Source organism: Trichomycterus rosablanca, chromosome 22 (genome assembly GCF_030014385.1).
Source record: "Trichomycterus rosablanca isolate fTriRos1 chromosome 22, fTriRos1.hap1, whole genome shotgun sequence".
Lineage (NCBI taxonomy): Eukaryota > Metazoa > Chordata > Actinopteri > Siluriformes > Trichomycteridae > Trichomycterus > Trichomycterus rosablanca.
Window position 1 is genome coordinate 12,122,320 of NC_086009.1, and position 144,179 is coordinate 12,266,498.

General features: G+C 39.6%; 4 protein-coding genes and 2 long non-coding RNA genes across 7 annotated transcripts in view; 4 read left to right on the forward strand and 2 right to left on the reverse strand.

Annotated features, from left to right (window-relative positions):
* cbx6b (chromobox homolog 6b) overlaps window positions 1–2,759 on the reverse strand; it is a 39,251-nt gene extending 36,492 nt beyond the window's left edge. The window contains exons 1-3 of the mRNA XM_062985039.1: window positions 2,682–2,759; window positions 1,925–1,968; window positions 999–1,064 (exon numbers count right to left, since the gene is read on the reverse strand). Coding sequence (XP_062841109.1) covers window positions 999–1,064; window positions 1,925–1,968; window positions 2,682–2,750 — 179 coding nt within the window. The 5' untranslated portion in view covers window positions 2,751–2,759. The remainder of the gene's footprint in view (window positions 1–998; window positions 1,065–1,924; window positions 1,969–2,681) is intronic.
* A 4,054-nt stretch (window positions 2,760–6,813) lies between these two features.
* On the forward strand, window positions 6,814–40,001 carry baiap2l2a (BAR/IMD domain containing adaptor protein 2 like 2a). The gene is made up of 14 exons (XM_062984769.1): window positions 6,814–6,867; window positions 8,387–8,462; window positions 12,450–12,536; window positions 14,941–15,002; window positions 18,056–18,127; window positions 18,224–18,304; window positions 18,641–18,772; window positions 18,946–19,047; window positions 19,137–19,185; window positions 23,557–23,761; window positions 23,872–23,937; window positions 25,638–25,785; window positions 38,588–38,628; window positions 39,857–40,001. The coding sequence occupies exons 1-14, from the start codon at window positions 6,814–6,816 to the stop codon at window positions 39,930–39,932; spliced, it is 1,251 nt and encodes a 416-aa protein (XP_062840839.1). The 3' UTR covers window positions 39,933–40,001.
* A 10,441-nt stretch (window positions 40,002–50,442) lies between these two features.
* On the reverse strand, window positions 50,443–91,479 carry pvalb6 (parvalbumin 6). Of its 2 annotated transcripts, none has more exons than XM_063018416.1 (5): window positions 91,390–91,479; window positions 56,408–56,475; window positions 54,355–54,487; window positions 52,610–52,719; window positions 50,443–50,935 (listed from the first exon to the last, which is right to left on the reverse strand). In XM_063018416.1, exons 2-5 carry the CDS (start codon window positions 56,466–56,468, stop codon window positions 50,910–50,912), a joined length of 330 nt encoding a protein of 109 aa, XP_062874486.1. In that variant the 5' UTR covers window positions 56,469–56,475; window positions 91,390–91,479; the 3' UTR covers window positions 50,443–50,909. The 2 variants fall into 2 exon arrangements, with proteins under 2 accessions (XP_062874486.1, XP_062874485.1); XM_063018415.1 differs by lacking the exon at window positions 91,390–91,479 and adding an exon at window positions 84,515–84,582.
* Window positions 69,093–69,448, forward strand: LOC134300406 (uncharacterized). The gene is made up of 2 exons (XR_010007345.1): window positions 69,093–69,207; window positions 69,310–69,448. It is a non-coding gene; the product is annotated as an uncharacterized LOC134300406 (long non-coding RNA).
* On the forward strand, window positions 74,308–74,663 carry LOC134300407 (uncharacterized). Its single transcript, XR_010007346.1, has 2 exons — window positions 74,308–74,422; window positions 74,525–74,663. It is a non-coding gene; the product is annotated as an uncharacterized LOC134300407 (long non-coding RNA).
* Window positions 91,480–140,592: 49,113 nt separating the features above from the next.
* On the forward strand, window positions 140,593–142,363 carry csf2rb (colony stimulating factor 2 receptor subunit beta). The gene is made up of 2 exons (XM_063018428.1): window positions 140,593–140,703; window positions 142,008–142,363. The coding sequence occupies exons 1-2, from the start codon at window positions 140,601–140,603 to the stop codon at window positions 142,178–142,180; spliced, it is 276 nt and encodes a 91-aa protein (XP_062874498.1). The 5' UTR covers window positions 140,593–140,600; the 3' UTR covers window positions 142,181–142,363.
* Window positions 142,364–144,179: the final 1,816 nt, after the last annotated feature.

The following is a 144,179-nucleotide window of genomic DNA, read 5'->3' on the forward strand; positions in this document are numbered from 1 at the left end:
TTTTTATATAAGACAAAACTTTGAAAACTTCAAATCCTGACCAGAACCAAATTAACTCTCTGAAGGCATTAGTTCCCAAGACAGTTTCTGTCATGCCCAAGACAGTAATTCTGGCCAGTATCACTTAGGTGCAGATGTTTAATACGCAGGTTGCCTGATTAAAATATACCTGAGCATTTTCAGCTATATCTGAGCACTCCATGCTGCTTTAATATACAAACCCCATTTCCAGAAAGTTGAGACATTTTGTATTTTCATTGTTTTTACTGACCCAATTTAAAAGTTGATGCCTGCAACACACTAAAAAATTTGTGCAGAGGCAAGTTTACCACTGTGTTACATCCCTTTTTCTATTAATTAAACTTTCTTATCATTTGGGAACAGAGATAGCTAATTGTTGCAGTTTTGCAATTGAAATTTTTGCCCATTTTCACATGATACAAGGCTTCAGCTACTCAAGACTCGCCATTAACTGATACTCCTTTTGACGATGTGGAGACAGATCTGGATTGCAGGCAAGGGCACTGACGCACCTCCAAGCACCTTTCAGTAACAACAGTCTAGATGGTCCTTTTTGTCTTTAGCACAACAAATTCAACATTATGTTTCTTGAAAACAAGTTGAAGTGTATACTCTGATCAGCAATTAAATCCACTGTCTTAGTTTCAGATTCCCTCAATCATGATAGTTTTGAACTGATTGACCATTTTTCATGAAGTTTGGCACAAAGTCAAGCTTTTGGGTATACAAGGATGTTCCACCAATCATGATACACCTACATGTTACCAATTTACATACTTGTCAAATGTTTAAAAAAGATGTAACCTCATGATTCCATTCTATATAAATTAAAATTCTTTAATACTCATTTTGCCCTGCCCCAACAGGGTGCTGGCATTAAATGTAAAAGTTGGTTTTTAATGCATGTTACCAATTTTCTCAACTTTTCTTGAAACCGGTTTGCAGAAGTTAAGAAGTAAATCTAAATACAAACTCACTTTTGTTCAAACGCTGCTACTAGCCGATCATCAAGGATGTTCTCCTCCGGTTCCCAAGTGCTGTACCTGCAAGAACACAAATGTACACTTATTATGCATTGCTTTTTATTAAAAACTAGATGTAATATATAATGGTAGTAGGGCTAGGTGATGTAACACCCATAACATATACCAAATAATAATAAAAAAAAATGGCTGCTGGTAAAGGTTTGGCTATACATCAATATCGTAGTTAAATATTTCATTAGAATCATGCCAAACACCAAAAACATATTTTTACTTAGACAGGACTTTAAATCACAGCTTAAGTTTGTAATTAAAAGGCACACTAGTCTGTTTATTTATTTATTTATCAGGATTTTAACGTCATGTTTCACACACTTTTGGTTACAGTTATGACAGAAACAGTAGTTACTCGTTACACAAGAATTATCAGTTCACAAGTTTAATGTCAAGCACATGCATGGACAATTTTGTATCTCCAATTCACCTCACTTGCATGTCTTTGGACTGTGGGAGAAAACAGGAGCTCCCGGAGAAAACCCACACAGAGAACATGCAAACTCCACACAGAAAGGACTCAGACCGCCCCACCTGGGGATTAAACCCAGGACTTTCTTGCTGTGAGGCGACAGTGCTACCCACTGAGCCACCGTGCCACCCCCCCACTAGTCTGAATACAAAAGTATTGCCCTTTTCTACAAAAAGTACCAAAGTAATTTATACAGTTCCCATCATATTGTAAAAATATGCCTGCCTATAGAGATTTGGTTGCATGTCTGATTTATCTGAGCTGGCATAGGTTTTTATATAGTTTTATCTATCTATCTATCTATCTATCTATCTATCTATCTATCAACATTTTGTTTATCATTATTATTATTATTATTTTTATTGTTATTATCAAAGGATTTTAAAGAACTTACTTGATAGCCCACCCTTTCCATTTCACCAGGTACTCCATTCTACCCTAGAATGAAAACAAAAGCACATGGGAGAAATTGATTACAGCGCATCAGTTACCTTCAAAGCCATATGGTATTCTAGGGCCGTTTATAAAAAAAAAAACTAAAAAAAAAACATAAAATACACATAAACGTGTGCAGCGATGCATATAAAACATAATAAAATACTATTATTAAAAAAAAAGCTTTTCGTTAAATTTGAGAGGGTTTTTTTTATCCGTCATGACAGCAAATAGATCAACATTTTATCATTGTGTTGGTAGCAAAACGCTCGATAGTCTGTATTATCAGTTATATTTGTATTAGAGATACATATTTTAGTCGTATACTTATGATTTAGATTGGTTGCAGTTATATAAAGGAATTTGTTGTTTAGTCAGACTGCTCTTTGTCAGAATTTGGTCAGACACAAAACAGCTGCGCCGTCATACGAGCTAACGCTAGATAAGCTAGCCTGTGGCTAACGCTAGCTCCATCACATCACGTTCTGATTTCATAATAACATGAACTACACAGTATAAATATTATACATAAACAAACACGCTCGATAATTGTTTTTGTGCCGTTGAGAAAAACTAAAATTCACATTTTGTGTATTTCTTCCTTCTTTATTCTGGAAACACTGCATTGTGACTAAATATATTCACTTTGACTGTAAAGTTTAATTAGTAAAAGCAGGCCGCTCTGAAACTAAAAACAGCCGCTTCGGAAAACTAACCTTGCGGACGCGGCGCTTGAGGATAGCTTCGGCCGCAAACACGCGGTCCCCGGCCGCTGAGAGCTCCATGGTTCCGGGCAGCAGATAAATTACTGACCGGTTTAGTGAGCACTGTGCACAGAGGGATCCCCGCGGCTCTTCGGGAAAAACACAACCGGACAGCCGCTCACACACACCGACCAATCGCTGGAACTACTTTGCACCACGTGATCTGAGTTTGTCAACGCCGCAGCTAGGAGACAGGAGTAGGCGGGAAAGAACTGTCAATCATGTTTACAAAAACCAGTAGAGTTGAGTAGGGCTGCAGCTACCAATTATTTTTGTAATCGAGTATTTTATCGATTATTCCAGCGATTAATCGGGTAATCGGATAAGAAATACTTTTGCTTTATAAAGAGCAAAAATAAATACATAAGATAAAATAAGACAGCTCTCTTAAAACAAACTGCACATTTTTATTGCTTGCATACAGTGCAGTTTAAAGAGAACATTTTCTAAATGCAAAAACAAATACATCAAAAACAAATCAATTCAAATTACTTTTAAAATGTATACAGGCAACCTGAAACTAAGGCATAAATAATAATAAACAATAATACATAAACATTGCCTTCAATTTGTTCAACTTTCAGAACTAAAAGTTTCAGCTACAGCTCACGCATAACATAAACCTTTAATGTTTTGTTGGGAGGCTTTGTGGCATTTGTAGAATGCAAAAAAAAGTTCTGTCAGGATTGTATCTCCTAGATGAGGGACATTAGGCGTTTGTGTGCGTGTACATGTGTGTTTGCGTCTGCAAAAAGGCATGTAGTGATTGAAGTGAAAAAAAGTATCAACATACTCAGAACTGACGCCTGCCCTGCGCTTTGATGCTATGCTATCTACTGCAGAAAACAGATGGTGTGGATGTTGTAGCGAGTTTTCGTTCCCTCGCTAATTTCTCTCTCTCTCCATTTTGCAGTCCGCGGCATCAAATCTCGTCTGCGTCCGAAATTGCATGCTTCCATACTAAACAGTATGCAAAGTACTACTTGGGCAGCCATTTTTGAGTATGCAAACACAGCATACTTGCATACTGAAAGAGCTTTTCCTGCTGTACCGGCTGAGCAGTGCACACTGCCTCGAATGTATGTATGTGATTTCGGACGCAGCCCTCGTCTTCTTCGCGTCACCTAGCCACAGCGTGAATGCGTTCACAAGCTGTATATAGTAGTTGTATGCATTAAACGAGGCGTTGATGCGAAAAATTTGCATCTATGATTTTTAGTAATCAAATTACTCGAGTTTCTTGAGGAATCATTTCAGCCCTAGAGTTGAGTTTTGAGCACTACTCAGTGTGATGATTCACTAAGAGTCTATACATAACAAAAAAACAGTTACTGGCAGGATATCTGACTATAAAGGTTTAATGACATTTTATAATCTACGAGAGAGAGTTTGTCAAAGTTTGGTAAAGCTGTCTTATTTAAGATCAGTGGCACTTTTAAAATTGTATTTATTAGGAATTTCAAAAACAAATGACATCACTTTTTTACATAGTCACCTTACGATGCATTTTACACGTCGTACCAACTTTTTAATGCCATCAGCAAAAACTCTTTTTGGTTGAGCATGTAGCCACTGATGCACTGCTGCTTTCACATCATCATCACATGAAAATCTTCTTCCCCTTAAAGCTTCTTCTTAAAAACGTGGCAGTAAGATGGCGCTAAATCCGGACTATAAGCGCACTTAGTCTCTCAGACACGACCAATTACTACTCCTCCCGCCCTCACCGTTTCCAATGGAAATATAAAAGTGCGCAAACTTTTTAAAGATCCCCCGTAGATAACAATTTAATATTCCTTTATTTTTAACGTTAATTATTCAGAGATTATATATTTACTGGTCACATTATCAGGAACATATGACCATTATTACTTTTAACCCTATTTCTTTGTGGCATTGATTTAACAATAATTAATTTGTTGCTTATATATTTTTCTGTTGTTGTCTGATGCAAAAGTTTTAACACATCCCAAAGATACTTTATTGTATTCAGATCTGGTGACCAATATAGTACCCTGTCATGTTTCTGGAAACAGTTTTAAAAAAACATTTATTTTGTGACATGATGGGTAAGATGGGTAAATTGTGGCCACTGAGGGGTATACAGCCACAATAATCCTATAAGCGCTGACATTTAAACAATGCTCAATTATCATATTTGGGGGGCTTGCATATTTGGAGTCACTGGCAGACTCGGGAGGCCCTCACAATAGGATAAATCTGACATTTCCTACAAGTGACTTTTCCTATGAGACAGTGTCTTAAAGTCTGCTCTTTCCAGTTGAGAAGATGTGATGCAATGCTCTCCAGGCTATTCCTACAGGCAAAAAAAATGTGACGAAGTGCCCGATTAGTGCCCAACCCTCTAAAGGTGCCCCTCTAGTGGAGAATAGGATAAAAGTGCCATTTCTGAGGATAGAAAGAGAACATGAAGTGCCCTACAGTCTCCATTTCAATGTGCCTTTTAGAGCAGCTTTCCCCCCAAGTGGGTGCCACTAAATACTTTCAATAAGATTTTTATAAGCCTTACCATCTGAAGTCACTGAAATGACAAAAGTTGCCACATATCTAAGATAGGGGCCAGTTTTGTGATGTGTAGAAAGAAAATCTCAAACTCAAGGTATTCCACTCATCATGTTCTCCCATCCAGCAATGTAAAAGCTGTGTTACGGTGCCATAAAGAAAACAATTTGAAATAAATTTTCAGTAAGGCGATCGTTCTCTAAGCAAAAGCTGATCAAAACCCAGAAACTGATATGGGAAAAAAGCTTTATGATCCTCTGCTGCTATCAATTGAGAAAGATATCCAAGTTAACGTTTAAAGTGGATATAAGAATTCTACACACCCCTGTTAAAACAAAGATGAGTTATTTCAGAACTTTTCCCACCTATAATGTAACATATAATCTGTGGAATTTAATACATTGGTTTTTTTTTGTTTGTTTTTTGTTTTTGGATAAAAGGCTTACAATAATGTAGTTTGCATAACTATAATCATACCAAAGTATAGCAGTTTTGCCATTCTATAAGTTGCTTTGAGACAATGTCTATTGTAAAAAGGGCTATACAAACAAATTTGACTTGACTTGATTCTAATCAGTGAGAAGTTTCTGCTTTTAAAGCTGTCACATGATTAACTGAACATATGAATACAATGATTACACAAATAATACAAAATTACTATTATGACATAATGCTGTTCTATAACAATCTTTTTCAAATAATGTTAATACCATTACAATTAAAAAAATATGCAAGCAAGTGCTGCAAGTGGTGATTTCTTGGGATAATCAAACAAAAAAGATTTTTTTTTGTTAGGAGACATGGATCATGAAGTTTGATGGTACTCTATTAAATACTTATTACAAATACTTACAGCAGCCTGATTGGTCTGTGGCAGCTATTTTTTTCTGGATATGATGTCCGAAACATAGAGCCTGAAAAAGGATGTAACACTGAAGCATTATGCCACATTTAATGTTAATCAGACCATTGCATAGAATTAAATGTTTAGAAATGTTTGTGTTAGGTGCATAACAGCATTGCAAATTATAAACTGTTGTATTAAGTATCATGATAAATTAAATTCAAATAGAGCCTAACGTTTTTTTAATTTTATTTGTTTTACATGTTTTACCACCACTTTATACTTGTCAGTGTCACACTGGGTCAGTTTTCCCAAAAATCACTGAACGAAATGTAGTAACACACCCCAGACAGGGCGGCGTTTCAACATGGGGCCTCTGCCATTTGTTCCTGGATCCCAGCAGTATTGGGCTAGAGCAATTATTATCTCTTATGCTTAAAAGAAATCCACACAGACTTGGTCCACATAGTGGCTTAGTCCACACCCACACCAATCTATCCACCTCTGTTAAATAATTCACAGCTCAGAACAGTGTTCATTGCCCTTTCTCTTACACACACAAAGAAGGTAGCAGTTCAAAGACAATAGACCGTGGGTGGTTGTTTGTCTAAGTTGTTATTTTATTTATTGAACAGAAAAAAAAACACTAAAAATACCTTTTTATTAGAACTAATTTTTTTACAGTAACCTTTTTATCACAATAACCACATTAGCACAATGTCTGGGCTAAACACTGAACAGCTACATCGCTCAACATTGGGTATATACATGGTAAGTATGAAATTTTTATGGCTGACAATTCATACACACAGGTTTTATATTTAGTTTTAAGAGCTGCTTTGTATTTATGTAATGTATTTGGGAATGTCTACTTATAAAATGGTTTGTTAAAAATATCATGGCAGAAAGAGTAGACAGGTGTTTTGACAAGAACAACTGTGTTATGCATGTACTATAATAAATTTTTATTACATATTTAATGATTATCTATGTTGTTATTACTCAGTAGTTACCATGGCAATAGTATCTCAACAGTATCTCTATAGTTACTTAGCAGCAAGTAGTTACTGGGTGTCTCTTTCTAACTAGATCATGTTTCATAATATGCCTGTAACGTGCCCTCCTGCTGTACCCATGCTGGCTAGCATGTGGGTAGAGGCAAAGATTAAAAGAAAGTGTAGTTCAAAGCAGGGCGTGACAGGGCGGTACGGTGGCTAAGTAGGTAGCACTGTCGCCTCACAGCAAGAAGGTCCTGGGTTCGATCCCCAGGTGGGGTGGTCTGGGTCCTTTCTGTGTGGTTTGCATGTTCTCCCCGTGTCTGCGTGGGTTTTCTCCGGGTGCTCCGGTTTCCTCCCACAGTCCAAAAACATGCAAGTGAGGTGAATTGGAGACACTAAATTGTCCAAGACTGTGTTCGATATAACCTTGTGAACTGAAGAACCTTGTGTAATGAGTAACTACCGTTTCTGTCATGAATGTAACCAAAGTGTAAAACATGACGTTAAAATCCTAATAAACAAACAAACAAACAAACTTGTGACACCTGGGTGAACCAGTTTAAAAGTGCACTTTAAAATTACTTAAACGCATAAAACTGTTTTCTTTTTTATTTTGATGGCAGAAGGCACCTGCATGGTGTGGCGGTAAAACCCACTAGCCCACCAGAGCTAAGTTCTTGAGCTCTCAAGTTTGAATCTCAGCTTTGCTATCAGAACAAATGTGTTATTCATTTACTATAATATATACAGTATTTACAGTATTACTTATTTATATATTTAATGATTATGTATGTTAGTAGTTAATAAGCACTAATATAGCAGAACACTTGTAAACACTAGTGGCATTTCTGTGCTGTAGCAGAAGCATTGGTCTGTTCTTGAATTTTGTCTATTGGTTGAGTGTTAGCTTTCTTGTGTTATTTGCTGCTACCAGTTTGCTGGGTTGCTCTGTCTGGTTCTCCATTAATCATTTGGGTTGTTAGTGGACCGAGTAGCTGGCAGAGTTTGTGCCCAATTCTTTAGTTCCATCGTAATGCAGCAGCAAAAAATTAAATAATTTTTTATATTATTTAATTTGTAATTAAATAATTAAATAACCAAAAAAAATTTGTGCTGATAGCATTAACAAGTTGGTATGACGGTGGGAAAAATGCATTGCAAAATGACTGTAAAAAAGTGATGTTATTTGTTTTTGAAATTCTTAACAAAAAAGAGTTTTTAAAAAGTGCGGAAACTTTTTGAAGAACCCTTGTAAATATACATTTTTATTTCATTTTTTAATGTTTCTTCAGAGTCTAATGGACCAGTTCAACCCAGGTATGCAGAGGCTTGTGGCACTGGGGACTAACTACATCCAAGCTTTTCAAGGTAACAAAATTTGAACAAGTGGTAAACTGGTAATCAAATAAAAAGTGTCTGAAAGACTAAAGGTTGAAAACAAATGTTTAAGACAAAATAAAAAAAGAAAAATGACTTTAGTTTCCTTGATAAGTTAAAAAAGAAACAAGGCCAGGTGTATCACAGACAAATATTGTATAATGTTTCTGCATAGACCCACAGACAGGAGACAAATGAATGCAGATGGTTTTAGACAGTGTACTACATACTGCACTGTAATTAATATACTACAAGTAATAAGTATACTACCTGGTTTGTGGAATGTATAAAATTACTGCCCAGACCCAGCCAACCTTGATTTTAAACAAGAGAAGTAGCTTACGGCATTGGGGCACTATTAGCAGTAACTTCAGTCAAAAAGACTGCTCAACTGATTTTTGGGAGATTTAGCAACATCATCAAAACATTAGTTAAGATTAACATATTATAAAACATTAATGTTAGATGCCTATAGTACAGTTTTATTAAAGCAATAAGCCACGAGAGACCGTGCGTTACTGAGATTTTATCACGGGGAAGGTTGTTTTGATAAAATTATAGCAGTAACGCACAGTCTCGAGTGGCTTATGGCTTTTATAAAATGGCGGTCAACATAAAATATAATAAAATACAACAATGTTCAATTTATAAATGTTTTTATTTACAAAAACACTTACAAAAAGCATTCTTCCGTGACCCCAGGTAGTTCGTTAACAGTGTTGCTAGGCAACATGAGGGCGAACGTAACATTCACTTTTTCTTTTCAGTGGCATATTAATATGGAATGATGTGAGGTGGTCATAGGTGTGTGTTTATCATGGATTTTACAACGGCTTCGAATGCGGCTCAGCCAATCAGATTTTAGGACCGGAACTATCCGTTTTATAATGTGTTTTATATACTATGCAGTTTCCAGGTGTACAGAGGTGGCTAAGCTGTTGCTAGGTGGATGTTCAGGTATATCGGGCAGTGCTGAGGTGTTAGCTAGGTGTTTTCTAAAGTGTTGCTAGGTGGGTAGTGGGATTCCAAGATAGTTGCTATGGTGTTCCTAGGCAGTTGCTGTGGTAACAGCTTGATTGATAAGGTGTAGTTATGCAGTTGCTTTGGTGTAGCTACTTGGTTGCTGCGTAGCTGTTGCTAGTGATTGGTAAGGTGTTTAAGGTTGTTGCTCTGGTGTTGGTGTGTGGTAGTTATTGTGTTCTAGGTGGTTGCTCGGGGAGGGGTATGAATAATTTTGTTTAGATATGTGATTGTGTGTGTGTGCAAGCCCGCTTCTTGCGATGGTGTGAATACTTTTGTCCAGGCAGGTGACTGTGTGTAAGCATCTAGTTGATGGTAGTGCATATACTTTTGCACTAACAGGTTATTGTGTGGGTGTGTAACCATATAGTTGGTGAGGGGTGTGCATACTTTTGCTCAGGCAGGTGACTGTGTCTGTGCAAGAACACAGTTGGTGGGAGGTGCAAATACTTTTGCTCAGGCAGATGACTGTGTGTGTGCCAGCATAGTTGGTGGAGGTGCAAATACATTTGTTCAGGCAGGTTGTGTCTGTGTTTGTGCAAGCTATCCGTCAAGCACAAGTACAGTACAGTTGATTCTGCCTTTCAAAAAAAAAATAATGTGAGTGAATGGGACAAAAAAGGGGAAAACAAAGGGCGTGCCAGGTGAACAAATGCAGGTATCCAGTAGCTGTGTACAAGCTATAATGTCATTAACAGAACAAACGTTTTAAAGAATGAATGGTGTTGCAGAAGTGATTGCAGCTCAGCAGTGGTAGAGTGTGGTGGGGGATAAATACTTTTGGTGAGATACTGTATATGATTGTGTGTGTGCAATCATGTATTTGGAGAGGGTTGTGAATACTTTGGCAATAGTTCGGCAAATGCTTATGTGTTGTTAGTGGTTGTCGAGGTGTACTCGTAGGATGTAAGATTTTTTTAGCAGGTGCTAATATATAACTAAACTCTTGCTGTGGTCACAGGTTTTTGGCTGCGTCCGAAATCACATACTTAAATAGTACGTACTAGTCAAGGAAGTATACACTGCTTGACTGGTAGAGCAGTACTCTCTTTCAGTACGCTAGTGTGCAGTATGCACGCAACCTCTACGTACTACGTCCGCAATCTTACCAACGTCACGTGATGCATGACGTCTCATTGCCACAGCTATAACAATTTTAAAATCGTACAAAATTAGTTTTGTTGTTCTCCATAAAGCTACTCATAACGTTATTCAGGGTCGTACTAAATCATAACATATTTACTGTTTGTCTTACTCCGCTTTCTGCCATCTTTCTTCCTCGCTACGAACACCTTTGCCGCTCCAGTTGCATTATGGGATAGATTATTGTAAGTGTGCATCGTTTGCATACTCAAAAATGGCTGCTTAGGCAGTAGGTCATTAGGGTACTTTTTGCGTACTTTTTAATGCATACTATGTATTCAGACATACTAACCGGTCTCGCATACTGCTTTTGCGTACTGTTTACTATGGAAGTATGCGATTTTGGACTGTTGCCTGGCAGCTACTTAGATGATGCCAAGTGGTTGCTACGGTCTGGCTAGGTGGTTGCTATGGTAACAGGGTAATTGCTAACATGCTATGTGTTGCTAAGTGATTGCTAAGGTGCTGCTAGGCAGTTGCCAAGGTGTATGAAGAGGTTGCTAAGTTGTTACTAGGTAGTTGCTAAGATGTTGCTAGGTGATTCCCCAAGTTGTTGCTAGGTAGTAGAATATAGGGGCTGGTTACTAAGATGTTTCTAGGCAGTTGTGTAAAAATAAATGAGTTCCAAAATTTTGCCTGACCAACTTGAAATTTTGCATAGATAAACCAAATTTTGAATATAATATCTTAACACCCAAAAAAGTTGGGATAGGGGCAAAACAAGAGTGAAAAGTCATTACATTTTGAAACATTGCACAATAAGATGGTAAGAAATTGGTAACATGTGCAAGTACCATAACTGGGTCTGTATAAAAGATTTACTAAAGGCTTAGGGTGCTTAAGTTTAAATACTCAGTTGTGCTACCAGCAAGTCGGGCATCTACAGACAGACATTATTGTCTATGTCTGAAGAAGAGGAATAACTAAGGCTCTGTGATGGATTGGTGTACTGTCCAGTGTGTGCTACTGCCCCGACTTGTGCCCAGACTTTGAGAAAAAACTGCTACAATTAGTATAATCATTTTCCAATTGATTACAAAGTATAGTTAATAGAAAAGGTAATGCAGTAAACATGCCACTGTCCCAAAACTTCAAATTATACATTTGTTTATAGTAATTAGAATTAAGATTAAATGAATAATAGAATTTTCAAATAACAGATTTTTGTTTTTATTGTATTTTACAAAATGTCCCAACTCTTATTGAAATTGGGTTTTAGACAAACTGGCTTGCTAAAAAGGCTACAATGTTAAAGGTCACTGATTTCATGACTATGCTTTTTGTTCCTTCACATTTCCTAGTGATGTGTTGCTAAATCATTGAAAGAAGTCATGAACAGTAATGGAAACATTACATTACATTAGGTTTGTACATTACATTCTCCCATTTCCTCCCAAGTTAGTGCACTTAATGTTTTGTCTTCCGCTGCTGAGAGATACCAGATTGCATCCAAGAAGAGCACGTCACTGTACACCGTGTCCTCCTCTTCTCGCCCCTGCATTCTGCACAGGCGTCTCTTCCGCCAATCAGAGTCCTTACACAGCGTATGAAGACCCACCCACCCACACATAGTCCGGCCCCCACCCTGCAGATACAGTGGCCAGATAGTATCTGCTGCAGGCACTGCCAATTATGCCCGCTAGATGGCGCTTAGTCGACTGGTGGCAACACCGAGTTTCGAACCAAGGAGTTCAAAAACTCGGTGTTGGTGTGCTAGCGGAATATCCTGCTGCACCACCTGGGCGCTGATACTTTTTTCTTTTACAAAAAGTGTGTAATAATGAATTCTAATAGCACGTTTTATGAATGTTGTAGCTCTAGCTGAGACCAGTGAAGCCTACTTCAGTGCTCTTGGTAAGATGGGTGAACAGGCCATGCAGACTATGTCATCTCATTTTCTTGGTAAGGACTTCTTACTTTAAATTCAAGATTACTTTTGTATTTGTAACACGGTGGCTGTAGAATGGGGTTCAGCGTCCCTCTGCGATGCCTAGTTTGCATTGCAGGACAATCATTTTTGGTTTCTGGGTAGATAATGTATCTCACATTAACGAATGTAAATACTGGGCCTTGATTATAAACAGTTGCACAACATGTGTGGGTGAAAGACGAATAGGGTGTTCCAAGTACCAAAAAAATTTAATGGTTAAATTGTATAATTTTTTCATTTAATATTGTTTCATTTAAATGTGTGACCTATGTAAATATGTATTTTTTTTCTCAGCATTTTGCTTATTTGATAGTTTTAGTGTTGTTGACACACAACAAGGGCACAAAAATGTCATTCAGTGCAACGAGTAATTTATGAAAAAATACACACACAAGGAACAATCTTAGCCATTTCAAATTTATAAGTTTAGTATATCTCTTACAAAATATTTAAAACCTCAGAAGAAACTGTACTTACTCTGTTTTAAATTTTCTGTGCATTGTTTGGGATTTTGTTTATTTGTATACAAGACGTTTTTGCTACACATTCTATTCTATTTGAAACCCAATCAAACTCCGTTTTCTATGACGCAGGCCTGGATTCTTTTGCATTCACATGAAAAAATATATAATAATTACTTATTACAGTTATTTTAAGCAAATGTATGATTTGAATGAATGTTTTTGTTGCACTGTATGATGATTTTATGCTGCACTGAATGACATACTTCAAATTATCCTGTTACATCAGAATATTCATGACTTAATTTGTTTTTAAGTTCTTTATTGATTATAGTAACAGTAGTAGAATGAAATTATGCCACACCAGTGGCAAGTATGTGTTATAATATTACTACATCATGAGTTTGCATGTTCTCCCCGTGTCTACGTGGGTTTACTCCGGGAGCTCCGGTTTCCTCCCACAGTCCAAAAACATGCAAGTGAGGTGAATTGGACACACTAAATTGTCCATGACTGTGTTTGATAAAGCTAATGAACCTTGTGTGAAGATAAAGTACCGTTTCCTGTCATGAATGTAACCGAAAGTGTAAAACATGATGTTAAAATCCTAATAAACAAACAAACAAACTACATCATGAAAAAAGTAAGGCAATCAAAAACGTAAACTTTATTCTGAAATAAAACAAGAAACTTGCATAAAAGTGATGTAACATAAGATCATTTGAAGTCCTGTCATAGCATGAAAAAATGGTTGCTGTTAAAGCATTTCAATATATTCATATATTCAATATATTCAGACACAAGAACAGTGTGGAAGTGTGGAATTTGTGTCATAACACGTGAAAAAGTTGCTGCAGTAAATTCATTCAGCAGTGAAAACCATTTGAAGTCACATTTTACTTCAAGTACACATTTTACAAAAGTCACTTTTGTTGTTAACCTTGAGGTTCTTGCTGTACATGGCTTTAGTTCTGCGATTATGATTTTGACATCAGACTTAAGGTAGTAAATTTCATCAGGTGGATTTGGCCACACAAAGGAATTTCTGTTTCAATTTTGCTTTAAAAAATAATTTTGAAACATTAAAAAGTCAGTATAACAATGTCATTGTCAATTTAGTGCAACAAGCGAAATTCTGTTGCGCTGAATGACTGTTGTTGTACTGAATGACAGAAATTTTACTTTAGCACATTTTACAGTTATCCCAGTGGTTAGCCAAAGCTAACATTGACCTTAACTCAAAGACATTTCTACACATATTCACATTTAAATGTTAATAACCTTGTTTGTTTACAAGAGTAACCGTAATATTAAGTTTTCTGTGTTGTACTGAATGACACTCAGTTTTGTCAGTAAAAAGACATTTTATCAAATAATGTTAAAATGCATTGACCTTTGTGTGTGCTGAAGGGTCCCCAGGTGTCTTCTTTTGTTGTTATAATTGGCCACATGACTGCAGTAACTTGATCAAATATTAAAATAAGGCTTTTTATTAACGTTGTACTGAATGACAACTGAAGATTGGGAAAATGGGAACTGAAAGTGTCCTGAATATTATTAATATTAAAAAACACATCTGATTGAATATTATTTAATATGTCACACATGACATTTGTACAATTATGCCAAAGCAGTAAATTTTAAGTTTTACTTAAGATTAATTAGTTTTTTCTTAATGTTTTATTACTTAAAGAGGTAGGGGGACCGTTGCACTGAATGACATTTTGGGGGTTTCAAGGGTTATTTTTTCAAAAATCATACATTTTCTGTAACAATTACTTTAAGTTTCAGTAAACATGTACAAATGGAGTAGATTGAAGGTATATCCACTTATATTAATATAATTGTATATTATTTATCAAGTGGGGACACTAAAAAGTTACGTCTCGTCTTTGACCCGTGTATGTTTTGACAGGTGATGTATTAATTCAGATTTCTAAGAGTCAGAGAAGACTCACCAGTGAACTAGAAGGGGTGGTATGTAATTTTTTTCTTGATTATTATTATTATTACTTGATTATCTTTTTAGTGCTTTCATTCACCGTTTTTAATCATAATTTCTTTTAATGTGTAATTGTCAATGCCCATGTATATCATCAATGATCTATAAGCTACTGTAAGTGTATCTTACCTCATGACAGCGGTGGCATGGTGGCTCGGTGGGTAGCACTGTCGCCTCACAGCAAGAAGGTCCTGGGTTCGATCCCTAGGTGGAGTGGTCCGGGTCCTTTCTGTGTGGAGTTTGCATGTTCTCCCTGTGTCTGCGTGCAACATGCAAGTGAGGTGAATTGGAGATACAAAATTGTCCATGACTGTATTTGATATTAAACATGTGAACTGATGAATCTTGTGTAATGAGTCCTGTCTTGTGTAATGAGTAATGAGTCCTGTCATGAATGTCATCAAATCAAAGTGTAAAACATGACATTAAAATTCTAATGAACAAACAAACAAACAAACAAACCTTATGACAGCTATAGCTGGCTAAGCACGTGTTTGTACCGAGACACATGGACTCAACTTTTATCTCTTTTATGTACTGTACGTGATACTATTCGTCCCTTTCAATATACACAGGCTTACAGATGCCAGAGACTGAACATTAATTGCATTTATTAGTTCACTATCAAGGAGTAAACTATGTCCTGATGATAGGAAGATTTTTGTTATTTTCTGTTCTGCCTCCTTCTATTCTGCTTCATTGTTCCATTGTCTTGTATCTTCTTTTTATCTTATATTCTGCATGTGTTTGTGTCTCTAATGTGTTTGTTTTCTCTTCTTCTGCATCTATTCTATTCTGTTTTTTTCATGTTCTATCTTGCCTCTGCTAGTATTTTGTTTTGCTTCAACATTGTTTTTTTTCTGCTTGTGAATTATTCTGTATCTGGAGAACCACTCAGTGGCTAGCAGATTGAAAGAGGTCAGGTTATATCCCAATATCAAAGAAAGAGGACAAGTAATGTGGAAATGAATGTACAATCTTACTCATATCCTGTTAGTTAAATGATGCTAAGGTCTATTCATTGCAGACTAGAGCTGGGTGTGCGGGCAGTGTTTAGTAACGGTAGAGGAACATGAGGTGTTATCACAGATGTACAATGGATTATAAAACCCCAAATCAGAAAGTTGTCCCAGAAAGTTGGGACATTATGGAAAATGCACTTTGACTTTTATTTTATTGCAGACAGTATGAACCTGACATTTCATGTTGTGCCTGCATTGCCAACTTCATTTCATTTGTTAATATACCTCCATTCCTGCATTTCAGGCCTGCAACACAGCTAGTAATTATGAAATAATGTGATCTTAAACAGATAATGTCAACAGGTGATTGTAATTATAATTTGGAACTAAAGCAGTATTTACAAATGCAGTTTAAAAACAATGTTACTCACAGAAAGATTGGACGGGATTTGCACATTTCTTGCTCTACATTGCATAATATAATTAAATATAATTAAATCTGATTTAGAATTGTATATTACTGTATCATTATAGCAAAAGCCAATTAATTCAAGAATGAGGCTAAAGATCATATGCTTCATTAATTATATCAAAGCTTTTGACTATGTTGACCACACAATATCATGGAATATCCTTAATGAGAATGTTCTACCAGAATATTGTTCTGGTCAATGAGACACATTTATTAAGACAAACAGACAAACATTGGCAAAGGAATTAGATAGTGGTGCATTCTGATACAGGACTGGTGAGTAATTAAAATTGGTTAAAGAAACATCAATGACCTAGAATATTTGGAAGACATAACACTCAAATCAGACAAGTAAAAATACTTGAAAGCTCCTATAAGTAAAGTAAAAGAACAAAAAGAGTGAAAAGATGGCTATTCTGCTTACTATGAAAAAGGGAAAAGTCATGACATCAGAAAAAACACTAATTTTACCACTGATGGAAAGGTTTTCACTACTTGGATGGATTTTTAACAATAAAAGATCCAGCAGTCAGGAAATACGACATGAACTGGCACTTGGCATAACAAAAAATGAAGGAACTAGAAAATAGCTTTCAAACAAGGGTCAGAACTGTCCAAACTATGGTCTTCTCTTTAATTTTATATGTATGAGAAAAAAAAACCAATAAAAAAACATAACATGAAGAATTGATGCCTTCAAACTTTGAAGCTGGTGAAGACTTTTGATAGTAACTTGGACAGCAAAGAAGACAAACAAATGAAGCCTTGAGCAAATCAAAACTAACCTCTCATCTGAGTCTAGATAACCAAACTGGGGCTCTCTTTTTTGGACACATTAAAAGGAACAAAATAATGCAACACAATTATGCTTGGATGGTAAAAAGGGAAAAGGACAGCAAGCAACAAGATAGATGAATTTATAAGCCATTAAGAAGCCTAAAGACCCAAATAGTAGGTAGTAGAAACACTATTTATATAGTTGTCAAGAGTGGGAATCAAGATGCGATTTCTCTTGTTATTTCTTCTACTCTGCTTTTGTTCTCTTTTGTTCTATTCCACTTCTATTGTGGTAGAAAAACCCTAAATAAAATACCTCAAAGACTGGATTGTGAGTAGAAAAGTTTTAATCTTGTCTGGAGAGAAGGATCACAGAGATAGTCTTACACAGAGGCTCTGTGGATGCAATAACAATTAATAAATTAGACATCTTTTTATACTGTTGTCAGTGACCTTCTTCCAGGACAGTGGAAGATCCCACAGTTAACACAGGAGCTGGTATAAATCAGCTAGAACTGGGTTTTGGACGTCACACAATGCAATTGACGCACTTATCATGTACACCATGTTCACATCCTACATTCTATTGTAGCAGTATTCTTGGAATATGACTACTAGCAAAATGCCCGAATCATATCTACATTTTCTAAGAAGTAACTGATTGTGTTAATACTTCTAGTGTAAATTAACATTTTTCTTTTACACTATTGTTCTGTTGCATTATGTGCTGATTTTTTACTTCTCCTGATGTTTCCTTTGTACACAGAATTATAAATGTACATATATGTCTTTGTCTTGTATTATATGTCTTTTCCAGTTTCGCTGGTTTCATAATGAAGTCCTTCTGGAAATGGAAAGTAATATTAGACTGGACGAAGAATACATATCAGTCAGTAACGGTTACACATGCACTGACAAATATTAGAATATCAGGGATTTTACACAATAGAGTTCACTTGTTGATACTAGTGCGTCTTTTCTTCAGAGCAGCAAAAGGCGCTATGAGATGGAGGTGAGAAACCAGGCAAAGGTCTTAAAGCATCAGCTAATGAGAGGGGGTTCACAGGTGAGCCTACTGGAAAATCTACAGTTCTGCATTTCAAAATCTTCTGATGTTTTGTAACAATTAGGGATGTGCTTACTGGTATCACATCTACACACCTACCTGGCTGCAGGTTTTAAACTGGGTTTAAACCTCATATTTTACACTGTCTGTTATGAGCCATTTTCTTCTTGTGCTTAGATGTTTTTCTCCTTTTTAATTTGGTTTCCTTAAACCTCCTGTCATTAGGTGTCCTGAGATTGATTATCGAGATTATATAGATTTTAATTTAGTAATATTAATGTGGTGGTTGTCATATGCGCTTAACTACAGGAAGATGCTAACTGTTGATTTGTTTAGGATGGAAGTGAACATTTACTGTTCCTAAGGGAAAGCCAAAAAGAGGCCCTGAAAGAACAGGAGAGGAGGTATCGCTTTCTGGCCGAGAAACACTGTGGACTCACTCAGTCTATTGTATATCTTATGAACAAGGTAAACTTTTACCTTCATAACATTATCCTCTGTGTAGTTTTATTTCAACACAAAGCAGAACCACAAAGTGCTTTTGTTCTAATAGGCTGTATCCCATGTTTTTACCTTGTTGTTTGTCATTAGCAAAAAACAAGTTCTGTTCTTTATTAATGAGATTGCTTTTGCCACTGAAGACAGGAACCACTCTGCAGCAGAGAGCAGCAAGTTGGAGAGAACAAGTAAATCAAACAAGGACATTTTCTCCACACACACTATCCGGAATGGAAGACACCATGGTAAGTTTTACAACGGCAATGGCAATAAATGTACACAGATGGAGAGTTAAAACGATTTTAGTGTTAATAATTGAACCACTCTTTATCAGGTTGCTAACCATCTGGCAGAGAAGCCTCCAGACAGAGTGCCATCTAGAGGTAAGAGGACGCCATAACATTAACACAAATCTGTATCTACGTATACAGTATCTATCTACACTGGTACCTTGTAACTCAACGTCCCCTAAACTCAAAATCTTTGAAACTCAGTGCCCTTCATCGAGAAATGTGTACCCTTAAACTCCACATTTAATTTACACTCAATGTGTTCAGCTTTTTAAAATGTATTTAATTATTTAATTTCAAATAAACAATGAACAGCCACTTTGTTCAGCGCTTGGCTTGAGCGGTGCAGTAAAACCTTATCAAAGTGTAAATATGAGACAAATCTGTATTTGTGTGGAATAACCGTCAAATTCACTCTGAAAGCTTCCACATGTATCTGTGTTTAGCTGGAATTTCTCCTGTTACACTTTTAAACTTCTGTTATAGCTCGAGGTTCTGAGAAATTGTGAGAATCAGCTTTTCCGGGAGAGTCTAAAACACTTATAGTTAAAAAATAATAAATTATAAAAGGCTTAACGTGACTTAATGTCAGGCTTGAATCAGCCTGTCTTAATTATTACTGCTTATAAGTTCTCGCCACTAATGAAATTCCTCGCTTGTTGTTTTAGTACAATAAGTCACGTTAAGCTTTGTGCACCGGCACACTCCATAGGAAATAACTACACAGTCAGCACAAAAAATGATTGTGCCACTTCTCATGTGAATGAGCCTTTTCTGAACGGAATACGGTATTCCAAGATCAAGCATCTGCACGATTAAGAAGCGTAAGAAAACTACAAAGATGTAAAGGTAAAGTGCAGGTTTTATTTATTTACTTTTATTAATTTAATTTTATCTGTTTTCAATTGTATTTCAGTTGTATTATTATTATTATTATTATTATTTGTTTATATCTGTGTTTTTTTCAGTGTAGAAGTGTCAATTTTACATTAGCCTAAAATATATGCAGTTCCACGCGACCATGGAACGCATTAACAGGTTTCCCATTCATCCTTATGGGAAAAATACCTTGAAACTCAACGCCTTTTAAACTCAACACTACTCCCAAAAACATTGGACACTGAGTTTTAAGGTACCACTGTATACAGTGGGGCCAAAAAGTATTTAGTCAGCCACTGATTGTGCAGGTTCTCCTACTTAGAAAGATGAGAGAGGTCTGTAATTTTCATCATAGGTACACTTCAACTATGAGAGACAAAATGAGAAAAAAAAATCCAAGAAATTACATTGTAGGATTTTTAAAGAATTTATTTGTAAATTATGGTGGAAAATAAGTATTTGGTCAATAACAAACAAGCAAGATTTCTGGCTCTCACAGACCTGTAACTTCTTCTTTAAGAAGCTCTTCTGTCCTCCACTCGTTACCTGTATTAATGGCACCTGTTTGACCTCGTTATCTGTATAAAAGACACCTGTCCACAGTCTCAAACAGTCAACCATGGCCAAGACCAAAGAGCTGTTGAAGGACACCAGGAAGAAAACTGTAGACCTGCACCAGGCTGGGAAGAGTGAATCTACAATAGGCAAGCAGGTTGGTGTGAATAAATCAACTGTGGGAGCAATTGTAAGAAAATGGAAGACATACAAGACCATTGATAATCTCCCTCGATCCCGTGGGGTCAAAATGATCATGAGAACGGTGAGCAAAAATCCCAGAACTACATGGAGGGACCTGATGAATGACCTGCAGAGAGCTGGGACCAAAGTAACAAAGGCTACCATCAGTAACACACTACGCCGAGAGGGACTCAAATCCTGCAGTGCCAGGCGTGTCCCCCTGCTTAAGCCAGTACATGTCCAGGCCCGTCTGAAGTTTGCCAGAGAGCATATGGATGATCCAGAAGAGGATTGGGAGAATATCATGTGGTCAGATGAAACCAAAATGGAACTTTTTGGTAAAAACTCATCTCGTCGTGTTTGGAGGAAGAAGAATGCTGAGTTGCACACCATACCTACTATGAAGCATGGGGGTGAAAACATCATGCTTTGGGACTGTTTTTCTGCAAAGGGGACAGGACGACTGATCCGTGTTAAGGGAAGAATGAACGGGGCCATGTATCGTGAGATTTTAAGCCAAAACCTCCTTCCATCAGTGAGAGCATTGAAGATGGAACGTGGCTGGGTCTTCCAGCATGACAATGATCCCAAACACACCGCTCAGGCAACGAAGGAGTGGCTCTGTAAAAAGCATTTCAAGGTCCTGGAGTGGCCTAGCCAGTCTCCAGACCTCAACCCCATAGAAAATTTGTGGAGTCCGTGTTGCCCAGTGACAGCCCCAAAACATCACTGCTCTAGAGGAGATCTGCATGGAGGAATGGGCCAAAATACCAGCTACAGTGTGTGCAAACCTGGTGAAGACTTACAGGAAACGTTTGACCTCTGTCATTGCCAACAAAGGTTATGTTACAAAGTATTGAGTTGAACTTTTGTTATTGACCAAATACTTATTTTCCACCATAATTTACAAATAAAATCTTTAAAAATCCTACAATGTGATTTCCTGGATTTTTTTTTCTCATTTTGTCTCTCATAGTTGAAGTGTACCTATGATGAAAATTACAGACCTCTCTCATCTTTCTAAGTAGGAGAACCTGCACAATCAGTGGCTGACTAAATACTTTTTGACCCCACTGAAACTTCCAGTAATGCATAACCAGTTTTACCACATCTATTTGTGGATAGATGGCAAGCCTTCCAAATAATCTGTTGGCATATAGATGGCGTCTGACAGTAGTTTTGAAGACTTTGTGACCCCAAAATTTTCTTGGACATTTTTTGCCTCTATTACTATCCTTTACACTGTGTGTGATTGCAAACTTTGGTCCTCATCCAGGCAAGTTTGTCACAGTTCCACATGATAGAAAATTTTTATTGTCTATCTATAACAGTAGATATGGACATTTTAGTAAGTATTTTTATAGCCATTCTCTTACTTGAGTAACGTACTTTTCTGTAATTCTGTAATTTGAATGATTTCTTCTGTCTTAAATCTATGTTGAACAATGACTGATATGAACAAGCCAAAACAATTTACTGACACAGACATCACACACAGGCAAACAAGATAAAAAACTTTAGCAAGAAAATCACACTGATGCAACAATAAAAATTAAAGTGTTAACTTGAAACTCAACGTCAGTTGGTTCTGGTAGTGGCGTTGAGTTTAAAAGGTGTTGAGTTTCAAGATATTCTTTCCCATTAGGATGTACGGGAAACCTGTTAATGCATTCCATGGTCCCATGTAACTTCATATATTTCAAGCTTATGTAAAATAATGTGGTTGTTTTTGACACTTATACACTGAAAATAACACAGTGTATACACAGTGTATACATACAATTGAACACAGTTAAAAATGAATAAAAAACAATAAATCCTGCACTTTACCTTTTCTTCTTTATTGTTTCCTTATGCTTTTTAATCGTGGAGATGCTTGATCTTGGAATACTGTCTTCTGTTCAGTAAAGGATTCACATTCACGTGAGAATAGCACTGGCTGTGCTGTTATTTCCTGTGGAGTGTGCCGATGCACAAAGCTTAACGTGACTTATTGTACTAAAACAAGCGAGGCATTTCATTACTGGAAAGAACTTATGAGCAGTAATAATTAAGTAATAATTAAATTTTTCTATTTTATTGATGCATTTTCTCCCGTTTTCTCCCAATTTATCGTAGTCAGTTTGTCTTCCGCTGCTGGGGAATCCCTGATTGCAGTCGAGGTGGCTTTATTGCTGCTCACGCCTCCTTCGACCCGTGCACAGCCCATAGCGAAACCCTTTCTCACCCATGCATTCTGCACAGGCACCTCTCTATCTGCCAGTCAGGGTCCTTACACAGCGTTTGAAGACCCCACCGGTCCAGTTATCCCGCCCTAGCAGAAACGTGTCTGCTGCGAGCACTGCCAATTATGCCTGCTAGATGGCACCGCTCAAGCCGAGCACTGAACAAAGCAGCTGTTAATTGTTCATTCAAAATAAAAAAAGCTTAACACGTTGAGTTTAAGGGTACAAATTTCTCGATAAAGGCCGTCGAGTTTCTAAGATTTTGAGTTTAGGGGACGTCAAGTTACAAGGTACCACTGTAATATAAAATTGTATATGTCATATTTCTTTAATTTGTTTTCCATCTTTATCTGCATTTTTTCACATGCACTCAGGGCTATTCTTAGGCACATGACCTTGCATAGGATTTAAAATACTCATTTTCAGACTATAAAATTGCATTTGAGATCCATCAACAAAAAAAGAAAAATCTATGAAATCTAATACTTATCCCATTTTTTTTTTTCATAAATCACTTCAGTAAAAGCAACAAGGTATATGTACCCACCCATAAGTACACCTGGCCCTCGGTGTCTAACAACCTATTTATTTATTTTTATTTCTTTTGCTCTCTCTTGCTTAGGTCCATCCCCCCAACCCACTCGATCACGCTCCAGCTCATTTGGAGAATCTTTATCGGGTAGAGAAAAGATAATGCAAGCATTGGTACCATACCCTGCCTCTTCTAATCCCACCCTCCTGTCATTCGCTAAAGGAGAAATGATTACTGTACTCGTTTCGGAACCCCGAAACGGCTGGCTATATGGACGTTCAGAGAGTTCAGCAAGGTGAGGAAAGCTTCCTAAGTAAATAGCACATACATTTTAACTAATGTGTAAAGCTAAAACTGCTATAGTATTTATGAGTAATGTCACAATCTGTGTGCATTCTTTTTTAGGCCAGGCTGGTTTCCAGCTTCATTTGTTGGTCTGATTGAAGATACACCGAGATCACTTGGCACCAGGTAAAATTCCTCAAAATTTTAACTTCTAGAACTTCTGTGTGTAGTTTACATTTTTAACTAGAGCTTTCAGGCAACCTGCTCTGTGCCTCTATCTTTAAAAACGAGAACTTGCCATAAAGCTTAAAAACCCTGATCTGTCAATATAAAATTCAACTGAATAAGGGAGGCTACATTTAGCAAAACTTACATTTCAGATTTAAAACATGCATACATGGCTAAATTAAAACCCCATTGCAGAAAACCTTTATTTAAGACCAGGGCAGCACAGTGACTCAGTGGGTAGCACTGTCACCTCACAGCAAGAAGGTCCTGTGTTCGATTCCCTGTGTCGGTGTGGGTTTCCTCCCACAGTCTAAAGACATGCAAGTGAGGTGAATTGGAGATACAAAATTGTCCATAACTGAGTGTGACAATAAAGCCTGAACTGAGGAATTTTGTGTAACCAGTAATTACCTGTTACCAATGTAACCAAAGCGTGTAAAACATTACGTTCAAATCGTAAATAAATAAATAATTCAATATGAATAGTTACTATGTGATTAGATTAATTTAACATGTTTAAAATTTTATATAAAAAAAACATTGTTGGCTCTGATTGTAACAAAAGGGAACACTGAAAGCAGATTAGTGAACGCTAATGCAGGTACAGTGGTACCTTGTAACTCAACGTCCTCTAAACTCAAAATCTTTGAAACTCAATGCCCTTCTTCGAGACATTTGTACCCTTAAACTCAACGTTTCCCTTATACTCAACATGTTCAGCCGTTTTGTTCAGAGCCCGGCTTGAGCAGTGCAGTAAAACCTCATCAAAGTGCGAATATGAGACGAATCTGCATTTGTGTGGAATAACCGTGAAATCCACTCTGAAAGCTCCACAAGTATCTGTGTTTAGTTGGATTTTCCTCCTGTTTTACTTCTAAACTTGTGTTATGGCTCGGGGTGCTGAGAAATTATTGTTAAAAAAAGCTTAGCGTGAAAAAATGATATGGGAAAAATGATATGGGAACACTAAACCTCTCTTAATTATTACTGCTCATAAGTTCTCTCCACTAATAAAATTCCTCAAAAGACTCATTGTTTTAGTACAATGTCACGTTAAGCTTTGTCCTCCACCACACTCCATATGCCACTCCCAGAACCAATTGACATTGAGTTTCAAGGTACCACTGTATATTTATTTGCAAAGTGGTGCAAGACAAAAACACAAAACCACTTCAATACTTATAAACCCTCCGACATACAACTAAAGAAAATATTATGACTACTAGCGCAAGTGCTAATAAAAACTCAAGTGAAAATACAAAGGACATGAAAGCTAGAAAACAAACTAACATGGCTAAGCTATTGGCTAACAATATACAAACTTAAAACTAAGCTAACTACTGAACTAGGAAACCAGAAACACTTTATAGAAAATTGCAAGAACTCAGAACAAGGCCCTAGCAGAGCAAGCGCACATGGGAAGCTTGTTCAGATGGTGAATGAGTGTCAGGTGGGGGAGGATCAGTTAATGTGAGGATGGTCACGTAATGTGATATGGAAAGCATTATGGGGCTTGTAGTTGTTAGACTTATAGTTTTGTACATTTACAATTTTGATCATAGTTTTCTAATTGTGTTACCACATGTCTAGCACAGTTGTATTTTGTGAGTCTGTAGTGGTTACTGTCTCTTTGTATCTGTTTGTTTTATCCTTTTCAGCAGCATTTCTTCTAGAAGCAGCAGCATGAACAACCTTCTAGAGCAATCAACAAGCAGCAGAACGTGTGAACCTCCACCCACTCCTTCATCACCTCCTACCAAATCGAACAACTCACGACCAGTCAAATCCACTTCTTTAGAAAACAAAGTAAGTGCAAATAATGCCACACTTACAAATAACTGCCCAACATAGGAATAAAAATGATAAAGAAGCTAAAGTTAAACAAAAAGTATTAAGTATAAAAAGTTATGGTTTTATCATCAAACGAAAATATGCAACAGGAAGTTTTAGTAAACAGGGAAAGAATATTAAAGAATAGGAAATTCTCTAAGCTCTTATGACATCCATATCCACTATCATTTAACCACCAGTCACAGTACTGATGGAACATCCTTTTTTTTTTTGATAAGTGCTTCTCTTGTGGAATCTCTGTCCATTCTTCATGCAAAAGCTTCCAGCTCATTTTTGATGACTTTCATGCTGTCAGTGCTTTCTTTGGGTCCCGCCAAAGATTTTCTATGTGATTTAAATTTGGAGACTAAAAAGGCATCTCCAGGATATTCCAGGAGTGATTCCTTAACCAAGCATTGGATTACTTGGAAGTGTGTTTGGGATCATTGTTTTCTGCATTAATACATAGATTTTCCTTTAACATCCTGATGAGATTGCTAAGGCCTTTGGTTGAAATGTTGTGCTTTTTCTGAGGGCCAGGCAGGTTTGTGTTTGTCGTTGTGCCATATAAGATTACATAATTACCATCATTAGTCTCTGTTAGTTGGCTAGGTTTACTAATGCCTAGTTCACACTACACAATTTTTAGGTTGTAATTGTTATGAACGCAAAATACATAAAGGAAACTCTGGGGGAGGAGATGTAAATATGTGGAACAGGGGCATAATATAGTTTATATCAGAATACATCGGCACACACAAGCTTTACAGTATTTGTGACTTCCACGCTAAGCCATCATGCCAACGTTGCATTGCAAAAAATATTTATTTAACTCTCTCTGCCGAACAGACAATCCCTGCTGGTCGCGTAGCCAAATCCACTCCTTCACCCACATTAATTTATTTTTCCTACTTGCTTTTACGGTACACATCAGCGCACAAACAACTTTGATCGCTCGCTTCTTGTTGATGTGCATTTTTGGACATGGTATCATTAAACCCTTTGTCACTTCTCACGTGTATTTTCATGACAAAACATAGTTTGGGGGACCAGACAGACTCATTTGAGTTTCCTCCTGATGATAGGTCGCGTAGTGTGTGACTCCCCATCGCCGATCAGTCGTGTAGTGTGAAAACCATAACGACTTAAAAGACTCACGATTACAAGAGATCCAGTTGGGTAGTGTGAATTGTACAGTGATCTGAACAACTCAAAAGTCATGTAGTGTGAACTTTGTATAAGTAGTTAGATTGCTTGAACTTGGGCATCTACTTAAAAACTTAAAATATGTTTCAAGCTATACCAAAACATATTACATTAGAACACAATTATTTCAAATTTTTATTTAGAACAATAAAATAAAGACAAAAAAATAAGGTTAACTTGACTTTGTCTAAAAGTTGGGTTGTCTTACCTATGTTAATATAATTATTAAATTTGATATTTGAAGTTGAAAAGCAATTAATAATCACATCATTATTAATTAGATCATATTATTAATCAATGTTACTTTGCATGTATAACTCATTTAATTGAACTCCTTCAATTCAATCTAACGACTGGAACAAACATCAAAAAGGGGCATGTTGACGAATATTACTTTATTTTTCCTTTTTTTTTTTAACAATATTATGTTGGGCCAGTTCTACTATAGACCAGTCTATTGCCTACTCAAACAGTAATTGGCTTGTCTGGAAAAGAGAGTCCCCATAACTGCTGCAATTGTGACCTCTGCTGGCTGTTTGATAGCACCTGCACTAAGATGGAAGATAATGGAAATACTTAGGGGCATACTTAGTGCAGCTACTGCACATGTGTGTTATTTACGACCGTCTTCAGTCAGGAGTGGAGGTCTGCAGCTATGAAATATGATATGAAATATGATCAAGTAATTGGATAAGATTGGATGACAAATTTTTTTTTTCTATTTTATAGAATGTATCATAGTCAGTTTGTCTTCCGCTGCTGGTGGATCCCTGATTGCAGTCGAGGAGGGTATATTGCTGCTCATGCCTCCTCCGACCCGCGTGCAGCCCTTAGCGAAACCCTTTTTCACCCATGCATTTTTGCACAGCGCCTCTCTATCTGCTAACACATCGTTTAAAGACCCCACCCACATAGTCCGGTCATCCCGCCCTAGCAGAAACGTGTCTGCTGCAGGTACTGCCAATTATGCCTGCTAGATGGTGCCCAGCCGACCGGTGGCAACACCGAGTTTTGAACCGAGGAGTTCAGAATCTCGGCGCTGGTGCTAGCGGAATATCCCATTGTTCATCGTCGTACATTTGGTTCTTTATGCTTCACTTGTTTTCAATGGAAGACAGGTCCCCCCCGCTTAGATGTAAGCACTCTGATCTTTTTCTGAGGAACCACCCTGGATGGAGATGGTGTGACCACACCCTTTTGAGTCCGACAGAAAAATCCACACTGTATGCGGACTGTGTCAGTGATGGAGAGGCTGCTCCACTTCTTTTTAACTGCCACCCAGTATATACTGAGGTCCTCTTTCTTTTATCTCTCTTTTCTGAAAATTATTATCATGAGTTATCATGCACCAGTGGACCATGTAGCTGGTGTTCTGGTAACTCAGTTTTCTCTCTTTTTTCTTTCATAATTTATAGCTTCCTATTTTCCTCTGTAGTCATGCATTTCATGTTGCTTGGGGTCATGTTGCTGATGTCCCTGTGGGGCTATCTAAGTTTTACAATGTATGCTGAAGCCTAAATAGACTTATTTCCCTGTGGGGCGAACATCCCTTTTCTTTTCTGGGTGTTTGTAAGAAGTGTGATATCTCCCACTCCACTAATGAGCTCATCTATCTGCTTCTTCACCTCACTGCTTTGGGCTACAGATTTTATTTGTTCCTTTTATTTATTTATTTATTTCTGTTATTTTGACCACCCTTTGTTTTGTAATTGTATTGTCTATTTGTGGCCACTGTTTTGTTCTGTCTTGGTTAAGCATCCTGCATACTGGGTTTATTTACCCTGTTCTTGCAGGAACTGGGCTACACCTGGGCTACACCTGCTCTCCCAGTGGCGAGGTGCACCGTGCCCCATTAACAACAAACTATGTTTAGTGAAAAGAATTTTTTTGAAAATTAAGGCCATGTGGTTATATTAATTACAGAATTGGTGATTTTTAATATGTTTTAAGTTTGTCCTCTATCCACACAGATTGCTCAGAATTCTGTGACTCTTTTAATAATATTATAAAGTGTAGATGAGGATTCCTTAAATTCCTTGGCATGTAGTGTGTGGAGAAGTGTTAAAGTATTTGCTTACTTGCTTACACAGAGTGACACACTTTGACCCATAACTGCTTGTGAATAACAAAGCATAATTCAGTCATGGCAGCTAAATAATGATGTGATTTCAAACAGGTGATGTTGGGTAGCAGCTTGAAAACCAGTGACAAATAGAATGAATGACAAATAGAATGAATATTTTAGAACAAACAAACAAGAAATGGCATTTTTAATTAGTTGTAGAAAATGGGTTTGAAAAAAAGTACAAAAAAATTGAAATTGGCCTTGAAATGAAAAAAAAAAAAGAACACCACAGTTATAAAATCTTCCAATGCTTCAATTTACAGTCAAGCCGGAAAGTCTGCACACCTCTTTTACCTTCTCCACATTTTATTTTATTACAGACTCATTCTATAATAGATTGAGTTCATTTTTTGTCACACAATTCTACACAAAATAGCCACAATTACAAAGTGAGAGCAGTTTTTTTGACATTTGTGCTAATTTATTAAAAATCAAAATGTAAAATATCATATGTACACAAGTGTGCACACCCTTTGATATGACACCCAAAAGTGAGCTAAGGTGCATCTTGTTTTCACTGATACTGCTTGAGATGTTTCTACAATTTAATTGGAGTCCACCTGTGGTAAATTCAATTGATTGGACATGATTGGGGATTGCCAACACCTGCCTATATAAGGTCCCACAGTTGACAGTGCATATCAGAGCAAACTCCAAGCCATGGGGTCAAAGGAATTATCTGCAGACCTTAGAAACATGAAACTAGTCCTAATAGAGGGAAAGATGAATGCAGCTAAGTACACCAAGATCCTTGAAGAAAACCTGCTCCAGAGCACTCTGGACCTCAGACTGGGGCAAAGGTTTACCTTCCAACATGACATTGACCCGAAGCACGCAGCTAAGACAACAAAGGTGTGGCTTTGGAAAAAATCTGTGAATGTCCTTGAGTGGCCCAGCCAGAGCCCAGACCTGAATCCAATAAAACATCTGTGGAAGGAGCTGAAAATGGCGGTGTACCGACACTCCCCATACAACCTGATGGAGCTTGCAAGGATATGCCAAGAGGAATGGGCAGAAATGTCCAGAAGTGTGTCAAGCTTGTAGCTTCTTTCCCAAGATGCCTTGAAGATGTAATTGCTGCCAAAGGTGCATCAACCAAGTATTAGGCTAATGGTGTGTACAGATATGTAACCCCTAAAACCATTTTGTCAGTAAATACAGTTGTGTATTTTCTAAACCCTGTTTTCACTTCGTAATTATTGGTGATTGTGTGTAGATGTTTGAGGCAAAAAAAAAAAAAAGAACTCAGTCAATTATAGAATGAGTCTGTAACGTAATAAAATGTGGAGAAGGTGAAAGGGGTGTGCAGACTTTCCGGCTTAACTATGTGTAAGTAGTAAATCAAGTAAATCAATCAATCAAATCAATGTGGTACAAAAATAAATAATAAATGTAATGGATTAAATGCATGAACTGCAATAAAGTAATAAAAACAAAGTTTACTTAATTAATTGGTCGGTTAATTTAAATAAGTAAACACAGCCAGCCCTGTAAAATATACATCTAACTACACATCTCACTCATCTTAACCTAAGCATTTAAGGAAAGTTTCAAGGGGGGGGGGGGGGGGGGTTGACGGACGACAACTTTTAAGAGGACTCTATGGACGCTAAATAGCTTGTTTCTTAGGTTTTTGAAAATGTGTTCCTTTTTGTGTTTTTACTCATGTTTCACGCTTTTTTTTTAAATTTAAAATGGATCAGTTTGGCAGCTATTAAATAAAACAGATACAGTGTCCGTAGAAAATCTTCATACCCTTTGAAAAAGTCATTCTTACAGTCTGAAATCAGAACTCAGCTTTATTTACACATTTTGCCTTACAATATTCAAATGAGGAGAAAAAGTAAATGGTTCTGAAAATGAATAAAAATGAAAAACTACATTAACTGGGTTGGAAGTGACCACATTTTGCTTTAATTACAGCCTTCAGTCTGTTTGGATGTGTTCCTACCAGCTTTGCACACCTAGATTGCCTATATTTGAATATTCGCCTGTTTTACCTTGCATATTTGTTTAAGTTCAGTCAACAGATGATCTGAATCAGGGCTCTGACTTGGCCACTAAAGGACTTTTACCTTCACTGCTTTTTTTTTTTTTTTGGTGGCATAGTCACAGTGAAGTCACTGTCATGGTATCATTGATCACCTTCAACTGTCCGACAGACAACCTTAAGTATTTAGTTGTACCTGACAGCATCTATTTCCCCATGTAATCTTGACCAATTGTCCAGTTCCTGCTGAAGAGAAACGTCCCTGTAACATAATGTTGCCACCACGTTTTAGAACAAAGAGTTCAATCTTGGTCTAATCTGACCTTAAATTGCTTTGCCACATGGCATTATAATCTTCCATTATAAAGAGCATCTTCTTTCATGTCATGTCAGGCCATCTTTGTGTGAAGCTTGTAAGGATGTGGTCACATGCACACTTCAATCAATCTCACCATACAGACATGTAAGTCTTTCAAAGTTGCCATTGGCCTCTTGGTAGCATCCCTGATCAATATCCTCTTGGCTCGGTCTTCCAGTTTGGAGAGATGACCTGCTTTAGGCAAGGTGTTTTACTTTCTACTTCTTGATAATGTTCTAAAAGGTACTCGAAGTACTTAAATTTGTTTGTAAGCTTTCTCCTATATTGTGCCTTTCCACAATTTTGAGCCATCCTGACAGCACCTTTCCAACCATGGTGAATTTTTTTGTTACCATGCACCACTACTAGTGAAATCTATAAAAAACAACTGGTTTTATTCTAAAGTATGGCAGATAACAGGTGTGGGCCACTCACTCACTTTCTTAACCACTTATCCAATTAGGGTCACAGCGGGGGGTGTCTGGTTGTGGTTTGTGCTGGAGCACATACACACACCCATTCACCTATAGGGCAAATTAGTGTCTCCAATTAACGTGACTGCATGTCTTGGACTGTGGGAGGAAACCGGAGCTCCTGGAGGAAACCCACACAGACACAGGGAGAACATGCAAACTCAGCACAGAAAGGACCCGGACTGCCCTGTCTGGGGATCGAACCCAGGACCTTCTTGCCGTGAGGCGACAGTTGCTACCCTAATGTGTAAATACAGTTGGAAAGAGTTAAGAGTTAAGCTAATGGAGCTAATGGATTTTTCCATGGTATAATGTGACAAAAAGGCAAGAATTTTGATAGATTTTCTTTAGGCACTGTACATACAGATACATTTGAATTGGGGCATTTCCTTTTGTTTTACACCTTGTCATTGCATTGAGGAACAGTATATTTTTTTAATGCAGAGTATTAAGTGTTTGCTAATTTGGCCAACAGACTCACTGTGGCAAAGTTCTGTTCTCCATGACACCTCAGCCTTCCTTGTGGTGGATGCAGGGTGGCAGCTCCAGCTGCTGAGGGGTCTGTCTGTATTGGTGTGTGTGTGTGTGTGTGTGTGTGTGTGTGTGTGTGTGTACTCGCACAACATACTTTTGGGGACAGATGTCATAGTGCTCATCAGAAAACAGATCTCTGATATATTATAATAGTAGCAAATGCCTAATAATAGCATAATTATACAATTCCTATTTAAATAAAGGAAACACATGAAACAGTGGATTAATTGGGGGTAGATCAAAATCCTAATTAAGTAAAATAAACACTTGAAATAGTGGATAGACCCAGTAACAGATGATTAGAACACACTGTGGTATGCACATGCACATACATTAGTACTCCTGCGTACTTTCTAATAATTTCTGCTTTGATTTAATGGGTAGCTGTTGGAAAATCATTTTACTTTCAGCATTGCCAAAGATGATGGTACACAAAAAAACGACATCAGACGACATCTCATATCATTTATAAGAATTTGCCAAGTACCTGTTAATAAAAGAATGTCTTATATGTCTGCAAGCTGAATCCTATGCTCTTCAGAGCTCTTTTAGAAACCTAAACTGTTGTGTTATGGGTGTTAAAGGTCTGCAATTTCAGGTTTGTGTTTGTGTTTAATAATACTAGTTCCCCAAGGTGCACTAAAAATTTCACAGATTTAAGAAATTAGCGTTTACAAAAAATATATATTTCCATTTATTTACACTTTAAATAACACAGACCAATAATTATTGTTTGTGTAAACTCTCTGTCTCCAAAAGTAGTATACATGTACAGTACATAGTCATCATTTTCATGAAATGAGTGTATAGGGGTAGGTAAGTGTGCGTGTGTGTGTCTTCTTTGCATGCCTTGCTTTGTGATGCTTAAAATCACCTTTTATTTTCATATTTTAGAGAATAAATAATTGTACAAGACCCATTTGCAGAAAAGGTAATTTTGCAGAAATCTGTGATTTGTTAATTCTCTTGAACCTTCATTTAACTGACAAGAGTACAAAGAAAAATGTCAACATTTTCCAACATTTAGTTGTATTTTGTAAATATAAACAAATTTACATATATGTACATTTAGCAGACACTTGTCCAAAGAGTCTTACAATGGTTACTGGTAAAAACCATGCAACTGGCCACTCAGGTGGCGCAGCGGCAAAAACAAACACTAGCGCACCAGAGCTGGGATCTCAAATACATCGTATCAAATCTCAGCTCTGCCATCCGGCTGGGCTGAGCGGCCACATGAATAATGATTGGCCTGTTGTTCATATAAGGGTGGGGTATTAAGCTGGGTAGGGACTCCTCGTAACTGATGCACTACAACCTCTGCTGGCTGATTGATGGCGCCTGCACAGAGGCGGGAAAGAGTGCGGATCAGGGTGTGTCTCTCACAAGGCAAAATGCATACACCGGCTGGTCACGTGTCTGAGGGGGCGTGGGTTAGCTGCGTTTTCCACAAATCAGAGCAGGGGTTGGCAATAGTTGAGAGGAAGCGTGACGCAATTGGGCAAAAAAAATAAAAAATAAAATTATATATATATAGTGGGGGAAATAAGTATTTGATCCCCTGCTGATTTTGTAAGTTTACCCCCTTACAAAGACTTGAACAGTCTATAATTTTTATGGAAAGTTTATTTTAACAGAGAGAGACAGAATATCAACAAAAAATCCAGAAAAAAAACATTAAATAAAAGTTATAAATTAATTTGTATTTAATTAAGGGAAATAAGTATTTGATCCCCTACCAACCAGCAAGAATTCTGACCCCCACAGACCGGTTATGTGCCCATGAGGCACACAAATTAGTCCTGTCCCTGTATAAAAGACTCCTGTCACAGAATAAGTTTCTTCCGTTCAAATCTCTCGACCACCCTGGGCAAGACCAAAGAGCTATCAAAGGACGTCAGGGACAAGATTGTAGACCTGCACAAGGCTGGAATGGGCTACAAGACCATCAGCAAGAAGCTTGGTGAGAAAGAGACCACTGTTGGTGCGATAATTTGAAAATGGAAGAAATACAAGATCACAGTCAATCACCCTCACTCTGGAGCTCCATGCAAGATCTCACCTGGTGGGGTAAGAATGATTCTGAGAAAGGTGAGGTCAGTCCAGAATTACACGGGAGGAGCTTGTCAATGATCTCAAGGGAGCTGATGGTCTTGTAGCCCATTCCAGTCTTGTGCAGGTCTACAATCTTGTCCCTGACGTCCTTTGATAGCTCTTTGGTCTTGCCCATGGTGGTCGAGAGATTTGAACGGAAGAAACTGATTCTGTGACAGGAGTCTTTTATACAGGGACAGGACTAATTTGTGTGCCTCATGGGCACATAACCGGTCTGTGGGGGTCAGAATTCTTGCTGGTTGGTAGGGGATCAAATACTTATTTCCCTTAATTAAATACAAATTAATTTATAATTTTTATTTAATGTTTTTTTCTGGATTTTTTGTTGATATTCTGTCTCTCTCTGTTAAAATAAACCTTCCATAAAAATTATAGACTGTTCAAGTCTTTGTAAGGGGGTAAACTTACAAAATCAGCAGGGGATCAAATACTTATTTCCCCCACTGTATATACGTATATATATAAATATATATATATATATATATATATATATATATGTATATATATATGTATATATATATATATATATATATATGTATATATATATATATATATATATGTATATATATATATATATATATATATATATACAGTATATACAGTATATACAGTGTATCACAAAAGTGAGTACACCCCTCACATTTCTGCAAATATTTCCTTATATCTTTTCATGGGACAACACTACAGACATGAAACTTGGATATAACTTAGAGTAGTCAGTGTACAGCTTGTATAGCAGTGTAGATTTACTGTTTTCTGAAAATAACTCAACACACAGCCATTAATGTCTAAATAGCTGGCAACATAAGTGAGTACACCCCACAGTGAACATGTCCAAATTGTGCCCAAATGTGTCGTTGTCCCTCCCTGGTGTCATGTGTCAAGGTCCCAGGTGTAAATTGGGAGCAGGGCTGTTAAATTTGGTGTTTTGGGTACAATTCTCTCATACTGGCCACTGGATATTCAACATGGCACCTCATGGCAAAGAACTCTCTGAGGATGTGAGAAATAGAATTGTTGCTCTCCACAAAGATGGCCTGGGCTATAAGAAGATTGCTAACACCCTGAAACTGAGCTACAGCATGGTGGCCAAGGTCATACAGCGGTTTTCCAGGACAGGTTCCACTCGGAACAGGCTTCGCCAGGGTCCACCAAAGAAGTTGAGTCCACGTGTTCGGCGTCATATCCAGAGGTTGGCTTTAAAAAATAGACACATGAGTGCTGCCAGCATTGCTGCAGAGGTTGAAGACGTGGGAGGTCAGCCTGTCAGTGCTCAGACCATACGCCGCACACTGCATCAACTCGGTCTGCATGGTCGTCATCCCAGAAGGAAGCTGACGCTCAAGAAAGCCCGCAAACAGTTTGCTGAAGACAAGCAGTCCAAGAACATGGATTACTGGAATGCCCTGTGGTCTGACGAGACCAAGATAAACTTGTTTGGCTCAGATGGTGTCCAGCATGTGTGGCGGCGCCCTGGTGAGAAGTACCAAGACAACTGTATCTTGCCTACAGTCAAGCATGGTGGTGGTAGCATCATGGTCTTGGGCTGCATGAGTGTTGCTGGCACTGGGGAGCTGCAGTTCATTGAGGGAAACATGAATTCCAACATGTACTGTGACATTCTGAAACAGAGCATGATCCCCTCCCTTCGAAAACTGGGCCTCATGGCAGTTTTCCAACAGGATAACGACCCCAAACACAACCTCCAAGATGACAACTGCCTTGCTGAGGAAGCTGAAGGTAAAGGTGATGGACTAAACCCAATTGAGCACCTGTGGCGCATCCTCAAGTGGAAGGTGGAGGAGTTCAAGGTGTCTAACATCCAACAGCTCCATGATGTCATCATGGAGGCGTGGAAGAGGATTCCAGTAGCAACCTGTGCAGCTCTGGTGAATTCCATGCCCAGGAGGGTTAAGGCAGTGCTGGATAATCATGGTGGTCACACAAAATATTGACACTTTGGGCACAATTTGGACATGTTCACTGTGGGGTGTACTCACTTATGTTGCCAGCCATTTAGACATTAATGGCTGTGTGTCGAGTTATTTTCAGAAGACAGTAAATCTACACTGCTATACAAGTTGTACACTGACTACTGTAAGTTATATCCAAGTTTTAGTTCTATAGTGTTGTCCCATGAAAAGATATAATGAAATATTTGCAGAAATGTGAGGGGTGTACTCACTTTTGTGATACACTGTATGTATATAAATATACACTGCCTGGCCAAAAAAAGGTCACACACTCTAATATTTCGTTGGACCGCCTTTAGCTTTGATTACGGCATGCTGTGGCATCGTTTCCACAAGCTTCTGCAATGTCACAACATTTATTTCTGTCCAGAGTTGCATTAATTTTTCCCCAAGATCTTGTATTGATGATGGGAGATTTGGACCACTGCGCAAAGTCTTCTCCAGCACATCCCAAAGATTTTCAATGGGGTTCAGGTCTGGAGTCTGTGGTGGCCAATCCATGTGTGAATATGATGTCTCATGCTGAACCACTCTTTCACAATTTGAGTCCGATGAATCCTGGCATTGTCATCTTGGAATATGCCCGTGTCATCAGGGAAGAAAAAATCCATTGATGGAATAACCTGGCCGTTCAGTATATTCAGGTAGTCAGCTGACCTCATTCTTTGTGCAGATAACGTTGCTGAACCTAGACCTGACCAACTGCAGCAACCCCAGATCATAGCACTGCCCCCACAGGCTTGTACGGTGGGCACTAGGCATGATGGGTGCATCACTTCAGCCGCCTCTCTTCTTACCCTGATGCGCCCATCACTCTGGAACAGGGTAAATGGACTCATCAGACCACATGACCTTCTTCCATTGCTCCAGAGTCCAATCTTTATGCTCCCTAGCAAATTGAAGCCGTTTTTGCCAGTTAGCCTCACTGAGAAGTAGGTTTTCTTAAGGCTACACAGCTTTTTAGTCCCAATCCCTTGAGTTCCCTTTGCATTGTGCATGTGGAAATGCTCTTACTTTTACTATTAAACATCTCCCTGAGTCCTACTGTAGTTTTTCTACCATTTGATTTCACTAAACGTTTAAGTGATCGCTGATCACGATCATTCAAGATTTTTTGCCGACCACATTCCTTCCTCGAAGATGATGTTTCCCCACTGTCCTTCCACTTTTTAATAATGCGTTGGACAGTTCTTAACCCGATTTTAGTAGTTTCAGCAATCTCCTTAGATGTTTTCTCTGCTTGATGCATCCCAATAATTGGACCCTTCTGAAACAGATTAACATCTTTTCATGACCACAGGATGTGTCTTTCCACATGGTTGTTTAACAAATGAGAAGCTACTCACTGCATCAGTTAGGGTTAAATAACTTGTTGCCAGCTGTAACATAATCACCCATGCAGTAATTATTCAATGGGAGGCTCTTACCTATTTGCTTAGTTAAATCCAGGTGGTGACCTTTTTTTTGGCCAGGCAGTGTATATATACTGTATATGTTAACATAGGGCTTGAACAACCTTCTGATTTCTAGTCCAGTACCAATACGCTACAATCTCCCTGAGCTCCAGTTTCCTCCCACAGTCCAATAAAATGCAGTCAGGTTAATTGGAGACACTGACACAGGGTGTTACCGTGTGCCTTGCGCCCATTGAAAAGCTGGGATAGGCTTCAGTGAATTATAGTGAATTGACTATTATAAATAACCCATGAGTGTGGGGTGAATGGGACACTGTCTGGTTCTATGTTATGGATTTAAGTCTTGTGTATTCTTGCTTTTTGGCCAGTGTTAAACCCATAGTTAAAAGTGGTGTTAAACCCATAGATAAAGATATTATTAAAAATGCATTAATTGTTAAGTATTACAAAAAAATCAAGTATGTTTTTCTTCTGTTGTTTTTTTCTTGTAACATTTACCTTTGTGTGCACAAAACATAAAAACCATAAAAAACCACCAATAAATTCTTTTTTTTAAATTTTATTTAACATGTTATTTTTTCCCCTACAGAGTCAAAAAGATTATGGACCTCGACCAGAACTTTTTCCAAGGTAAGTGATGAATCTAATAGATAAAAAAGATGCATGTGTGTACTGGGGTGGACAATATGGATATCTGATACTGATATGGTGGTAAATTACATGCTAATAGACTTTTCTGAGAGATGCCAAACAGATCAGATACAGCATAAAGTACTCTAAGCTAGTAGGTACTTTACTTTAGTCTGTGCTTTATTTTGCAATATTATACCAAATCATTTTAAAATTTCTGTTTCTATTTACACACAATGTTACAAATCAAACCAGCTTCTGTCAATTCTTACTGACATCTCGAAGCAGGAGCATTAAATTAAACTAATAAATGCTGACACTGAATTGTGTGCCAAACACACAAAAAGCCATTACCTATTATTATAAACTTTTGCTTTGTTAATACAGAAACTGTTAGTCTAAAAATCTGGTTTAAGTACTGTTAGTATTAAATACAACACTTTGTCCAATTGTATAAGAAAAATTACAACCTCAATTTGTTTGTTTGGTCATTAGGATTGTAACGTCATGTTTTACACTTTGGTTACATTCATGACTGAAACGGTAGTTACTCATTACACAAGGTTCATTAATTCACAAGGTTATATCGAACACAGTCATGGACAATTTAGTATCTCCAGTTCACCTCACTTGCATGTCTTTGGACTGTGGGAGGAAACTGGAGCACCCGGAGGAAACCCATGCGGACACGAGGAGAACATGCTAACTCCACACAGAAAGGACCCGGACCGCCCCACCTGGGGATCAAACCTGGGGACCTTTTTGCTGTGAGGCGACAGTGCTACCCACTTAGCCACCGTGCCGCCCACAACCTCTATTTATAACATAATAAATATAACATAATAACATAATTATAACATTTGCAGATTTTTGATCGACAATAATTTTTTAAGCTTTAACTTAGCTTGTTAGCCTGTTTGCTAATTTATTTTTTACAGAACTTCAAAGGGGTTCTCATTTGGGTTATCTTGACATTATAGCTATCTGTTAATATATTACTTAAAGAATACTTTGCATATTTCAGTGTTAGAATATTACATTTTAGAATGAGAACATTAATATAGAACTATGATTGAACTTGCAGTCAGTTTTATGCGCTCTGTTTGCTAAACCTTAGCAATTTATCCATCTCTAGTGTGTACAACGTTTAAAAAGTATAGTCCTAAAGACCTAATCAATATATTGTTATAACGTAATCACACGCTTATTCATTGTGTTGTTTTTGCAGAGGTACGAACCCTTTTGCGACTGTGAAGCTGAAACCCACCACAACAAATGACAGATCAGCTCCACGTGTTTTCTAACTAATCAACTAGGAGATAAAATCCATATCACTGTAGCACATTATTAATCAGCGGTATGGACTACATACTGAAAGGGTTTAATTGACTTGCTCATTATTTTAGCTGAAGCTAATCTAAGAAGATAATGACTGCAAGGCTTTTGCTCAAATGTTTACAATTATTTAACAGACATCATCCATCAAAACAGAATAAAAATTGAACAAAAGAAACATCTATACAAAAAGAGTTCTTGTTCTATAGTAATGCATTTTTTCTGTAAATAATGATTTAATTGCTTTAATTATTGACTGACACATGACACACACACACACACACACACATATATATATATATATATATATATATACACCGACCAGGCATAACATTATGACCACTGACAGGTTAAGTGAATAACACTGATTATCTCTTCATCACAGAACCTGTTAGTGGGTGGGATATATTAGGCAGCAAGTGAACATTTTATTCTCAAAGTTGATGTGTTAGAAGCAGGAAAAATGGGCATGCGCAAGGATTTGAGCGAGTTTGACATGGGCCAAATTGTGATGCCTAGACGACTGGGTCATAGCATCTCCAAAACTGCAGCTCTTGTGGGGTGTTCCCGGTCTGCAGTGGTTAGTATCTATCAAAAGTGTTCCAAGGAAGGAACAGTGCTAAACTGGCGACAGGGTCATGGGCGGCCAAGGCTCATTGATGCACGTGGGGAGCGAAGGCTGGCCCGTGTGGTCCGATTCAACAGACGAGCTACTGTAGCTCAAACTGCTAAAGAAGTTAACGCTGGTTCTGATAGAAAGGTGTCAAAATACTCAGTGCATCACAGTTTGTTGCATATGGGGCTGAATAGCCACAGACCAGTCAGGGTGCCTATGCTGACCCCTGTCCACCGCCGAAAGCGCCAACAATGGGCACGTGAGCATTGGAACTGGACCATGGAGCAATGGAAGAAGGTGGCCTGGTCTGATGAATTGCGTTTGCTTTTACATCTTGTGGATGGCCCAGTGTGTGTGTGTCGCTTACCTGGGGAACACATGGCACCAGGATGCACTATGGGAAGAAGGCAAGCTGGTGGAGGCAGTGTGATGCTTTGGGCAATGTTCTGCTGGGAAACCTTGGGTCCTGCCATCCATGTGTATGTTACTTTGACATGTATCACCTACCTAAGCATTGTTGCAGACCATGTACACCCTTTTATGGAAACGGTATTCCCTGATGGCTGTGGCCCCTTTCAGCTGGATGATGCGCCCTGCCACAAATCAAAAATGGTTCAGGAATGGTTTAAGGAGCACAACATGGAGTTTGAGGTGTTGACTTGGCCTCCAAATTCCCCAGATCAAATGCCTGATCGGTGTATAAGTATATATAGTACTGGCCCGATTTCTTTAAGAATTGGGTGTATACCTCAAATGCACATTCTTGTATACTTATTTTTTTTCTGCATCCTTGTCTATAATATGATACGTTTTAAAGAACTTATAAAGACCAGTGAAAAGTGAAAAGCAATTTTTAACAATAGATACTGAGTTTTTCTATTTTATTATTCACTGCTGGGTGTTATTAAATATACATGTATATGTTAAGAAAATTATGGAGTGCTTGAAACAATTGATCACATTTTTATTCACATTTCTAATAAAAGAGAAGATCTGAGTGTTCTAATTTTGGTTGACTAAGTGTTTCCAGAGAACTCTGGCTTTGACCTTGTCAATAATCAATAATAATGTGACCTTCCTTAAGTGTGTCAGACAGACTGAAAAGCTTTAAACAGGTCTGAATGGCTTTTTTTTAGAAGCTGTGAAAGGTTGCAAGAACATTAATAAAATCTGAAGTTTTTATCAGTAAATAATATGCAAAATTATTGGGCAGTTGTAGCCTAGTGGTTAAGATACTGGACTAGTAATAAAAAAAATGCTGGTTCAAGTCCCACCCCTGCCAGGTTGCCACTGCTGGGCTCTTGAGCAAGGCCCTTAACCCTCAATTGCTTAAGACAACATACTGTCACAGTACTGTAAGTCGCTTTGGATAAAAGCATCTGCTAAATGTAAAATGTAGTATTGTTGCCAGCAGAGAAAAGTGTAGGCAGCTGTTGCAATGTGAAAATTCCCTCTGTAAGTAATACAGCCTTATGGTAATGACAGTTCAATATCTATACTGCAGATTTGTTCTTTAATAGTGATGTGTCCTGAGTAACCATCGATCACTGTTAATCACAGACAATCCCCCTCCATTGGCTTGGTAGCCTGGATAAACACCAAGTTTATATGGTTCATTCAGACTGATGTTTAGCCCCCTCCAGCCAATGCTTCCAGTTCTTGAGGGCGAGCTTCACTGCTAGCAGTTCTTTAATTCCAACATATTTCCTTTCACGAAGTGACAAATACAGAGAGAAGTATGCACAGTGATGCAATATGTAGTTAGGGTTTACACGTTGGGAGGGAACAGCCCCGACCCTTACGCCAGAGGTATCCACCTTATGTAACGAATTGGGCTAGGACAAGACAGAGAAGGCAGACACACATGCAGAGATGTTGATATTAACAAAGTTTAATAAGAACAAAACACAGAAGACAAGTTAACAGACAAGACCAGACAAACACACACTGTAAAACCCAATAAGTTCATTTAACTCAAATTTTTTTGAAACTGATTACATAAAAAAAAAATTAATTGGCATGAACTCAACTTTGTACGTTAAATAAACATTCTTTATTAAGTAGCTTTAACTACTCAATTTTAAGTGACCCTAACTCAGTTTTGTAAGTTGAAAAAACATTAATTAAGTAGCTTTAACTATGCAATTTTAAGTGACCCTAACTCCATTTTGTAAGTTAAAGAAACATCAAAAATTAGGTAGCTTTAACTATGCAATTTTTAGTGACCCTAACTGAATTTTGTAAGTTAAAGAAACATCATTAATTAAGTAGCTTTAACTATGCATTTTGGGTTTACAGTACTCAATAAAATAAAGTATAAATAATCTAAACATTTTTATTACTCTTACTAAAAGTATTTAATTTCAGTAAAAAAAAACAATGTTGACAGTTTAAATGTAACTTAACTTTTATTAAGTTACCATAAAAACATTAACCAAACATCAACTGTAAAAAACTGTTTGGAAGTACATTCTTCAGAAACAACAGCCTTGAGAAACTGGCCTGAGAAAACAGAATTATCAATTCTAGAAGTGGACAATATAAATAAAATCCTGTCACAGTATTATGACTATTAGCACTTTAAACACTAAGAACTGGTTTGCTTCTCCCTTACAAATGCAACATTGATGCTAAACAAACAAATTATATTGCCATATGCACAATGAACGACCACAGCAGACATGATGGCCTTTCCGATTAACAATGACCACGTAGATAAAAAAAAAAAAACTGCAAAAACAAGTAGTGCAAAGTGTTGGTCATACTGTGTACTGCATCTATACAGTGCAAAAACACCAATTTAACATATACATTTAACATTTACAGTTTAACATATACATTTTTTAAAGCACATGTAAGATTTTTTACTCTATTCCTTGCTTTATGACAAGTGCACATGCAAATTGTGTTTACTTTTTAAACTTTTCATATATTAAGATTTCCTTCACTGCCAATGTCACTTTTACAACTTAAGTTTTTTTTTTATCACAGTAAATAATGTGTAACGACAAAGTGTCTATATAGCACAAATGACCATCACTCCACTTCAACAATGACACATTCAAAGTGCCAAAAGTGCAAATTAACAATGAGTAACTTTGTACATTTTCATACACTAAGATTTAATCCACCCTGAAAAGGTCATTTTTAAGACTCAACACTCTGGGCCTCAACTTCCCATCCTCCAGACCCATTAAGACTTTCTGAGTGAAGTCAAACGTGTTGGCCAACTCTTTTGGGTAACTTGGATGCAGAGCATATATAAGTGCAAAAAGCATGACAAATGCATCCGCCAATGTGTGGAATTCGATAATTTTGTTAGCCTCTAGCACAACCGCAATCCGCTCAGGGCAGAAGAATGTAGCATCTGTTGAACTGGCACTGATTGAGGAGTCCAACTGGTATGTCATCGATGTCTGGTTCATCAGACTGTGTCACCTGAATACAAAAACAGAGAACTTATGTTTTACTTCAAATTACCAAATGCTGTTACATATCAAACATATCAAGTTACATATCAAAACACATATCAACTCAAATTCTGGCACCTTGCAATAAACCCCATATTTTCAAGTTTATAATAAATATTTAATGCATTCATCAGTTAATACATTTTCTGTAACAGTGAAAATGTAATGTTTATGCCTAATTATAACCATGAATGTACCTTGAATTAATTTCTTAGCAAAGCACAAAACATACAGTTAAATGAACACCTCCCTAAACAGTTTCAATAATAACCTTCAATAATAATAACTGAAACATTGCAACTAAAACAAAAAAGATAAATTTTACTCCACAGTTAGCAAAACAGCATGCTTACTTACATTCCATGTCTTCAGAAAGCTGGAGTCATCCTCATGCAGATAGGCTGGAAGAGCACGGAGGACAGCAGCACGTCTGACTTGGATGTCAACCTGTTCCTTTAGAGTGAGAAAATATTCTTTACTTGCTGTGAATGATACTCAGCACAACCACACAATGCTATGCAGTCTGTCTACCATGTCTTTATACAACCCCTGGCAAAAATTATGGAATCACCACTCTTGGAAGATGTTCTTTCAATTGTTTAATTTTGTAGAAAAAAAATAAATCACAGACATGCCACAAAACTATCATTTCTCAAACTGTCAACCCTCTGGCATTAAGAAACAATAAAAAAAGAAACAAATATAATAGTTGTGGTCAGTCACAATTGCTTTTTTTTAGATCAAGTAGAGGAAAAAAATATGGAATCACTCAAATCTGAGGAAAAAATTATGGAATCATTAGAAAACACTGCACCATTATTACTTTGTTGCACCACCTCTGGCTTTTATAATGGTTTAAACTCTGAGGCATGGAGTTAACTAATGACAAACAGTATTCTTCATCAATCTGCCTTCAACTGTCTCTTGCTGTTGCCAGATCAGCTTTGCAGGTTGGAACCTTGTCATTGACCATTTTCTTCAATTTCCACCAGAGATTTTCAAATGGATTGAGATCCGGACTATTTGCAGGCCATGCCATTGACATTATATGTTTTCTTGAAGGAAAGTTTTCACGTCCTTTGCCCTATGGCAAGATGCATTATCATCTTGAAAAATGAAGTCATCATCACCAAACATCCTTTCAACTGATGGAATAAGAAAAGCGTCCAAAATTTCAATGTGGACTTTGGCATTTATTGAAGACCATCTCCCCTGTGCCTTTACCCGACATGCAGGCCCATATCATCAACAACTGTGGAAATTAACATGTTTTCTTTAGGCAGTTATCTTCATAAATTTCATTGGACAGACACCAAACAAAAGTTCCAGCATCATCACCTTGCCCAATGCAGATTCGCGATTCATCACTGAAGATCACTTTTATCCAGTCACCCACAGTCCACGATTGCTTTTCTTTAGCCTACTTTAACCTTGTTCTTTTCTTTTTAGGTGTTAATGGTGGCTTTTGTTTGGCTTTTCTGTATGTAAATCCCATTTCTTTTAGGTGATTTCTTACAGTTCAGTCACAGACATTGACTCCACTTTCCGGCCACTTGTTTCTCATTTGTTTTGTTGTGCATTTTCTGTTTTCAAGACATATTGCTTTGTTTTCTATCTTGATGCTTTGATGTCTTACTTGGTCTACCAGTATGCTTCCCTTTTACAACCTTCCCATTTTGTTTGTACTTGGTCCAGATTTTAAACACAGCTTACTGGGAACAACCAACATCTTTTGCGACATTCCACAATGATTTATCTTCTTGAAGGAGTTTTATAATCCTCTCATTTGTTTCAACTGACATATCTTGTGTTGGAACCATGATTCATGACAATCTGCTTTGTGCAACAGCTCTCCGAGGTGTGAGCACTCTTTTTAAACTGAAGAATAATTAGCAAATCTAATCTGCTGCAGATGTTTTGTTTTTAAACTGCAAATTACAGAGTGATTCCATAATTTTTTCCTCAGATTTGACTCATGTACCCACTCAACTTCCCTCTGAGATACCTTGTGCATGGACCTGTGTCTGAAATGAGATCCAAGCACACTTCCCGAGGCAGCAGTACTGCTCAAGAAAATTGACTTGTTAATAGCCTCTGGGCAGTCTTTATTAAACAAGATGCCCAAATCCCTCCACACCACCACTTATTTTGTGTAATAAATTTTCTCCCGGGCTCTACAGTAACCCAGATAAGGTTGCTTTTTCTGCCTGCTCCTGAGCACAAAGCCATGAAAGAATACATGTAAAATGCTTTAGTCCTCTGATTTATTCATCCTTCAACCTCACCAGTAAAGGCAGGATTCTTTTTTTGTGGGCAGGAAGGATGGGTCTTTGTATCCACACATAGACTATCCTGGTTTGAATAAAAGCAGCTTGTCCAATAATTCCTGGGGTTTGCTGGTTCATCTGAAACTTCAGTACTACTGTAGCCCCTCTTACCAACTAAAAACTGCCAGACCCCAAGGTCCCTTTCATTGTTAAGGTGTCACGTATCCAGCCTGTATTCCCTATATTATTTTTTTACCTCATTACTAGCCCTAAATTGCCCCTGTCCCAACTTTTTTTGGAATGTGTTGCAGGCCTGAAATGCTGGAATGGAGGTACAGTGTATCACAAAAGTGAGTACACCGCTCACATTTCTGCAAATATTTCATTATATCTTTTCATGGGACAACACTATAGACATGAAACTTGGATATAACTTAGAGTAGTCAGTGTACAGCTTGTATAGCAGAGTAGATTTACTGTCTTCTGAAAATAACTCAACACACAGCCATTAATGTCTAAATAGCTGGCAACATAAGTGAGTACACCCCACAGTGAACATGTCCAAATTGTGCCCAAATGTGTCGTTGTCCCTCCCTGGTGTCATGTGTCAAGGTCCCAGGTGTAAATGGGGAGCAGGGCTGTTAAATTTGGTGTTTTGGGTACAATTCTCTCATACTGGCCACTGGATATTCAACATGGCACCTCATGGCAAAGAACTCTCTGAGGATGTGAGAAATAGAATTGTTGCTCTCCACAAAGATGGCCTAGGCTATAAGAAGATTGCTAACACCCTGAAACTGAGCTACAGCATGGTGGCCAAGGTCATACAGCGGTTTTCCAGGACAGGTTCCACTCGGAACAGGTTTCGCCAGGGTCGACCAAAGAAGTTGAGTCCACGTGTTCGGCGTCATATCCAGAGGTTGGCTTTAAAAAATAGACACATGAGTGCTGCCAGCATTGCTGCAGAGGTTGAAGACGTGGGAGGTCAGCCTGTCAGTGCTCAGACCATACGCCGCACACTGCATCAACTCGGTCTGCATGGTCGTCATCCCAGAAGGAAGCTGACGCACAAGAAAGCCCGCAAACAGTTTGCTGAAGACAAGCAGTCCAAGAACATGGATTACTGGAATGCCCTGTGGTCTGACGAGACCAAGATAAACTTGTTTGGCTCAGATGGTGTCCAGCATGTGTGGCGGCGCCCTGGTGAGAAGTACCAAGACAACTGTATCTTGCCTACAGTCAAGCATGGTGGTGGTAGCATCATGGTCTTGGGCTGCATGAGTGTTGCTGGCACTGGGGAGCTGCAGTTCATTGAGGGAAAGATTAATTCCAACATGTACTGTGACATTCTGAAACAGAGCATGATCCCCTCCCTTCGAAAACTGGGCCTCATGGCAGTTTTCCAACAGGATAACGACCCCAAACACAACCTCCAAGATGACAACTGCCTTGCTGAGGAAGCTGAAGGTAAAGGTGATGGACTAAACCCAATCGAGCACCTGTGGCGCATCCTCAAGTGGATGGTGGAGGAGTTCAAGGTGTCTAACATCCACCAGCTCCGTGATGTCATCATGGAGGAGTGGAAGAGGATTCCAGTAGCAACCTGTGCAGCTCTGGTGAATTCCATGCCCAGGAGGGTTAAGGCAGTGCTGGATAATAATGGTGGTCACACAAAATATTGACACTTTGGGCACAATTTGGACATGTTCACTGTGGGGTGTACTCACTTATGTTGCCAGCCATTTAGACATTAATGGCTGTGTGTTGAGTTATTTTCAGAAGACAGTAAATCTACACTGCTATACAAGTTGTACACTGACTACTCTAAGTTATATCCAAGTTTCATGTCTATAGTGTTGTCCCATGAAAAGATATAATAAAATATTTGCAGAAATGTGAGGGGTGTACTCACTTTTGTGATACACTGTATATTAACAAATGAAATGAAGTTGAGCAGACAAAACATGAAATATCTCAGGTTCATCCTGTTTGCAATCAAATAAAAGTAAATGTAAGAAACACTGCATTTTTATTTTATTTGTATTTTCTATAATGTCTCAACTTTTTGCTGATTTGGGGTTGTAATACTATTCAGGGAATCCAGAGAAATCTCAGTTTGTGTGGGGCAAGGCTAAAAATCAGTGTTAAATGTGCCGTTGAGTCTTCAGCCGGCATTGCATGTGAAATCGTCATGCTACTGTGATAAATGGGCTTGGTAGTACTTTAGAAAAAACATGGGCTTGGGAGTACTTCAGAAAACCATTAGCACACAACACAGTCTATTGTTGCAACAAGATATGCAACCTAAACTATTACACAAAGAAAAAGCCACACATTCATTATGAGGCTTCTCTATCTGCAGTGCTCGAAGGGGAGATCTTTCTGCTGCTGTCAGACTTTACAATCAGCAGTGCCCCAAGCAGCACCCTAGACAATTACAATCATAATAAACAATCTGGTCCAATTTCTGCTCTCCTTTAAAATGAACCTTCTCCAACACAATGTGCAATACTTTGATCATTCTAGTTAATTGCTGTGCAATATTTGTCAAAATGTGTTATATGTTAAAACTCAATAACATTATATTGTTGCGACCCGCTGCTGTGGACGAGAAGGGGGCGGAGCTTTACCCAGAAGGACTTGCGGCTGTGGTATCAAGATCTACCGTGACCGTGTTGCTCAGCGCTGGAAATGGGCTAGCTACGCGAGAAATGCATCATCAGCTGTGTGGCTGTGTGAATGTGGTATGAATGTCTATGTGTGTGAATGGGTGTTTGTCCACATGTTCACAAAAAGAGCAATTTCCTATCCCATCCTCGACGCCAACGCTACAATATAGAGATATAAAAATAACATTTTTATATATCCATACTTTTGAAGCTGCTGAACCATTGCAAATTGTCCCCTGTGGGATTATAAAATCTTGTTTTATTTTATCTTATCTAGCTTAAGCAGAAACACAACCAAGTTTTTGGGGCCCAAACTATTCTCAAATGGACCAGAGCAGTTCTATGGTTAGAAGACATCAAATTCTCCATGTCAAAGACAAAAAGGACCATCCAGATTGTTATTAGTGAAAGGTGCCATTTAACAGCGTAGGGGGTGCATCAAGTCAGGTCAAAAGTATTAGTACAGCACTGCTTACAATAGACATTGTCTCAAAGCAACTTTACAGAATCCAGGACGAACAGACCAAAAACCTTTGCTAAGCAAGCCAAGTGTGACAGTGGCAAGGAAACCTTGAGAGGAACCAGACTTAACAGAGACGCATTCTCTTTGGGTGACCTGGAGAATAATTTAAATAAATAGGATTTACACAAACCAAACATACAAAAAATTTATCTAAACTAAATATGAATTAGTTATAATTAGAGAAAATAATAAGCAAGCAATTGGAGTTCTTCAGTGTCCATAACATGGTTGATATGCATATATGTGAAAGTACCATTAAGGCAATGTTTTTTTTCCAGGAAGTTTATGGTTATATTATCTGCTTGACTGGCCAGTCTATAACTCATCATGAAGAGGAGAATCAGACCTCATGGATTGATAAGCAGAAGGTTTTTTTGTATTAAGTAGTAATGGACAAGGATTTCCTTTGCAAAACTGTAACAGTTAGCACAATCAGTTCTTAAATTATTAAAAAAAGTACAATAATAGGCAAGGTTATGAAACACAGTGTTAAACATGCTAACTTTTTAATTGTGCTGCGAGCATCAGATTCCAAAACAGTATTTATTTACATAATCCAGAAAAAAATGAAAATCTTTTTTGCACTTATGTAAGAAATGGTGAGGGCGGGAGGAGTAGTAACTGGTCATCTCTGAAAGACTAAGAGAGCTCATAGACTAAGAGATTTAGTTCCATCTGATTTCCACCTTTTCGGACGCTCAAAAAAGCTTTAAGGGGAAGAAGATTTTCATGTGATGATGATGTGAAAGCAGCGGCGCATCAGTGGCTACGCGCTCAACCAAAATAATTTTTTATTTGGGAAAAATGTACAAAAGAGATGTAAAAATTCTTAATAAATAGAGTTTAAAAAAGTGTGGAAACTTTTTGAAGTACCCTTGTGTAATATTCACACAGTTTGTGAGAAATAGTAAAAAGCAATAGATTAAAAGATTCATTGAGTCAGTGCTCTTAAAGCATTTTCACCTTTTTATTTCACAGTTTGACCTCTTTTTTCAGAGAGGAGAGATGAGAGAGGGAGAGAGGATGAGAGGAGAGCAGTGCCAAAGACAGAACAATTGATAGAAAGATGAAGAGAAGAAAAAACATGATAGTCTGTTTAAAAATGTCCAGCTTTACAGAAAAGTATACTTATAGTTCAGGCTTACAAAAAAAACCCCACAATCTGTTCACCGAAGGTGGATGGGGATGTGTGTGTGTGTGTGCGTGTGTGTGTGTCTTCTGGTCCTCCAAGTACAGAATACTAACTTGTGTTAATAGAAGAGCTCAGGTATGAGGTTTGAGTGGTGCAGCAAGCAGATGTGTGTGTGTGTGTGTGTGTGTGTGTGTACTGGGCATGTAGGGGGCATGTGTGCTAATATCCAGAGTCAGAAGGTCATAAGGGCGCTGACTGGACTGTTTTGCTTACTCATGGACCAGTGCAGTAAATTCTGAGAGAGAGAGAGAGAGAAAAAGAGAGAGAGATAAAATGAATTATTTTGAATGTTATATTTAAATAATGTTTTGCATATTTTAATGTTTTCTGGGTCAAACTAGTGACATATACAACTTTAAATGATACGTTAACACTAGGGATGCATCGATACCATTTTTCCCAACCGAGTATGAGTACAAGTACATGTGTTTTTGTACTTGCCGATACCGATACCAATACCTATTTACAATACCGTATTTTTTTTAAACAAAAACACACGTGAGAAGTGACGAGAAGTTTAATGATACCACGTCCAAAAATGCACATCAACAAGTAGCGAGTGATCAAAGTGTTTGTGCGCTGACGTGATGAAATCAAGGAGGAAAAATAAATGAATCTGAGTGGATTTGGCAACACGAATAGCATGGATTGTTCTGTAGTGAGTTGGAGGTTAATAAATATTTTTGCAATGTTGGTGTTTTGTTGTTATGTTTTGTAGAGAACGATCAGGTCAGAAATACTGTAAAACGTGTGTGTGCCGGTGTATTCTGATATAAACTATATTTTCCCCCTGTCCCACCTGTTTACACTCCTCTCCAGCGTTTGCCCTCACACCGTATCCTGCGTTCTCATTGGCTGTTCGACATGTCACTCATTCCCAGTCGCACATCTGAGATCAGATATCTGACGTGCTAGAAAACTCGAGCGCTCGGCGAGCCGGTCGGATCGAGTTGTTGGATAGTTCACACTTAGCGATCGAGAGCAGAGTTTTGATCGCTGAGCGAACGCCGAGTTGCTCCCGAGCCGGCAAATCTAGCGCCAACCAGCCGCCGAGCGAAAATCAGGGCAAAAATCGTGTAGTGTGAACCAGGCATAACGCAGCAACGTGCACTAGGCACACGGTATCGGATGTTTAGTATCGGAGCCTCGTATGCGAGTATGAGTATAAGTTAATGAGCGCGGTATCGGGCAAATACCTGATACCAGTATCGGTACTCATGCATCTCTAGTTAACACATTTCAACTTCAAGATAGTTCTGGTATCAGACTTTTTTTGTCTATGTAACAAAAGTTAAACAAACAAAAGTTAAACAAAAGTTTAAATTTTAATTGAGAATAAAAATTTTAATCAAATGATTTTTATTGGGCTGTGTTTGTGCCACTTTAAACATGGGTCACTGTGGTAATTTGTGCTGCTTTAACACAGCAACATTGTGTTTATACTGTATATCAATAACACAGGTCTTTTTCCAGTTTGCGGTTGTGAGTTACAAATTACTCGAGCTGCTGCTGCTACATGTTGCGAAATGTAGGGTGTTTGGAGGGTGCATCTGAACAAAGTATATCCATCTATATGTATGTCTGTCTGTCTATCTATCTGATCTGCAAATACAAATTAAATAAAATTCTTTTTGCATTTTCCACACTGTTCCAACTTTTTCTGATATGGGGTTGTAGTTTGGGAAAGTTGCCACTGTTGCAAGAGAAACTGTTGCAAGTGACTGGGAACCAGGATCAATGAAAGATGGAGTCAAGCTGTTTCATAACTAAGATATTAATAATACTGTAGTTACTTGTATAAAGTCTGTAATAATAGCTTATATGTAAGGATGACCATGTTTAATTGCACCATTGTGTATTGTCTGCAGTATCTCTAGGCTCAAAACAATTGTCGTATTGAACGTCTCACCCTCCACTCCAATCTTTCCATCTCCATCCTTATCAGCTGCCTGTAAGAAAGCTCTAATTTCTTTATCAGTCAGGTCTCTTCCATTAGTAGAGAAGCCTTTCAGAACAAACCTAAACAGACACACAAACACATAGACAATGCCTTGAAAAAGTATTTCTACTACTTCTACTAAAAAAAAGGACAAAAAAATGTCAAAAAGAACAAATAAAAAAGTGAGCAACATTTGCTGCACATTTATAGCCAGTAGGCTTATAAAGAAAAAGAGTGGGATGGTGCTACATGTTTAATTTAGCTTGTTAGATTTACATCACAACACTTTAAATTTAACCTAGAAAGTTCCAGAGTAATCTTATCATACCGCAAGACTTTCTGCCCCATTTGTTAAATCTTGTTAGGAAGAATTATGCTTTTTTAAATGTTCTAAAAAAATCTTTTAGTACCATGTCTTCAGTATTGTTGATCAATAAACACTGGCTTTTGAGGCAACCATCTGTGACACTTGGTGATGAAGGCGCACAGCAGCAGTACACCACTGTACAATTGTAATGTCCTTCTAGTTTATTAAGTTAAAAAGGGTGACCTTATCTGAGTTCAATAATTGTGTCCTTGAGAACATTACAAAGCTTTTTTAAGCGTAATTAACAATTATTGCATTATATTTTTCAAACTGATGGCACTGATATTTGTTTATTAAATCAGGTGCAATCTGCACAAAACACTATTAGTTGATCGTAATAAGTATGAGATAAAATACATTGTGTGTACATTTATGCACAGAAAGTATTTTAAATAACAAATACAAAAGTAAATACAGGTTTCTCCTCTATATTTTCCCAACCAACTCTTGGGTGGTGCAACAGTCTATTATGCTAGCCCACCACAGCTGAGATCTGGGTTTGAATAAGCCGTATGGGCATCTACACAAACATAAATGGCCATGTTTAAGTGGGACGTGGGGGTGGGCGGCCTGAAGTCCAAAGTCCTGCAATGAATTGGCACTTTGTCCAGGTTATTCCAGACCTGCACCCAGAGTTGAACCCTGGTAAACTCGGAACCGGTGTGTCTATTTATGATAGACTGAATTTAGCTTAAAGACATAATAAGATAACTTTAAGGGTGTGTCTTTAAGATGATTTGTAAGATGATTTGTATCCATATGTGCATGTTATTTCATGTTCATCTGTTTTGTAAACAGTATCTACCATATTGATATAAAAATGTCTCATTTTTCCTTTTGCTGTAGTAAAACCAGCTGATCTACAAATTTCCTACATGTTGACAGTTTACAGACTGTTCAGGTTTACAGTCAACAGTCACTGAGATTGAAGCTTGTATATTAAGTCATTTTAAAGACTTAACAACCAAAGTAAGAATTAGGGCTCTTGAGCTGTACAGCTGTCTAATGTGCTAGCGCCCATCACCGCGAAGATTCGAGCTTGAATCTCAGCTGTGCCATCATCCGGTCGGGCGCCTAAACAGAGATGGTGAATATTGGAGAGCAGTGCATCTCCAAATGCGATACTTCTCTCTGTGTGAACCTATCTCTGGCAGGTAAAAAGTAGTGGTTGGCAACTGTACAGGTGTCAGAGGGTGTGTGTTAGGTACAGCGCTCCTCGGCCACAGTAGGGGGCCGCAGCAGTGGAGATAAAAATAGAACTGGGTAATTGTTTAAGACTAGGAGAAAAAGAGAAAATGCATAAACAGAATCTTAAAATAATTATGAATTATGTTTATGTATATCTCACTTTAGTTCCTCCTCCTCTATAAAGCCACTGTTGTCTGCATCCAGTACATGGAAGGCCTTCTTAATGTCAGCAGCTGATTTTGCTTTCAGCCCCACCATCTCGAAGAACTTCTTATGGTCAAATGAGTCAGCAGCTGCAATAATAGTAATATTATAAGATCAGGTGGAATTATTTTATACATCTTGGAAAATTTGCATGAAATCTTACCAGGTTTAGGGATGTAGTTTAACACAGATATTCTGTAGTCCAAAAAAGGAAAAACTCACTTGTTTTTGAAAATATTTTGACTATGATATCTTCTGATTATATTTCAACAATTTATTTATCCTGCCTAAATCATGTCCCAAAATGTTAAGACAGGGTAAATTTAAGACTTAATGTAAAAAGAGTGGGCTTAAGCTAACCTGAAATGGCATAGTGCACATGCATTGTGGTCAGGCAAATTAATCTTTGTTTATAATAAAAATACATTAAATAATCCAATCTTTAACTATAAAATTTTAATCACAAGTATAACCATTTTAATAGTAATCAGGATTTCTATAAAGTAATACACTATAATTAAAGTCAAGGTATCAGTGCCTATATCACTTATTTAGTTTTAAATTTAAAAAATGTGTATATTTATTTATTTATTAGGATTTTAAGGTCATGTTTTACACACCTTGGTCACACCCATGACAGAAAGGGTAGTCACTCCTTACACAAGATTTATCAGTTCACAAGTTTTGTATCTCCAATTCACCTCACTTGTATGTCTTTGGACTGTGGGAGGAAACCAGAGCTCCCGGAGGAAACCCACGCAGACATGGGGAGAACATGCAAACTTCACACAGAAAGGACCTGGACCACTCCACCTGGGGATGGAACCCAGGACCTTCTTGCTGTGAGGCGACAGTGCTACCCACTGAGAAACCGTGACGCCCAAAAATGTGTATAAAAATAGAAAATTTAAAACCTTCTAAAAAAAAAACCTTTTCAGCTTCTGTTGTATAAACACATTGGATGTGTTCGAAAACCCTCTACATAGACGTCATCCTATGCGCGCTCCAGAGAAGTAGGCTGTTCGAAATCCTAGATGCTAGTGCTGGAGCCTATCTCAGCTTTTCAATGGCCGCAAGGCACACAGTAACACCCTGGACGGGGCACCAGTCCATCACAGGGCAGACACACATATACACACTTACGCAATTCAGTGTCTCCAATTAACCTGACTGCATGTTTTTTGACTGTGGGAGGAAACCGGAGCTCCCGGAGGAAACCCACACAGACACAGAGAGAACATGCAAACAGAAAGGACCCGGACCGCCCCACCTGGGGATGGAACCCAGGACCTTCTTGCTGTGAGGTGACAGTGCTACCCACCGAGCCACTTCTTTCTCCTAATGAATAAAAACTAGGGCTGGCACAGTGGCTTGGTGGGTAGCACTGTCACCTTACAGCAAGAAGGCCCTGGGTTCGATTCTCAGGTGGAGCGGTCCGGGTCCTTTCAGTGCTGAGCTTGCATTATGTCCCGAGTCCATGTGGGTTTGGGAATGCTGGTTTCCTTCCACAGTCCAAAGACATGCAAGCAGGTAAATTGGAGATACTAAAAATTGCCCTTAGATTTGGGTGTGTGGGTGTTTGTGTTTTTGTGTCTGTCCTGCAATGGATCCTGTCCAGGATGTTTCTGTGTGCCTTGCACCCATTGAGAGCTGGGATAGGCTCCAGCACCCCCGCCACCCTGATTAGGATAAGTGGCTTAAAAAAGTAAGTGAGTGAATGAATAAAAACTAAACAGTAAGGCTAAAAAGTCAAGACTAAACTGAAAGGCTGAAACTGCTTATAATTTACCTTGCGTCTAGTAGATCCTCACAAATATTCAGTAACATAAATGTTTTCTTTATGTCTTTCAACTCAAGGTGATAACAAAACCAAGCTATTAGTGTAATTCCCTATTAAAACATTGTATGCCCAATCCATATTGACGAAAATGAAGAATATCTGTATTGACACAGTGTGACCCAAGTGGCTAACTTGGAAACAATAATGCTTTTTATAATCAGATAATTACCTTTGAATGCGTCCAGAGCTTTCTTAATGTCATCAGCATTCAGAATACTGCTCATCGCCATTTTGTAGCTAGTCAGAGAGAGAGGAAGAGAGAGAGAGAGAGAGTGGAAGAGAGGTCAGTATTGTGGTTTGGTTAATAATTGAATTAAATTAGGGTGAACTACACTATATAGTAAAAATATATGGATATCATTTTATTGGTGGATTCTGTTACCCACATTTACACCGTTCAGCCATAACATTAAAACCACCTCCTTGTTTCTACACACATTGTCCATTTTATCAGCTCCACTAACATATAGAAGCACTTCTTAGTTCTACAATTACTGACTGTAGTCCATCTGTTTCTCCACATGCTTTGTTAGCCCCCTTTCATGCTGTTCTTCAATGGTCAGGACTCTCCCAGGACCAATATAGAGTAGGTATTATTTGGGTGGTGGATCATTCTCAGCACTGCAGTGACGCTGACATGATGGTGGTGTGTTAGTGTGTGTTGTGCTGGCATGAGTGGATAAGACACAGCAGCGCTGATGGAGTTTTTAAACACCTCACTGTCACTGCTGGACTAAGAATAGTCCACCAACCAAAAATATATCCAGCCAACAGCACCCTGTGGGCAGTGTCCCGTGACCACTGATGAAGGTCTCGAAGATGACCAACTCAAACAGCAGCAACAGATGAGCGATCGTCTCTGACTTTACATCTACAAGGTGAATCAACTAGATAGGAGTGTATAATAGAGTGGACAGTGAGTGGACACGGTATTTAAAAACTCCAACAGTGTTGCTGTGTCTGATCCACTCATACCAGCACAACTCACACTAACACACCACCACCATGTTGGTGTCACTGCAGAGCTGAGAATCATCCACCACCTAAATAATACCTGCTCTGTGGGGGTCCTGACCATTGAAGAACAAAGTAAAAGCAGGCTAAAAAAAGTATGCAGAGAAACAGATGGACTACAGTCAGTAATTGTAGAGCTACAAAGTGCTTCTATATGATGGAGCTGATAAAAATGGACAGTGAGTGCAGAAACAAGGAGGTGGTTTTAATGTTGTGGCTGATCAGTGTATTCCTAACAGACAGTGGAACAAATCACAGATTACATTTTTCTAACAAGTCCACTTATTACATTTCTGTCTAACTAAAGGTTCCCAGTAAACTCCAAGAACAGTTATTGCGTGAAATAAACAAGCAGCAACAACAATTCAGATACAAAATTGTAAGCCCCACAAATGTAGAACTGAACTGTCAAAAGCTGTCGTTGTTTGTAACATTATTACCAAGATTTAAACTTCATGTGACATTTTGTTGGGAACACAAGCCTTAGGTCACTATGTACACTATGTACACATTGTCATTGGACTTTCAAACAGTAGAAATACATTTGACAAACCTTTATAATAGTATCCTGTACTGTAATTACAAACTGTAACAGCGTCCTGACCAAACGTTCCAAAAGACAGTTAAACTTCTAATTTTTATTTTGGCTCTCAGCTTGTTAAACAGACCACGGGGGTAATATTACTTTACTATACATTTCTAAATGGTTCAGAACCATCATATCTCTGTGACAATTCAAACTCCTGCATCTGCTCCAACTAGCAGATGAAGGCACATGTTGACATTAGTCACCTACTTTCTAGGGGTCATTTCTCTTATTATTGCAATCTGTTGTAGTGGAACCTGATGCACTGCAGCTTTGCCTGATAGGAATTCAGCTTGCTGCTGAGTCTATGCCCCACACTTGGATAAGATAATTAAAGATAATAAATAGTAACCTTCTTAAGCTGTGTTTATAAAAAATACAAAGCTGTTCTGTTATGGCAGGCTGGTGGACTGTGTACAACAACATAGTGATAGAATGCCAGCATTGCCACACCCAAGTGCTGTTTTGTTTGAGTTTTTCAAACACTGTTGTTTTTTTTCTCTTCACTCTTCACAGTGACCAATAGGTTGACTTGGTTTCCGAAACCTGATTGTCCCACACAGAGCCCCCTGTTCAGCTGTACCTGTGTCTGTTTTCCCCACTGTCTATTACAACCCCAAAATCATAAAATGTTGGGACAGTATAAAAATGCAAAGTAAAAAATTATTTCATTACAGTATGAACCCGAGATCTTTCATGTTTTATCTGGTCAAATTCATTTTATTTGTTACATAATGTTCATGTACATGTGGTTTTGCTTTGTCTTTGTCAGGCTGAGACATTCTGTCAGGGGTTGCACTGGTGTGCCAGATGGTGGGAAGCTCACCAGTAGGGGGCTGGACCCATTTGCAGGGAAGGAACGTGCTTATGCAATAACAAAAGTGAACTTATTAAGCGGATGAGAGGTAAACTCCACCAACCTCTCACCGTGGTAGGCCACGAAGACAGAATAAGAGAAATCAGAGAGCGCTAGGTGGAACCATAACCATGGTCAGTACCCCAGCTACTCAATCCACCAGGATACCAACACACAGTCGTGGTCCCAGTGCTTCTCTTCTATTCTAATCAGAAAACAAAAGTAAAAAGCGCGAGGGAGTCGATTAGGGAATCGACTCCGAATCGATTCGTGCGAAACGACTCCGAACCAAGAGTCGATTCAGCAGCGGAATCGCTTGCGCAGAAAATGACTTCCTAAATGCGGAAGTGAACGCTAAACGCGTTCGTATTTTAGAGCGTTAACAAAACCGCTGGCTTAAGAATAGAGTTAGGAAGTAAGGAGGAACGCACACCGGCCAACTACCTTACCGACTGAGTATGTCTCAGCACTGATCGCGTGGCTAAGGATCTCTTAAATAGAGCGCGATCAGGTGCTGCCAATTAGCGCAGATTGGCGCTGCCGCAGCTCCTGGGATTTGCAGTTCCTTTTGGACTACAACGAGTCGACCTGCGCTTCCGACTACGTGTGGAAATGGCCGCAGGTAATCGACCCGTTACAGAGCCCCCTCTTCTAGGGACGGCTCCTGACGTTCCAAGTCCTGCCGCTTGGTTGCGGCGAAACTCCCGAATAAGTTCTGGGTCCAGAATGTGGCGGGCTGGAACCCAGGACCGTTCTTCAGGGCCATATCCCTCCCAGTCAACCAAGTACTGGGTGCTATGTCTGACTAGACGCATGTTGAGGATACGCTTTACTGTGTAAGCTGGGGCACCCTCAACCATTCGTGGTGGGGGGGGATTGGAGGTGGGGGGGGCATTCCAGGGGCTGCATAGCACCGGCTTTAGACGTGAAACATGAAAAGTGGGGTTAATCTTCATTGTCCGGGGTAATTGGAGGGTGTAGGCCACTGGGTTGACCCTACGAACTACCTTGAAGGGCCCCACATATTTAGGGCCTAGCTTCTTTGACTCCAGGGAGAGAGGAAGGTCTTTGGAGGACAACCAGACTCTCTGCCCCGGGCGAAAAGAAGGACCCACGCGTCTTCTGCGGTTGGCTACGGCTGTTCTGGAAGCAGTGGTGGCCCGAAGAATGTTTTGGGCCTTTCGCCAGACTCTTTTGCAACGCTGCACAAAGCGTTGTGCCGATGGGACACCAACATCTGCCTCCTGCTCCGGAAACATGGGTGGACTAAACCCAAACTGGCACTCGAATGGCGACATGCCAATGGAGGAGTGCCACAGAGTGTTGTGGGCGTATTCCGCCCAGAATAATTGGTTTGCCCACGCTGTAGGGTTGGTGGAGATTAGGCATCGGAGGGTACGTGTTAGGTCTTGATTGACCCTCTCCGTCTGTCCATTGGACTGAGGATGGAAGCCTGAAGAAAGGCTAACGGAGGCCCCTAAGAGCCGGCAAAAGGCCTTCCAGAATTGGCTAGTAAACTGGGGTCCCCGGTCCGACACCAGATCACTAGGTAAGCCATGTACCCGAACCACCTCTTTCAGAACAATCTCGGCGGTACCCCTGGCCGAAGGGAGTTTGGGCAGGGCGATAAACTTGCATGCTTTAGAAAACCTGTCCACTATGACCAAGACTACCGTGTTGCCCTGTGAAGGGGGCAACCCGGTTACAAAGTCAAGTGACAGGTGAGACCAGGGACGTGATGGGATAGGGAGGGGATGCAAGAGGCCAGCTGGACGTGTTCTAGGCTCCTTATTGCGGGAGCAAGTTTCACATGCCCCCACATATTCCCGCACGTCCCTTTCCATGGAGGACCACCAAAATCGCCTACGCAAAAACTCTTGTGTTCGGTGGGCACCTGGGTGGCCTGCAAAAGGGGAGGAGTGCCCCCACTGCAGTACTCGTCCCCGGACCGACGCTGGGACATAGAGTTTCCCTGGGGGGGCATTACCAGGATCCGGCTCCTGCCGCTGAGCCTCTCGTATTGCCTCTTCCAGCCCCCATCGGAGAGGGGCGAGGATACGGGATCCTGGAATGATAGGCTCACTTGAAGGGGAAGAGTGTGGAGGTTCCCACTGTCTGGAAAGGGCGTCTGGTTTAGTGTTCTTCGACCCCGGGCGATATGAAAGGATAAAATTAAAGCGGCCGAAGAACAGAGCCCATCTGGCCTGGCGGGGGTTAAGCCGTTTGGCCTGCTGGATATAGGCTAGGTTCTTATGATCGGTCCAGACCAAAAAAGGGTGTTTGGAACCCTCCAGCCAGTGCCTCCATTCCTCTAACGCGAGCTTAATAGCTAACAATTCCTTATTCCCAACATCATAATTCCTCTCGGCTGGGGTGAGGCGACGAGAGAAATAAGCGCAGGGGTGCAAAACTTTCTTGAGACCTGCGCGTTGGGATAGGATTGCCCCAACACCTACATCAGAGGCATCAACCTCCACAATGAAAGGGGCCTCTGGGTCAGGTAGAGTTAGTACAGGGGCAGTTACGAGGCGGTTCTTTATTTCATTGAAGGCCTCCTGTGCCTCAGGCGTCCACCGAAACTTACCTGCCTCCTTCCTGGTAAGAGCAGTAAGGGGAGCGGCCATGCCGCTAAAGTTTCGGATAAACCGCCTAAAAAAGTTTGCAAACCCCAGGAAGCGCTGGACCAGCTTGACCGAAGTGGGCGAGGGCCATTCACTAATGGACTCGGTCTTTGCAGGATCTATCTGTAATTGGTCTTGGGACACCACAAACCCAAGAAAAGTCACTGAGGAGTTATGGAACTCTGACTTCTCAAGCTTGACATAGAGTTGGTTGTCCAGAAGCCACTGTAGGACCCGTCTTACATGAGTCACATGTTCCTCTAGGGTTCTACTATAAATTAAAATATCGTCCAAATAGACGAACACATATTGCCCCAATGCCTCCCGAAGTACTTCATTAATGAGTCTCTGGAAGACAGCCGGGGCGTTAACAAGCCCGAATGGCATCACTCGATACTCATAGTGCCCCGATGGTGTAATAAAGGCTGTCTTCCATTCATCCCCCGAGCGAATCCGCACAAGATTATAGGCATTGCGCAGATCCAACTTGGTGAAGATGGAGGCCTTTTGCAATGATTCAAATGCTGAATTCATGAGCGGCAGGGGGTGGCGATCTCTAATAGTTAAGCTGTTGAGACCCCGGTAGTCGATGCAGGGGCGCAGGGAACCATCCTTCTTTTCAACAAAGAAAAACCCAGCCCCGGCTGGAGAAGAGGAAGGACGAATGTGTCCTGAGACTAGGGAAGTCTGGATGTACTCATCCATCGCTTTCTGCTCGGGGGCTGATAGCGAGAACAGCCTGCCTCGAGGAGGGGTCATACCAGGGAGCAGGTTAATCGTGCAGTCGAAAGGACGATGGGGTGGAAGAGATAATGCCCTGTGTTTGCTAAACACCAACCTAAGGTCATGGTACTCCGGGGGAACAGTCGTTAAGTCAACCATCTCTGAGGGCCCTTCGGGTGTGAGTGGAACTGTTGGGTTCCCCCTAAGACATGTCCTTTGACAAATGGGGGCCCAAATAGAGATCTCACAAGTTCCCCAATCGATCCTGGGGTTGTGTTGCTGAAGCCACGGGAAACCCAGGATCAAGGGTAAATCTGGAGCCTGAGTGAGGAGAAAGGAAATTTCCTCAACATGGTTCCCCAGACTCATGATTATAGGTTGGGTCATGTGAGTGACTGCTCCAGACCCTAGCAGTCGGCCATCAATACTGGTTACAGGGCGTGGTGCAATGAGGGAGGTCTTGGGGATACCCAGGGTCTTAGCCAAAGATCTGTCCATGAAATTACCTGCTGAGCCGGAGTCAATAAACGCCTGCAGGCTTTTTTTTTGCTGGGCACCCCAATGAATGGTGACCTCATGAAACATCCCTGAGGAGTGGGGAGCTAATATTGGGTCCGTCACAGGTCCCCTTCCCTGGGGCGGACCTGACCTTTTAACGCTGGATCTTGGCTGGGGTTATGGACACCCGCTTTATTATTGCCAAGCTTGCGTGACCTCCTCCAGGGGTCAGAGCGCCGACAGGGGTATGGAAGGCTTGTGCCACCAACCTGCATGGCTTCCTCTTGCTCCTCTAAGGGGTGAGGAGTTTGTGAAAATGCCAGAGGAGAGGGCCTGGGAGGGCTGTCAACCCACCTTCGTTGCCACTGGGCTTTGGCCCGACGGCCACGCTCACGCTCCTGGAGTCGGTTGTCAAGCCGCACCGTCAATTCATATAATTCCTCGAGGGAGGTGGGTGGGTCCCTGGTTACTAGCTCGTCCTTGAGCTGTTCAGAGAGTCCCTCCTGGTAGGCTGCTATTAAAGCCTCCGAATTCCACCCACTCTGGGCAGCGAGCGTGCGGAACTCAACCGCATAGTCTGCCACAGAACGCTGACCCTGTCTAATGCGGAGGAGTCGACTGGCCGAGTCTCGGCCAACCATGGGGCAGTCAAAAGTTTGCCGTAACTCCTCAGTAAAGCGATCAACCGAGGAGCATAGATCGGGTCGGTTCTCCCAAATAGCCGTAGCCCATATCAGGGCCCGTCCAGACAGGAGGGCAATTATGTGGGCGACCTTTGATCGTTCGGTGGGATAACGCGATGGTTGAAGCTCAAACGCCAGTGAACATTGCAGAAGAAAACCTCTACATCTACCCATTTCTCCACTGAAACGCTCAGGAGCGGGTAATTGAGGTTCCGGGAGGGAGTGCCGAATTTCAGGCCCCTGGGACTCACGGGTAGGAGAAGTCGTTGAGGGCTCTGGGGCCTCAGCTCCAGCCCGTTGCCCTGCAGTGAGTATTTGCAACTGTGCAAGGACTTCATGCAGTACCTGCTCATGCTGCCCGATGAGGGCTCCTTGCCTCTCAATGGCACATTTAATTCTTTCCAGATCCGCTGGGTCCATTTGTGGCTGAGACATTCTGTCAGGCTGAGACATTCTGTCAGGGGTTGCACTGGTGTGCCAGATGGTGGGAAGCTCACCAGTAGGGGGCTGGACCCATTTGCAGGGAAGGAACGTGCTTATGCAATAACAAAAGTGAACTTATTAAGCGGATGAGAGGTAAACTCCACCAACCTCTCACCGTGGTAGGCCACGAAGACAGAATAAGAGAAATCAGAGAGCGCTAGGTGGAACCATAACCATGGTCAGTACCCCAGCTACTCAATCCACCAGGATACCAACACACAGTCGTGGTCCCAGTGCTTCTCTTCTATTCTAATCAGAAAACAAAAGTAAAAAGCGCGAGGGAGTCGATTAGGGAATCGACTCCGAATCGATTCGTGCGAAACGACTCCGAACCAAGAGTCGATTCAGCAGCGGAATCGCTTGCGCAGAAAATGACTTCCTAAATGCGGAAGTGAACGCTAAACGCGTTCGTATTTTAGAGCGTTAACAAAACCGCTGGCTTAAGAATAGAGTTAGGAAGTAAGGAGGAACGCACACCGGCCAACTACCTTACCGACTGAGTATGTCTCAGCACTGATCGCGTGGCTAAGGATCTCTTAAATAGAGCGCGATCAGGTGCTGCCAATTAGCGCAGATTGGCGCTGCCGCAGCTCCTGGGATTTGCAGTTCCTTTTGGACTACAACGAGTCGACCTGCGCTTCCGACTACGTGTGGAAATGGCCGCAGGTAATCGACCCGTTACAGTCTTGTTGAAAAATGAATGGACGTCACTGGAAAATGTTGCCTTGAAGACAGCATATGTTGCTCTAAAATCCTAATGCACAAGTGTAAATCACCCTTGCCAATCGCATTGACACAACCCCATACCATGACAGACTGGTGGACTTGTTGCTGATAACAAAGTATGAATGGTTCTTTTCGTCTTTGTTCTGTCTTGACATCAATTTCTTCCGAATAAAGTCTAATAGATCTAAAAGACCACAACAGATGTTTTCACTATGTGATAGTCCATCCAACATGCCTCTATGCCCAGGGAACTTAACACTGCTTCTGGACATGGTTAACATAAGGCTTCTTTTTGCACAGTAAAGATTTAAGTGGCATTTATGAATGTAACTCTCAAGGTTAGCCAAAGTAATTCCTTAATCATGTGGTTATATAAAAGTGACGTTTCTTGATTCAGTGCCATCTGAGGGATCGGAGATCACGGATGTTCAGAATAGGCTTGCACCCTTGCACATTACGCACTGAAATTCCAGATTCCTTGAATCGTTTACTGGCATTATGCACTGTAGGAAGAAATATGCAATCCCTTCCATCTTTCTTCTTCCTTCTTTCTTTGAGCAACATTGTTTTTAAACATTTCAACATTTAACATTTGCAGGGAATGAAAGGGTATAAAAAGTGAGAAGAGTAGAGGATAGCAGTCAAACTCATCAACAGCTCCCGTTAACTCCAATACTTCTGTCAACCACCATCATACTGTCTGTATTATTGTTCGATTTAAATAATTGCTCAATTATACTTTTTCAATGACAATAAAGTTGTGTTTAATCTAATCTAATTTAATCTAATAACTAATCTAACAACCAGTGCTGTCTCTGTGCTGTGGTTTAAGGAAAAGCCTGGTTGGGATTTTTCTTTTCATTAAATTACTGGATACCAAGTAAGTATTTATTTGTTTAAAGAAAACTTTATTTGTATTTTGCTTAAGAATGGTAGATTTGATATGGATCTGGGGTTCGCAAGTACTGTGGGATCCAAGCTACTTTTTTACCACAGTGGCTTCACCAATGCAGTTTAAATTGCATCTAGTAAAACAGCAGTCAATATGGAACAGTTGATACAGTGTTTTACATGCTTGTATGTGCAATTATGAACATCCTTAAACAGTAAAGGAGGAATAGTGTTCAGATCACACGTGGAAGAGCTTAGGTTGTTTATGATTGTTCCCAACTCCCTATACAGCAAGTAATGATGGCATAACGGATATAAGACACCAATTTGAATATTTAGTATATGATTTGTTTATAACTTTCTGACCTACAGTCTGCCTAACTGATACAATTTTATCCTGAACATAAGTTGCAAATTTGTCACAGTATTTCCAAGTACTTGTCACGATCACAGCCTAATCTGTACAGTATGTGGTTTCTTTGTGTTTGTTTTTGTATCACACTCCTTCTGTCTCTGCTTTGTGTCCCTGATTCATCCTTGTGCTAATCATCCCCAGCTGTTCCTCATGTCTCTATTAGTAATTAGTGAGTATAGTTCCCTTGTTTTGCAGTCCCCTGGTCAGTCATTGTTACTTTGTAAATGTGAATCTGTGAATGTAATTCTGTGAATGTAAATCTGTGAATGTGATTAGGAGAGTTTGGGTTTTGAATTAGCCTGTCCGTGGTTTATGCTTAGTTCATGCTTGTCTTGGTTTCTGTCTTAGCCACTATCCTGAAAACTCAGCAAGATTTGGTGTCGGCAGGCACTGAGGTTTCAGTTTGCACAGTAAGGCACAATGCTGAAGGTCTCCATGCTTAAACTCAAAGTTGTTCACATCTACTGACCAAAAAGCACAAAAGGTTTTAATATGCTCAAAACCACATAAATAAGCCACAGATGTTTTGGTATTCTGTAAATCAAACTGGCAGTTTCTGTCAGTGTGTCTGGAAAAGGAATGAAGCACATGTCTCTTGATGCTCAAAAGTCCAGGTACACAAATCCACAGGTGGGAGATGTACTCTCAGCCCCCCCTCGGTTCAGAGATGGTCATTCCCTCTTCACATAGATGGCCTCTTTGACTCCCCATTCAAACCAGCGTTCCTCCTGCATTCAAACCAGCATTTTTCCAGCTTTTACGAATGCCCAGTTGGGGTTACCGCATTCATCCAGGGCCTTCTTGATATACCACCAGACTGAAGAAGTCACTTGGATGAGTGACAAAACGTATCTTTACAACAAACTTGTGTCTAGATGAACTGATTCAACTTTGTGGAAATGAAGCACATGCTGAAAATAACACCCTACCTACAGTGAAGCATGGTGGTGGCTTGGTGATGCTCTAGGGCTGCTTTGCTTTCTGTGACACTGGAAACCTGCAGCATGTGAAGGGCAAGATAGAGTTAATCAAGTTTCAGGAAATCCAGGGAGACAACATTATGCCCTCTGTAAAAAAGCTGAAGCTTGGGCATCACTGGACCTTCCAAAAGGACAGTGATCCCAAGCATACCTCCAAATCCAGAAAAGCTACCAGAAGCTGGTGTCAGGCTATGCATCATGTCAGCCAACAGTAAACGCAATAGGTTGTGCAGAGTATGATTAAACTTTTTCCAGTGTCCATTCCCCTGGGAATGGTGAGGTGTAGTTTTGCTCTTCTGGATGCTTACAAAGGAGCTAAATCCTTACACAGATGCTGAATCAAAATGCTTTTGATATTCTGTCCTTGGTCAGAAGGTATACACTGCAAAAAATGTGGAGTAAGATTTACTTAAAAAAACTTAGGAAAGTTTTTCCATGTACAAACTGCTAGTAAATTTAACAGACTATATATTCAAGTAAAAGTTACTCACAATTCTATCTGGATTTTACTAGAAATTCTTCAGAAAAAGTTACCTTGCTACACACTGCTTCAAGTATATTTTAATAGCTGTATCTTAGTAGATTTTACTTAAACATTTCAGCACTAAAAGCATTAAAACATGCCGTATAAAATGCTATATTATATATTATTAAAATGCTATATATTATTAAAATGCTATATTATAAAATGCCAAATAATTTTACATTATTCAATTCAACATCAATGATTACCATATACAAAAGCCCTTATAACAGACAGACAACATTTTTTGTCAAACTTTTTTGTTTTGCTCAATTAATGAAAATGCATTTTCACTTACAGTTCAGTGGACAAAATGTCTTTCAAACAGAGTGTTTTCTAAAGTCTCACTCGCTATACAAAAGTAAAAGCTGTAAATGAAAACAAACTATAAAAGTGTCACAGTGTAAGGACAAAATAAATATCAATCTTTTAAAAAAATTTCTGAAAACTTGCAGTAAAAAATAAAAATAGATGCAAGCAAAGTGCAAGAGAAACACTTGCTCCAGGTGGACTGTAGTTATTCTCCTGAACTCATCTTTCACCTAAGACAAAGATTAAAAAAATTACATAAGTTAGTAATTATATGTGGACCTCAGAATGTTATGTTACATATTTTAATTAAATTTTACTTTCTCAAGGTTTGCTCACAGGTCGCCTAATAATGCACATTTGTATTTGAAAGACCCGGGACTACAGCCTCAGACAGATTTATTTTTAAGTAGCAAAATGGGCTTTCATAATCATGACACAAAAGAACTATTTTAGAACCAACGTTTTAAGCCCACGTACATTAAATGGAACAAGTTATCACGATTAATATAACTACATAACATTCATTCTGCCATGCTAACAGACGCTAATTTGGAGTCAATAGTGTAGAAAGTTAAACGACTTTTTAAATATTTATAATATTAACTGGCACGGTGATATAATTTCTTAAAAAATGACAACTTACCAAAAAACAGTCCCCTTTGGCCAAAGTATGTCCTCAACAACCGAAAAACTTTGTGGTGAGAAGACTTGAGAAATAAAAAAATCAGCAGCTCGTTTTGCACTCCGTGTGTGAAACGTCCGAATTTGCCAGGCAATGCGCATGTGTGGAACATATAATAATATTTACTAGACGTTTTCAGTTTTGCTTTGCTTCAATCCAAGAAATAAAAAACATAGTTAATTTTACTTGGTATTTAGAATAAAATTTACTAATGTATTTGATGACAAATAGTTACAAAGAAACTGTTAGGGTGCCTGCGACGTCTGGTGAACGTAACACCAGTTCCCAGCGTTGCAGGCGTTACAGAACAAAGAACAGCATGGCCTCAAATAGGAGGCCAGCTGATTAGGGCGAATGACCTGCAGCTGCGAGCTCCCTATTTAAGGGGGCGTTGCTAGACTGCAGGTGTCGCACCTTTTGTCTTTGTTTGGTGGGTTATGCTGCACTGCACCAGCCTGTACCTTTATCAGGGCCAGTTCGGTTACCCCCGGCGCTAAAAGGGCGCAAGGGTGTGTAGATCGCAAGGTCGAGGTATTGAGGTTTTTATTTCTCTTTATAGGGAAAGACGGTGCGATCGGTGCAGCCCGCGAGCTGCGGTTTGTTTTTAGCGTTGCTAGGCGCCCGGCTAACGTGAGTAGCATCGGGCTTATGCTAGACGCTTCGCTGCAACTACCTCAGCCCCTTAAGGCATTAAGCGGATTCTGGTTTCAGCTGTGCCAGTTTGGCTCAGCGGTTTGAACGCCGTGTTAGCATCGGCACAACTCCGGTTCGAATCCGCGCCTCACCTCTTTTCTCTCTTTTAGTTAGATCGGCTCCTTCCCAGAGCGTTGTTGGTGACACAGCCGATTATTTACGCTTTAAAAGGCGTTTACCTTATTCTGCGCGATTTCTTCGGACAGTGTCTGAGGTTTCGCTTTCCTTAAACGCTCCTTATAAGGCGTAGGCGCAGCGTCACTCTCAGCTACGGGATAGCGAGGTGAGATACGCATTCGCTTTGCGAGTGAGCGACCAGGGTTCGCGCCTCGCATAGGTAGATTGTTTCTTTTGTGTTTTGTACTGTTCTTTTTCTCTTTTTCAGTTGCCAGCAAGCCAGCGGCTCCGTTCGGGCTTTCCCGAATTGTTTTCTGTTTTGCCAGTTTCCGTTTTTTATTTTCATTATTATCATTTGTCTTGTAAAAATTATTATTTATTGTAAATAAATATAATTTTTCTCTGCATCTTTGGGTCCTAACGCCTCTCTTTATAACAGAAAGGTGCGACCATAGATGGACCCAGCAGAGACTCCTCCCATGGTTGACGTCCTTCGTCACCAGGGGGTCGCACTGGGGAGACACGAACTGGCGCTGTCAGAGCTGACACAGCGGGTGACTGAAATCGCCCAGCTGTTGCCGACTCTGGCAGTCGGTTCGGGTAGCCTCAGCCACTCTCCCGCTCCCCCAGCACCTCCTGTAGGAGGCGAAACCTCCATTCCGCCCCCCGAGCGTTTTTCAGGGGAGGCGAAGAAATGTCGAGGCTTCCTCCTACAATGCTCCCTCACATTCGAGCTACAGCTGTCCCGCTTCCCTTCTGAGCGCTCCAAGGTTGCGTTTATTATATCTCTACTTACCGGCAAAGCCTTGGAGTGGGCTACTGCCCTGTGGGAACAGAACGCTCCGGAGTGTTCTTCAGAGTCCTCTTTTAAGGAGGCTCTGAGGGACACTTTCTTTCATCCCACAGGGGGAAGGGAGGCGGGCCCGCGCTTGCTCGAGCTGTCCCAAGGGGGGCGCTCAGTCGCCGACTACGTCATCGAGTTTCGCACTCTGGCGGCTGAGTGCGGTTGGGACGAGGGGGCATTAGTTGCCATTTTTCACCGTGGTCTAGGAGAGAGAATTAAAGATGAGTTGGCCACTCGAGAACTTCCCACTTCTCTTAAGGCCTTCTATCTCCTAGCTACCTCAATTGATACCAGACTCCGACAACGTTCCCGGGAGCGAGGGTCTCACCCGCCCTTTTGTCGGCCTCAAGGCCAGCCCCGGCCCGCGTCGCGAGATCAGGACCCAGAACCCATGCAACTGGGATCGACTCGGGGGGGCGCCCCATTACCATCCGACTCCGCCTCGAGGGCCCGACCTCGGTTGAAACGAGTAGGCCGCTCCCGTGGCAGGGAGTCGAGGGCGAGCTGTTCCATCATCCCTGAGCAGGGTCTTTTTCTCAGGGCGTCGTTGCGTTGGGATTCTGGGAATACTGATCTCAAAGTCTGTGTCGATTCAGGCGCGGTGGAGAATTTCATAGATCGCCATCTGGTACATGGGTTGGGGATTGAGCTTCAACCCTTACGAGTTCCCATTGTGGTTCATGCCGTGGACGACCGGGCGGTGGCCGGGAGTCCAATCACGCATCAAACGCCTCCTCTCACGATGCGTTTGGGGAGTCATGAGGAGAGGATCACATTCTTAGTGACCCAGGTTCCCCAACTCCAAGTGGTTTTGGGACACTCGTGGTTGAGGAAGCACAATCCCCAAATTGATTGGCAAACCGGGTCAATCTATGCATGGGGAACACGGTGCCAAGATGCATGTCTGCTGCCAGTGAGCATGTCATCGGCGCCATCATCGCTTGAGGCGATGACCCCTGACTTGGCCCGGGTGCCCCCCGTGTACCATGACCTGCAGGAGGTATTTAGCAAGTCCCGGGCGCGGGACTTGCCCCCACACAGACCTTTCGATTGTGCGATCAACTTGCTTTCTGGCACTTCTCCTCCTAGGGGGCGCCTCTTCTCCCTGTCGGGACCGGAGAGGATCGCCATGGAGGAGTATGTAAAGGAGGCACTCGATCAGGGGTTCATCCGACCATCGTCCTCCCCAGCTGGGGCAGGATTCTTCTTTGTGGGAAAGAAGGATGGAACCTTGCGCCCCTGCATCGATTATCGAGGTCTGAACGCAATAACGGTTAAGGATCGTTATCCGCTGCCGCTGATGGCCACGGCTTTCGAAGCCCTTCAGCGGGCTTCAATTTTTACGAAGCTTGACTTACGCAGCGCGTATAATTTGATCCGTATCCGGCGAGGGGATGAATGGAAGACTGCATTCATTACGCCCACGGGACACTATGAGTACCTAGTGATGCCCTTTGGGTTAATGAATGCCCCCGCGGTCTTCCAACGCTTTATCAATGAGGCTTTGCGGGAAGCCCTTGATAGATACGTCTATGTTTACCTAGACGATATCCTAATATTTAGCCGGTCCATCGAAGAACATGTGAGGCATGTTCGCCGGGTTCTCCAGCTTCTGCTCGACCATCATTTGTTCGTCAAGCTGGAGAAGTCCATTTTCCATACCCCATCAGTTTCCTTTTTGGGGTTTATAATTTCACAAGGTGCCCTGCGAATGGATCCGGCAAAAATCAAATCTGTGGAGGACTGGCCAACTCCAAGTTCCGTACGCCATGTGCAAAGATTTCTGGGCTTTGCAAACTTTTTTAGGCGATTCATTCGGAACTTCAGTACGGTCGCCGCTCCTTTGACGGCTCTCACAGGTAAGGGTCCGTTTAAATGGACGGTGCAGGCCCAGCAAGCCTTCAATAGGCTTAAGTCTCTCTTAACAACTGCTCCTGTATTGCAGTTGCCCGACCCAGAGGAACCTTTCATAGTGGAAGTGGATGCCTCTGACGTCGGGGTTGGGGCGGTATTGTCCCAGAGAGTGGGTCCAGAAAAGAAGCTCCACCCATGTGCTTTCTTTTCACACCGTCTAACTCCTGCCGAGCGTAACTACCCGGTAGGAGATAAGGAGCTTTTGGCCATTAAGCTAGCGCTTGATGAGTGGCGACATTGGCTCGAGGGGGCAAAACATCCCTTCCTTGTTTGGACAGACCACAAAAATCTGTCGTTTATCCAACAAGCGAAGCGGATGAATTCCCGTCAGGCTCGGTGGTCACTTTTTTTTGGTCGGTTTTGTTTCACCCTGTCTTATAGACCAGGGTCGAAAAACGTTAAGCCCGATGCTTTGTCCAGGCAGTGGGAGCCGACCAGACCTGAGACTGAGCCTGACCCTATCATCCCCCTGAGTCAAATTGCTGCCCCAGTAACGTGGGGCATATTTAAGACGATTCGGGACGCTCAAGCGGTTGAGCCCGACCCAGGTGGAGGTCCACCTGACCGGCTGTTTGTACCATCAACAGTCCGTCGTCAGGTGTTTGAATGGGCTCACGCGTCCTCATTTGCGGCTCACCCAGGAGTCTCTAAGACCCTGGTGTTCTTGCGCCGAAGGTTTTGGTGGCCGGGGATGGAGAGTCAGGTCAAGGACTTTGTTCGAACCTGCGCTGTCTGTGCAACCAACAAAAGCACAAGAGAGCGTCCTCGTGGGCTCCTCCATCCATTACCAGTACCCTCAAGACCGTGGTCACACCTGGCGCTGGATTTTGTCACAGGATTGCCAAAATCCAGGGGATTCACGGTGGTACTGGTGATTGTGGACCGGTTCACTAAATCTTGCCTTTTCGTTCCGATGCCCAAGCTCCCGTCCGCCATGGCTACCGCACAGGCTGTTCTGCAACATGTGGTGAGAGCACATGGGGTCCCGTCCGACATTGTGTCGGATCGGGGTCCGCAGTTCATTAGCCAGTGCTGGCGAGCCTTTTGCCAACTTCTTGGCGCGACGGCTAGCTTATCCTCGGGATATCATCCTGAGTCCAACGGGCAATCGGAACGGGTCATTCAAGATCTGGGCAAGATGCTTCGGTGCCTGACTGCAGGTAATCCAGCCACTTGGGCGGATAAGTTGTTGTGGGCTGAATTTGCCCACAATACCCTGCACCACGCCGCATTGGGTATGTCACCATTTGAGGCACAGTTTGGCTATCCCCCTCCGCTGTTTCCTGATCAGGAACAAGAGGTTGCGGTGCCGACTGTGCAGCAACATATCTGTCGCTGCCGCGCTGCCTGGCGGAAGGCAAGACAGGCCCTCTTGGCCTCTCAGCGCTCCATGAAGCGCAATGCTGACCGTAGGCGGCAGCCGGCTCTAACGTTCCGGCCGGGCCAACGTGTCCTCTTATCGACGAGGGATCTCCCCGTCAAAGGTACCACTCACAAGCTGGCACCGAGGTACATTGGTCCGTTCAAGGTAGTTAGACGGATAAACCCGGTGACATATAGGTTGGAGCTGCCTCCCAGGATGAAGGCGCATCCAACCTTCCATGTCTCCCAACTTCGCCCGTTCGCGAGCGGGGGAGCTTTACCCCCCCCACAACCTCCCGCCCCTCGTATCATCCAGGGTGCCCCTGCATTTACGGTTCGCCGCCTCCTGGATAGCAGGAGAGTGCAGGGCAGCACCCAATACCTGGTGGATTGGGAAGGTTACGGCCCCGAGGAACGTTCATGGGTACCGGCTCGACGCATCCTGGACCCTGAACTAATCCGTGAGTACCGAAGGAACCGGTCTGCGTGTCTTGGGACCTCGGGAGCTGTCCATAGAGGGGGGGGTCCTGTTAGGGTGCCTGCGACGTCTGGTGAACGTAACACCAGTTCCCAGCGTTGCAGGCGTTACAGAACAAAGAACAGCATGGCCTCAAATAGGAGGCCAGCTGATTAGGGCGAATGACCTGCAGCTGCGAGCTCCCTATTTAAGGGGGCGTTGCTAGACTGCAGGTGTCGCACCTTTTGTCTTTGTTTGGTGGGTTATGCTGCACTGCACCAGCCTGTACCTTTATCAGGGCCAGTTCGGTTACCCCCGGCGCTAAAAGGGCGCAAGGGTGTGTAGATCGCAAGGTCGAGGTATTGAGGTTTTTATTTCTCTTTATAGGGAAAGACGGTGCGATCGGTGCAGCCCGCGAGCTGCGGTTTGTTTTTAGCGTTGCTAGGCGCCCGGCTAACGTGAGTAGCATCGGGCTTATGCTAGACGCTTCGCTGCAACTACCTCAGCCCCTTAAGGCATTAAGCGGATTCTGGTTTCAGCTGTGCCAGTTTGGCTCAGCGGTTTGAACGCCGTGTTAGCATCGGCACAACTCCGGTTCGAATCCGCGCCTCACCTCTTTTCTCTCTTTTAGTTAGATCGGCTCCTTCCCAGAGCGTTGTTGGTGACACAGCCGATTATTTACGCTTTAAAAGGCGTTTACCTTATTCTGCGCGATTTCTTCGGACAGTGTCTGAGGTTTCGCTTTCCTTAAACGCTCCTTATAAGGCGTAGGCGCAGCGTCACTCTCAGCTACGGGATAGCGAGGTGAGATACGCATTCGCTTTGCGAGTGAGCGACCAGGGTTCGCGCCTCGCATAGGTAGATTGTTTCTTTTGTGTTTTGTACTGTTCTTTTTCTCTTTTTCAGTTGCCAGCAAGCCAGCGGCTCCGTTCGGGCTTTCCCGAATTGTTTTCTGTTTTGCCAGTTTCCGTTTTTTATTTTCATTATTATCATTTGTCTTGTAAAAATTATTATTTATTGTAAATAAATATAATTTTTCTCTGCATCTTTGGGTCCTAACGCCTCTCTTTATAACAGAAACACGAAGTAACACACTAAATTATATGTGAAGTTCTTAAGTAGCAAGACTGTACTGGAATATTCTTGTATAAAGTACTTTAAAAATCTTCACTCTATTTACTAAGTCAAAAAATCATTTTTTGCAGTGTATGGTCTGTACCAAAGCCTGGGCCACAGTGCTTGTTCTCTAATTTTTAGAAGGGGTAGCCTGAGTATACATGGTGAAGATGTCAGTCAGAAGACATTTTCTCTGACATCATGTGCAGGTTCCAAGACTGTGACATCAATGTTCCCAACTCCCAGCAAAAGACCTCCCATTTAAACAACTTTCGACCTATCTCTAACCTACCTTTCCTCTTAAAAGTTCTTGAAAAGGTTGTTTTTGCTGAGGTTCACCAACATTTATCAGACAATAATTTGTATGAAATATTTCAGTCAGGGTTCCGTCCTTTTCATAGTACAGAGACGACTCTTGTTAAAATAACCAATGACCTTTTGATGGCCTCTGATTCTGAGCTATTAAGCCTTCTCATCCTCCTTGATTTGACCACAGCCTTCAATACAATCTCTCAATCTATTCTGTTGGATCGGCTAGCATAAATTGGTCTTACTTATACTGTGCTTGTTTGGTTTTCTTCATACATTTCTGGACGTGTACAGTATGTTTAACTTAAAAACTTTCATTCACAGTCATCTCATGTTCCTAGCGGTGTCCCTCAGGGCTCTGTCCTGGGGCCTCTACTATTTATGATTCATCTGCTTCCCATTGGACATATCTTTAGGAAATACAATATTAAATTTTATTGTTATGCGGACAACACCCAACTATACCTGTCCACTGTGCCCAAGGCTACTCTTCCTCCTTCATCTCTCTCTGATTGCCTAATAGAATTAAGAACATGGTTCTCTTACAATTTTCTCAAAATAAATGCTGATAAAATTCTTCTTATAGGTACAATATCTACTCACTCTAAATCTAACAAATTCTCAATGATGATCGAGAACACAGTCGTCTCTCCTTCCACTCAGGTTAAAAGTCTGGGTGTCATCCTTGATAACAATCTTTCATTTCATGCACATATTAACAATATCACACCATACGTTATTTCCATTTACATAACATAAATCGTCTACGTCCATTCCTTTCTCTTAAAAGTGCTGCTGTTCTTGTTCTTGCCCTGGTCACATCCCGAATTGATTATTGTAACTCTCTCCTTTTTGGTCTATCTTATAAAGCTATACATAAACTTCAATTAGTTCATAATTCTGCTGCCCGTATTATCTCTAGAACGCCTTCCACTAAATATATTACTCTAGTTCTCAAGCAGCTTCACTGGCATCCTGTCCAGTATTGCATCAATTTCAAAATCCTCCTCCTTACATTCAAAGCTCTCCACAATTTAGCACCTCCATATCTCTCTGATCTTCTTCATGTCTACACTTCTTGTCGTACTCTTGGATCTTCTTCTGCCTTCCAATTATCTACTCCTTTGGTCCGTCTGTCTACTATGGCGTCTAGAGCTTTTAGCTACCCTGCCCCACTCTCAATCTCTCAATCTCTGGAACTCTCTCCCTCCTGACCTGATTCACACCATTGATTCTTTCCCTAGCTTCAAAACATGCCTTAAAACGTACTTTTTTAAACTTGCCTACCCTTAATCTGTGTAATTAATTGTGTACTGATGTTTACACTATAAGTACTGTAAGGTGTCGTTGAGTTTTTTGAAAGGCTCCCATAAATAAAATGTATTATTATTAATTATTATTATTAATGTCCAGGATTTCATTTGGGTGGGTAGACTGTAATATGCCCCAATATGCACAAACTTTGGGCTGGACTGCTTTTTAGCATCTTTGACACTGTGTCCTGGGCCATATTTGCTGAAGTCAAGATATGCCAAAACTGGGGCAGCAAGTCTTTCCACCAAAGTCTACTAAGCTTTCCTACCAGATGGCACAAAGATGCTGCAAACTTAGAAAAGCCCTCAACAAAATCATGGTAGTAACTGACAAAACCAATAAATGAGCAGAGTTCTGTAAGATGACACACTGCTTGACCAGTTTCATCAGAGTCAGTTGGCACCCTCTCACTCGAGACTACATGGCATCCAATTCTTGTTTCTGCAGCCAGGGAACACTTCTTTGAGTCTTTCCAATCCATGTTTCACGGTGGCCGAAAACACAAGCACTTCATCAAGGAACAAAAGTAGAAACTAAAAACAGCAGCTCTCAAACATGCGCTCCAACTGGTAAGCTGGATATACCTGGAGCATTACAAATGGGATTTGATTTGAAAAACCCAAAGGAGGGCGCAAAAAGCTCTCTTGGCACTTGGTTGTACCTGCTGAGAGTGGAAAACCACCTAGGATGAGGATATGCATCACAGAGAGTCTTCGAATTAAACTGTCAATAATCCACATAAAGCTGATGACTTCCATCTTTCTTGGTAACCCAGACAATGGGAAAAATGAAGGGCTCCTGCCTTCTCTAATCACTTGGCTATTCAAAAGCTGGCACACTGGATCATCATACAGTAATAGAATCTCATGAGTAAACATAGTGGTGTAACACTAGAAAAGGACATTAGCCTGTGAAACCTGCTGTTCTGTCAACAATTCAAGGTCAGATATTAAAAGATTAAAGGGACTTGTTCACATAGTCACTTCTTGTGTGGATATAAAAGGCAGACAATCTTCCTAAAAATATCAACAGAAATGGGTGTCGCTGTTTCTGCTGATGATGCTACAAATATTGATACAGTGCCAAATGCATGGCAAGAGGGAAGCCACATACTGCTGACATTAACAAAAGAGGCATACAACAGAATCCTCTTTACAAGGTCAAGAGTATGGTACACAAGCAGGCCTTCTAGAAGATCAGAACAATATTCACATCCCAGAGGCTCCAACATAAATCCTATTGACTCCAGCTAAGGATATGTAAAGGAAATCCTCAAAAGGGCACTGGCCCCAATGCACACTGCAGACCCTAAAAAGGCTTATAGGCATTCAAAATGGCTTCCATTTCTTACAGATGCCAAACACATTTTAAATCACTGCTAACCATGCTGTTAAAAGAGAATACCAGTTCCCAAGTTCATATATGTGTTCCCAATATACATGTCATTACAGTCTTACAACATTTAAAGGGTAACATTCTCAGGGTTTTATTTATCTGTGTTACCCCTCATTCCGTCTCAATTTGGGTATGCAAATTACCCTCTATAACCACCAACATCTTTTTGTCTTTGTAACATTTCTCTAATATTTGTTCATCAGACCTTCTTTGTAATCTCCTATATATTCCAACATCCTTCCCCTTTAATCTCCTCCTCTTCCTCTTACTTCCTCGCTTCATTAATAGGGTAGATATAGCCTCCCCCCAAAAAAATATGCCTATTTAGATTTGTTGGTCAACCAAGCTGTACCCATACATCTGTATGTGTTAATATAACTCCACTGCTGAAATGTTGCTGCTGTTAGAAATTCAGCATACAGAAGTCAAGACACTGGGTCCTCTTGACTTCTGTATGCTGAATTTCTAACAGCAGCAACATTTTGGTTGCAAATAAGTCACCTAGTCTATATAAATTTGAGAAATTTGAATGAACAATTATTAAATATTATTAAATAATTAACAATATTAAAATAAATACATTTACATTACAAATACATTTATATATCAACTTGGGGTCAGGTAGTTTAAGCATCAGGGCTCTCATGAGGTGCCTTTTTAATTCATCAAATGCTTTCTGCGCTAAAAAAAATAGCAATACCCTGGGCACCCAGGTGGTGCAGCGGGATAATCCGCTAGCAACCAGTGCTGGGATTCTGAACTTCCGAGTTCAAACCTTAGCTCTGCTACCGGTCGGCTGGGCGACCTCGAGCGGGTATAATTGGCAGTGCCTGCAGCAGACAAAATTGGCCCTTAAAGTCTGCTGTGTGGGTAAAAGACCGGACTGAAAAGTGGGTTGGGTCTTTGACGCTGTGTAAGGACTTTGGTTAGTAGCCCAAGGCGCTTGTACAGAAAGTGGAGGATCACGAAGATCAGTGTGTGGCTCTCCGCACGCGAATACTGGCTGAATGTGTGGGTGAATAAGAGGGGGTCGGTGGACTGCGCACGCGTCAGAGGGAGCATGAGGCAGGCAAAAATACCCTCCTCAAACACGGCCGTGTCTCCAGCAGCGGAAGACAAATTGATTACGCTAAATTAGGGGAAAATTGCATAAACAAAATAGCCAAAAAAAAGCAATACCCGGGAAGCATTGGACACACTGGACCGAGCTGGGACAAAGCAAATCGAAAATGGCCTTGGTCCTGGCTGGATCCTGCCAGCCCCTGGATACAACAAAGCTGAGTAGGGCCACAGAGCTGGTGTAAAATTGCGACTTCTCAAGCTTGACATATAAATGGTTTTCCAGAAGCAGCTGTAAGGTCTGCCTGACATGAGCTATGTGCTCATCACCATTCCTGCTGTAAATCAGGATATCATCTAGGTAGATGAACATGTAGTACCCCATTTCCTCCCAGAGTACCTCGTTTTGAAAGATGATTTATAGAGTTCTGCTGAGATAATTGTCTTTCACACAGTTTTTCCCACAAGCTTTTTGGCTTCGCTCTGCCTCGACAATGCAGTGTAAATTGTGGGTCCTTATAGACCCAGCTGTACGCCTTTCCAAATTATGTCCAATCAATCCAAATTGAAATAGCTGGACTCTGAGTTCTAGACACGTTAAAGATAATTAAAGCAAACAGGATGCACCTGACCACAATTTAGAGTGCCACATCAAGGCTCTAAGTACTTTAGTCAATAACAGATTTAATTTTTTGATTTGTAATTAATTAAATATCTGAACAAACATCTAAACCTAAAACAGGTGTTAGAGAGGATATAAGGGCAGCAAAAGAGTTTGATGTACAAGATGCTTACTTTATTGCTCTTACTTAGTATAAAATTTTCATTTCATTTCATTTAGATTTTTTAGTTACCACTCACTTTTTAGTCTTCAAATATGAAGATGTTTAACTCACTGCATTAAGGGCTTTAGAATCAATTAACATTTTATTTGTGTAGTCTTTATTTTATAGTTTAGAATTTTCATTTGATGTTTCTATTTCCTGTCTGTAACAGGACTGGACTGAAGCATGATTTAAACTCACACACCTGCAAGAATGTAAATACAATCCCAAATCATAAAAAGTTGGGACAGTATGAAAAATGCAAAAAAAATTAAAAATGCAGTGTTCCTTACATTTATTTTGACTTTTATTTAATTGCAGACAGTTTGAACCCAAGATATTTCATGTTTTGTCTGCTCAACTTCATTTCATTTGTTAATATACCTCCATTCCTGTATTTCAGGCGGGGGCAATGTCAGTGTCCTTGGCAAAGTCATTTACACTTCTGTGATGGCAGCATTAATGCAGAAAAGTACATTGAGATCTTGGAGCAACAAATGCTGCCTTCAAGACAACTTTTCCAGGGACGTCCATGCATTTTTCAACAAGACAATGCAAAACCACATGCTGCACACATTACAAAGGCATGGCTGCGGAAGAAGAGGGTACGGGTACTGGACTGGCCTGCCTGCAGTCCTGACCTGTCCCTAATAAAGAATGTGTGGAGAATTTTTGAATAAAAATTTGACAACAATGACCCCGTACTGTTGCACACAAAAGACGTGTTTGCAGGAACAATGGGACAAAATAAAACCTGAAACACTAAATCACTTGGTATCCTCTGTGCCAAAACGTCTTTTAAGTGTGGTGAAAAGGAATGGCAACATTACAAAGTGGTAAATGCTTTACTGTCCCAACTTTTTTTGGAATGTGTTGCACACCTAAAATGCAAGAATGGATGTTTATTAATAAATGAAATAAAGTTAAGCAGACAAAACATGAAATATCTCAGGTTCATCCTGTCTGCAATAAAATTTTTGCATTTTTTATGATGTCCCAACTGATTTGGGGTTGTACAACCCAGGTGCATGATGTTTTAACCAAGGTAAAATGATATTCTGGCTAAAAATCCACTGAAAGGCGCTAAAATAATATAAATAAAATAAAAGCAAATAGCAAATAAAAGACACAAAAACATCTTCATCCCACAACAGAGAAAGCGGAAAGAACAGGCATAATGCAGAATTGAGAACTGAAAATCACAGTATGACAGGTGTCTTTTTTTACCCTTTTTCCGAAAGCATAAGTTATCACATCCCAATGGCACTGTGGGGCGAGAACATGGCCACCTAAGTTTTCCAACATTTGCTGTAGACATAGGCTTATGTCGGTGTGTAATGAATGCCCCTTTTGTTTTCTGTGTAAGCGTGTGGTATGTCTCTACTCCACTAATGCGGTCATCTATCTGTTCTATTACCAGTGGCTCAGTGGGTAGCACTGTTGCCTCACAGCAAGGGGTGGTCCAGGTCCTTTCTGTGTGGAGTTTGCATGTTCTCCTCGTGTCTGCGTGGGTTTCCTCTGGGTGCTTCGGTTTACTCCCGCAGTCCAATAACGTGCAAGTGAGGTGAACTGGAGATATAAAAGTGTCCCTGACTGTGTTTAACATTAAAAACTTAAACTGATGAATCTCGTGTAATCAGAAATTACCTGTCCTGTCATGAATGTAACCAAAGTGTGTAAAACATGACGTTAAAATCCTAATAAATAAATAAATCACCTTTCCGCTTTGGCTTTTTTAGTTTTGTTATTTTGGAGTTTTGTCTTTTGTCGTTTTATTGTTCTGTCTTGCTTAAGCATCCTGCATATGGAGTTCATCCTCCCTATTCATGCAGGTAGAGGACTGCTTGTGTCACCTCAGTGTTATTTTCAAAGATTCATTAATTAATTCATTGTTTTACCACTGCTTTATTCTGGTCAGGGTTGTAGTGGGTGCAATTCACTGGGCAAAAGGTAGGAAACACCCTGGATAGGTTGCCAGTCCATCACATGACACACAAATTCACACCTAGGGGCAATTTTTGGTATCTCCAATTAACCTGACTGCATGTCTTTGGACTATGGGTCCTGGGTTTGTTCGAGGAAACATGCAAACTCCACACAGAAAGGATCTCTTTTCCAGATCGCTCCACCTGGGAATAAAACCCAGGACCTTCTTTCTGTAAGATGACACTGAGCCGCTATTTTCAAGATGTTTTAAAGAATGTTCATTAAAATGATCATAGTAGTGTAGTCATTATTAAAAATGTCTTTTTCTGAGCTATTAATGATTTTTAATGATTAATGAACTGATTTAATTTAGCCCCAGTAAGAAAAGCTTTGATTCTGTTAGGTCTACCACTCATGAGTTTAGAATTCATGTTCAATGTTACACTTACACTAATAAAGCCTACTAAAATTTAGCACAACAGTTGTTGCATGGGGCGGCTCACAGCAAGAAGGTCCTGAGTTTGATTCCCAGGTGGAGTGGTCCGGGTCCTTTCTGTGTGGAGTTTGCATGTTTTTCCCGTGTCTGCGTGGGTTTCCTTCGGGTGCTTTGATTTCCTCCAACAGTCCAATGAAATACAGTTAGATTAATTGTAGAAACTAAAGTGTGTGAATGGGTGTGTACGAAAACCTAGTGAGCTGCCTTGCTGTCTTACTGCCTACACAAGTAGAGAGGATTCTAATAAGTTATTGACTTATAAGGCAGGTTATTCAAACGCACTACTTAGACAGCGATTCCATCAGTTTTCGCTTACTAAGCTAACACAGTTATCCTCATGGCATTCAAACCAATGGGATGCGGTGGCACACCGCGCTAGCATGTCAACTAACATCTCCCTCTGTGTACCGAAAACGGTTAAATTCACTGACAAGCCCGAATTTGCAAATAAATGACACTTGTGCAAGTTTATACAAATTAAAAATCAATAATCATTTATTTAAGTTTTTTATATATATACTTTTTTCTTTATGCATTTTCTCCCCTTTTTCTCCCTTTGCTTCCTCTCCAACAATGCCGATCCCTGCTCTGATTGAGGAGAATGAAGCTAACCCACGCCCCCTCCAACACGTGGGCAGCATCTTATCACCTACACTTTGACGAGTGCAGTGCAGCTCAGCGTTGTGTACGGAGAGACACACCCTGAGAGCACTTTTTTCTCACCTCTGTGCAGGCGCCATCAGAGGTCGTAATTGCACCAGTCATGGGAGGGAGACCCCATCCGGCTTGGTCCCGCCCATATCTGAACAACAGGCCAATCATTGTACATGTGGCCGTTCAGCCTTAGCCGGCAGGCCGAGCTGAGATTCGATACAATGTAATCGAGATCCCAGCTCTGGTTCCAGTGTTTTTTTACCGCTGCGCCACCTGAGCGGCCATCATTTATTTATGTTTGAAAATAACTCGTTTCTCCGCATCGTCCGCCATATGTTTTATTTTTTCTGTGAGAAAAGTTGTCCCGCACTGAATGCTAGGATTGCCTTCACTGTTAAGGCAGCATCGGATGCTCCCTCGTTCTTCTGTCAAAATAGTGTTCAGATTTAAGGTGACTTAGTAGACAGCATTTTAAGGCATCTAGGAATATGAACAGCCTACCTCTCGGGAGTGCGCATAGGATGACGTAAAATGTTGTCTATGTAGAGAGTTCACTAGGTTTTCGAACACACCCCATGTGTAAGTGTTTGCCCTGTGGTGGACTGGCAACCTGTCCAGAATGTTTCCAGCTTTTCACCCAGTGAATCAGACCCACTACGACCCTGAATAGGATAAAGCGGTGGTAAAACAGACGACGAATGAATGAATAAGTTGTTGCAAGGTACTATAAAATGTAAACCAATAGTGCCCCTTTCAGCTCCTATTTTCACTTTTTGTCTACTACACCTCATTCCGACCTTCAACGTGCTGCGTCCATAGTTTCCTGTCCTCATATGCATTCTGCAAAGTGTCACTCACTATTTCACAGTGTTTTCATTACCCCTGCAGCAAGCATTTACACCCCACCCACCCACACTGCTGATATTGCAGTGTTAAAGTCATTCTCTCTGTGCAGCTGTTTCTGCATTAACAATCTGCTGCGAGTTAACAGAGGGAGCAAGAAAGATAGAGTCTTCATCACAGTCATCATCAAACACCACTTACTATTTAACCTTCATCTATACTGCTGCACATTTCACTAAAGTTGGTTTGCAGGAATGCTGTGTACTTTTAAAGGCACAACAGAACCAGTCACCCACTGGTCATTTATTTTGTGCCATCCATTCACATATTGCTACAGTGCAGCCGCATCAAATCCCTCGTAATCCACACTGTATTATTTCTGCAATTTATTTCTTCTCCCAGAAAGCATGCAAGCTTACACTTACGCTTTCTTTTCCCATTCACAACCTCTCTCTCACCTTCTACACGCTGCTGCTTTTCATTCACTGCATTCGAGTACTCTGCAGAGCACCACGCTCACACACTACAGAGGCATGACACAACATTTACATTGCATCTCTTCAGCTGACAAATGCATTTATATTGAGCAAATTATGGCTAAGACAGTAAACAATATGGACAGATATTTGGTTATTTCAGGACTTAACAGATACAAGTGCTGCAAAAATGTGTGCCCACTCAATGACCCCCCTGTTCATTCATGTCCAGCATCCTAACTAGCCTGTCTCATATTCTATGTGAGGTGATATGTTCTCTCCCAAGCGTGTCTGTCCCATAACCAGTATGGATAGTGCCTTATTCCTGTGCCTTATGTGGTGTTGATAGTAAGTCCTTTTTCTTACACAGTGTGGAGAATGTGTCCTGTACCTTACCCGGTACGGAAAGTGTGTCCTGTCCTTTATCTAGTGTGGAGACTATGTCCTATGCCTTACTCAGTGTGGAGTGAGTCCTGTCCCTTACCTGACGTTGACAGAGTGGCTACAGACAGCTGTACACACTAGTGCAGAGTAGCCGACACTCCAGAAGGGACAGCTCACCAAGCAGAGAGACAGAGAGAAAAAGAGAAAAAGAAGTCAAATGAAATACAGAAAGGAGATAAAAAGAGAGAAAGAGAGAGCAGAAACAGGAGGAAGCACTGACTGGTTGGAGGTGAGATGAAGGGGAGTAAAAGAGCCAGAGGAATACAGAGAGGAAAATGGGAGGGGGTTAGTGTGTGAGAGAGAGAGAGAGAGAGAGAGAGAGAGAGAGAGAGAGAGAGAGCGAGAGAGAGAGAGAGAGAGAGAGAGAGAGAGAGAGAGAGAGAGAGAGAGAGAGAGAGAGAACAGTAATCTGGGGAAGTTATTCTGTAGTATAATTAACTCAAGGTTTTCAAGCTTCCTTATTGAGCACAATGTCCTGAGTAAAAGTCAAATTGGATTTTTACCAAATTACCGCACAACTGATCATATTTACACCCTACACACCCTCATTGAAAAATATGTAGTTCAAAACCATGTAAAAATATTTGCCTGCTTTATTGACTTTAAAAAGGCTTTTGACTCAATTTGGCATCAAGGATTGTTTTACAAACTATTAGAAAGTGGTGTAGGGGGTAAAACATATGATCTTATCAAATCTATGTACACAGAAAACCAGTGCGGAATAAGAATTGGCAATAAACAAACAAATTTTATCTCTCAGGAGCGTGGAGTGAGACAGGGCTGCTGTCTGAGCCCAACTCTATTTAACATCTATATTAATGAATTGGCCTCCACGTTAGAGCACTCAGCCACGCCCGGTCTCACTCTACACGACTCAGAGATTAAACTCCTGCTGTATGCAGATGATCTGGTCCTGCTGTCCCCCAGCGCTCAGGGTCTCCAGCACAAACTGGACCTGCTGCAGCAGTACTGTCAGACCTGGGCCCTGACAGTCAACCTCAAAAAGACTAAAATTATGACCTTCCAGAAAAGATCCAGATCTCAGGGAACCAAACACACATTTAAATTAGGACATCATGAAATTGAACACTCTAAAAACTATACCTACCTTGGACTAAACATTAGTTCATCAGGAAACTACAACCTGGCAGTGAATGAACTGAGAGAAAAAGCACGCAGAGCCTTCTATGCCATAAAAAAACAAACTTCTGTAGAAATCCCAATCAAAATTTGGCTCAAAATATTTGGCGCAATAATTGAACCAATTGCCCTGTATGGCAGTGAAGTGTGGGGCCCGCTTACACACCAACAATTTAACAAATGGGAACAACATCCAATTGAGACCCTGCACACAGAATTTTGTAAAACAATATTAAAGGTGCACAGACACACCACCAACAATGTGTGCAGGGCAGAATTAGGCCGATACCCACTTATTATTAATATACAAAAAAGGGCAATAAAATTCTGGAATCATCTAAAAGAGAGCGACCCACACTCGTATCATTACAAAGCTCTGCAATACCAAGAGCTGAGCAAAGATACCAGCCCCCTCATCCAACTGGTCCTGAGTCACTGCACCAACACACCATTAACACATACTAACACACCACTAACACAGACTAACACTATTAAGACTCAAGACCAGAACCTAATCAGAACTGATCAAATTACACATGAATTAAAGATAAACTATTTGGCCTATTGGGAAACACAAACTAAACTCCAAAGTAAACTACAATGTTATTTGGCTCTAAATAGACAGTATAGTGTGGCAGATTATCTCAGCACTATAACTGATCCAAAACTCAGAAACACCTTGACAAGGTACAGACTCAGCGAACACAGCCTGGCCATCGAGACGGGACGACACAGACAGTCCTGGATGCCCAGAGAGGAGAGAGTGTGTCAACACTGCTCTTCAAACCAGATAGAGACAGAGCTGCACTTCCTCACTGAATGTACAAAATACACACACATTCGAAAACAATATTTTACCAAAATCAACAAAATTATCCCCAATTTTAATTCTCTCTCAAACCCTGACAAGCTGCCCTACCTATTGGGGGAGCACAGAGCGAGCTGCACACTCGCAGCTCTCTACCTACACACCTGCCACCAGGTGAGGGACAGTGAGTGACCTTATACTGTATCCCATACACACTCACACATACTCGCACACACACACCATCATACACACACACCATCATACACACACACACAAACACACACACACTTACAAATACTTTTTCCACACATACATATACACACTTTATATACTTGTTGTTCTAATTTGTTTCTGTTATTTTTTTTTTTTTTTTTTTCATTTATTATCTAGTTTGTAAATGCGCTTTGGCAATACAAATGTGAATATTTGTCATGCTAATAAAGCACTTTTGAATTGAATTGAATTGAATTGAGAGAGAGAGAGAGAGAGAGAGAGAGAGAGAGAGAGAGAGAGAGAGAGAGAGAGAGAGAGACTTTTTTTTTTGACTTTTAACAATCCTTTATTATGTCTCAGTCAGTTTTGCATTTTATTAACTTTCATAATAGTTCAATACAAAAAATAAAAAAATGAGAATAAAAGCAAGTAGGCCAGTCACTGTAGTCCTTTAAAATAAAGTCATACTTCTCATATAAGCTCAGGTGCGAAAAAGAGTTCACCTTCCTCCACCGAGCACACCACATCTCCATCACACCACACCATCCGGAAAGAGTCCAGGTCATGCATACTTTTGTAAAAAATAAAATCTATCTTCACCCTCGCTTTGACCAGTTTGGAGAAGATTACAGTAACCTCTTGGTTTGTATTGTGTGTTATTTTATTCCTTCTGCTTATGTAAATCGCCATTTTTGCTTGGCCAAGAATAAAATTGACCAGCTGACACTTAAACCTTTGGCTTCTGACATATTTAAAACCAAGGATAAAAACCTGAGGTGTAAAAGGAACATTACAATTTGTAAAAACATTCTGTAAAAGGTCAAAAAGAGGGCGTAATCTAAAACAGTGCATAAAAGCATGAAACACTGTCTCTCTTTGAAAACAGAATGGACACTCGTGTGAAACCTCAGGATTTAAAACGGAAATAAAAGAATTCACAGAGACAATGCCATGAAGGATTCGCCACTGCAGATCAGCAACCTTTTTGGTTAACGGTGGTTTGTATAAGGCCCTCCACTCTGGCTTAGTGTCAACCATCCCTAGCTCCCTCCGCCAAGGAGTGTCCGCCCTCCTGTCCAGCTTCTTCTTATTGAGGACCTTAACACAGGCCTTGTACAATATCTTACCGCTAGCTGAGCTCACCTCCATTTCAGATTCTCCATTACATTCCAGCAGCACGCCCTCACAGTCTGCCATGACCGGGGAGATGGTACAATTAGGAAAAGGGTCACCCTCAACAGGCTCAATAGCTCCTGCAGCATGGTCCTTCAGGAGCAACAGCTCCTCAAGTGTGAGTGCAGATCTCCACCTGTGCAGGAACTGGAGCACTACGCGAAGGGACCTCATTCCCAGACGTGCTGCCAGGTTCTGAGCATTACTGAGCTCAGGACCAACAAGTCCAACCAGCTGCCGAAGCTTTGTGATTCCCACTGATATCATAGCCCTGGACAACGCGTTAGAGTCTGGACCAGTGATATCTAAGCGAGCGCCAAGGACTAAAGGTTCCTCTAGAACCCAGTAAAGAGAGGAGCAGCTCTCTCTGTGCACAGTAAAAAGGTTCCATATTTTAAAAAGACCCCTATAAAACACTGGCAGTCCAGCAGTGTCCAGTTTCCTAATATCCACTAAAAACAAGGCTCTGTCCAGTCCTAGTCCCCCCACTGTTTGCAACATTCTATTTACCACTGTCCTCCATACAGTGTCCTCAGGGCCAGTAAGGAACCTCTGAATGAACTGTAGCCGAAAGGCCGCAGTTCTGCTAGCCAGGTGGACTAGGCCTTGCCCACCCTCCTCTTTGGGCAGATACAGAACTGCTTGTGGAACCCAGTGTAGTTGATCCCAGAAAAAATTCACCAGAATTGCTTGGATGTTTGCAAGCAGATTCGGTGGGGGGTCAGCACATGCCAGTTTATGCCATAATGAAGAGGCAGCCAGGTTATTTACAACTAGAGCTCGACCCCTGTAGGACATTTTGGGAACCAACCATTTCCATTTCAGTAACCTGCCTTTCACCTTTTCTAAAACACCCTCCCAGTTCTTCATCATAAAATCATTATCCCCCAGATACACTCCCAGATACTTAAAACCTCCTAGTTTCCACACTAACCCATCCGGAAGTTTGGGTTCCTCACCAGCCCACTCCCCAACTAAAATTGCCTCGCATTTGATCCAGTTAACTTTGGCCGATGATAAAATGTTAAAATCCTTTAAAACTTTAATTAAACCATCAACATCTGCCTGTGAGTTGACCATGACTACCAGATCGTCAGCATAAGCTGACAAACAGAAAGTATTGCTGCAGTTAGGGATTCTTAACCCAGTAATCACGTCTCTGAGTTTACATAACAGCGGCTCTATTGCAATGGAGTAAAGAAAACCAGACAAAGAACATCCCTGCCTAATGCCCCTAGACACCTTAAATGGGGCACACAAACCACCGTTAACCTTCAGCACACTCTCAATGTCATTGTACAACACCGTGATCATAGCCATAAAACCAGAGTTGAACCCAAAGTTTTCCATAACTTTCCACAGGTATCTATGTTCAACTCGGTCAAAGGCTTTTTCCTGATCCAAAAATAACAGACCAGTCTTCAGTCCCAATAGCTTGGCGACGTCCAAAATACCCCGAATTAGATGAATATTGTCAAATATTGACCTGCCAGGCACACAGTACGTCTGGTCAATATGAATGATCTGCTCCATCACCTCTTTCATTCTTGCAGCTAATGCTTTTGAGAGCATTTTGCAGTCAGTGCACAACAGGGACACAGGACGCCAGTTCTTCAGTTCAGTGAGGTCTCCCTTCTTAGGAAGAAGAGTGAGGACAGCTCGTCGGCAGCTCAAAGGAAGCTTCCCTTCAGTCACGCTACTTCTGAGCATATCCAGTACATCCTCCCCCAAAACTGACCAGAACGACTTATAAAACTCAACAGGCAAACCATCAATGCCAGGAGCCCTTCCGTTGTCCATGCCCTGGAGAGCCGTGTGCAGTTCCTCCAGCGTAAGTTCCCTGTCCAACAGGGTTGCAACCTGTTGAGTCATTTTCGGCAAGTGATGGATAAAACTTTCCTCCACCTGTTGTGCATCTGCTTGCTCACTACAATACAGTTTAGAGAAAAAACTGACTGTCTGCTTACGAACTTCAGCAGGCTCCGAGAGGAGATCCCCCGAGTCTGTTCGCACAGCATGCATAAACCTTTTCTGTCCATTCTTCTGCTCAAGACCAAAAAAGAACTTAGACGGAGCATCCATTTCAGTCACATCCCTAAAGCGTGAGCGGACCAGCGCCCCCTTCCACTGTAGCACCCAGCAGGTCAGCTAGTGTGGCTTTTTTTCTTTTAATAGCTTCAATATGCTCTCCAACTCCTGTGGAGGCTTCTAAACTCTGCATCTCCACTATTTCGGCCTCCAGAGCTGTAAGTGATCTGGTGACATCCCTAGTGACATTGAGAGTGTACTGTTGGCAAAATACCTTAATCTGTATTTTAGCAATGTCCCACCACTGTTGTATAGAATTAAAAAAAGATTTCTGCATTTTAAAAGTATTCCAAAAAAAGGTAAAAGATTCTCTAAAATTAGCATCATCTAAAAGTGCGGTATTAAAATGCCAATAGGCACTCCGAGGCTTCACACGAGATTTTCTTACATTGCACTGAACCATAAAATGATCTGTAAAACCAACAGGGGTAATGCAACAACGTGTAAAAACATTCAGATGATGCTTAAAGACATAAAAATGATCCAGCCTGGCCAAAGAGAGCATGTTATCTTTCACATGAGTCCAAGTGTACTGCCTCTGTGTTTTATGAAAAGTCCTCCAGACATCACACAGTTCATGAGTCTCCACTATCTCGCACAGACGTTTGCGAGAAGCCACATGTGGTTCCACATGGTTTCTGTCCATATTGTCAGCAGTACAGTTAAAATCCCCACCCACAATTAAAAACTCATTTGAGTTACATTGTACGAGCACCTCATTTAAATTATCTAAAAAAACCATCCTCTCCACACCCACAGTCGGTGCATAAACACAAATAAAAACAAACACATCATTCTCAAAAAACGCTCTCACCTTTAAAAGCCTTCCACTGACTATTTCCTCCACCTCATAGGAGTGAGGAATAAAACCCGGTGAGAACAGAATAGCAACACCAGAACTCAGACTGTTCTTATGGCTCATAATAATGAGTCCATCGTACTCTTTTATCCAATCTACCCCATTTCCAGCATCACTGTGTGTTTCCTGGAGAAACGTCACATCCAGCTGTTTTTGTTTAAGTAATTCAAATAGTTTAGCTCTCTTTTCACTGTCCCTCGCACCATTCACATTTAAAGTGGCAATCTTAAAACCATCCATTAAATGATAGTTAAAAGAAAAACAAGCCCCCAACGAGACCACGATTAGTAAAAACAAACTAAACCACAACACTGCCATCATCATCATTACATTCTTTTTTCAGTTTGGTCAGTAATTTGTTTAACCGGTACAGCTCTACTTCAGTAAAAGCCCCTTCTCTTCTGAAATATTTTACATCATGAATAAACTGGAGACTATCTGGAAAAAACTTTGTCAGCTGGACATTCCTGTGCCCTTTAGTACGCTGTAAGAACACTCGGATGTCCCCAGCTGAGTATACCGGGGGGGAGGGGTCTTCCTGTGAACCTACTGACCAACCTGAATCAGAGTGACCATCATCACTATCAGAGGCATCATTGTCTACAGCCAGCACATTCTTTTTTATCTTACTTACAGTACTTTGGGCTCTCTTCTTCCTTTTGGCAGGGGTTTTAAACACAGGGTCCAAATCCATGTCAGCCCCCTCCTCCTGCTCTAGTGTTCCCACAGGTGTTAAGTCAAGGTTACCACCCTGTACCTCTTGGCTGTGATTATCTTGCTTGGGTAGTACCAGCGCTGCATCAGTCTGTGCATCCTCCATGGGTATCTCAGCCTGTAAGATTGTCACCTCCACCACAGCACTGGGTTCCTCCTGGTTTAGGTCCACTGTAGGTTGTCTTCCTCCATCAGATCTAGCCTCCATCAGCTCACCTCGTTCCAGGTCTGCTTCCACGACCGGGGCCGGTGTCCTGGTAGCCGGCACACCCTCTGGATCCGCCTCGGCTGCAGGGGTGCCAGTTTTAGCGGTTGGGGGCGCGTCAGGTTCCAGTCTTCCGGCTCCGTCACTCACGTTGGCCTCTGACCTTTTCTCAGCACAGGCACGGACGAGGTGACCAGTCTGCCCGCACCCAAAACACTTCATTTCAGCATCCGATGATGCGAAGATCATGTATTCAAACCCCTCCACCCTGAGCTTCAAAGCCAGGTCCAGGTGCTCAGCTCCGTCCCTCAGCACCATGTACACCAGCCTCCGAAAAGATACCAGGTGTTTCACTAGGGGGGACTTACACCCCAGGGGGATCTTCCTAATAGATGATACCAGTTTACCAAATCGGGAGAGTTCTTGAATTAATTGTTCATCAGTAATAAACGGGGGGACATTGGACACGATTATCTTTTTTGCTGGGGTAGCAAGGGGGTACACAGGTGTAAACTGGTCGTGTAATACGATCCCAGTTTGTATCAGTTCATGAGCTCTTTCCACAGTGTTTAGGAAGAGTACAATGGCATTGTTCATACGTGATGCTGAAACAATGTTGCTATGTCCGATGACATTCCCGGCAGCCAAACAGCAGTCTTCCACGTTGCTCCTGCTCGCCACCTTCACTCCATGTCGGCGTGTCAAACTTTCAAACACGCCGCTGTTTGAAGCCGCCATTATATCGGCAGCTCCTCTCCTCCAGGGTCGGAGAGACCCGCAGCGCCGCCGCGCCGCGCTCACACCCGGGGAATAAAATAAATAAATCCGTAGATGTTAAAACGGAACAAAACAAAATAGCGCAACCACAAAACTTTTGGCAAAACGCCAAAAAGTCGCTCCCACGCTCACGCGTTCCTCCGCTCGCTTCAGTCGCTCACGCACTCACTTCCGCTCACAGAGAGAGAGAGAGAGAGAGAGAGAGAGAGAGAATTGATGAAGGACAGAGGGAGGGAAGGAAGCAAAAATGAGTAAAAATAAAAAAGAAAGTAAGAGATAATAAATAGAGTTAAATGATAGAGTACAAACATGAGGAAGGAAGGAAGGAAAGAAGGAAGGTAAGTCAGTCAATAATGCTCTAAAAAAAAAATCATCCCTGCAGTCTTGTTTTAAGGACTTTCTTAAAAGAGTAGAGGCTGTTAAAGCAGCAATTTGGTCATTAATTTTAAGTGGTTTTGAAATTATAGTATAACAAGCACACAGGGATGTGATGTTTAGGTGTCCACATAATTTTGGTCATGTGATGTAGCTCCAATGTGATATTGAGATGTTTTAGAGACACAATTATTGTTCAGAACTCTTAGAAATCTTGGGATGACTAAAGCTTTTGCATGTTTCAATAAAAAATACTGGGTGTGTAAAATGTTGAAAAAAAGAAAACCCAAACAGAGAAGAAAAAAATAATTTTAGGCACCATTAACCAGTAACCCCAAACACCAGAAATGTTCTCACCAGAAAGAAAAACAACTTATAGCATCTACTCATTTTATAGACAAAAATGCCAAATGAAAGGCATCAGAAGAGAATGGCCAGACTGGTCCAAACTGAAGACTAAAGATAAATTGAATACTGCGGTGAGCAGAAAAGAATTCACAGTATATTCAATTTTGAACGTACATGGGCTAGAAAAACACACGACTAATGATGAGATATGTTTAAAGATCTAGGGCTACATGGGCACAGGCTCAACAAACCTGGACAGTTAAATATTCAACGGCTTAAATAATCTAAATCCCGTTGCACATAATGAATTCATTCCAGTAGCATATACACAAAGTCATTATTCCATTTCTTAAAGGAAAAGAGTTATTGGCCTGTTTGTTACTCATCATCAAATTTAATTAACTGGTCACACCCAGACTTTATTATTCAACAATGTTTAATCTAGAACCTTTCCAGCAATTTTATAAAGGACATTCACAGGACTGAAATTAATTTTAAGAAGAGAAAAGAGATTAAAAACACAGTTATTAAACTATATGCATCTGGAAAGGATCCAAAAGTAATTTCTAAGGCTCTGAACCAAGGTGAGTACCAGCTGCCTCCAAATAAAGAAAACTTTAAACATTGGTGAATCCTCCCAGAAGTGGCTGATCTTGCATTATTCATCCAAGACTGTATTGAGTTATCCAGGAAGTCAAACAACCCAGATCAAAATATGCAAGCAACACTTGCATCAGATAAGGACACTGTAAAGTATGCCATCATTAGAGAAGACAAGGAAGAACTGTATTCATAGGAAAGCTGTAGTGTAAGACATTTCTAACCAAGAGAAACAAAAAGTCTTGTATCAAATATGCCAAAACCACCTAGTGTAACCTTGATAATGATAATGCTTAATGAACTAATAAAGTCAAAGTCATATCTGGTGTAAAGCTAACATAGTATTACACAATAACAACATCATACCATCAGTCAGAGTGGTGCTAGTGTGGACAATTTATGACAGACCCTGGATTTTGGACTTGTTGCTGATAACAGTCTGAATGGTCCTTTTCGTCTTTGGTCTGGCTCACACAGTGTCCATTTTTTTCCAAAAACAAACCCCCCGGAATGCTGATTCACATATTTCCACTGTGTAATGGTCCATCCTAGATGCCTTCGAGCCCAGAGAAGTCGACGCCGCTTCTGGACATGGTTAACATAAGGCTTCTTTTTGCACAGTAAAGTTTTAAGTGGCATTTGTGCATGTAACTCTGTATTGTAGTGCTTGACAAAGGTTTTCCAAAGTAATCCCTCACCCATGTGGTTATATCAGCTATTCTTGATGCAGTACTGTCTGAGGGATTAAAGATTGAGCTTAAGCTTGCGCCTTTGGCCTTTACGCACTAAAATTCCTCCCGATTCCTTAAATGGTTTAATGATATTATGCACTGTAGAGGGAGAAATCCCTTCCAATATTTCTTTGAGGTTCACTGTTTTTAAACATTTCAATAATTTTCTCATGCATTTGTTGACAAACTGGAGGTCCTCTGATCATCTTTGCTCATTAAAGACTCAGCCTTTTCTGGATGCTGCTTTTGTACCAAACCATGATTACAATCACCTGTTGACATCATTTAGTTTTTTCACCTCATTACTAGCCCTAAATTGTCCCCGTTCCAACTTTTTTTGGAATGTGTTGCAGTCCTGAAATGCAGTCTGCAATAAAAAAAAGTCGAAGTAAATGTAAGGAACACTGCATTTTTATTTTATTTGCATTTTCCATACTGTCCCAACTTTTTCTGATTTGGGGTTGTAGTTGATTTAAATTATTTATCTTTTAAATCAACTACAGCTACAGTACAGTAGTGCAGTGATATTAGGTTGGAAAATGCTAGTATTTCTTGAAGCTTTACTCTAAAAGCACAAACAGTTCTTGGAATCAATGTAAAATATTGATCTTAAAACCACATTTCCTTACTGGTCAGTTTCTCCCTAGAACCTATATGTCTGTGTAAGTACTTTTAACCTTTTAGCATCTGTATTTACAAATTACATTTCCAAAATGTAAATTTTTGTTTGTTAATTTTCTGCAACCAGGGCTGGATTCTGAGAAGCGTCGTATCGAATCCAGCCTTGCTTTACCGGTTCGAAGCTGAGTGGCTATATGAGCAACGATTGGCCGGTTGCTCATGTGGGGGGTGGGACAAAGAACCGGATGTGGGTCTCTCTCTGTCAGAATGCGATTGTGTTCTCTGCCGGCTGATTGGAGGCGCTTACACAGAGATGGGAGAGGGTGCCCTTGGGGTGTGTCTCTCCGCATGCAACGCTAGGTGGCGCCAAACTCGTCAATGTGTGGGTGGCAAAGATGCATCTGGCTGCTGCTCGTGTTTCGGAGGGGATACGGGTTAGCTTCAATCACCTCCGTCAGGGCAGGGTTCGGCATAGACAGAGAGGAAGCACGATGCTAATTGAACAATTGGATGCGCTAAAAGGGGGAGAAAAAGGGGTAAAAATTTAATAAAAAAAATAAAATAAAAAAAAATAATTATCTTTATTAAACTCATGAAAGTACAACCCTAATTCAACTTCAAGTAATTTGTTAATATACATCTAATTTTTCATTTCATGCCTATGACACATTTCATGTCCATTCTTGCTTCATAGAACACATTGTCTGAGTCTCTTTGTCAGACGTTGTCTGAGTCCCCTTTTAATGCTGCACCATTCATTTTCTTCAGGCAGGCCAGTCAAGCACGCACATTCTCTGTCTACAGTTGTTGTATGTACCAAATCAAGTCTTGCAGAAATAATCATGGATTGCCCAAGAAAAGAATCTCTATACCAACTTACACCTTTGCATCAATGCTAACTTCATACAGTACAGATGCGGGTCACCTATGTTATGAGCACTGGTGCATTCCCATATCATGACAGATGTTGGATTTTGTATTTTTCACTGATAACAGTCTGGACGGTCCTTTTCATCTTTGGCAAAGAAAACTCAACATTTGTTTTTCCCCAGAAACAAAGTGAACTGTGGACTTATCTGACCACAGCACGTTTGCAATGTCATTCGCATTATCTGAGATGAGACTTCGGACCCAGAGAACTCTATATTTATGCATAGAATTTATATTTAGCTTTCTCTTTGTGTCATTGAGTTTCAGGTAGCATTTCTTGATGCAGCGGTGGATTGTCTCAAGGAACAATAGTTTTTTGAAGTACTTCTAATCCCATTTGGCTATATTTAATCAAAGTAGCATGACAGATTCTCATGCAATGACATCTGAAAGCTCAAAGGTCATGCACATTCAACAGCTGTTTCTAGCTTTGCCCGACACAGACTAAAATCTCTCTAGATTTGCTTATTCAAAATATAAGTAAAAGACTACATTATTTGCAATCTTGCATTGAAAGTGGTTCTTTTGAACTGATTGGCAATTCTCTCTTGAAGTGGTGTGTCATGACCCATTGTCGCTTGTAAAGCGATTGTATACCCAATCATGATTCCCTCACCTGTTACCAACTTACCGGTTTATAGTGCAATGCTGTAACTTGAATTTTCTTTAAAAAATTGCACCTTTATTTTGCCTCTTTTTAAACTTTTTGGAGTGTGTTGCAGGCATCAGATTCTAAATGTGTTTCTATATACAAAATATAATACAGTTCTGCATTTTACAAAACGTCCCAACTTTTACAAAATTGGGGTTTGTGGTACAGTGAGAGTAATAGTAATTAAGCACAGGTCCTATAAATCAGCTTGCCACTAATGAAGCTAAACTTCCCAGTAGGTCAGAGAGTGCACTACAATACCACATACACGGCACTTAAATCTGATGACCACTGAATAGCGCTTTTTAGAAGGGTGTTTGCACTGTAAGTATCTGGTTTATTATTTTTTTTAAAAGCCAGAAAGTGTGTGACTTGGGGGAAAATGGTAGGATTAAAAAATGTCTAATCCTTGAATTAATTAATGTATTTAATTTTAACTAATATTACATTATTGATAATTTATTGATTTATTTATTAGGTTATTGATTAGGATGTTTTACACTCCTTCGTTACATTAATGACAGGACAGGTATATTGCTTTTCCACCAAAAGAACTCTGGTTCTTGAACCGGTTCTGTTCGGTTTCTTCGAACCTTGGTGTTTTTTAGAGAACCGACCTGCATTTCCACAAGTTTTTGGAAACCAAGCATGCATCATCAACGGTGGGCATTGGCCAACGAACATGATGGCGGAGCGTGTAGATTATCTGCGAGCATTTGTGCTGTTGTTACAGATGTTCGTTTTATGTAAAAAGCATTGCTCAAATATTGGGGTTTGTCACCATTGTTGCTTTTTTTAGTGCATTCACATGAGAAGTGTTTTGCGCATTGCTCTCACCACGATCCTCGGCGCAAATAAACCGCTTTGCTCAGCGCTTGGCTAAAATTCATCACTTGTTTTAGTACAACAAGCACCGCTACGCTTTATTTTTCACGTTCAGTGTTTTTCGTATTTTCTGGGTCACTTTTACCACCTCATATCACACGGTTCATCTCATTTGAGGTGTTTTGAAAATATCAGCAGCTCAGAATTCAATCAGGTGAGCTGTAAAAGATGGAAGTGCAGCATCAAGCTCCATATGAGACAACAGCACAGCCGTTTACAGTTTCTCATGTGAAAGCACCCAAATCTCTACAACTTTGACACACCCACAGATGACGTCACGGTTCGCCTTGAAAAATCAAGTATTCTGTGGTGCCAGATTCAAACTCTAGTCTACTGTCTGAAACCTCTTTTTTTCGGTGGAAACACACGCAGAACCAGTTCAAAATCAAGTTCGCGAACTGGAACCGGAACCAGAAATGTTCTGTGTTGGTGGAAAAGGAGTAGTAGTTACTTGTTGCACAAGATTCATCAGTTCACAAGTTTAGACACGGGGAGAACATGCAAACTGCACACAGAAAGGATCCGGACCACCCCACCTGGGGATTGAACCCAGGACCTTCTTGCTGTGAGGTAAACCACTGAGCCATCGGCTGCCCCATTATTGATGATAAATCAGCATTAAGCTCAAACTCACGATAAGTCAAGCACTAATTCCACTGCACCTCCAAAGCTAAAATTAAATCAGGTTAGTTGATTTACTTGTACACAAAAATATTTTATACAGGATGTTGATTTACATTGTGGTAACAGGTGTTAGGAAATGAGTCTTTGTTTTTATTTTAGATGAAAAGTACATGTTGCATGCAAGGACTGCATTGCAACAGCCACAGCTTTTGGAAAGTTGCAAAATTAATTCAGTGGTAAATTCTTTTCTAATGACAGCTTTTTGTGCCTCAAGGTTCCCAGCTGCTATATAAAGGCAAAGTCAGAAAAACAACTGTCTATGTAAAGATCAATACTTATAACAGGAAAACTTGTCTTAAGAATGTGTTTATTTGACCACAGACGCTGGAGGTGGAAATGGCAATTTTATTACAAAACATAAATGAATTAAATTTGTGTTCATACTCAAATCCAAAGAATGGACAAATACAGCATATAATTTATTTATTTATTTATTTTTTTAAATCTATTTCCAAAATGGTAAATATAAGTTAACAGTATAAGAGAGTGTTGTGACTGCCTAGTGTATAATAACTGCTTTAGCAGTTCACACTAACCTGCTTTCCAACTCGTCAAATCTCTGTACAAGTCACACTACACGACTTTGCACACACTAGCGTCTTTTCAGTCGTGTATTTCACACTACACAAGTGATCGCATGCGAGTCTCTCTGGTCTCTCAAACTACGTTTTGTCACAAAAACACACGCGAGAAGTGACAAGGAGTTTAATGATACCAAGTAAAAAAATGCATGTCAACAATAAGTGAGCGTTCAAAGTTGTTTGTGAACTGATGTGCAGCGTAAAAGCAAGTAGGAAAAATAAATGAATCCGAGTGGATTGGGCTACGCGATCAGCAGGGATTGTCTGTTCTGTAGTATGTTGGAGGTTAATAAATATTTTTTGCAATGCAGTGTTGGTATTATGGTTTGGCGTGGACGATAAGATCACAAAATACTGTAAAGCTTGTGTTTATGCCCCTATTATCATATTATTAAGTCGTTGAACAGTTCACACATAGCAATCGAGAGCCGAGTTTCGATCCCCGAGCAAATGCTGAGTCACCTCCGAGCTGCCACATTTAGCAGCGACCAGTTGGCAAGCAAAAATCAGGGCAAAATCCTGTCGTGTGAACTAGGCTTTAGTACTTATGCACTTATGCGGTATTCTCTAGATGTGCATGTCGTTTATCATCATGTTTGACCTTCACAGATAATTGGGTGCTCGGGTAGTGCAGCAGTAAAGTATGCTAGCCCACTGAAAGTAAAATATGCTACCCCACAAACAACGTCTAAGGGGGGAATGTTCACTACGACTATTACTAAACCTACTTAACATTACTTGCCAGAAAGTGCAAAAGTAAGAGGTTGTCATTGTTGCATTTTTTTATTTCATATCTCTCCACACATTTTCTACTGGGGACAGGTCAGGACTGCAAACAGCCAGGCTTTTGTAATGTGTGCATTATGTTGTTTTGCACTGTCTGGTTGAAAATGCATGGACAACCCTGGAAAAGATGACGTCTTGAAGGCAGCATATGTTGCTCTAAAATCTCAATGTACTTTCTGCATTAATGCTGCAATCGAGTGTAAATGACCTTAACCAAGGGTATAACACATCCCCATACAATGACTGACCCTGGCTTTTAGACTTGTTGCTGATAAGAGTCTGGATCAGGGCTGGGCAATACAATTTTCCAAGGGGCCACATAAGAAACTGTTGTGGAGGGCCGGATCAATAGGCTGAACTTAATTCAGCTCAATATTAATTGTATCTCTTTGTAAAAAGCAGTACATTGTACAGTTTTGATAAGCTGTTACTGTTTAGAGTAGATGCTACAATCAGGCAATGAAAATGAGAAGCAGGCAGTGAAAACAACAACATTATTTCACTATTTAATCGTAATTTAACATTTTTTTAAAACGTGTGAACGAAATGTGCAGGTTTTTACTAAAACTATATACAGTGCTATAAGTGCTATTTCTGTATTGTTTGAAGTCTAATTACCTTAACCCTAACCCTAACCTCTTCAAGTCCATCCACAGATTTTCTACTGGATTTAGAAAGACTGGTTTTACCTGAGTAAGTTTATAATGGTTACTTTAAGGACCTGATTACCTATTCAAACCAGTTATTTTACAAAAAAAAATAACAACGATAAGGGATATAATGTGTAAATACAGCTGAAAAAGTTAGACTTTATTTTCATTTCTATGGTATAATGGAAAGGAAAGAAGTTCAATATGGTATGATGATTTCTTGTAATAAGTACTGTTTATTTTATAATTTTAAGTTTTAAAGACTACTAAACTGAAGACTAAACTGGCCCACTATCTAATATTTATCTGGTAAACTAATACTTTGTAGACATTACTTTCCAGACATTTGCTTAACCAGTGTGTGATTGTGTGTGTGTGTGTGTGTGTAGGATGACAGATTTTAGAAAGACAGTCACTTCACATGAACTGTAAAGATAACTTCTAAATGAGGAACTAAACACAGGAAACCGCACACATATGCATAAGCATGCCTAAAGTTGGGCTAAAAAAATATACACTGGTGGTGCACAAAATAACAGAAACACCACATGAAAAGAGAATTGTCTTTGAAGTGAACTGTAAATCACAATTACAAAAGCAGCTACACATGTCAGTTGAATGTTTAATTAACAGTTATATGCATAAAAGCTTTAGAAAATAGCACTATGAGAGATTTCAAAGCAACATAAAGCAACTAACACAGTGACAAAGGTGCCAAACATTGGGTGCGGTGATAAAATTGTAGATGCATTAGCCACAAAAAAACAAAAACAAAAAAACAAACACACTATCACATCACTGTGTAAACAGGAACAGTATCAAACATCAAAACTTTATAAGCTTTACAAAGCTTAATGCTTAACACAAAGCTTAATGCTTAACACAAAGCTTAATTAATGCCACGCACAAAAAGATGATATTATTGTTAGGTGTAAGGTTAATAAACCTGAGCAATAAAATGTCTAATAGTTTATTTTAGTTTAGCTGATGTAAGTTTTAGAAGTTTCTATATGCTGAAGTGTCGAGTATTTAGTGTGAAGGCCAAGAAAACTTTTAAAATCTGATGTGAAGATTCTCTGAGTTTCCAGCCAGGACCTGGATCAGCATCTGGTAGCTTCATCAGGATGCCAAGCTGACACTTCTACAGTCCAAAGACACTTGATCAGGAATGGTCTTTTTAAAAGGGCATCAGCCAAAATACAGGAACAGGGTAAAAAGACTAAGATGTGCTAAAGCTCACAAAGATTGGAATGAAGATTCAATTTGAATTAGAAATTTTGGGTCCAATCATTGACAAGTGATTAGTGAAAAGAAGAGCTGGAGAGAGATTAAAGAGTTGAGAAAAGAATGAATGTTTGTGACCTTTATTGAAACACAGTGGATGGTCTGTCCTGGTTTGAGGCTCCATTGCTGCCAGTGGTGCTGGAGATTGTCTAAATTGATTAGATCATGAATGCTGAAAAGTACAGACAGGTTTGGAAATGGTTTTATTTAAGCGCATGGTTGGGAATGTTTTTTTCAGCATGATAATGATAACTGCTAGTGCAGTTCAATCATATTTGGAGAGAAAAACAGCTAATAAAACACTGACAGTCATGGACTAGTGTGATGAGTCCAGCTAATTAGGGGCGGGGCTTGGTGGTTAAATTGAGGAAGAGTGTGACTGTAATGGTGGATAAATGAATGCCGTGTCAGAGTGGTCTCGTGGCTACGACACTAAATCTAAACTGTAGAGTCAGAAGAGTTTAAGAGGAATTGCTAAAATGTGGCTAAAATCCAGCTCTTATAATCCTAGAGTGCATTTATTGATTTTAATTTGTTTATTTTACTTTTTGCACAGTTTTTCTTCTCTCTTTTTTCATGTATATTTCGTGTGCTAATAAAACATCCCTTTGGGGGCATAAAATCTATTTTTGGAGTTCAACCTGATCTTTTCGAGGTAAACCCTATCCTCAACCATGCTACACACAGAGGAAACAGCTTTCATGCCTCAGCATTCCCACAACTGGCCTCCACAGAGTCCAGACCTGAATTTTATAGAATTTTATGGGATCACCTGGGCAGAGAAAGAAATTAAAGACTGCCTAAATCTAAAGAGGAACTCTGGGAAGTGCTGAAAGAAACCTTGTATATAATTTCAGAACATTACTTCAGGACTATTCATAACAGGCTCTGCAAAAGAGTTCAACATGTGCTTACTACTAGGAAAGGCCACTCTAAATACTGACTTTTGTCTGTTTAAACCATTTTGTTCTAAAATTGTGCTTTTTTGTGTTTATATATTTTCTGTTTTGTATTTTGTATAGTGTTTTTATCTTAATAGAGACCAAAGAGACCAAAAATAAATATGGATGGTCATTAAACAACAAAGTGAATTCCATGAAGAAAAAAATTGCTGAGTTTTGTGTGGCAGAACTCTACAGCCCTTCAACCTTGTCCAACGCCTTAAAATAAACTGGCACACTATGCTCAGGTGTTGCAGCGGTAAAACAAGCTAGCACACCAGAGCTGACATTTCGAACTCGTCTGTTCGAAACTCAGCTCTCCCACCCAGCTGAGCTGGGTGCCTACATGAACAATGATTGGCAATGATCTTCACAGAGTCAAGGTATAATAATATATATAAAATGAACTGGCACACCAACTGTAAGCCAAACAACCATACCTAATTTCACTAATGCACTTGTGCTGAAGTGAAAATACTATCGCATCCCACACTACATCATATCCCTCATGGTCTCTCATTGTTTTTGTCTGTTTATTTTTGTTGTAAAATTACAAATATAATAATAAATGAAAGTGAAAAAGATTCAACATTAAAACTTACAAAAGGGTCCGTATGTGACAATTGTGTGAGGAAAAAAAAGTTTTCTACTTTCAGTCTTAGTTCCTCTTAAGGCTTCTTCCGTTTTCTAGAAAAGCTTTGTTTATTCCTTGTAGTAATATTTGACTTGGTGTAGATCTATGTAAAACATCATCTTTATCAATGTTCACAATGCAAATCAGCCAAACAAAGGCATCATTACAAAACAACAGTGGCTGTAAATTTAAGCTCACCATCAAAGAGGCACTTTACAGTACAGCCCTAAATCAGAAAAAGTTGAGACAGCATGGAAAATGCAAATAAAAATGCGGTGTTCCTTACATTTACTTTGACTTTTATTTGATTGCAGACAGTTTGAACCTGAGATATTTCATGTTTTGTCTGCTCAACATAATTTCATTTGTTAGTATACCTCCATTTTTGCATTTCAGGCCTGCAACACATTCCAAAAAAAGTTGGGACGGGGGCAATTTAGGGCTAGTAATGAGGAGAAAAAACAAAATAATGATGTGAGTCAGATAAAGCCTTTGAGAAAATTATTAAAATTTAAAAACAATGTACCTCAAAGAAAGATTGGAAGGGATTTGCATATTTCTCCCTCTACAGTGCAAAATATCATTAAATGATTCAAGGAACCAAGAGGAATTTCAGTGCGTAAAGGCCAATGGCACAAGCTTAAGCTGAACGCCTGTGATCTTCGATCCCTCAGACGGCACTGCATCAAGAACCACCACTCGACAACAGCTGATATAACCACATGGGTGAGGGATTACTTTGGCATACCTTTGTCAAGCACTACAATACAGAATTACATACACAAATGCCACTTATGTTAACCATGTCCAGAAGCGGCGTCGACTTCTTTGGGCTCACAGGCATCTAGGATGGATCATCACACAGTGGAAACATGTATTGTGGTCAGATGAATCAGCATTCCAGGTCTTTTTTGGAAAAAATGGACGCCGTGTGCTCCGGACCAAAGACGGAAAGGACCATCCATACTGGTATCAGCAAATCCAAAAGCCAGGGTCTGTCATGGTATGGGGCTGTGTCAGTACCCTTGGCAAAGGTCATTTACACCTCTCATTTACACAGAGTCTCTGTTCTCTGAGGTTGACAATGCAGTGTAAGAGTGGGAATTATTATTTTTCTTTTCTTTTTATCCATCCCGTGGGTACTGATGCACCTTACTATGAAGGATGTTGGCATTTGCACTCGTGGCTGATAACATTTGCACTCGTGCTTTTGCACTCATGCTTTTGATCTTTGGCATGACACAACATCCATTTTTTTCTAAAACCAGGCAAAAACATGGATTTACGTTGGGCACTGGACAGTGATAGCTCAGTGGTTAAGGTACTGGACTAGTAATCAGAAGATTGATGGTTTAAGCCCCACCACTGCCAGGATGCTGCTGTTAAGCCTCTGAGCAAGGCCCTTAACCCTTATTTGTTTGAATTGTGTTCGGTCACAATTGTAAGTTGCTTTGAATAAAAGCATCTGGTTAGTGCTGTAAAAGTAAAATCTAACCACACCACACTTTTTCACAGTTTTTTGGCTAAATGTAATGACCTTAAGCCCAGATAAGCCCAGAGATTCTGCATAGATTTGATCTATGAGTTTCAGGTTGCCCTTCTTGACCAGGTTAACCATGTTTAGTGGCTATGATTAACACAGTAGCAAGACTTTTTTTTTTTATTCAATGCTGTCTAAGAACTCCAAGGTCACACACATTCTACATCTGGCCTTGCCCAACATGGAATGAGTTTTTGATGGATTCCCTGAATATTTTTACAATATAAAGTGCTAGGGCTTCAAAAAGAGTCATCCACAATCAATACTCTGCCCAGGCCATGTAACCACAGTGTGCAAAACAACATTGATAAATGTTGGATGAAGATACTACAAAAAAAGAACCTTAGAAGTGAACATTTATAAGTGAAATAAAAGTAATCTATCTATCTATCTATCTATCTATCTATCTATCTATCTATCTATCTATCTATCTATCTATCTATCTATCTATCTATCTATCTATCAACTAACTAACTAACTAACTAACTAACTAACTAACTAACTAACTATCTTTTCTGCTGTCCACAATTTTGTCAAGCATACCTGTGTCTGTAGCCGGCATTTTAAAAACATAAGTCAGGGTCTGAAACAGTACGACAGCTGTTAAAGAAGATAGCGGTTATGGCGGAGTGAAACAATTTTTCCGTTCCAATTTCAAGACCAGGGGTTTGTGAGATGCACAATTGCAAATATATAATTACTGTATAATAAAATTGTTATGTAAAATGTAATATTAAACAGGAAATACAGAACAGCATTTGACTGTTGAATACAACAATAAAATAAAAATAAATAGTATTCTATAGTTTTCTGTGTTTGGCTGAATTTTTATTACTCTAGCTATATATTTTATATTGTATTCATTTCAAAGTGCCATATTATCTATGTGTGAAACAATACAGCCAATAGAGGTTGACTAACTTCACTGAGATCATCATGTCTGAGTGACTCATGTAAAGTCAAAGGTTTCCTATAATCACATTAGTGCATGCATACCCAGAAATTGAATTTTTGTCATAATTTTGTCATAACACCTAAAACCCAAGGCGTCTATACAGAAGTGGAGGAACACGAAGATCAGTGGGTGACACACCACTATAAAAATAGTAGAGCCACTATAAAAATCAGCATAGTGCACTAACATTCTGACAGATTTTAAGAGGTTTGGTTTGTTACAAATGCCAGACATGTATTTATGATACAGGTACAAGCAGTGTGTAAATGTGGTCTATTTGTCAGATAGCCAGAACAGACATTCCGATCATTTTTTAATGCATCAAAGAGCCAAGTAAGTAGAAAGACCTGAGTAATAAAAGGCTATTTATTAAAATTTTTATAAAAAAGGAATGAAATGCTTATGGACGTTTCATTAATGGTGTCATGAAATCAAAAAGCAAGGATAGTTAGATAGACACACCAAGTCTCAGGTAAAATTGTTAAGCTCTTTAGTATGCTAGAAATTGTGCTTTAGTTTTAATGGAATACATATTTAAGTTGCCCTACATTTAATGACAATTGCTTATACAGTAGTTTGTTTTTAAAGACAACTACAAAAAATTCTAAAGAATATATATTTTTTTATTTAGTTTGGTTATTCATTCTAGTATTTCTTCTGCTTATTTATAACTGCACCTAAAGCTCAAAACATGTTCTTGTTAAGATTAGACCAGTAAAACATTTAATGACTACAGTGTAAATTCATACTGAACCCATCTTCAGTATGGCTTCTCAGTTGAGTTAGATTACACCATACGCATTGTACTATTGCTCATAATGTTGTACAGCCCATTCCAGCATATCCCCAACATGCTCAATGATGTTGCAGTCAAGCGAGGTTGGGGGTTAAGACAGTGTGGAGAATTCATTGTTGCTTTCCTCCAACCATTCCTGAGTAAGCCGAGCTCGATGACATGGCATTGTCCTGTTGCAAAAATGCACTGTTGTCAGGAAAGACCTCCTAAAGATCAGCTAACAGGTCTCTGTAGCGTTCATCATCCAAGGACTGTGGTACGATTACTAACGGTCCTAAGACATACCAAGGGAATGCTCCCCAGACCATCACACCACCACCACCAGCCTGTAGCACTCCAGTATTGCTCCAACCAGAAGTTGAGGCTTCATGTGGTTTCCACCAGATGCAGTGTCTCAACAGAAAATGGGACTCGTCACTCTAGGCGACCATCTTCCATGTGTCCAAGGTCCATTGACAAGGCCATTGGCCCCATTGCCATTGGCCCATGTGAGGCACGGTTGCAATGACAGGTGGTCAACAAAGGCACACGTTGGTCTACGATTGTTGTACCTGGTCATGGCAGAAAACTGGTTGCACCTGCCTGTTGTACTGGTGGGTAAGCTGTGGCACGTCGTTGCTGTAATACCAGTCATGACACACGACCCTGGCCTCTCGGATCAACCACACTTTTCTCAACTCTTGGTACGACCGGAATACCGTGGTATGGGAACAGCCCACAAGTGCAGCTGTTGCTGAAACACTGGCACAACAACTATGGGCTCCAACTATTAGTCCGCAGTCAAAGTCGCTTCGTTAACCCATAGCTGGTAAATGTTGCTTTCTGCTGTGTAATGGACCGGTCAACGCCTTATTGTAACGTAACCACCAATTGGGGGCACTTTAATCCAGTGATGGTTAGATGTATGTATGTATGTATTTAAAGCAAAAGAACATTTCACTAGATTTTTGGCCTCCTTCTCAGGAACTGCTTACGAAACTTAAGTCCTTGCCTTTATTGGCCAGAAATGTTGAAACCACTTTGAAAGAGGAACTGTTCTTCTTTGAAAAAAAAGTAATGCCCTAATATACTTTAGTAATGAACACACACACAAACACTTCCTCATGAAAAGTGTCTACAGATGTTTACAGACACTTAATTCTATGCGTTCACAGATTCTGTAATAAGCAAAGTAGAGGATTGATCAAGTTCATTAAGGATGGATTAAAATAAAAGTTACTCAAGGTATGTGTTGGTTCTAATCTCAGATTACTTTCTTATTTCAACATTTACTGTCTTGGATGAAATGAACATTCTACAATAACTATTGAAAATGTAACTTGCTAAAGAGTTACAGATGTTTGTGATAAAACTGTCTATGCTGAATACTTAAATCCTACATAAATTATATTTTATACCAGATAATCTGTTATATTTAGCACATTGTTACAATCACATTTAGTGTGTAGTTTTAAGGTTTGTTTTAGGTGTGTTGTGTCTCAACTTTTCTGACAGCTTTTCTTTTTATTAGACGTTTAGTACAATTTATTCTTTGTTTGTACTATGTTGCAGTGATCCTCACTTCCTTATTGTATTTAAAATAACACTTTCAACGCTTTAAAAAAGCACAAAACATGTAAAGACAGTATGCTCAACCCTCAGTTTTTTATATATATAGGTGCAAATAAGGTTATATTTTAAATATAATGTTACATGGACAATATAAATATGCTTTGAAGTGTTTTTGGTCTATTTTTGGTCTATTTTACTTGTGAATAAGTGAAAAAGTTTATAAAATTAGCTAGTAATTTAAATATAATGATAAAACACATTTGTAATGATGTAGACCAGGGGTGTCAAACTTATTTTCACAGAGGGCCACATCTGCATTATGGTGGCCCTCAAAGGGACGATTGTAACGTACCCTGCTGTGATTGCAGTCTGCCTTTTAACTCTTAGACAATTTGTTGTTTTTCTTGGAGGCTATATTCTGTGTTATTTATAATGTATATCCACATTTATATTTAACTCTCTCACGGCCTTGTAAAACAAGAGTCATACCAGTTTCTCTTCTTGAAGCAAAAACTTGTATTCACTTTCCCATCTTCCATTTAATTCCCTTCCTTCTGCTTCAATTTTCTCTTCTTGTACATTGATTTTATGTGGATTTTAAGACAATCATATGTCTTTTAAACTGTCGCCTTGAGTTTGACACATGTGATAAAGACTTAAGAGGTCTGGGGTCTCCGAAAGCAAAAACTGAATATGGACAGTATACAGCAACTTGTTAACTAGCTGAATAAATGAATAAATAAATTCAAATAAAAATAGAAATAAACATAGTAATAGAAATAAAACTTAGTAATAAATAAAATAAATATTTTAAATTAAAATGACATTACTTTCTTAAGGATAAAATAGCCAACATTCATTGTATGTGTGTGAAATGAAAATAGATCAATTAACCACTTCAATCAATAGAATGAATAAATGAGTTTAGTTAGACCACACACACCACACTGCCAGCCCAGCTGAATTTAAATATTACTTTTATAAAACCTTTTTAGCAATGTGAACTAGACTAACATATGCCTAACTACAGTAAGCAGCAGGCTATGTTACAATCAAAAATAAATAAATAAATTGGAAAACATTAGGACTTGACTCCAGTGAAATTTAGTTAAATTCATTATTATTAACTAAAAAACAATTTTAAAAGTAGTAAATCTTTTATTAAATGATTTATTCTGGAAAAAAAACAGACAAACATATAAGAACCTGCATGCCTCATTGGCATAACAACTATGGGCTCCAACCAGGGATGGACTGGGAACAAAATTCAGCCCTGGACTTTTTTCTTGACCGGCCCACTACAAGCACATCGCGCCACACATATCACCCCCTAATCAAATGTTAGATGATTGATATTAATAGTTTTCATCTATCTTACCACTAAAGTTAATAACTCACTATAATAAAAATTAAAATAATAAAAAAATAACTACAAACAAATATATATATTTCCAACACTTTCCTTTGGGATTAATAGTTCTATCCATCTATCACACACATACAATTTACAATTTCTATTGGATTTTCCCATCCTGTCTCATTAAACCGCAATAAATAAAATTCAACTTTTCTTTCATTAAACCTTTAACACTGGTAAATATGCTTTTTTTGCACTTTTATTCACACGTGATTCACGTTTGTTCCAAATCAGTGCATTGCTCCGATGAGCAAAGAAATAAATATTTTCTATGTTGACAAGGGAAATTAACCATGTGAGCTATGCATGGCTGGATTACTGACCGGGCCAGTGGGGCCAGCGCCAGTGGGGGGCCCTGGCCCAAAACATTTTGCGATGCCTATCAACATTTATGATACAATATATTTTTATTTCCGAGGGCCCTCCATTTTAAGGATCCTCTGACTATTAGGGACTTTGACCCCAGGGCCTCTTGGGGGCCCTAACGGAAAGGACAAGTTTCGGATCGAAACTTTCAATGTTGTCATTGACAAACTTGTGTCCTGTCTCAACCACCGTTTGAATGCATACACACATTTAACTGAGCTATTTGATGTTCTTTTCATGCCTGACAATATGTCCAACAGTGAGCTCACTTTAAAGGCTAACTCACTCGCTGCAGCATATCCTTCAGATCTGAACATGAGCCTGGCAGATGAATTGATACAATACAAATCATTCATAACAGAAAAAGAAAAATGTCCTAGTAAAATGCTCAAAACCATGATAAATTTGAATTTACAGTCAACCTTTCCAAATGTCTACATAGCACTTAGAGTAGAAAGAAACTTATATAAAATAGATTATTGTGTTAGGGTTAGTTATTGACAGGTTGTTTAATGTATTAATTTATGTTTTTGGAGAGGGGGGGGGAGGTTGGGGTGCTTCCTTAAGACTATCCTTAATCCGTCCTTGGAGCTATGCACATAATCACTCTAAAAAATGTCCTGAACAACTGCATTTTCCTTTCTGTATTATAGAGGACAAGATAGAGTTTACTTTTTCTGAAGAGCAGAGACTAATGGTACCATGTTTAAGCACATGTTTAACTGACAACACTAGATTTTTGTGCTTTTAAAAACCTTCTATGTTGCCATCTGCTGGACAAATTTTATTTTTGCATTTCCTGTTGATTGACAAGATGAATAACTACATTAGAAGACATTGTAAACATGTCACAGTCCAAGGATACAAATCTGCCAAAACCCTGTTATAACAGATATGTAGGTAGAAGATTTTTGACAGATAGTATAGAAGATAAGTGCATGTTAGTTCTCACTTAAGTGCTAAGCAAAAAGGTGGGTCTTTAATCATCTTTTGAAGATGCTGAGAGACTCAGATTTACAGGCAGACAGGGGAAGTTCGTTCCACCACATGGGTGGTAGTACAGAGAACAGCCTTGGTCTTCCTTGAGTTTTTCTCTAAGGTCCATTTTTACCTTTGTTGGCAAACATCATTGTTTTAAACTGAGTGCAGGCAGCTGCAGGAAGCCAGTGAAGAAAATGCAGCAGTGGGGTGATGTGGCAGTGTTGGGTTGGTTAAAAACAGCACTGTCCTATCCGCAGCTGCACTTTAAATCAGCTGCAGGGGTTTAATAGTGGACATAGGAGACCTGCCAGAGAGAGTGGCAGTGGTCAACCAGAGAGATCTTTTTGATGTTGTAGAGAAGGAACCAGCATGATCTTGTCATGTTAGTTACTTGGCCAGCGTATTATGGATATTTAGTACAACACCATGGTCAGGTGGTTTGATCTGGACGTTATTAAGAGAGACGACTAGATTTTGAGTTGGACACTAATCTCCAGGAATCAGTATAAGAGCTCTGTCATGCTGGGGTTAGACAAGTTTTAGACATGTTGAGAGGCAGGCTGAAACTTGTGTGTTTGGGGCTGAGAAGGCATCCACTGCTTATCATTGTAGCGAGGGACTTCAAATATTTGTCCTATATTGTGAAGAGCAATGCAGGCACAAATAATATTGCATACTAACAATGCAGAAAATGACAGTGGGAACTGTGAACCTCTGATCTTGGCTACAGAGAGTTAATGGGTATTCCGTACCCCTGTGGAGAATGAGCCTGAAGATGCAAATTAGAATAAACCACAAAAATCAACAGATACAGAAACTTAGAAATACTTTAAATCAAGTACAAAGTTTGTTTTATAAGAACAAACTGCACAGCTGAGGAATTTTTGTCAACATATTTGAATAAATCAACTTTAGTTATACTGTAGATGTGTTCTAAATTATTTACAACTTTTCACAGTGTAAGTTTAAATAATTAATTTAGATTAATTTTAAATCACTTTTACAGAAGTTTACCACCTCCTTGTTTCTACACTCACTGTCCATTTTATCAGCTCCACTTACCATATAGAAGCACTTTGTAGTTCTACAATTACTGGCTGTATTCCATCTGTTACTGTACATACTTTTTTAACCTGCTTTCTCCCTGTTTTTCAATGGTCATGACCACCACAGAGCAGGTATTTTTTAAGTGGTGGATGATTCTTAGCTCTGCAGTGACACTGACATGGTGGTGGTGTGTTAGTGTGTGTTGTGCTGGTATGAGTGGATCAGACACAGCAGTGCTGCTGGAGTTTTTAAATACCGTGTCCACTCACTGTTCACTCTATTAAATACTTCTACCTAGTTGGTCCACCTTGTAGATGTAAAGTCAGAGACGATCGCTCATCTATTGCTGCTGTTTGAGTATATAAATAACAAGAATTTGTGATTTGTTAATCCTCCTAAATTTTATTTTAGTAAAAAGGTACAAAGAAATAATTTTTAATGTCTTTGCTGACCAGTGTGATGGCAACACTCTCAAAAACGTAGGGCAGAGTGAAAAGTTTATAAAATATTGAGGTTACACTGTTTTGAAACATTTCACAATAAGAATGTAAATGTGTAACAGATAAGGGTATTATGATTGGGTATTACAGGAGGATCAACCAAAGGCCCAGTCTTTATGAACATGGTGCAACATGGGCTCAGAAGTACTTCAGAAAAGCAGTCACATAACACGATAAAAAATGGATACAGAGTTTTCTGTGCCAAAGACGAAAACAACCATTCAGACTGTTATCAGTGTCATGAGTGTACATTAGTGGCTGAGTTGCAAATGTGATAAGGTACATTCAATGTGGAGGCATATATTGGGATTTTACAGACATATGATGCCAGCAAGGAGCGTGCTTGACCAGTGTTGATCATTTTGATGCCAACCTCTTTAACAACTACTGTCCAACATTTTTACAGCAAATCAGAAATAGTTGGGACAATATGAAAAATGCAAATAATAAAAAAACACAGAGTGTCTTACATTTACTTTGACTATTTGATTGCAGTCAGAATAAACCTGAGATATTTCATGTTTTATCTGCTCAACTTTTTATTTATTAATAAACATCCATTCCTGCATTTCAGGCCTGCAACACATTCCAAAAAAGGCTGGGACAGTAAAGCATTTACCACCTTGTAATGTTACCATTCCTTTTCGTCTTTGATCCAGAGCATACGGCATCCATTTTTTCCAAAAAAAAACCCCTCCACTGTTTCCACTGTGTAATGGTCCATCCTAGATGCCTCAGAGCCCAGAGAAGTCAATGCCGCTTCTGGACATGGTTAACATAAGGCTTCTTTTTTGCACAGTAAAGTTTGAAGTGGCATTTGTGCATGTAACCCTGTATTGTAGTGCTTGACAAAGGTTTTCCAAAGTAATTCCTCACCCATGTAATTATATCAGCTATTGTTAAGTGGCGGTTCTTGATGCACGTGACGTCTGAGGGATCGAAGATCACAGACATTCAGCTTAAGCTTGCGCTCTTGGCTTTTACACACTGAAATTCAAAATGATATTATGCACTGTAGAGGGAGAAATATGCCAATCCCTTCCAATCTTTCTTTGAGGTACATTGTTTTTAAACATTTCAATAATTTTCTCACACATTTGTTGACAAACTGGAGATCCTCTGATCATCTTTGCTCATCAAAGACTCAGCCTTTCCTGGATGCTGCTTTTGTACCAAACCATGATAACAATCACCTGTTGACATCACCTGTTTGGAATCACATCATTGTTTACATTTTTCCACCTCATTATGAGCCCTAAATTGCCCCCATCCCAACTTTTTTTAAAATGTGTTGCAGGTCTGAAATGCAGAAATGGAGGTATATTAACAAATGAAATGAAGTTGAGCAGATAAAACATTAAATATATTGGGTTCAAATTGTCTGCAATCAAATAAAAGTCAAATAAAATGTAGGGCCCGCTGCCTTTTTATTTTATTTGCTTTTTCCATACTGTCCTTTTCTGATTTGGGGTTGTAGTTAATAAATTAGTGAACTTTATCTAGCTAGTGACATTGCTCAGTGTCAGTGTATCTGCCAGTAACTGTTACAATGCAACAAATAAAGTATTCATTGTTCACAATACATTACCTCTCTCTTTTACCCATCTTTCATCCTTTTTTATTTTTTCTCACCTGGACACCATAGGGCTTCTGCCTTTTTGATATATTGGTTGGCAGCTGCTATGATGTTTGCTAAACTTTGCATTTACCGTTAATCACATACTGTCACTCGCTCACTGGCGGCGACCCTCCTTCACAGGCAGGATGTCTAATTAGAGCTTGAGAAAGGGGTTTGATGTGCCAGGAGGATTCCAGATGGGCGGTGCATGCATCATGAAAAATATTAGATATACTGTATGTTATTACACTATAAAGTTGTGACGAGGGATTTTGCTAATAGGATTATTAGTATTATCTAAATAGTATTAGTAAAAAATAATTAAAGTTAGACTTATTTTTTCCTTCAATGGGGCGCGGCAATTGCCTATAGAGGGCAGGAAACCTCAATCCCCCGCATACCCAGGTAGAGGTGCTCCCCCCATTCAATTCATGGCTATGGCTTTGTGTATTTTGTAAATATAAATTCATATAATTTTTAATAAATTATTTACAAAATACTGTTAAACTGGTGAATAAACATTGAGAATCTTTTCTTTGTTGTGAATTAGAAATGTTTTCTAGTTGTAGCCTAGTGGTTGAAGGTACTAGACTTGTAAGCAGAAGGTTGCGAGTTCAAACCCCACCACTTCGAGGTTGTCACTGTTGGGCCCTTGAGCAAGGCCCTTAACCGTCATTTGCTCAGACTGTATACTGTAAGTCGCTTTGGATAAAAACATCTGCCAAATGCCAAAAATGTAAATGTAAACTTTTGTCAGTAAATTAAAGGTTCAATAAAATTAACAAATCAAAGATGCTTGTATTTATGGCATTCTATAAATACTACATCCTCACAATTTACAGTAAATTTACTGTAAGTACTCTAAAAACTGTAAAATACTTTTACCACGTGTAACTGTCATATGGTGTGAAACACACTGTATGACTGTATCACAGAATGGGAAAACACGTGAATCTGAACACACTGCTATAGCGTTTCGGTTCATACAGTCATTACCAAACTGCCTCGACTAGCTTCGTCACAACTCGCTCACAGACCTTCAGGTGCAAGTTAGAGTTACTACCCCCGCATACTGTTTATACTGGCATTCATTCGCTCTGTTACTTTCTTCTTTGCTGTTTCACACTTATTTTTTCCGTCTCAGTCTCCCCACCGCTGCCAAGTCTTAAGGGAAATCCCTCTACTCTTTATTACAGGAAGTTGTGACACATTGTCGGCGTTATAAAGATAAAACATGGTTTTAATATACTATATAGTACGGTAGTAAAAAAGCCGATTTGCTGGATGTCTGTAATTCAACAGTTTCCTTAATAACAGAGCAGCACATGCGCTTCATTGTTTAGATTAACTCTCTCTTCACTAAGATTAAGGAGGCTATGGACTAAAGTAATCAGTGTAAGTTAACGCTATTATACTGTTGTTTCTAAGTGTTGTATGAAGTACCCAATACTTGTATTTTAGTCAAATTAATGACATAGTTCTGCTGAAAGTTTTTAAACCTTTGTCCTGTTGATATTGACTGTAATTTAGGCAATGACCCTAGTGTTGTGTGGGTAAAATAAAATTACATTGAGTTAAATTAACTGGTGGCTTGTTGATATTAGGTGCAACCTAAAGTCACTAGACAGATGTCCCTTCTATAGACATAGATTAGGAGAGGAAGAAATCAGGAAAAGCACTCAAGACAAGAGACAAGGTTTGAGTTTGAGATGTTTTTATTTATTCTGAGTATTACAAGAGCTTATATAGACACAGCTATCTCTAGAATAGGCTTAAGGTTTTGTGAGATAAAATGGGTGTTAAAATAGGAACAGAACCAGATCATAACAGCTCTGTTGCATATACTGTATATGGCTCTGGTTTTCTTTCAACAGTCCAAACACATGTAGTCAGGTTAATTAGAGATACAGTACCCCTAGGTATGAATGTGTGTATGTGTGTTTGCCCTGGGATGGACTGGCAACATGTCCGGGGTGTTTCATACCTTTTGCCCTGTGAATAAGTCCCTGGTTAAGATAAAGCGGGGGGTAAAACAGACAATGTATGAATGAATTAACTGGAGTGCGTGTGTGTGTAAGTGTGTGTTTGTTTGTTTATTAGGATTTTAACGTCATGTTTTACACTCTTTGGTTACATTCATGACTAAAACGTTAGTTACTCATTACACAAGATTCATCAGTTCACAAGTTTAATATCAAACACAGTCATGGACAATTTAGTGTCTCCAATTCACCTCACTTGCATGTCTTTGGACTGTGGGAGGAAACCGGAGCTCCCGGAGGAAACCCATGCAGACACAGGGAGAACATGCAAACTCCACACAGAAAGGACCTGGAGTGTGTAAGTGTAAAAGAGTTAGATGTACGCTTAACACCAGACAGAAGCTAAAAAAATAAAATCTATTGCCTTTATTCATGTATTAATCATACAAACAGGAGTATAAATGTCTATCAATCTATAGAGTAGAATAAAGTATATATTGTATATTTTCATCTCCAATGAAATCATTCATGCATGTTCTTCTTATTATTATTATAATTATAATAATTATTACTTTATATAGTTTTACACAAAACCCACTAAAGTACCTTGTGCTTTCTTCTATTCTTTCCTGATTTCTTCTACTTTTGGCTTAGTTGTTTCAGATGTTCCACATATTTAACATAAGACAACTCAAGCAAAAACAAAATGCAGCTTTTAATGATCATTCAATATTTATTTAAAACCCATATCACTCATGGACTAATTGAGTAACCACCCATGGGCTAATTGGCTAACTGACCCCTACACCTTGGCAGTAACAACTGCAATCAAATGTTTGCGATAACTTGTGATGAGTGTTTTAAATTGCTGTTGAGGAATTTTGGCCTATTCTTCTTTGGATAATTGTTTTAATTTGTCTACAAAGAAGGGTTTGTTTAAGGTCTTGACACAGCATCTCAAAGAGCTTTAGTTCAGGACTTTGATTTCACTCCACTCAACACCACTCCAAAACCCTAATTTGTTTCTTCTGAGTCATTCAGAGGTGGACTTTCCTTTGAGCTTTGGATCATTGACCTGCTGCCTAACATAATTTTCTTTAAGCTCTTTAGGTCACAAACTGATGGGCAGACATTTTGCTCATCTGGGTCCCGCGGGAGCAAAAGCAGCATCAGACCAGCACACTACCACCATCATGTTTTACTGTTGATATGATGTTCTTATGTTCGAATGTGGTGTAATTTTTACGCCATAAATGTAAAAGGACCCATGCCTTCCAAAAAGTCCTACCTATGTGTAGTGACACGCTGCTGTAGCAACCGATGATTATGTTTGAAAATTGGTGTTTTTTTTAAGATTTCTTTTTGTTTGCTACATGATACAGTCAGGAAAGTACCAGAAGAGGCAAAATTTACCTGAAAGTCTGTGGTTCTAGTTGAGTTACATATATATTTCCTCAAATTTATGATTTTTAAAAGCATAATGTAGTACCTGGCAATACAATCATGTCATGCCACTGATTTTAAATGCCCTCTATAAATTTTTTATCTTTTACAGGTTCTTATGCTGATTCTAACCTTCGAAATCAAGTATTTGGCCTTCTTTGGTGTCTACCTTCAGCCACAATGCTACCACTGCAGACACTGCTTATTGCGTCACTGTCTCTGCTCATTCAGTGTGCTGAGCTTCATCAGTGTTCCAAACATACCTCAAATTATAATCGTAAGTGAGAACAAACACATATACAGACACTTCCAATAGATAAGTGCTACAATGTAGACATATTTACGAGGGTTCTTCAGAAAGTTTGCACATCTTTTTAAGAATTTCGAAAACAAATTACATTACTTTTCTACAGTCACCTTCCGATGCATTTCTTTCCAGCGTCATACCATTTTTTTTTTCATTTTTTCCCCATTTTTCTCCCGATTTAGCTCACTCAATTTTTGTCTTCTGCTGCTGAGAGATACCAGATTGCATCCAAGGAGAGCACATCGCTGTACACGCCTCTTTCGACACGTGTACAGCCCCCCTCTTCTCGCCCCTGCATACTGCACGGGCGTCTCTTCTGCCAATCAGGATTCTTACACAGTGTATGAAAACCCACCCACCCACATATAGTCCGGCCCTCACCCTACAGATACGGTGGCCAATTAGTATCTGCTGCAGGCACTGCCAATTATGCCTGCCAGATGGCGCCCAGCCGACTGGTGGCAACACCGAGTTTCAAACCGAGGAGTTCAGAAACTCGGTGCTGGTGTGCTAGCGGAATATCCCGCTGCGCCACCTGGGCACTGTACCATTTGTTTTAATGCTGTCTGCAAAAAATGTTTTTGGTTGAGTGCATAGCCACTGATGCACCGCTGCTTTCACATCATATAAAAATCTTCTTGCTCTTAAAGCTTCTTTGAGCGATCCAAAATCAGTTGGTGCTGAATCCAGACTAAAAGCTCTCTCTCAGTCTCTTAGACATGTCCAATCACTGCTCCTCCCGCCCTCACCATTTCCAACGAAAATATAAAAGTGTGGAAACTTTTTGAAGATCCCTTGTATATAAATGTTTAAAATTTGTACATTGGTGAGTTTATACATACAATATGTTATCTTATTGGTTATTATTATTGTTAAACAAATCAAAACCAAGCAGTCCCTATAGATCTCTGTTGAGGTCCCTGTGTAACAAATTATTAAGTTGCATTTGCATTGCCCCAGGATGCAACAATGCAATTTATAGAGTGAAAAAAAAATCAATGTCATAAGCTTACTGCAGTACTCATTAAGATTTCTCACTGCAGTTTCGACAGAACATTTTAAAATTACATGAACAGTTTAATAAAGTTAATGCTGTTCTCTGATCTTCTGTAGATTCTCCTGTGCTGGACTCCCTGCAGTGCTATAATGACTACACAAGCCACCTTCGCTGTACCTGGGAAGAGGATCCACACACAAACTACCCCATGCTAATGACCACAGAGTAAGAAAACTAATGTGTTTGGATAAATGATGGTAGAATCTTCAAAGCAACAATAATAATAAATATCTATTTTTTTTTGTTTTGTATGTGTGTAGAGGACCTCCATGTGTCCCAGATAATCACAGTTTGCAGTTGCCCAATGGAAAACTTCAGCGGAGTTGTGTTTATAAATCAGTGTTTTGCTTTGGTGGTACCCATACATTCTTCTTCAACACATTGTGTCCTACTGAAGCAACAAGTATTAACATTGCTGCACAGGGTAAGATACTTTAAATACTCATTTGCATAAAGGTAAATAAAATATATTACACATACACACGACCAGGCATAACATTATGACCACTGACAGGGGACGTGAATCACACTGATTATCTCTTCATCTCGGCACCTGTTAGTGGGTGGGATATATTAGGCAGCAAGTGAACATTTTATCCTCAAAGTTGATGTGTTAGAAGCAGGAAAAATGGGCAAGCGTAAGGATTTGAGCGAGTTTGACAAGGGCCAAATAGTGATGGCTAGACGACTGGGTTAGAGCTTCTCTAAAACGGCATCTCCTGTGGGGTGGTCCTGTCTGCAGTGGTCAGTATCTATCAAAAGTGGTCCAAGAAAGGAACAGTGGTAAACCGGCGACAGGGTCATGGGCAGCCAAAGCTCATTGATGCACGTGGAGAGCGAAGGCTGGCTTGTGTGGTTTAATCCAACAGACAAGCAACTGTAGCTTAAATTGCTGAAGAAGTTAATGCTGGTTCTGATAGAAAGGTGTCAGAATACACAGCATTGTTGCAGACCATGTACACCCTTTCATGGAAACAGTATTCCCTGATGGATGTGGCCTATCCTGCGCCCTGCCACAAAGCAAAAATGGTTCAGGAATGGTTTGAGGAGCACAATGAGTTTGAGGTGTTGACTTGGCCTCCAAATTCCCCAGATCTCAATCCAATCGAGCATCTGCAGGATGTGCTGGACAAACAAGTCCGATCCATGGAGGCCCCACCTTGCAACTTACAGGAGTTAAAGGATCCGCTGCTAACATCTTGGTGCCAGATACCACAGCACACCTTCAGGGGTCTAGTGGAATCCATGCCTTGATGGGTCAGGGCTGTTTTAGCAGCAGAAGGGGGACCAACACAATATTAGAAAGGTGGTTATAATGTTATGCCTAATCAGAGTATATTATTATATTTTATTAATCACAAAATATTTGTAATTAACTATTCACTTCCTACATAAATATTTGATGCAAATACATGTTTTATAGGTACTACAGAATAAATATCCCAGGTAATACAAAGTAAATACAAAGTACATTCCCCCAGCCTTAAAATAATGTACAATTACATCAGAGAAAAATATTCATATTCCCAACAGGTTTGTTTTTCTTTAACCAAAATGATGTGGATTATTCTTGCATGAATCACTAGTTTGGTGGTAGCTAGGTAGCTGCATATTCTGCATTATGAATAAAAATAGACCTTTTTTGTCCAACATGCCGTTAAGACTGAAGGATTTGTAGTGATGAGACACTTTATCTATCTATCATTAACGCTTTATTTATTAATAGAACACTATTAATTAATAGTGTGTTAAACACAACATTTCAATGTTTTACTCTAAAGGTGGTTAATGAAGGAGAAACAGAATATTGTGTGCGTGTTCTCTGTAGGCAAGGTCTTAACCCCATTAAATCTTACTGAGAGAGAAATTAATGGCGGAGACCGACTGCTAAGCTGGAGAAGCCCCTACCCTCCATCATCCCCTCTCACACACAAACTCAGCTACCAGCTCAAGTACAGAAGACATGGACATGACTGGACTGTAAGTACATGCTTTTTCACAAAAACAAAAACAGTCAAGACTCATGTAATAATTGCAGAGCTTAAATATTACATGAACATAAGCACTAAAGCAAACTGAACTGTGTCCACTGTTTGATCTGAGAGATAGGTCAGTTCAATAGCAGGGCAACACAAATTTACATATTACTCAAACCTAGGGTTTATTTAGGGCAGCTTTTCCAAGGATTAGGATATATTCTGCTCTTTACTGACACAAGTATATGAGTGGGTGAAAGACAAACATATAAACACATATACGGGGGCAGCAAGGTGGCTAAGTGGGTAGCACTGTCGCCTCACAGCAAAAAGGTCCTGGGTTTGATCCCCAGGTGGGATGGTCAGAGTCCTATCAGTGTGGAGTTTGCATGTTCTTCCCCTGTCTGCGTAGGTTTACTAAGGGTGCTCCGGTTTCCTTCCACAGTCCAAAAACATGCAAGTGAGGTGAACTGGAGATACAAAATTGTCCATGACTGTGTTCGATATAACCTTGTGAACTGATGAATCTTGTGTAATGAGTAACTATAGTTTCTGTCATGAATGTAACCAAAGAGTGTAAAACATGACGTTAAAATCCTAATAAACAAACAAACAAGACATATAAGGAATTGTACAACATATTATGATGAATATGTATTTTTTGCTGAGGTGGGCATGATGATTTTTTAAAATCATCTATGTTTAACCAGTTTTCTCCCAAATCTTGTCGTATCAAATTGCCCCGTATTGAATTCATGTGCAGTGCCTTCTTTTTACCTGCCTGAAGCAAGTACATTTGGGGATCAGTTCTGCAGACAGAGAGTGACGCACTGATCTCCATTATTCCTTGAATCATTGTGCAGGTGCATTCTATCAGCCAGCAGAGGTCTATGTTGCATCAGCTTATGAGGTTTTCCTTTCGGCATTCCCAGCCTGCAGACGAGTCACTCAATGTCTGTATAGGCACTGGGGCTGTAACTCAAACTCACACCATACATTTTCAATAGGAGACAGATCTCCTATGACAGCCACGCTGTTGTAGCATGTGCAGAATAAGGCCTGGCATTGTCTTGCAACATGAGCTTCCTGTGAATAGATGTCAGCATATATGTCAGCATATGTCTCTCTATAATCCCAATGTACGCCTCATCATGAATAGTACCTTTACACATTATGCAAGTTATTTTCACCTGCACTAAGTGAGTACATTTGGGGATCAGTTCTGTGTACAGAGCTGAGATTTAAACTCACGAGTTCGAGATAACAGCTCTGCAGTGCTAGCATGTTTTACCGCTGCACCACTCAAGCATCCTTTAAAGATTTTTTTCTTCAAATATAAAAAAAAATGTCCAAGCTGATTTTCCAGGAGTGTTTAGCAAAGGTTCAACAGTGTGAGTTATAGTGAACTGATCCTAATTTGATGCGCCATTTCTGCAGTTACTGTGTAAAAAACCCAAACAGTATTAAATGTATAAAAATTTTATTGCCATCAGGTAATAGTATAGCCTTTTCACCTATGTAGCTGCACTGTATTTATTTCATTTGAATGTTTTGTACTTGCAGTTTATAAATTCTTTGCTAAATCCACATGCTGATATTACAACACATATGTGAATCTAGAATAACAAAGTAACTCATTTGTTTTAGATAATCCAATTGATAAAAAGACTTTTAACATAATTTGTGAACCAGTTTACCCAGGCTAACACATGTTTTAAATAACTATCAAAAAATGAAAACAAAAATTTGTAGTATAGTATAAATATTCCGCTAGCACACCAGCACCGAGATTCTGAACACCCAGTTCGAGTATCAGCTCTGCTACCGGTCAGCTGGGCACCATCTAGCGGACACAATTGGCAGTGCCTGCAGCAGATACAAATTGGCCACCGTGTCTGCTGAGTTGGGGAAATGACAGGACTAAGTGGGGTCTTCAAACGCTGTGCAAGGACCCTGGTTAGCAGATAGTGGCGTCTGTGCAGAAGCACGGGCGTAAAAAGGGACTGTGCACGCATTGGAGGGCACATGAGCAGCAAATATACTCAAATGCAATCAGAGATCCACAGCAGCAGAAAACAAATTGACTACACTAAATCAGGAGAAAAAGGGAGAAAATGCATAAGTGCATAAATAAATAAATAGAAAACAAAATAGTATGGGACTATACTAGGGATTTCCACAGACTTTATCCCTACAACAGGGCTGGCTGCATCAGCCCAATCTCTGACATTTAACAAACAGACCTAAACCCAATAAAAAATATGTTTATTGTGTGGAGGAAGAGTTTGATGGACTGAGAGATTTTGTATAAAAAAGTGCTTCTGGATCTTAACTGGTCTTATTAAAGCATGTCACTGGCAAAAAGGTTGTACAAAATACTTTTAAAGTAGGGGTCCAAATATGTGTGAAATGTACCAATGTTGCTAATTATTCTGAAGCTGACTATAATTATTTACAAAATCTGAGATGTCAGAGAAATAACTAGACTTAAACACAGGCAGTGAATTTTCTCTAACAACACACTCATCTTGAGATATTACGATTAAGTAATTCACACTACGGACGACGCACTTTTAATCCTACTGATACCACAGCAACCACAAAATCTGATAAGATTACCACACAAGATAATGCTACAGCATGAAACTATAATGCTCATATTCTTCAATCAGATAGGGACATATGGTACAGATGTAGTGAAATTTCTGTGTTTGTTTTGCTAATGTAATCTCTTCCTCTTTTATATGATGGTTAGGTGGTAGATCAACTGAATACCTCTAAGTGGACAATTGAAAGCGGAGCCCTTTTACCAGGCTACTCTTATGAGGCCAGAGTGAGAGCACAGGGTTCGGTAGGCCTCTGGAGTGATTGGAGCCCACCAGTAGTCTGGATGACTACAAAAGGTATGGTTATGATGATTAAAAACAGTCGCAAAAATTAAGAAATATATAGTGGTCTCACAATTTACCATGCATTGAAGTTCAGGATTAAATTGTAGCAGGGCATAGTTCAGGGTAAGGATATCTTCAGAATCTAAGGCTTTTGAGTTCACAGGACCACAGTGCTCTTAATAATTTTGAAATGGAAGAAGCTAGGCACAACATTAATACTTCCTAGTTGGCCATCCAGTCTGGCTGTCTGGCAAAATTGGGCATCAGGGTAAGTAAGGCCTTGGTCATAGTGGTATGAATGAACTCAAAAGTCCATTGCAGAGACCAGGATGAACAACCATCTCTACAACACTCCATAAATGAAGCCTTTGTGGGAAAAGAAGCCCTGAGTAAATTGCATGTGACAGCCTTTTTGAAGTTTTCTAGCACTTATTATAATGAGATAAAAAAAAATAACTATTTGAGCAGACCTGCACACACTAGGTCTGGAGAAAAACCAGCACTGATTTTCACCTTGCTATCATCCCGACAGTAAACATGGTGGCAACAACATGCTATTAGGGTGCTTATCGGCAGCAGGTAGTAGGAGACTGATAAGAGTTGAGGTACAGATGAATGCACCTAAATACAATAACAGCCTTAAAGAAAGCTTTCTTCTATTCCCATGCAAATCCAAACTGGGGGGACACTTAACCTTTCACCAGCCAACATTACACTAGAGTGGCTTCAGGACTCTCTGAATGTCCTTAAGTGGCACAGACAAAGCCCAGATTAAACCCTGTCAAACATTTATGGAGAGAGCTGAGGATGGCATTTTACAAATGCCTACCAGTTTAGTGTCTCTCATTAAGAATGGGATAAACCGCCCAAATCCAGATGTGCAAAGATTGCAGAGACATATACAATAAAATTTGCAAGCTGGAAACTTCTGTGAATAGAAGATTTTAGTTTTTCATTTTCAATTAATAAAAAAAAAAATCTAAAACATTGTTTCAACAACTGTGGTATTTTAATTGGGTGTAGATTAATTGGTAAAAATGGCTAAAATCAAATCCTTCACACATATATTGTGCAAAAAGTCAAGGGGTCTGAATACTTTTGAGTCATTGTAAGTAACTGTAGACTTTCTATCATTCTGGCTTTTGTCAAGTTGTATTCAGCAACAGATTATTTTTTTTTGCAGTAATGTCCCACAACCTGGTGTGCAGCTTTTTTAGAAGTTTGGAGACTAATAGCAAAAAAAAATGTTAATGTTCTAACCATTATATGAAAGCTATAGTAAATGAATTGTTTCCAACCTTTTTGTTGTTTGGGGAAATCCCTTTTGTGTTCCAGCTTGACTGTGTCCTTGTACACAAAGCTAGGTTCATAATGACATAGTTTATAATGAAAAAGATTGGTGTGGAGCAGGGTTTTTCAAACCTACATTTTGTCCATGATTTTAACACGATTTTGGCAACACATCAAAACAAAAACACAAAACAAATTTATCAAAACAAAACACAAAATGAAATATACTTAATTAAACGGTGGCAATCTGGTCCCACTGTGGTTTACAAGGTGTAAACGTTTTGTTCTCTGCAACCCATTTTTTGGGGTTTAAAAAACATCACTTGCCTGCACAGAGCAATGACCTCAACCCCATTAAACACCTGGAGCAAATGCAAAGTAGATTGCAAAATAATCCCTCTGTCCAACATCTTTGTCTGACCTTACAAATTCTCTCACTAAATGAGCACTAATTCCCACAGACACACTTAAAAATTTTATACAAAGCCTAAAAAGCCTTCTAATAAAAGTGGCAACAAATGGCAAGGGACTTTATATATATTATATACAATATGTTTGCACCCCTACTTGAAAAACATGTACTTCTCATTTAATGTCTTGTATAAAATAAGCATGTACTTAATGCTGATACATGTTGTTTCACATTTGCTATTAATTACATTTTAGTTTATGTTCCCTTACCCCAATTAGTATTTTATTATATTTCCTCTGTATTTATTCATCTTTCAGAAGGTGTTTTCAACCTGCAGTGTGTAATTAAGGAAGATGGAGTGGTGTGTAGTTGGCAGGTGATAAAAGAGCATGCCGAGTTTCTCTCCTATCGCCTGTGTTGGCACATCAATAAAACCAGCGTGTGAGTAGCTTGTTGGATTAAATCAGCCTGAATTACTGTATGCAACTTTGAAACTCTTTCATTATGTTAGTGTTTCCATAAAAATTAAGTACTTTTTTTTACTGGTTGACCTATAAAATTAATTCACATCATGATTAATTGATCAATAATTTGGTTCAATTTAAACAATAATTTTTTTTCATCCTTTGAAATTCTCAGACAAATTTTAATTTGATTCAAAACATTATCTTGGTATCTCAGTCATTTTGTTGAGAATCAACACAAACATCCTATGGCCAAAAGTAGGTAGACAACCCCTCATAATTACTGAGTTCAGTTGTTTCAGCTGTATCTAGTGCTAATGTGTATAAAAGAAGTAATATAAATGAAATGAAAAGCGTCCAACGTTGTGGCAAAATTTGAGAAATACCCTTTCCTATTACAGCAGGAGTGTCTTCCTCTGGTGAAATGATGACATGGTTTAATCTAACGTAACTCAGGTGGCCGTCACAGAGCCCTGAAGTCAAAGCTTTTAAACACCTTTGGGATGAATTGGACCTTTGATTGAAGGGCCTTCTTAGCCAATGTTAGTGCTTGCCCTCACAAATGCTTTTTAACCAAATTGGCACAAATTTCCAGTCACACAACAAAATCCAAAATCTAGCCTCATGGTCAGGTGTACACATACTTTTGGCCTGAAATTTTCTAGAAAATGTATGACAGTTTGTAAAATGCAATAAAAACAGAAACCAATGATTTGTTAATTCTTGTAAACTATAATTTAAATAGATTTACAGAAATAACAAGTCATTTTGACAAGTAATATTCTGCCTTCTGTAGTAAAATTAAACGGTAATAATTGGAATTGTTGTCATAATTGTTTCCAGCAAAACAATGATTCCAAGTACATTTCAAAGTAAACCAAAACTTGGTTAGAAGTTAGTCCTGGAATTTCCTGGCTTTCTCAGTCTCCTGTTTTAAAACCCATAAAAATCATTGGTGTGATTTAAAGAAAGCTGTTGCAGCCTAAAGCCATCAAACCTAAATGAGCTGGAAGCTTTTGCATAAGCTAAATGGGTGAAGATTCCACAAGAGAGGTGTCAGAAGCATGTTAGCACTTATAGAAATATTTTTTAAAGGATATTATTGCAAAATGATGTTTTACCAAATGATGTACATAGTATACATGATATTTGTCAAGAGAACTATATGTTTTTCATTTCAAGTATGTTAACCTATGATAAAATTGGTGGCATCTATCAAAACTCTTTCTTTGTTTACTGAGACTTTAAAAATGACAAAAGTGACCTCTTTTTTACTTTTTCTTGGCAGGGACTGTAAGCTGTGTGATGTCCATGACAGGTGTTCTCATTCCAAAGCTGCTGTTCTGGATTTTAAGTGTTCAGTATATAGTTCTGAACCTCAACTGCTGACTGTGAAGCTTAGAAGCGTCCGCAAAAGCAAAAGCTTCCTGGATCCTTACAACAGTGAGTGTCAGCAGTTTTTACAGTATAATGTTTAAATAGACCATGATTGTGTTGCCACTTAAAAACCATGGGACAGATTTCAGTAATACATATAAAAAGCAGTTTTAACAGGAATAAATGGTTTAGAATTGTTTTTGTGAATTTAGCCATGGAGAAGAACCACGTGTAGGAAATTTCAAGTGCTTAAGTGCTGCCCCCTGGTGTTAAGTATGACATCCTGCATCAACAAGCATTTTAACTATGAAGGTCCCCATCAATTTTTTTGTTTTTCCCCCACTATAAAATACACTGACATAACATTAAAACCACCTCCTTGTTTTTACACTCACTGTCCATTTTATCAGCTCCACTTACCATATAGAAGCACTTTAGTTCTACAATTACTGACTGTAGTCCATCTGTTTCTCTGCATACCTTTTTAGCCTGCTTTCACCCTGTTCTTCAATGATCAGGACCCCCACAGGACCACCACAGAGTAGGTATTATTTGGGTGTTGGATCATTCTCAGCACTGCAGTGACACTGACATGGTGGTGGTGTGTTGGTGTATGTTGTGCTGGTATGAGTGGATCAGACACAGCAGCACTGCTGGAGTTTTTCAATACCGTGTCCACTCACTGTCCACTCTATTAGGCACTCCTACCTAGTTGGTCCACCTTATAGATGTAAAGTCAGAGACGATCTCTCATCTATTGCTGCTGTTTGAGTTGGTCATCTTCTAGACCTTCATCAATAGTCACAGGGCGCTGCCCACAGGATGCTGTTGGCTTGATATTTTTGGTTGGTGGACTATTCTCAGTCCAGAAGTGACACTGAGGTTTAAAAACTTCATTAGCACTGCTGTGTCTGATCCACTCATATCAGCACAACACATACTAACACACCACCACCATGTCAGTGTCACTGCAGTGCTGAGAATGACCCACCACCCAAATATTACCTGCTCTGTAGTGGTCCTGTGAGAGTCCTGACCATTAAAAAACAGCATGAAAGGGGGCTAAAAAGCATGCAGAGAAACAGATGGACTACAGTCAGTAATTGTAGAACTACAAAGTGCTCCTATATCGTAAGTGGAGCTGGTAAAATGGACAGTGAGTGTAGAAACAAGGACGTGGTTTTAATGTTATGGCGGATCGGTGTAGGTTTTAACTCTTTTTCACAAAGAGCGAAAGATTTTGAAGAGAAAAAAAAAACTCAGCTGTCCAAAAAGTGACCCAAACACCTCATTATTAAGCTTCCACTGATCAGTTAGGTCTTACTTTTTTATTGCACAACATACTCAACTGCAATGCAAAAACATGGGGCGAATAATGCACAATCTTCAAACAAACTAAAAAGTTTCAGTTACTGGTACTTGTCCACTGTGCATTTTAGCACATGTCACAGCACTGCTTCTATGTTTGTGGTGTTAGTGGAAATTTCTATGCAGTTACCATGTGATGTGATTTGGTGACTGTGAATCATGTAATCTTTGTCTTTCTGGTGCAGTATTTTGTTTAAAGTTGAGCTTTATGTGACAGCCTTAATGTACTAAGATTCATTAGGCTGCTGTCATTTCCTAAAAACTGAGCTTCAAGGCACATGCCAATTCATGCACCATGCTAAATGGCAGATTTGAAATTATTAGAAAACAATGAGGCAATTATTAAAAGATGGCTAATTAAACTTTTGGTTCTGCTTTTTATTCGATAATTTAAACAAATTGCAATCACAGTTCCAAAGAAAAAACTATATAATGCAATAAAATCAGACAGCAGTGAATTGTGGTTTACGGTTACAAAGAGGATATTTTTAATATTTTACCATATCAGCATTATTGATTTTTCTAAATATACACCGACCTGGCATAACATTATGACCACTTTCAGATAAAGTCAATAACACTGATTATCACTTCATCATGGCACCTGCTAGTGGGTGGGATATATCAGGCAGCAAGTGAACATTTTATCCTCAAAGTTGATGTGTTAGAAGCAGGAAAAATGGGCAAGCGTAAGGATTTGAGCAAGTTTGACATGGGCCAAATTGTGATGGCTAGACGACTGGGTCAGAGCATCTCCAAAACTGGAGCTCTTTTGGGGTCACATGGATGGCCCGGTGAGTGTGTGTCGCTTACCTGGGGGAACACATGGCACCAGGATGCACTATGGGAAGAAGGCAAGCCGGCGGAGGCAGTGTGATGCTTTAGGCAATGTTCTGCTGGGAAACATTGTGTCCTGCCATCCATGTGGATGTTACTTTGACACGTACCACCTACCTAAGCATTGTTGCAGACCATGTACACACCCTTTCATGGAAACGGTATTCCCTGATGGCTGTGGCATCTTTCAGCACAATGATGCGCCCTGCCATAAAAGCAAAAATGGTTCAGAAATGGTTTGAGGAGCACAAGAATGAGATTGAGGTGTTGGCTTGGCCTCCAAATTCCCCAGATATTAATCCAAACGAGGATCTGTGAGATGTGCTGGACAAACAAGTCAGATCCATGGAGGCCCCACCTCACAACTTACAGGAGTTAAAGAATCTTAAGAGTTAAAGAAAATTGGGCCAGTGATAGCTCAGTGGTTAAGGTACTGGACTAGTAAACAGAAGGTTGCCGGTTCAAGCCCCGCCACCACCAAGTTGCCACTGTTGGGTCCCTGAGCAAGGCCCTTAACCCTTAATTGCTCATTGTGTAAGTCGCTTTGGATAAAAGCGTCTGCTAAATGCTGAAAATGTAAATGTAAATGTAATCTGCTGCTAAAATCTGGGTGCCAGATACCACAGCACACGTTTAGGGTTCTAGTGGAGTCCACGCCTCGATGGGTCAGGGCTGTTTTGCAATATTAGGAAGGTGGTCAAAATGTTTTGTCTGATCGGTGTATGCTGATTTGTTATTTGATGCCTGCAACACATTTTAAAAAGGTTACTACACTTTCAGTATAAGACTGCGAAGTTTAGGGAATAATAAACTCATGCACTGAGGCTTTTTACAGTTAATGCTACCACAACTGGGCATAAAAAAGCATTAGGTAGGCTTAGTAGTTTATGAGCAAGTATGGGGTTAGGTTTACCATTTTGCACAAAACTGCATCAGCAAATAGTCTAACAGTTTAGAAGCAATGTTTTAACACACGATTGCAAAGAATTCAGGGACTTCCCCATCCAGAGCTAATAACATTAATAAAAATATTCTGTAAATCAATACCAGTATGTGATTATACTGGTCTCCTGTCCCCACAGTTCAGCCAACACGACCACTCGATGTCCAGGTGAAACAGAAGGATGGCGGATGGAATCTGAGCTGGAGCCGACCCAGTGTCAGTGAAAACGTCATACTCACCTATCAAGTGCGCCTCCAAAGAAACTGCACACAGGTGGGAAGTCTCTGTCTGGTCTGTTTAGCCATAGATTATATATAAACACAGATGAGCCAAAACATTAGGACCACCCACCTATGCTGCCAAAATAACTTTTTTACAGAAACTTAGACTACACAAAACATCTGAAGGCCCCTTTGGTATCAGTTTTGGCTGGATACATCTGTACAAGCTTTGCACACCTGGATTTAGCACTTTAATCTATTTTTCATGGAAGATCCTTTCAAACTTTGCTAGACTGGAATCAGTGTATGCAAACTGTCATCTACAGGTTTCTACACAATGTTTGATAGGGTTTAGATCAGGGCTCTGTCTGGGCTGTTGAAAAGTGAAAGGTCATATAAAATCAAAAACTGAAACCTCTTACTCACAAAAGTATGTATCCTGTTAGCTTTAATTATTGTTGAGATGTGTCTAATACTCAACTGAAGTCCACCTGTTGTAATTTGAATTGGGGTAGCACTGTCGCCTCACAGCAAGAAGGTCCTGGGTTTGATCCCCAGGTGGGGTGGTCCGGCTCCTTTCTGTGTGGAGTTTGCATGTTCTCCCTGTGTCTGCGTGGGTTTGCTCCGGGTGCTCCGGTTTCCTCCCACAGTCCAAACACATGCAAGTGAGGTGAATTGGACACACTAAATTGTCCAAGACTGTGTTTGATATAACCTTGTGAACTGAAGAACCTTGTGTAATGAGTAACTACCGTTCCTGTCATGAATGTAACCAAAGTGTAAAACATGACGCTAAAATCCGAAATAAACAAACAAACAATGTTTGATAGGGTTTAGATCAGGGCTTGGTCTGGGCAACATTATTAGATTTAGTGGCATGCCCCAAAGCCACACTAGCATTGTTCTGGCTGTTGAAAAGTAAACAGTCACCAGAAACTAAAAACTGAAATCTTTCATTCACAAACGTACGTATCCTGTTTGCTTTAATTATTGTTGACATGTGTCTAAAACTCGGTGGGTAGCACTGTCACCTCACAGCAAGAAGGTCCTAGGTTCAACTCCCAGGTGGAGCGGGTCCTTTTTGTGTGGAGTTTGCATGTTCTCCCCGTGTCTGTGTGGGTTTCCTTTCACCCTGTTCTTCAATGGTCAGGACCCCCACAGGACCACCACAGAGTAAGTATTAATTAGGTGGTGGATCATTCTCAGCACTGCAATGACAGTAACATGGTGGTGGTGTGTTAGTGTGTGTTGTGCTGGTATGAGTGGATAAGCCACAGCAGCACTGCTGAAGTTTTAAAACAACTCACTGTCACTGCTGGACTGAGAATAGTCCACCAACCAAAAGTATATCCAGCCAACAGCGCCCTGTGGGCAGCCTCCTGTGACCACTGATGAAGGTCTAGAAGATGACCAACTCAAACAGCAGCAATAGTTGAGCGATCGTCTCGACTTTACATCTACAAGGTGGACCAGCTAGGTAGGAGTGTCTAATAGAGTGGACAGTGAGTGGACACGGTATTTAAAAACTCCAGCAGCGCTGCTGTGTCTGATCCACTCCTACCAGCACAACACACACTAACACACCGCAGTCACTGCAGTGCTGAGAATGATCCACCACCCAAATAATACCTACTCTGTGGTGGTCCTGACCATTGAAGAACAGTGTGAAAGCAGGTTAAAAGGTATGTAGAGAAACAGATGGACTACATTCAGTAATTGTAGAACTAGCTTCAATATGGTAAGTGGAGCTGATAAAATGGACAGTGAGTGTAGAAACAAGGAGGTGGTTTTAATGTTATGGCTGATCAGTGTATGATTTACTACATTCATTTGTTTTACTGTACAAGATGAAAAAAGCTTACATGACTACAATTCTCTCTAGGATCATGAGATTTTCAATCTCACAGAAGGGGAATTAAGTTTTGATGTACCCTCATACTTTCTAATGCCGTCTACTGTCTACATGGCTCAAGTGAGAGCTGTGCCAAGTCAGGCCTATAGCGGACGTACCTCTGACTGGTCGGAGCCCACGTACTTCACAAGTGACCCAGGTAACACTTTAAACTCTGGTCTTTGGACTATGACAGCTATATGACAGCTTTATACTTTGATTATAGTCTTGCTGTGAACCAAATTTTAAAACTTACACTCACGTGTACTATTGTATCCGCCTCTGGAGCAGCATATGATTCCACTACTGTTTTTATTCTATTTGAGGCAACAACAGGATACTAACAACAGGAAATGACACTGTTTGTTTAAATCAACTTGGGCTATACATAATAATAAATATTTTAATATGTAATCAAGAAACTGCAAATTTTTATGTAAATGTAAGTACTTTGTAAAGCTGAAAAGTTTGTGTGTGTGTGTGTGTGTGTAGCTTCCTGGACCAACACTATCATATACATCTTCATTGTTTTGTTTGTGACCGCGTTTTCCATCCTGCTGTATACTGCCCTTCCTGCCTGCCACAGGTAAATTATCCCATTTAAATAAAAACCTGCAGTACAAAAATACAGTGGACCCTTGACTTACGAATTTAATTTGTTCCAAAGGGCTGTTCTTAAGTCAAAAGGTTCGTTAGTTAAACCTATTTTTCCCATAAGAAATCATGTAAATAGAATTAATCCGTGCCAGACCTCCCAAACCACCCCCTTACCTAACCTCTCTAATGTCTTAAATGGTCTTTTTTGTTATAAATACAAGTATATTTGCCCTTAAATCTTAAATTATAGAATAGACATTCCTGTAATAAACAATAATAAACAACAATACACAGTAGTACTGTACTGTACATAAACGCACATCACATTTCAGTACAGTACGTGTGCTGTACCATACACCATAATACATTGTATCTACCAGAAACAACAATTACTCTCATATTTCTCTATTATTTCCTTCTCTATTTCAATAGTGTTGTATTTTGTAGGTGTAATTTCACGAAAGAATAACTTCCTTCTTCTCTATTACTCCCCTATTATGTCCCCTCTGTCTGATACACAGTGACAGCTACTGGCAGGAGTAATTATACAACAACAAAAAACGCTTTCTCTGCACCTTCTCTGGGGACATTTTAATATAAAATTTTACAAAATATAAAGAAAACACCAGAAAAACACCGTCCACTGTCCGAATGTTCGCTCACTGTATATACATATATATATAGAGAGAGAGAGACGGTTGGAGTCAACTTGTTCGTGACATCACGTGTTTCGCGAATTTCGGTTCGTAATCCTAAATTTGTTTGTACGTTAAGTTGAAAAAGATCGTTCGTAACCCAAAATGTTCATATGGTAAACCGTTCGTAACTCAAGGGTCTACTGTAACTCTGTTTATGATTTTTTAAAGATGTGTGCATGAACAGACATTTAGAATAGATATTTTTTTTAATTTGTGCCTACTGCTTTAACGCTTCAGATGCTGAAGTAATGCAATAGCACTTGATTTTCTTATCCTTTGCCCAATGACCTTCTGTTGATTATCCAGTTCTTGTTTTTACCTATATAGTCTATTACAAACCCAATTTTCTAAAAGTTAGGACAGACTAAACTATGTAAATAAATCAATCAATTACCCTGATTGCATTATGCTTCCACTCCTGACTGAGAAGAGCCGTGACTAAAACAAGCCCCCTCCGACATGTATGCATCAGCCGACTGCATCTTTTCACCTGCACGAGGCGAGTTCATATGTGGATCAGCTTTGTGTACAGAGACACCCTGATCACATTTTCCCTCGTCTCTGTGCAGTCGCCATCAATCTGCCAGCAGAGGTCGTAATTGCATCAGTTATGAGGAATCTCCTTTGGCACCCTCCCTGCGAACGTGTTAATTAATGTTCGCTTAGGCGCCCAGCCTGCCGTGTAGCAGAGCTGAGATTCGAAACGATGAATTCATGATGTCAGCTCTGATGTGCTAGTGTGTTCTACCGCTGCGCCACCTAAGCACCCACAGCAATAATTTACAAATAGTTTTACCTGTATTTAATTAAAACAATGCATAGACATGGTATTTTAATGGTTTAACTAATTTACTTTATTGGGGTTTTGTATATTTTAAATGCAGTGCTATTCTTCTTCTTCTTTTTGAACCCATGTGGTTATATTCAATACAGAAGCATGACAGATTTTAATGCAGTGCCATCGATTGCTCAGTGCACGCCTCATTCAAACAGTCCAACGTGATTGACATGAAATGCGGTTTGTTACCATAGCAGCGCCTTAGCCTGCCTAAAGCACTGCAAATCTAGAAAGTTTTCATTCATCAGTAGCCAGAACATGATAGCAGACTTTAAACAGCGCTTTTGAGATTTTAGTTTACTTGATCCGATTGCAACATTTATGTGCTTTCCATTTGGTGGTACAGCTGAGGCTGATGTGCTGGCTTCAAAAACTGTGTTGCTGTTCCACATGGACCCATCTGCTTTTTAAGATAAAATTTTAACCCTACAATCTACCATTCATATGAAGTCAAGGGCCTCTGCTGGACAATTTTGGACCCTGCTGGCTGAGAAAAAAATATCAAAACATAAGAAAATGTGCCGCATGTTTGACAGCATTTTTGGATCAACCTACTTGTGTGAATCAGCCTTTCCCACATGAAAATAATTAAGTCTATATATCAGTCCACCCTTACTGATGAACACTTGAGCTGAACTGATGAAGCCAGCTTGAGAATTGGTATCAGCAGCTACTGTCCAGACACTATTTAGTACAGTATATATATATACAGTATGTGTGTGTGTGTGTGTGTGTGTGTGTGTGTATATATATATATATGTATATATACAGTATATACTGTATATATATATATATACGTATATACACACACACATTAAAACCATTAAAATATATATATTGTTTTTTAAACTAGCCCTTTTCTTTCATCATTTAATGCATCTTTTAATAATGTCATAAACAGAATACCCTGTAAATTCCTGCAACCATGCATTGAGTAACATTGTTCTTAAACCGTTGGACTGTTTTTTTAAACATGCAGCGGCAAGCCTCAACCAACTCTTGTCTGAAAGATGTTTATGTATTCAATGTAAATTTATGTATTTAATGTAAATTTATGTATTGAATGTGAATTAATTTATTGTGCTTGTTTTGTTCAATAGGAGGTTGGAACTGTGGAATGTGTCCATTCCCTCTCCCAATAACAGCAAGGCCCTGCAGGACATGAGTAATAAGGTGAGCATAAATTGACCTGACATGGCCTAAAACAGAATTGTTTTAGTGTATGCATTCATTGTCCAGGTAGGTGAATGGCCAGCCCATAGTAGAGCTGAGATTCAAACTCACAAATTTGAGATGTCAGCTCTGGTGTATTAGCGTGTTTTAACACTATGCCACCTGAGCACACCAACAAGACAAGAATCATCCATTTTTAAACCTAAAATACTTCAAAAGGTAAAAGCATTGCATTCCTAAGAAGATCATCCACACATTTTATGTCAGAAAAGTAAAATAACCACCTAAAGATAAGAGAAACTTGTATTCTGCTTGTTTAGACTCTTTATTGCCATAATAATGTGTAGGGACTACACACACACTCATAAACAAAGTTTTGTGCTATGAATTCCAAAAAATGTATTTAAGAATTAAGTCTATATTATTCAGATCTCATGACTAGTGAGGCCACTGAAGTACCCTGAATTCATTGAATGAGTTGCTTAAATGAATTGTAACCAGTTAGTTAACATTTGTGCTGTGTGACATTTAACATGCTGGAAGTAGCCATTATAAGACTGTAAATTGGGGCCATAAATGGATGCACATAGTCAGCAACAATACTCAGCTCTAACTGCTCTATGGTAGGGCAACAAACAAAATCTTCAAGTTTAAACATCGCGACAGCCACATTCCGACACTAATTAAAGTAAAATCTCTTACTTTCCATTCTTTCTATTTCTCTCTCACTCACTCTCCCCCACCCACAAAACAAAAGGTTTTAATGAATAAACTACTATCAATGGGGTAAAATATAAATAAAAAGATAAATAAATGCACTTTTGATTTTTTTAGGACGAGCCCCGAGTTAAATGTTACCTGGTCTAAGCAAAGCTGTAACATTAGAAGAGAAAAAAATAATAGATCAAGATAGATGAAACTGAGTCTTAACAGCATAACGTATGACAAAGTTTATCTTGTATAATTTGTGATATATTTACAGAACTATTACACTACTTTTTACATATACACACACAACATTATACACAACGCTATACACAACAACTGCTCTAATTAGGACTGACACACACAATGAGGGGGAGCAAACTTTAATCACATAACACTCTGTCTAACACATATACATATTCGGCAGCAACACAACATTGAGCAGGACATAAGCAAGTGCCGCAAATGAGCGTTTGTCTGTTATTATGAATGGTTGGCTCCCGCCTCCCCACATCAGCTATCAGCTCAGCTTTATTGGCCAAGTATGTTTACACACACAAGGAATTTGTTTCCGGCTGTTGTTAGCTCTCTACAGAGCTACGTAGACAATGTACAAATTTACATGCTCAGCAGAATTTGCATATGTACAGAAAATACAAAAATAGCATAAGATAAATGGATCCGACGCTCTGGTTGGTTGTGGAGTTGTGAGCCGCTGGATCCAGGCTAACATGTCCTATTCGTCCTTTCCGATCCCAGACTCCGCACGGGACAGCGTTCTATTGGTTACATACCTGTCGCAGAAATTACACAGATACAAAAAACAATACGCCGCCAGTTTGGTGGCGTAACAGCTGTGACATTTAAATAACACACTTTTGGTAATGGGGAGCCAATGTGTGCCAATAAAACATTCTCCAAATATAGTTATACCACCACCCCCAGTCTGAACTGTTGACACAAATGCAAGTTGACTCTAAACATTCATGCTGTTTATGCCAAATTCTGATCCTCCATCTGCATGTCATCCCAGAAACTGAGAATCAGTCCAGGTGACATCTTATATTGTCCACTTACAGTGAGCCTGCAATCAATGGCATGATTCCAACGGGGATTGGTGGGTGGGGTATTTTTTCAGCTCACAATAGAAAGTTTTTAAGATACTGTAGAAGTTCCTGTCAGCTTCATTCAGTCTGACTTTCACCTCTGACTTTGCTTATTAAAAAAAACTTTTCCACCTGCTGAACTGCCACTGTTTTGCACTGAATGTTACACTGTTGTCAGACAATTCTTTTTTGTAAAATAAGAAATTGTAAAATATTCTACTTAACCTATCTGGCATCAACAACCAAGCCATTGTCAAAGTCAAATATTTTTATTGTTAGTGGATGTTTAATGTAAACAGAAATTAAAGCTCCTGTGTCTGTTTCATTCATGCATTTCACTGTAGTAGCACATTATGAATGAGTCAACGTACAGATTTTTTAAACAAAGGGCCACATTGTGCAAGAGAATTAACCTAATTTTAGTGATTACAATATTCCTAAACAGGGCAAGAAAAAAATAGTATTCCAAGAAAAAAACTTGCATGCCAAGACTAGTAATCGAAAGATTGCTGGTTCAAGCACCACCACCGCAAGGTTGTCACTGTTGGGCCCTTGAGCAAGGCCCTAACATTCAATTGCTTGGATAATACACTGTCAACAGTACTTTGGATAAAAGCGTCTGTTAAATTCTGTAAATGTAATTGTTTTCCACAGAAATCTTCTGTTAGCATGGCTAACCCTTACAGTGACAAGGAGAAAACATCACTGTGTTTCATTCAGGCATCTGATAACCCCAGTATGTGCAGGTATGAGATTCTGTATAACCCTTATTTTACCTATTACATTTAAAATTTTTCCCGATAGATAGATAGATAGATAGATAGATAGATAGATAGATAGATAGATAGATAGATAGATAGATAGATAGACAGACAGACAGACAGACAGACAGACATACAGACAGACAGACAGACAGACAGACAGACAGATTACAGCAGCTCACATCAAACACTTGTTACAAACATACAACATCCACTGACAGTAAAAAAAATAAAAAGCTAAAAAATTCACAGTAATATCTAAATACATGTAAACATTAGACGTTGGTGTATGCATAGCATACAATAATTGTAGGTATTTATTATAAATTAGTATTATTGAATAGTCCGATTGCAGCTGTTAGGAAAGACTTCCTGTCACATTCAGTCCTACTTGTAGGAGAAATCAGTCTATGACTGAAGGTGCTCTGTTGAAACACCTCCAGGGCATGAAGTGGGTGTAAATAATTTGTGATTATTGAGTATTTGAGGTTTTGTGAGCATTCTTAACTCTGCTACCTGCTGAACTGAATCCTGTTTGGACCCAATTATGGCTCTGCATTCTGTTCAATGCAGACATTCTAAATTTTCATCTTCATTTTCCAAAGCAACCTGCCAATTACAGAGCAAAGCAAAATCCAAGCACTTCAATGTTACTGTAGGTCTTATATATACACACCAATCAGCCATAACATTAAAACCACCTCCTTGTTTTTACACTCACTGTCCATTTTATCAGCTCCACTTACCATATAGAAGTTTTACAATTACTGACTGTAGTCCATCTGTTTCTCTACATATTGTTTTAACCTGCTTTCACCCTGTTCTTCAATGGTCAAGACCCATTGGTGGATCATTCTCAGCACTGCAGTGACACTGACATGGCGGTGGTGTGTTAGTGTGTGTTGTGCTGGTATGAGTGGATCAGACACAGCAGCGCTGCTGGAGTTTTTCAATACCGTGTCCACTCACTGTCCACTCTATTAGACACTCCTACCTAGTTGGTCCACCTTATAGATGTAAAGTCAGAGATGATCGCTCATCTATTGCTGCTGTTTGAGTTGGTCTCTAGACCTGGTCTCTAGACCTTCATCAGTGGTCACAGGGCGCTGCCCACGGGGCACTGTTGGCTGGATGTTTTTGGCTGGTGGACTATTCTCAGTCCAGCAGTGACAGTGAGGTGTTTAAAAACTCCAGCAGCGCTTCTGTGTCTGATCCACTCATACCAGCATAACACACACTAACACACCACCACCATGTCAGTGTCACTGCAGTGCTGAGAATGATCCACCACCTAAATAATATCTACTCTGTAGTGGTCCTGTGGGGGTCCTGACCATTGAAGAACATGGTGAAAGCAGGCTAAAATAGTATGTAGAGAAACAAATGGACTACAGTCAATAATTGTAGAACTTTGAAGTGCTTTTATATGGTAAGTGGAGCTGATAAAATGAGTATAGTAAGTGTAGAAGCAAGGAGGTGGTTTTAATGTTATGGCTGATTGTTGTATTTATTGAGAATAGATTTGAAATAGTTTTAAAAAAACACTCCATCAGTTGAGGTTCATACATAATCAACTGACCACATTCTATGATAATCACTAACAAGGAATTAGGAGGACATACAAAATGGTTTAAGATAGAATAGATCTTTCTTTATTTAAAAAATAAATAAATAAATAAATATAAAAAAATGTATTCATGTTGCTGCATTTTAACTCACAATTAATCTATAAAGGAATTAAAATTTGTAAAATATATAATTTAAAATTGCAAAAACGTATGATTTAATTGTTAATTAACTAAAAATCCTGAGAATGATAGCTCTTAGTCCTAGTACCTGAACTGTAATCTTTTCCAAGTTGGTATATGTCATTGACTTTATTTCACATCTGAATATGCTAAATCTTGTTTTTTTTCCTTTAATAAATAAGATCAATATTTAAAAAAGATGGAAAATAGGAAAAATTGGGAACAGGGGGATATACTTTTTACAGCACTGTTTCATAGCAGTATAAATAAGCACCCTGTTATTAGTGGGGTTTTTTGCTTGTCCAAAAGTCCTTTATTCCCTACCTGAAACATAAAATTTTTGTGACTAAAATTGTGTAATAAATATGCATGTTTTTGTTTTGTTGTAGTATCTCGGAATACCCAATCCTGTCTTTCGATAATGACAGCGACTTAAACTTTACCTTGACCAAATCAGGATGGCTGCACAGCTCGTGCCCCTTTTCCTCACACTCAGATGGAGGCAAAGTTATTGACAAGTCTGTTGTGAGCTTTGCTGGACCCTACATTCTATGTCGCCAGGACTCTTCAGTGCCATCTGAAACATCTAACATGTCCTTCTATTCCAATTCATCACTCGATGAGGAAGTAAAATCCGAAAGCCCCGTAGAGTCTTCGCCGATATATGGAGGCTATGTTTTATCTGCTTCTCATGGTATGAAACACTATCTATATGGGTGCAAGGAGTCAGAATTGAAAATTTTATACAATTCAAGTAAAAAAAAAAAGTTGGGACAGTATAGAAAATGCAAATACAAAAACACAGTGTTTCTTACATTTATTTTAAGTTTTATTTAATTGCAGACAGTATAAAACCAAGATATTTTACTTTATTTAATTTGTTGATATACCTCCATTCCTGCATTTCAGGCCATTAACACATTAAACAAAAAAAAGAATAACATGATTTGAAACAGATGATGTTAAGGTGAATGGAATCATGATTTATTACAAAAGCAGTATCCATGAATGCTGCGTCCAAAATCACATACTTAAACAGTACGTACTAAATTTGAGGCAGTGCGCACTTCTCTGTCGGTAAAGCAGTACGCTCTTTTAGTATGCAAGTGTGCAGTATGCACGCAACCCTGGACGTACTACGTCCGCCATTTTATCAACGTCACATGATGCATGACGTCACATAGCCACAGTTATAACAATTATAAAATCCAACAAAATTAATTCTGTCGTTTTCCTCAAAGCTACTGATAATGTTACTCAGGGTTGTACGCAATCATAACATTTCAAATTTTTGTCTTACTTACACTTGTAAACAGCAAACTCTCCACTTTCCGCCATCTATCAGCTCCAGTTGAATTATGGGATAGATTATCGGACCGCAGTGTGCTGTGTTTGCATATTCAAAATTGGCTACCCATTTAGTAGGTCATCTGGGTACATTAATGAATACTATGTATTCGGACACACTACCTGCTCTCGTGTACTGCTTTCGCTGTTCAGTATGAAATTGTGCGATTTCGGATCCAGTTTTTTTTTTAAGGAGCAAAAATGGGCATTTCCAGTTTGTCAACAAATGCATGGGAGAATTATTGAAATGTTTACAAACAATGTACCTCAAAGAAACACTGGAGAGGATTTGCATATATATTTTTTCTACAGTGCACAATATCATTAAACGATAGAAGCAATTGGGAGGAATTACAATGCAAAAAGGGCATGGGTGCATGTTTAAGATGAACACCTGTGATCTCTTACCACCCCTAGACCTGTGTTGCAGGCCTGAAATGCAGAAACATTTGCTTTATACTGTCTGCAATAAAAGTCGAAGTAAATGTAAAAAAAAACACTATCCTTTTTTTCATTTTATTAATTTATTTATTTTGCATTTTCAATACTGTTCTAACTTTTCTGATTTGGGGTTGTATTAATAATAATAATAATGATAATAATAATAATAATAATAATAATAAATATCTTTTTCAACAACTTTTCCTTTAGAACACTCCAAACCATTTGACAATCCAGCCAGTGAGAACAGAGAGAACAGCTGGGCAGAACTTCCAACTGATGATCCACCGGCATACACCCCAAGCACAGCTGGCATACCCTCTTCAATTTTTTCTCACCCGTCAGGATACTGTGTGATGCCCAACATGGAGATGAGGAGATGAGTTTTAAATAAAACACTGGATGGCAACACACAGATTTAGGCCATTGAGACAGAAGAGAATACTGTGTGTGAACATGGTTATGTGACTCTGTTAAAGAGGTAAAAGGTCTCCTGGACTCTTTACTATTTTGGAAGCTTTACTATTTTATTCATATTCTTACACATAACTTTATATTTTAATATATTTTTGTAAGCACTTTTTATTCTAACAAATATTTTTTACAGTTCAAATTAGGAAGAAACATTTCTATTTGTGTATAATGCTAAATATGTATTTAAGGCTGTAAACTGTGTGGGCTTTTGTTTCATGCAGACTCAATCCTAATATGCCAGAACAATGCCTGTACATACTTAAAACTTTTTATTTATCAGTTTCTCCTTTTTTGAGCCTACTTTTTGCCATTTGTATTTGAGCTTTGGTTCTTTATAGCTGAAAGTTCTAAATGGACATTTTACTTTATTTTTACATTTGTGGTAGAGTTATAATACCAACTAATTATTCATTTATTTAAGTGTTATGACAGTCCTGGTGACCTGTTCAGGTTGTATCCTGACTTTCGCCCACTGAATCAGATCCACTGTAACCCTGAGCAGGAGCAGCGGTGGTAAAACACACAATAAATGAACGAATGTTATGACAGTGGAACGTTTACCCTGTTCACCAGATTTATTTATTTACTAACTGGAGTTAAATTGCTAGTTGGTTGAAAGTTTGGTTTAGTTGGTTGTCTGGTTCCTCTCAAGGTTTCTTCCTGTATTTTTAAAGGAGTTTTTCCTTGCCATTGTTGCCCTCTGCTTGCTCAACAGGGGTTTTTGGTCTGTTGGTTCTGGATTCTGTAAAGTTGCTTTGAGACAATGTCCATTGTAAAAAGCGCTATACAAATAAATTTGACTTGACTTGAAGTTACTCACAGTCCTCTAGGACACGAGAAGCAAAGGAATACAGTATATGAGACATTGTTTTCCAAGTGACTTACATTTGTACAGTAAGTCAGTTCTTGTAAATCGGTTCCACAGTGGCAACTCATGATTGATCTCGAACCAGTGCCCTGCCTGTTACTACTTTAGTTTCCAGACTGCATTTAAATGTGATCTAATACATAACAAAAATAAATATTAATTCACTAATCAAGTGTTGTACTGGTTTTTTTATATTAAAGAAATTCAAAGGTGTTTTATATATAAGGTGACCGACTAGGCATAACATTGTGACCACTGACATGTGAAGTGAATAACACTGATTATCCCTTCATCTGTTAGTGGGTGGGATATATTAGGCAGCAAGTTGATGTGTTTGAAGCAGGAAAAATGAATTGCTGAAGAAGTTAACGCTGGTTCTGATAGAAAGGTGTCAGAATACACACAGTGCATTGCAGTTTGTTGCGTATAGCCGCAGACCAGTCAGGGTGCCCATGCTGCCCCCTGTCCACCGCAGAAGGGCCAACAATGGGCATGTGAGCATCGGAATTGGAACACGGAGCAATGGATAAAGGTGGCCTGGTCTGATGAATCACATTTTCTTTTACATCACGTGGATGGCCGGGTGCGTGTGTGTCACTTACCTGGGGAACACATGGCACCAGGATGCACTATGGCAAGAAGGCAGTGTGATGCTTTGGGCAATGTTCTGCTGGGAAACCTCAGATTCTGCCATCCATGTGGATGTTACTTTGACACATACCACCTACTTAAGCATTGTTGCAGACCATGTACACCCTTTCATGGAAACGCATAATTTTGATATTTATATGAATCTCCTTAGTACTACTGTACATATAAAGATATACAGCTCTGTAAAGACTCTGTCTCAAACTACTTGTTTAAAAGATTTAATGCAAATGCTAATAACACAAATTTTACTGCACCTACTTGAAACAGTCTGCTAGTACTCTTCTACAAGACTCTTTTTATCATCTAGGCACAAATTACTGACCTATACTGATTCTTTAGTTAAAACTGCATACACACGAGAGTAGCATGTCGGCTATTCCCAGCCTAAT

Coding starts and splice junctions, on each gene's coding strand:
- baiap2l2a (XM_062984769.1), top strand. CDS start 6,814: ATGTCTGGGCTAAACACTGAACAGCTACATCGCTCAACATTGGGTATA. Junction 18,128..18,223: donor TGGACGAAGAATACATATCA/GTCAGTAACGGT, acceptor TCTTTTCTTCAG/AGCAGCAAAAGGCGCTATGA. Junction 38,629..39,856: donor CGACCAGAACTTTTTCCAAG/GTAAGTGATGAA, acceptor TTGTTTTTGCAG/AGGTACGAACCCTTTTGCGA.
- csf2rb (XM_063018428.1), top strand. CDS start 140,601: ATGTCCTTCTATTCCAATTCATCACTCGATGAGGAAGTAAAATCCGAA. Junction 140,704..142,007: donor TGTTTTATCTGCTTCTCATG/GTATGAAACACT, acceptor CTTTTCCTTTAG/AACACTCCAAACCATTTGAC.
- pvalb6 (XM_063018416.1), bottom strand. CDS start 56,468: ATGGCGATGAGCAGTATTCTGAATGCTGATGACATTAAGAAAGCTCTG. Junction 54,488..56,407: donor AGCTCTGGACGCATTCAAAG/GTAATTATCTGA, acceptor CTATTATTGCAG/CTGCTGACTCATTTGACCAT. Junction 50,936..52,609: donor TGGAAAGATTGGAGTGGAGG/GTGAGACGTTCA, acceptor TCTCTCTCTCAG/AATTTACTGCACTGGTCCAT.